The sequence below is a fragment of the Schistocerca piceifrons genome, chromosome 11 (assembly GCF_021461385.2).
Source record: "Schistocerca piceifrons isolate TAMUIC-IGC-003096 chromosome 11, iqSchPice1.1, whole genome shotgun sequence".
Classification (NCBI taxonomy): domain Eukaryota; kingdom Metazoa; phylum Arthropoda; class Insecta; order Orthoptera; family Acrididae; genus Schistocerca; species Schistocerca piceifrons.
In genome coordinates, this window is record NC_060148.1 from 80,372,454 (window position 1) to 80,516,632 (window position 144,179).

Sequence of the window (144,179 nt, forward strand, 5' to 3'; positions counted from 1 at the left end):
TCACGTTGAAAACTACAGAAATCCACCATAGTAATTTTTTAACTTCTCCAATAGGTTAGAGATACCTTACCCCATAATAATAAACATATAATAATTGTAGTGCTTTATATTTTTATAATTTGCCATACTGTTTCACACCCAAAACTTAGGGCTACACTCAGGAACTTGGTAACATAATAACAAACACAGCTGATACAATAGTGTTAATCCTATGGTCTCTCTGAACCACAAGATCCAGAATTCCAAACTCATTGTATGGGCCATACCAAATTGGTGCTCCCGTAATTCTTTTCAAAGTCACCTATTACTTATATGAATATAATAGAGGGAAACATTCCACATGGGAAAAATATATCTAAAAACATAGATGATGTGACTTGCCAAACGAAAGTGCTGGCAGGTCGATAGACACACAATCAAACACAAACATACACACAAAATTCAAGCTTTCGCAACCATCCGTTGCTTCGTCAGGAAAGAGGGAAGGAGAGGGAAAGACGAAAGGATGTGGGTTTTAAGGGAGAGGATAGACTTACCTTAGGGGGAAAAAAGGACAGGTATACACTCGCACACACACACATATCCATCTACACATACACAGACACAAGCAGACATTTGTAAAAGCAAAGAGTTTGGGCAGAGATGTCAGTCGAGGCAGAAGTACAGAGGCAAAGATGTTGAAAGACAGGTGAGGTATGAGCGGTGGCAAATTGAAATTAGAAATTAGCGGAATTGAGGCCTGGTGGATAACAAGAAGAGAGGATATACTGAAGGGCAAGTTCCCATCTCCGGAGTTCTGACAGGTTGGTGTTAGTGGGAAGTATCCAGATAACCCGGATGGTGTAACACTGTGCCAAGATGTGCTGGCCGTGCACCGAGGCATGTTTAGCCACAGGGTGATCCTCATTACCAACAAACACTGTCTGTCTGTGTCCATTCATGCGAATGGACAGTTTGTTGCTGGTCATTCCCACATAGAAAGCTTCACAGTGTAGGCAGGTCAGTTGGTAAATCACGTGGGTGCTTTCACACGTGGCTCTGCCTTTGATCGTGTACACCTTCCGGGTTACAGGACTGGAGTAGGTGGTGGTGGGAGGGTGCACGGGACAGGTTTTACACCGGGGGCAGTTACAAGGGTAGGAGCCAGAGGGTAGGGAAGGTGGTTTGGGGATTTCATAGGGATGAACTAAGAGGTTACGAAGGTTAGGTGGACGGCGGAAAGACACTCTTGGTGGAGTGGGGAGGATTTCATGAAGGATGATGGATCTAATTTCAGGGCAGGATTTGAGGAAGTCGTATCCCTGCTGGAGAGCCACATTCAGAGTCTGATCCAGTCCCGGAAAGTATCCCACAACTTCTTCACTTTCGAAGGCCAGACATACCAACAATTAAAGGGAACAGCCATGGGTACCAGGATGGCCCCCTCGTACGCCAACCTATTCATGGGTCGCTTAGAGGAAGCCTTCTTGGTTACCCAGGCCTGCCAACCCAAAGTTTGGTACAGATTTATTGATGACATTTTCATGATCTGGACTCACAGTGAAGAAGAACTCCAGAATTTCCTCTCCAACCTCAACTCCTTTGGTTCCATCAGATTCACCTGGTCATACTCCAAATCCCATGCAACTTTACTTGATGTTGACCTCCACCTGTCCAATGGCCAGCTTCACACGTCCGTCCACATCAAACCCACCAACAAGCAACAGTACCTCCATTATGACAGCTGCCACCCATTCCACATCAAACGGTCCCTTCCCTACAGCCTAGGTCTTCGTGGCAAACGAATCTGCTCCAGTCCGGAATCCCTGAACCATTACACCAACAACCTGAAAACAGCTTTCGCATCCCGCAACTACCCTCCCGACCTGGTACAGAAGCAAATAACCAGAGCCACTTCCTCATCCTCTCAAACCCAGAACCTCCCACAGAAGAACCACAAAAGTGCCCCACTTGTGACAGGATACTTTCCGGGACTGGATCAGATTCTGAATGTGGCTCTCCAGCAGGGATACGACTTCCTCAAATCCTGCCCTGAAATTAGATCCATCATCCTTCATGAAATCCTCCCCACTCCACCAAGAGTGTTTTTCTGCCGTCCACATAACCTTCGTAACCTCTTAGTTCATCCCTATGAAATCCCCAAACCACCTTCCCTACCCTCTGGCTCCTACCCTTGTAACCGCCCCCGGTGTAAAACCTGTCCCGTGCACCCTCCCACCACCACCTACTCCAGTCCTGTAACCCGGAAGGTGTACATGATCAAAGGCAGAGCCATGTGTGAAAGCACCCACGTGATTTACCAACTGACCTGCCTACACTGTGAAGCTTTCTATGTGGGAATGACCAGCAACAAACTGTCCATTCGCATGAATGGACACAGGCAGACAGTGTTTGTCGGTAATGAGGATCAGCCTGTGGCTAAACAAGCCTCCGTGCACGGCAGCACATCTTGGCACAGTGTTACACCATCCGGGTTATCTGGATACTTTCCACTAACACCAACCTGTCAGAACTCCGGAGATGGGAACTTGCCCGTCAGTATATCTTCTCTTCTCATTATCCACCAGGCCTCAATCTCCGCTAATTTCTAATTTCAATTTGCCGCCACTCATACCTCACCTGTCTTTCAACAACATCTTTGCCTCTGTACTTCTGCCTCGACTGACATCTCTGCCCAAACTCTTTGCCTTTACAAATGTCTGCTTGTGTCTGTGTATGTGCGGATGGATATGTGTGTGTGTGCGCGAGTGTATACCTGTCCTTTTTTCCCCCTAAGGTAAGTCTTTCCGCTCCCGGGATTGGAATGACTCCTTACCCTCTCCCTTAAAACCCACATCCTTTCGTCTTTCCCTCTCCTTCCCTCTTTCCTGACGAAGCAACGGTTGGTTGCGAAAGCTTGAATTTTGTGTGTATGTTTGTGTGTCTATCGACCTGCCAGCGCTTTCGTTTGGTAAGTCGCATCATCTTTGTTTTTAGATATATTTTTCACCTATTACTTACATACCCCTCGGACTAATACCCAGAACGTTTTCAGATTCCTACTGAAATCAAATAATGCTAGTAGCAACCTATCATACGTCTAGACCACAGCTTCAGTAATACACCAGTACTACACCTTTTAACTCATTCTTCCACATGCCACCCCTCAGCTCAGGCTCACAGGTCTTCAGACTAAAAGCCAAATACCCTAACACCTTATTCACCATTGTTGACTACAACAGCTTCTAATATTCTATTTCCGTCAACCAAACTTCCGGAGTCCTTCATTTACCTATACACTCCCAGAAAAAAAAATTAGTACACCCTTTTAAAGGTTTCCAGTTCACTCAAGATATACTGTTGCAACAATGGATATGGAGTACTTGAAATGATTACATTCACAGACCAACAGCACAAGCGGTTCTGTACACCCATATTAGTATGTGGCGTAGCCTCTGTGGGTGAGAACGCAGGCACCGACTACAACATCCAGTTGATTGTACAGATGACAAATACTGTCCTGGGATACATTATGTCATGCATGCTCAAACTGTTCATGTAGTTCTGTAACAAGAGTTATCGCACGAGTCACTTCTCATCCCATCATATCACACACATGCCCGACTGGCAAGTCAAGATCTTGCCGGGAAAGTTGCTGCGTGTCTTGCAAGAGTACATCAAGTTTCACAGGCAGTGTGTGGGTGAGCATTATCCTGTGGGAACAACACATCACCTTCCTGCTGCAAGAATGTCAAAAGAATGGATCCAACAGTATGCTGCTCATACCAAGTGCTGGATAGCATCTCCTCCAGAAAATATCACAGGTTAATGAGAGTTGTAAATTATCACACCCGAGACCTTAAGGACCGGAATAGGGCCAGTGTGTTTTGGACAGATGCACTCTGCGAGTGCTCACTAGGTCTACATTGTACATGCAGCAAACCACCACTTGCATACAGGCAGAATTTGCTTTCATCTTACAACTGATTCTCTGACGACACCAGTCGACCCGTACACGTCAATCTGAGGCACGAGTGGAAGACTGGCTATGGTGTCCATGCCCATAGCCCCACTACTAACACCCAGTTTGCAACAGTTCATGTTGACACATCTGGGCTCACAACCCCTCTTATCTGTGCTGTGGTAGCTGTTAAGTCTGCCGCTGCTGCTCTTAAGGGGGGTAGGACATCAAATGGGCCGACATCGAGGAGAGGCACCACAGGACATTTTAATTTGCACTGTCTACACTTTTACAAATAAATTCATAAAACTTTGTCAGCATGACCAGGAAGGATTCTAGAAAAGTCGAATTTTATAGTTAATTATCTCAATTTTTACCACAGTTTTTAACAGATTTGGGAAATTCTAGAGTTTCATACACCTGTAAGTATGGTTTGTATGCTGTGCAAAATTCATCAAAGAATCTCTCTTACTTATGAAGAAAAGTGCACCTACAGCAACAAATGCAGCCAATACCAAGTGAAAAAATGATGAAATTTCACATGTAAAAAAAATTGTTTTGCTATGTTTTTGAACTTCCTCTGCTATAAGTGTGAATCCTGAATCCTTCCTGGTCATTCTAACAAAGTTTTATTAATTAATTTGTAAAAGTATAGAAAGTGTAAATTAAAATGTCCTGTGGTGCCTCTTCTGCACCAAGTCGGCCCGTTTCACGTCCTACCACCCCTTAAAATATGACAATCCTGGTGGATGTCTGTGCTTTGTGGACATACAGAATCTCATCTATGGCTGTGAGAATCTTCACACGTGTCCTCAGATTCATATCTGAATAAAATCTTCTCGAAAGGGGATAATTTTATTCAAATTATTGTGGCTTGAAAACCAAGATAATTTTATTCAGGATGTTCACATGACCATTGACACCATCATCACTGCACAACCAATATAGCACATCCAAAATGTATGGCAATTCTCCAAAAGGACCATCCTGCCATTTGGAAGGTCACAATTTCGCCCCTTTCAAACTCATCCAGTTGGCCACAGGAAGCATGAATGCATCTCCATGGCACAGTTGCAGTTTGCACCACACTGAGCCTTTTGGCTGTGAGAATTCACTATTAGAAAGGTAGCCACGGATGGCACTCTGGTAGCTATGCCATTATGTTATCTGTTGGCAGATGGTGTTGAAACCATTATCAGTACACCGATAATCTTCCAGGTGGAATAAGTCGTCTTCGGATCAAAATCGACGTTGTCTTTCTAGGTATACTAATGGTTTTTTCCAGCAGCATATATTTATACACTGAAATACTAAAAAAAATGGTATAGGCATGCATATTCAAATGCGGAGATATGTAAACAGGCAAATACGGCACTGTGATCGCAACACCTATATACGACAAGTTTCTGGCACAGTTGTTAGATCGGTTACTGCTGCTACAATGGCAGGTTATCAACATTTAAGTGAGTTTGAATGTGGTGTTATAGTCGGTGCACGAGTGATGGGACACAGCATCTCCGAGGTAGCAATTAAGTTGGGATTTTCCCGTATGATTATTTCACGAGTGTACCGTGAATATCAGGAATCGCGTAAAACATCAAATCTCTGACATCACTGCTACCGGAAAAAGATCCTGCAAGAACGGGACCAATGATAACTGAAGAGAATCGTTCAACATGGCAGAAGTGCAACCTTTCCCAAAATCGCTGCAGATTTCAATGCTGGACCGTCAACAAGTGTCAGCAAGTGAACCATTCAATGAAACATCGTCGATATGGACTTTGGAGCTGGAGACCCACTCGTGTACCCTTGATTACTGCACAACACAAAGCTTTATGCCTCGCCTGGGCCTGTTCGACACCGACATTGGACTGTTGATGACCGAAAACGTGTTGCCTGGTCAGACGAGTCTCCTTTCAAATTGTATCGAGCAGATGGGCGTGTATGGGTATGGAGACAACCTCTTGAACCCATGAAGCCTGCATGTCAGTAGGGGACTGTTCAAGCTGGTGGAGGATCTGTAATGGTGTGGGGCATGTGCAGTTGGAATGATACTACTCTGACAGGTGACGCATACTTAAGTATCCTATCTGATAACCTGCATCCATTCATGTCCAATGTGGATTCTGACTGACTTGGGCAATTCCAGCAGTACAATGCTACATACCATACACTGGAATTGCAACAGAGTGGCTCCAGGAACACTCTTCTGTGTTTAAACGCTTCCGTTTGCCACCAAACTCCCCAGACATGAAAATTATTGAGCATACCCTGGGATGCCTTGCAAAGTGCTGTTCAGAAGAGATCTCCACCCCCTTGTACTCTTATGGATTTATGTTCAGCCCTGCCGGATTCATGGTGTCAATTCCCTCCAGCACCACTTCAGACATTAGTCGAGCCCATGCCACATCGTGTTGCGGCTCTTCTGTGTGCTTGCGGGGACCCTACAAAATATTAGGCTCGTGTACCAGTTTCTTTGGCTCTTCAGTGTATATTTCTGGTATAAATTAGGCCAAGTATTACTCATACTCCTCTTGTTCCCTGGATCAGTTTGGATGTCCTTCTGGACATTCCTTTGCTTTAAATTTCTTAATTTATGAATAGGGTTGATTAGGGCCGTACTATACTTGCCTTTCACCCTTCCCATCGCCAATAGCTAATACTGTTGTTTACAAAAAGTCCTTTATATAAAAGCTTCAGTATTGTTACGTACAAGCTCTTGCTGATTCGCCTAGCCACATCTTGTTGAATATGGTCGCTAATGTTAGATTTTTATATTTTTGTTAAAAAATCAATTCACAACTTGAGAATATATGTCCTTTATGGTAATGTAGACTATAAATTCTGTCATTACATGTGTTAAATGAATGGACGTTTATGTTTCACAGTTGCTAATACTGCTCTGCAGTAAAACAATTACTTTATTGAAACTGCTTGCAGCTGTCAGGTTCTTCACTTGAAGAATGTCCATATATTTTAATACATTCACTGGTATTATACTTACATAATGTGGTCGCTGCTTGCAAGGTGCGGGTACCTTGTAGTCTCGAGTATCTAGTTTCTTGCAATAATTATATTATGCCCTCTTCTACCAAACTACTACTTCCATACTGCTTACGGGCTTGAAACTGACTGTCACGACTTGCAAGGGTTTCTGTCAAATTTCTTGACAGTGGAGTTGAAATTCGTTGATTGGAATCTCACTCTGAAGTCAATCTTACCTCACAGTAATCGATCACTACTGAAATAAATAAGGAGGAAAACACTTCACACAAGCAATGAGTTTATAAACTGTGTACCCAGATTTAACAATTGTCCATATTAACAACTGTCCAGTTTAACAATTGTGCAATTACGAGCTTGCTGTTCAAAGTCTGATTAACAACCTTCAGTGTGTCCCATTCTTCAGAAGCTCAATACTGTGAAACTTCAACACTGAAGGAACTCCAAGGTGCAGCACAGATCACTGCAGGCTCCGAGACGTATACTTGTGATAACGTACATAAGTGTGTCGGGTGGCCATCTCACACTGCTGCACGACGACTTTCTAGCACCTCGAACATAAAAGAACACACAGACCAAAGCTAGAATAGTATTAAACACATAACTAATTCACTTTAACAAATCCTATATTTAAATGAGCACAATTACTTAGTTATTTAAAAGGTCAAGGTAAAAGCGCGCTCCCTATCCATTCCGCAATTATAAAATAATTATGTACCCTTACAATACCCGAGGCAGACAATTCTTCTGTGCCCATCCATTCACTGAGCCAGCTTACTGCCAGTCATTTCTATGTAAGAAGCTGTGCAGTGAACACACGTTAGCTGGTAAACAATAGAGATTCTACACGGTTCATTCAAAAAGTTCCGATACTGATGTTATTCCTAGTGTACGAGCAATGTCAGTGCAGTAACTACGGTGGCAGCTCCAACTAGCAACTATAACAACACATATGCACTCAACCAGTCAATTGCGAGAAGCCAGTGTTAAATGGTCAGCATGTGGCCACAGTGTGTCGACGTCACTTGTCACAAACCGACACGGAGCAACATCTCTAAACCAAGTGTTCAAGACTTTTTCAGAATGTTTTGAAAAAGAGAAAAGTACGTGCAAATTTTGTCCCACACACCCTGATTCACAAACAAAAACAATGACACACGAATGACTGCACCAACTCAACTGAATTGCAAATCGCAGACAATTATTTTCTAAAAATAATCATCACGGGTTATGAGACTTGGTGTTATCAATACAGACCTAGCACAAAATGACAAGATGCAGGTATCTGCATGAAGGGTTAGCACTTTGACAATGTAACCAACACTTGAGCCAAAGTGATGTGCGAACTGAATGACATCCCAAAGAAGTACTTTCTTGATAGTGTCGTAGTTGTATGAACATTGTGTATGTTGTACTTAAGTGGGGCAGATGGAGGGGGAAACTATGTAGAATACAATACCTGAAACATTAAAACAAACCGTAATAACTTTCCACTATTTTTTATTAATCCACTTTCAAAACATTTTGGACAGATGGGGTAGAATAACCATTTGTGTTAGTGACACAGGAACCCTGTTGCTTAGCATGCCCTACAGCATGACTCAGAGACTAATACACGTACTTTAAGTGCTTTTGAATGTTATTTTTTAAAAAGTATATTATTGTACTTAAAAAAGTTTGCTTCAGTATATCAGTCAGTAGAAGAATTAATAGCATTTATCACCTGCAAGGGTACTGATATTGATCCTGTCCCAGAGAGAGATTGAATCTGCCCTTACACATCTTTGATCCAGTGAATTAGCATCACTGATGGGCAAGCCCCTTTGTACTAGCAGGGTACTGCTCGACACCCACCATTTGCTTTGGCATGTAAGTGATGTAGTCTCATCTGAGACTTCTTAAAGAGAGGACCATGAGTGTGCACACAGTACGCGATCAGGAATAAAAGGCATTATTTTGAGGACCTGAAATTATTTGAATAGTCAGGAGATGGTTTTAGATTATGGCCAACTGTAAGGAACTTACCAGCAACGGGAACATCGATTAAAAAGTGCTAAATGCATAAATGCAACTGCAGAGTGAGTGCGATTATGCTCAGAGAGATAACCTTGCTTGTGATTTGAGTACAATAAAGCACGTGCAGTCAAATCAATGTGAACTTCATTTAACCTGGCCATGTTAATGACAGTATTTTGGTCAGTGTTTTGATGAAAACTGTGGGGAATGTAGATGGGGCACATGTCATCAGGCACACAGTTAAGAACTTTATTGAAATGATGTGTGTATCCTCCACGCCGTTGCAATCGTCAAGGCCGATTACCTATTAAAAATCAGACAGGCAAAGTAGGTGAGTTAGCTTAAATAAAAGGAATGGCAACTTACACACCTAACAGAATTACATGCCCTTCTGAACATTATGATCTACCACAAACCTTGTTTTGATATCATGAACTGTTCAGGAAATAAAAGGGGATGTTATGCCATATACACCATCCTGCTTTGTGTGTGTGTACAGAGTGTATTACTATTAGTGGCAAAAACTGCAACTGTTCAGCAATAGGAGTAGAAATGTTACAATAAACCTAGGTCCACAAACGAGCCATTTGTGAGATAACTGCACATGTGTGGTTCTGGGTGAGACGCCACAACTGTTCTTTTCAGAAATCTAATCAGAACTTGTCACGAAGCAAGCTCGGATATTTTTACTACCCTTCTTGTTTTGTCATCTGCCTCCTTAAAATTCATTTTTTTTCATGTCTCACTAATTACCATTAACAATTGTGAGTATAATCTGCATTTCCAAAAAAGAGAAAGGTTGACCCTGAGTTTTAAAGAATATAACACAATTTTGTGCTTAGTTTTATGTATGTAATTGATTTTCTAATCTATTTCGATTATCCCTAGTTAATATCTTTTGTTATAGGGTGAAATTAGTAATTGTTTCGTAACTTAAATTCTATTTTTGACTTATAAACAAATATAATTTCTGTACTAATTATAAACATTTGAAGGAACAACTAACAGTACGCTTAAGGGATCTATTTGGCTTTATTCGAAAACATGTTAGCAAAGCCAGTCCTTAATTAGTTCCAAAGTAATCAACAGTTTTGTCAAAAGTACTGTTTGCATAACAATGTCTGTTAATTTCATCATTTAAACAAATAATTTGGCCTAACTCTTGTAACAGAAGAAACTGTTAAAAAGAACCAATTTTTCGATGTATTCAGTTAATAGAATGTGTTAAGTTTCGATTGTAATTTCTGTAAATTAAACATTGAACAACGCATAGTTTCAATACCTATTATTGTGAGGATATATAAGGGCCCGATTTTTGGTATTGAGGCAGTCAGTCCACAGCTGAGTTTCAGACAATAAACCTGTGTTGGTTAGAACAACAACAATGCATCAACTTAACCATAAAATAAGTGTTACACCACAGCAACAATGCATCAACTTAACCGTGAAATAAGTGTTACACCAATAGGCCATGCGTTAAAGCAATGACAGTGTCTGTTAAATTTATCTGAAAGACTGTGATTGTGTGGTTAGGTTGTTACTGCTCCTAGATGTTCAACAGAAAACTATTGTAGCAGTATGTGGAGGTTTGCCTGCAAACTATTAATGAGGCTTATCAAAAGTTAAACAATAGTACACTGGCCATATAACTGTGTGATATTGAGGGTTTGTGAACAGGGAAAGTAAATAACCATGAAACGCAACTGTACAACTACCGGCTACATCATTTACAGTAATCAGTGTCGATATTACAAACCCCATTTTTCAGCCAGTGTAGCAACGCAGTACCTCGACACCGAGGACAATCAACGAAGAAATAAAGCAGGTGATCGTCACAAACTGGAAGGAACTAGTTCTTTTCCATGACTCACCATTCACTCACAAAAATAAGTAAAAGGAAGGTACACTGCCTAAAATTCAGGTCATTAAACCTGTATTTTTATCTGATCTGGTCCTATCTTGAAAGAATGGTAGTGTTATGTGCCTAGTAATTTTCAGATACAAAAGTTTTAAATTCTGTCTGCTGTAAAAATTGAAAATATTACAACAAAACCCTAAATATTTTTTATCTAGTGGAAAAATTCATTCTTGTTATTTTTGATACTTTTGTTGGAAAAAATACAGTATAAAAACTATAACAACTGTAATTGAAGTGTATCGGCAGTCATCATTCACCGTCAGTATTACCATATGGGTTCCCACAATGAAAAAATTAATCAATATTGTCATTCATAAATAAAAATTGATCCATTTTAGTTGATGTGAGCCTATTTCTCTTCTCAGAGCATTCTGTCCTGGTTTTGAAAATATTCGTTCACAGGCCACTGCTGTTGCTGTGATACATACTACTTTTAGAGCCAATTGATACAGCACTGGCCACAGACTTTTTCTTGTTTCCCGCCAGTTTAAGACATCAGTGTTTCTACGCAAATATCCCTCCACTAAATATTTGTTCAAACTGACAATTACTGCAGTTTACAGGTCATGACTTGCTTGAAGCTGACTAACAGTTTCATTCAACTCCTCCCAGATTGAAGAAAACTCACGTGTCACAGTGGTAACTGTTTGAGAAATGAGATTTTATTTACTTTTTTTTTTGAAAAACCAATGCTTTAATTTCTGTAACAGCCTTCTCTTAGCAGTCCTGAAATGTTTTGTCGTAAGAAAATCCTTGCCTTTGAATCAAGAGTCCAGTAACATTGCCCAAGTTATCAACTCGTTGCTGGAATATAACACCAAACCAATCTGATAACCATTTAAGCAAATTATCAACCAATGACTATTTCTTTAGGCTATTCTTTATTTTTGTCTTTAAAAGATTTTAGTTGCCATTTCACTAATCTTGGCACAGTTTTCATTTCTGAAAGTGAGACTGTTTTCTCCAAGGATGCCTCCTTTGGTTACCTTATCAAAAACTTTCAAAATCTGTAAACCCTACAGCATTATCTCCCAGTCTGTATCTTAAGTTTAAGGTGATCAATTTTCCAACTAAAATAGCAAGACACGAAATTAGGTGATCTTTACAAGAAACAAATCTTTGCAACAGTTTGCTTAAAGCAAAGGGTCTCTGCTTAAGAAACGTAGCGACTAGCAACATCTTTAGCATTGTCAATGGTTTTCTTTATGGAATTCTGAATTGTATGTCGCACAGTGAGGTTTAAAGAAGCTTGGGATAATATGGGGAAATTTTAGAAGCGTAGCAGGTAATTTCATGTTTGACACATTTTCTCTTATTATGGAAATTATTTTAAAATTGATATTGTATTTGGGATAACAGACTTTACCCAGTTTGAGACGTTTTCTGCATTGTGTCTGTCTTCGAATTGTGAGCAATCTAAAAGGTATGACTTTAGTTCACTCCTCACACCTATGAAATGTACAGCGAGTGCATTGAAACTAATGTTATTTACACTCATCCACACATCATATGTAAGGCACACTGCCTTTGCAGGGCCCAAATCATTTTTTTATTTTATCAAATAATTCATTATGTAAATTAGGCATTCATGAATCTCGGAGGCACTGCACATCGGACTTACAAACAATGTCCTACCACTGAAAATAAAATTTATTACAAGCAGAGACCAAACATAGCAGTCAATCTGAGAGAAACAATGACTAAGACATACCAAAACATTAATCTCGAACATAAAGATCAAATGCTTTATGAAAAAGCTTTTGCGTTCTAGGATAAGAGTAGGCAAAGTAGAAGCTGCAGCTGATCCCATTGTCCCAACAAAAGAACTAAACCAGTCATTGAACCGTAAACAAAACACAGACTTGATTGTGTAAATCATGGAATACTTCTAGATAAGCTCAAGTACTGTGGTTTGAATCGGACAGTGCTCAAATGGTTTAAATCATACCTAACTGGAAGAGTGCAGAAAGTTGAAGTAAGCAGTTCACATAGTATGCAAAAAACAGGTGATTTCTCAAACTGGGGAACAATCAAGAATGGGGTGCCGCAAGGTTCGGTCTTGGGTCCTCTGCTGTTCTTAATATATATTAATGACTTGCCATTCTATATTCACAAAGATGCAAAGCTGCTATTTTTTGCCGACGATACAAGTATAGCTATCACACCCAACGGACAAGAATTAACTGGCAAAATTGTAAACGATGTTTTTCAGAAAATCATTAAGTGGTTCTCTGCAAATGGACTCTCATTAAACTTTGACAAAACACAGTATATACAGTTCCACACAGTAAATGGAATGACACCATTAATAAACATAGACTTCGATCAGAAATCGGTCGCTAAGGTAGAATATTCAAAATTTATAGGTGTATGCATTGATGATGGGTCGAACTGGAAAAAACACACTGAAGATCTGCTGAAACGTTTGAGTTCAGCTACTTATGCTATTAGGGTGATTGCAAACTTTGGTGATACACAACTGAGTAAATTAGCTTACCACACCTATTTTCATTATCTCATTTTGTATGGCATCATATTCTGGGGTAACTCATCATTGTTAAAAGAGTGTTCATTGCACAAAAGCAATGTAATTAGAATAATTTCTGGAGCTCATCCAAGATCATCCTGCAGACACTTATTTAAAGAGCTAGAGATCTTCACTGTAGCCTCACAAAATATATATATATATATATATTCACTTATGAAATTTGTTATTAACAATCCGAACGAATTCAAAAGTAATAGCAGTGTACATGACGACAACACTACGGGAAAGGATGATCTTCACTACTCAAGGTTAAATCTAACTTTGGCTCAGAAGGGGGTAAATTATGCTGCCACAAAAGTCTTTGGTCACTTACCTAATAGTATCAAAAGTCTGACAGATAGCCATATAGCATTTAAAAGGAAATTAAAAGAATTTCTTAATGGCAACTCCTTCTAAACATTAGATGAATTTTTGGATGTTGTAAGCTCTCTCTCTCTCTCACACACACACACACACACACACACACACACACACACACACACACACACTCTCTCTCTCTCTATATATGTCATGTAATATTTTGTGTAATGTAGCATCTTGTATAGACAACGTTCCACATCATTACGAAGTGTCATATTCATGATCTCTGGAAGAAGTACTAATCTAATCTTACTGATTATTTTGTGGAGGTAAATGACGGTAATCATGACAAATTCTTTCTTGAGCTGACAATGCTGTTGAAAAATCCTTCAGCTCAGCATTTACTGCACAGGACGGCATTGCAGTCCAAATGATCAAGCTTATTGTACATCCACTACTGCTCATAATAACTACTGCTCCTTATACCTTTAAGCTCTTGCCCAGACAACAGTCCAGAAACACTCATTCCCATCAGAATATAAGCAATACAGATTCGACTGCTATCAAGAGTAGCAGGATCATTCTGTCTGATGGAAGAGTGAATGTAGACATCAGAAAAAAGTGAGAGTGAAAATTTTAAATGAGCAGATTAAAGAATACAGAAACAACTGAAAGGATTACCTCAGAATAATAGAAGAGGACAGGTTACCAAAATTGGTGATAATCATAACCGGGTGGGTAGAAGATATTTCGGAAGGCTGAGGAAAATCAACAATTTCAACCAAGAGGGTGTTATAGGCAAATGCCTAATACATGTAGAGAGAAGGAGATGACATATTAAAAACATTATGACTTTTTATGTAACTGCAATTTTAGTAAGTTTTGTAATTACATGTAAAACTCTGGTCTGATGTAAGAGGACTCCTGAAGGCAATAATCTGTTCAGATTAAATGAAGAAATAAAACATTAAATATAATACACAGATTGTCCCAGATGAATGGTCAGTGTTCAGGGATGTGACAGAAACGATCATTTGAAGCAAAAAACTAACACATTTCATGTTAACATATGCACTACTCTGAATGGTTTCCGAGATAGAACATATTTAATGGACATTGTTACATATTTTCTTATTATTCAGTACTCTGTCATTGGTGGCACTGTACCATAGTAGTGCTGGCAAAGTCAAGATGAACAATTTTATATAGGGCACGTAGTCTATCAAATCAGGAAACTACCTCAAACTGGTTTACCTACACCTCAAACCATGCGCATTGTGCAAGATTTTCCATATTCTCTCACTCTCTTCATGCAACCTATAAGTCCTCGAGAAAGAAAGAACAGGACCTTTTTAAAGGAAATTTAACGTAGTTTAATTTAGTACCACAAAAAGTTTTCACTAGATATCACAGATTTCGTGTTATTCAAGAAAAACATACAAAAGTAACTTTAAATATGTTCTGTCTCTCAGAAACCATTTGGAATAGGGCATATTTCCATATTGAGTTTTTTGCTTCAGATGATTATTCCTGTCATATCTCTGAATATTGACTATTCCTCCTGAGAGAGCCTTTATACACAGACTATCATGTGTGTTAAAATTATTGTGTGTTATACATACAATTATATTTAGCATCCTGTCCAGCCAAAGTAATTAAAATGTGCATAAGGGCTACTGACACACCAACAATAGCAACTATGAATGAAACAGACATAGAAGAAGACATAACAGTACACCTAACAAGAACACTCACACAACAAGAAAACAGAACCACTACAACACAAGAAGACAATGACTAGATCAAATCAAATTACAAAGAATAAAGAGCAAATTACATAGAATAAAGAGCTGAACTCAGACTGAGAGGTGCTCAGTAGAGACAGTGAATTGCAAGCTCTGTATCACTGTCCCAGAGGTGCAGAGAAAGAAAGACGCCTCAAGTTGCCGTGTGGTCTGCTCCATGTGATCTCGTCTGTGAGAGTGGCGGAGAGCAGTGGGCTAGCTTGCAATCCGATCTGTAAGAGTGGTGGGGAGCAGTGACCTAATGAACTACCTTGCAATCTGATCCCCGAGAGAGGTGGGGAGCAGTGAGCTAGCTTGCAATCCAATCCATAAGAGTGGTGGGGAGCAGTGACCTAGTGAGCTACCTTGCAATCTGATCCCCGAGAGTGGTGGTGAGCAATGAGCTAGCTTGCAATCTGACGCAAAAGAGTGGTGGGGAGCAGTTACCTAGTGAGCCACCTTTCAATCTGATCCCTGGGAGTGGTGGGGAGCAGTGAGCTAGCTTGCAATCCGCTCCTTAAGAGTAGTGGGAAGCAGTGACCTAGTGAGCTACCTTGCAATCTGATCCCTGAGAGAGGTGGGGAGCAGTGAGCTAGCTTGCAATCTGATCCCTGGGGAGCAGTGAGCTAGCTTGCAATCTGATCCCTGAGAGAGGTGGGGAGCAGTGAGCTAGCTTGCAATCCGATCCATAAGAGTGGTGGGGAGCAGTGACCTAGTGAGCTACCTTGCAATCTGATCCCTGAGAGTGGTGGGGAGCAGTGAGCTAACTTGCAATCTGATCCCTGAGAGAGGTGGGGAGCAGTGAGCTAGCTTGCAATCTGATCCAGAAGAGTGGTGGGGAGCAGTGACCTAGTGAGCTGCCTTGCAATCTGATCCCTGGGAGTGGTGGGGAGCAGTGAGCTAACTTGCAATCTGATCCCTGAGAGAGGTGGGGAGCAGTGAGCTAGCTTGCAATCTGATCCATAAGAGTGGTGGGGAGCAGTGACCTAGTGAGCTACCTTGCAATCTGATCCCTGGGAGTGGTGGGGAGCAGTGAGCTAGCTTGCAATCCGATCTGTAAGAGTGGTGGGGAGCAGTGACCTAATGAACTACCTTGCAATCTGATCCCCGAGAGAGGTGGGGAGCAGTGAGCTAGCTTGCAATCCAATCCATAAGAGTGGTGGGGAGCAGTGACCTAGTGAGCTACCTTGCAATCTGATCCCCGAGAGTGGTGGTGAGCAATGAGCTAGCTTGCAATCTGACCCAAAAGAGTGGTGGGGAGCAGTTACCTAGTGAACCACCTTTCAATCTGATCCCTGGGAGTGGTGGGGAGCAGTGAGCTAGCTTGCAATCCGCTCCTTAAGAGTAGTGGGAAGCAGTGACCTAGTGAGCTACCTTGCAATCTGATCCCTGAGAGAGGTGGGGAGCAGTAAGCTAGCTTGCAATCTGATCCCTGGGGAGCAGTGAGCTAGCTTGCAATCTGATCCCTGAGAGAGGTGGGGAGCAGTGAGCTAGCTTGCAATCCGATCCATAAGAAGTGTGGGGAGCAGTGACCTAGTGAGCTACCTTGCAATCTGATCCCTGAGAGTGGTGAGGAGCAGTGAGCTAACTTGCAATCTGATCCCTGAGAGAGGTGGGGAGCAGTGAGCTAGCTTGCAATCCGATCCATAAGAGTGGTGGGGAGCAATGACCTAGTGAGCTACCTTGCAATCTGATCCCTGGGAGTGGTGGGGAGCAGTGAGCTAACTTGCAATCTGATCCCTGAGAGAGGTGGGGAGCAGTGAGCTAGCTTGCAATCTGATCCATAAGAGTGGTGGGGAGCAGTGACCTAGTGAGCTACCTTGCATTCTGATCCCTGGGAGTGGTGGGGAGCAGTGAGCTAGCTTGCAATCTGATCCATAAGAGTGGTGGGGAGCAGTGACCTAGTGAGCTACCTTGCAATCTGATCCCCGAGAGTGGTGGTGAGCAATGAGCTAGCTTGCAATCTGACCCAAAAGAGTGGTGGGGAGCAGTTACCTAGTGAACCACCTTTCAATCTGATCCCTGGGAGTGGTGGGGAGCAGTGAGCTAGCTTGCAATCCGCTCCTTAAGAGTAGTGGGAAGCAGTGACCTAGCGAGCTACCTTGCAATCTGATCCCTGGGAGTGGTGGGGAGCAGTGAGCTAGCTTGCAATCCGATCCATAAGAGTGGTGGGGAGCAATGACCTAGTGAGCTACCTTGCAATCTGATCCCTGGGAGTGGTGGGGAGCAGTGAGCTAACTTGCAATCTGATCCCTGAGAGAGGTGGGGAGCAGTGAGCTAGCTTGCAATCTGATCCATAAGAGTGGTGGGGAGCAGTGACCTAGTGAGCTACCTTGCATTCTGATCCCTGGGAGTGGTGGGGAGCAGTGAGCTAGCTTGCAATCTGATCCATAAGAGTGGTGGGGAGCAGTGACCTAGTGAGCTACCTTGCAATCTGATCCCTGAGAGAGGTGGGGAGCAGTAAGCTAGCTTGCAATCTGATCCCTGGGGAGCAGTGAGCTAGCTTGCAATCTGATCCCTGGGAGTGGTGGGGAGCAGTGAGCTAGCTTGCAATCCGATCCATAAGAGTGGTGGGGAGCAGTGACCTAGTGAGCTACCTCGCAATCTGATCCCTGGGAGTGGTGGGGAGCAGTGAGCTAGTGAGACAGCCTATGATCCGATTGGTGAGAGTGATGGGGAGGGCCGAGCTGTGGGGGAGGGGAGTGAAGCCTCACTGCGCAGTGGCTGAAGGCTGCAGCTTTTACAATCACTGGCAACACATTCCGAGTGTCATGCTAAGTCAAAGGATGAGAAACAGCTCACTCAAATGTATGTAAACGTTTATTGAGCTTCTGACATTTGAGATATTCTTTAGAAATCGAGAGCAGAAACATGATGCTGGAAGTGTTTTCTGCCTTAATGTATCGTACTGGAGAGCTCATGTATCGTTTGAGTGTGGTCAGCGCAGTGGATTGGGAAACAAAGAGGCGCAAGTTTGATTCCCTGCTGGATTGAAGATTTTTTCCCCACATAGAGATTGATTGTTGTGTTGTGCTTGCTTTCATATCATCACAATTAGCATGTCTCTTGAGATGGCTGAATGGGTAGAGCCCAACAGACAATAAATTGAAAAAAAAATTGTACTTTCTTTGTTTTCTGTTGTCATGTATTACCTTCTGCTTTTCCTGAAGACAGGAGAGGACCAGGAAGTAAGTGATCCAAGTGGAACTGAGCTGGATATATCAGTTGTTTTAAAACAAAACACTGAAAATCTTTCTAAAGAGTAGATGATCCAATGTTGAAATTTTTGAAGCCACTCCTGTCATTAAGATAATTCCTTCTCCTCTTCTTGCTAATCATGTAAAACAAATAACATTAAATTATTTGTGAAAGAGAGAGGGGAATTATAGAATTTGATTGAATTATGTTACATTTGCTTCTAGACTTACATTTGCTTCTAGATCCACAAAATGCATTAATTCTGGTCCACAGCTAAACTGATTGAAGTTACTGAACAACTTACTCACTAATATTAAAAAATAAAAAAGGAAAAAACAAACAATTAGGTCCCTACCGTATAAACTATAATCTGGAATGATTTTGTGAATATTACGAGGAGGTGCGTGGCCGATGAGACTGCACACGTGTGATGGAAGATGATGGCTGCTACCAGGCAGGGCTGATCCGAGCAGTAGCAGCAGTGACTCCAGCCGACGGTCACCTACACCCACAACCCAAGTGCTGAGCAACCTTTTGCAACCTCCCTTCAGCCATACCAGTCAAGTGTGCCACAGGAGGAGTATACCCAAGTCTAACCTCTGCCCTGGAATTCTGCAAAAATTTCAGCTTGGTCTGTTCTTATGTTTTATTCGGCATTTCAGGTTCTTTGTCTGGCCAATCAAATTATTAGTTAGCAATTCGTGTCACTCTTGAGTCACAACCTCGTTTCCACTCCTAAAAATTGTACATCTGACAAAAAAAGTTTCTTCCATAGACATTCCAGAAAAATAGTTCACTAACAGTTCCTTCAGACTCTGCAAACTCTATACCACAAAGAGTTGGGTCTAATCTTTTTGCTTTAAGTCCTGCTTGTTGTCCACTATCACTGACCTGAAAAGCCTCGGTTCAGTCTCTCGGAGCCACAACTACAATTTTCCTGGAGGCTCACCTGTAGTGTTGTATTCTGCCGAAGATACAGCTCCATTAGTATCAACAAATCACAGACCCTTCTAACTACGTCATATTGTTTGCGTTCCATTCCAGTGGATAAACTGGAATACCAACAATTCATACACAAAAATAAAGTTCTCTCTCTCTCTCTCTCTCTCTCTCTCTCTCTCTCTCTCTCTCTCTCTCTCCCCCCTGTCTCACACACACACACACACACACACACACACACACACACACAATAAAAACATCCCACAAAAAGGAACACAATACACAATGACATTACACACAAACTCACACATAGAGTAACAAACATTCTAAAGAAACAAGGCCTCTATGAAGAATAACAAACAATAAATACCATAATTCAAAACAGAACACTGACATGAAAACTAACAGAAGAAATATTTACGATAATGCAAGAGGATTATAGTATCCAAAATGGCATAGCAGACAGTAAACCACTGGCAAATACCAAACATATATAAGCAACAACTCATTAAATTTGGCCACAGACAGGAAATAATTATTAACACACAGTCAAAAATAGTCACCGACCACAAACAACATATAAATGCATTACAAAGCTGACAATAGTAGGAAATAAAGATGCTTATACAGCTCATGTGGTGTGCAGACAAGTGACTGCAGCATTGGAAAACGAAAGAAAGCTTTGCCAACAAAATATTGAGAACACACATAATGTGTCATAAGCACTTAGTGCAAGTAATAACAACAATATTATGAACAGGACAGATCGCTACTTACCATATAGAGGTAACTCTGAGTTGCAGATAGGCAGAACAAAAAGACAGCAGTACATTTACACTTTTGGCCAAAAGGATGAAGGCCTTTTGGCCAGACACTTAAATATACAGCGGTCATTTCACTGTGCCTGCTTGCAAATCACTGCCTCCTCTATATGGTAAGCAGCAATGTGTCCTCTTTGTAATACTGTTGTTATTCCATCCTGGACTTCCCACTATTTGTAAGTAACAAAAAATATATTAAGCAAAGCAGACCATGCCATGCTGACAAACAGAAGCATATAAAACAAATTGTGTGTGATGTAACTAACTGGGGATGGTGTTTTACTATTTCTTGTTTGTCTGAACCTGCACATAACTTCCATAATTCAGTTTAGCAACAGCTTGATTTATAATTAAAATTAAAATACAAAATTAGATAACTGCCAATGAAATAAAACTATGGTTTATAGTATAAACCAGCCCAGTGCAGAATAATTACTTCTTTAAAGAAATTTGAAGGAGCTGTGGATGCAAGAAGCAAACTAGCACAGGCAAGAGGGCGTTTCTGGCCAAAAGGAGTCTACTGGTATCAAACACAGGCCATAATTTGAGGAAGAAAGCTCTTGGAATGGAAGCCTGAAGTGCAGTATTATACGGGTGTGAATCTTGGACTAAGGGAAGAGGACTAAAGCATTTTAGATGTGGTGTTACAGTAGGATGTTGAAAATTGGCTGGACTGAGATGATAAGAAAAGAAGCTGTCCTCCACAGAACTGGTGGAGAAAGAATCATAAGAAAACACCAAGAAGAATGGACAGGATGATAGGACATGTGTCAAGGTATCAGCTAATAGCCTCTGTGATACTAGAAGGAGCTGCAGAGAGTACAAACTGTACTAGGGGAACACATATTGAAATACATCCCACAAATAATTGAAGATGTTGAGTATAAGTCTACTCTGAGATGAAGAGAGGTTGACTCAAGAGAGGAAGTTGTTGCAGAGTGAATCAAAGCAGTCAGCTCTCCAACGTGGAACAGAGCATAAAAAAGACTGCTGTCGTTTTCTTCAGTCCGAAGGCTGGTTTGATGCAGCTCTCCCTATCAATCTATCTTGTGCAAGTCCCTTCATCTCTGGATAGCTACTGTGGCCTACACCCACTCGAACCTGCTTACTGTATTCAACCCTTGCTCTCCCTCTACAGCGTTTACCCCCCGAACTTTCCTCCTTTACTAAACTGGTGATTCCTCGATGCCTCTTGTTGTGTCCTATCAATAAACCCCTTCTTTTAATCAAACTGTGATATAAATTCCTTTTCTGCTAAAAAAAAACAACCTACACAGAGAAAACCATACCCAGTGACATTAAAACCATCACTGTCAGCACCCCCAAAATGCAACGGCATTAGATAGTACGAGGGTTGACTGAAAAGTAATGCCTCCACCTTCGTAACTCTTCAACAGTTGGCAGCATTGGTATGCGGCAGGTACTGGTTTGTTCCGAAGCCTCTTCTCTGCAGCTCCAGTCAGCGGGAAGCCTTAGCATTGAATGGTTGTGTTGTTACAATGTAAAGTATGGAACCCTGCACAAGCGGTTGGTCAGTGTGATTTAAGAAACGTGCAGTCATTGAATTCTTGACAGCAGAAGGTGTCACCCCAAAGAAGATTCATCAGAGAATGAAAGCAGTTTATGGTGATTGTGTCAATGTGAGTACTGTGCGTCGCTGGGTGAGTACGTTTAAAGATGTTGAAGCGGTAAGACCTGACCTGCGTGACAAACAAGGAGTTGGATGTCCTATGTCCTGTGACAGCAGCCACCGAGTTTCGCAAGCAAATGTTGACAGATTGATTGAAGACAATCGTCGCATCACTCAGAAATTGCAAGCACAATCAGCATTTCACAAGAATGTTGTTGTTGTTGTGGTCTTCAGTCCTGAGACTGGTTTGATGCAGCTCTCCATGCTACTCTATCCTGTGCAAGCTTCTTCATCTCCCAGTACCTACTGCGACCTACATCCTTCTGAATCTGCTTAGTGTATTGATCTCTTGGTCTCCCTCTACGATTTTTACCCTCCACGCTGCCCTCCAATGCTAAATTTGTGATCCCTTGATGCCTCAAAACATGTCCTACCAACCGATCCCTTCTTCTAGTCAAGTTGTGCCACAAACTTCTCTTCTCCCCAATCCTATTCAATACCTCCTCATTAGTTACGTGATCTACCCACCTTATTTTCAACATTCTTCTGTAGCACCACATTTCGAAAGCTTCTATTCACTTCTTGTCCAAACTATTTATCGTCCATGTTTCACTTCCATACATGGCTACACTCCATACAAATACTTTCAGAAACGACTTCCTGACACTTAAATCTATACTCGATGTTGATAGATTTCTCTTCTTCAGAAACGATTTCCTCGCCATTGCCAGTCTACATTTTATATCCTCTCTACTTTGACCATCATCAGTTATTTTACTCCCTAAATAGCAAAACTCCTTTAATACTTTAAGTGTCTCATTTCCTAATCTAATTTCCTCAGCATCACCCGACTTAATTAGACTACATTCCATTATCCTCGTTTTGCTTTTGTTGATGTTCATCTTATATCCTCCTTTCAAGACACTGTCCATTCCGTTCAACTGCTCTTCCAAGTCCTTTGCTGTCTCTGACAGAATTACAATGTCATCGGCGAACCTCAAAGATTTTACTTCTTCTCCATGAATTTTAATACCTGCTCTGAATTTTTCTTTTGTTTCCTTTACTGCTTGCTCAATATACAGATTGAATAACATCGGGGAGAGGCTACAACCCTGTCTCACTCCTTTCCCAACCACTGCTTCCCATTCATGCCCCTCGACTCTTATAACTGCCATCTGGTTTCTGTACAAATTGTAAATAGCCTTTCGCTCCTTGTATTTTACCCCTGCCACCTTCAGAATTTGAAAGAGAGTATTCCAGTTAACGTTATCAAAAGCTTTCTCTAAGTCTACAAATGCTAGAAACGTAGGTTTGCCTTTTCTTAATCTTTCTTCTAAGATAAGTCGTAAGGTTAGTATTGCCTCAAATGTTCCAACATTTCTACGGAATCCAAACTGATCTTCCCCGAGGTCCGCTTCTACCAGTTTTTCCAGTCGTCTGTAAAGAATTCGTGTTAGTATTTTGCAGTTGTGACTTACTAAACTGATAGTTCGGTAATTTTCACATCTGTCAACACCTGCTTTCTTTGGGATTGGAATTATTATATTCTTCTTGAAGTCTGTGGGTACTTCGCCTGTCTCATACATCTTGCTCACCAGATGGTAGAGTTTTGTCATCACTGGCTCTCCCAAGGCCACCAGTAGTTCTAATGGAATGTTGTCTACTCCCGGGGCCTTGTTTCGACTCAGGTCTTTCAGTGCTCTGTCAAACTCTTCACGCAGTATCTTATCTCCCATTTCATCTTTATCTACATCCTCTTCCATTTCCATAGTATTGTCCTCAAGTACATCGCCCTTGTATAAACCCTCTATATACTCCTTCCACCTTTCTGCCTTCCCTTCTTTGCTTAGAACTGGGTTGCCATCTGAGCTCTTGATATTCATACAAGTGGTTCTCTTTTCTCCAAAGGTCTCTCTAATTTTCCTGTAGGCAGTATCTATCTTACCCCTAGTGAGACAAGCCTCTACATCCTTACATTTGTCCTCTAGCCATCCCTGCTTAGCCATTTTGCACTTCCTGTCAATCTCATTTTTGAGACGTTTGTATTCCTTTTTACCTGCTTCATTTACTGCATTTTTATATTTTCTCCTTTCATCAATTAAATTCAATATTTCTTCTCTTACCCAAGGATTTCTACTAGCCCTCGTCTTTTTACCTACTTGATCCTCTGCTGCCTTCACTACTTCATCCCTCAGAGCTACCCATTCTTCTCCTACTGTATTTCTTTCCCCCATTCCTGTCAATTGTTCCCTTATGCTCTCCCTGAAACTCTCTACAACCTCTGTTTCTTTCAGTTTATCCAGGTCCCATCTCCTTAAATTCCCACCTTTTTGCAGTTTCTTCAGTTTCAATCTGCAGTTCATAACCAATAGATTGTGGTCAGAATCCACATCTGCCCCTGGAAATGTCTTACAATTTAAAACCTGGTTCCTAAATTTCTGTCTTACCATTATATAATCTATCTGATACCTTTTAGTATCTCCAGGATTCTTCCAGGTATACAACCTTCTTTTATGATTCTTGAACCAAGTGTTAGCTATGATTAAGTTATGCTCTGTGCAAAATTCTACAAGGCGGCTTCCTCTTTCATTTCTTCCCCCCAATCCATATTCACCCATGCTTCCTTCTCTCCCTTTTCCTACTGACGAATTCCAGTCACCCATGACTATTAAATTTTCGTCTCCCTTCACTACCTGAATAATTTCTTTTATCTCGTCATACATTTCATCAATTTCTTCATCATCTGCAGAGCTAGTTGGCATATAAACTTGTACTACTGTAGTAGGCATGGGCTTTGTGTCTATCTTGGCCACAATAATGCGTTCACTATGCTGTTTGTAGTAGCTAACCCGCACTCCTATTTTTTTATTCATTATTAAACCTACTCCTGCATTACCCCTATTTGATTTTGTATTTATAAGCCTGTAATCACCTGACCAAGAGTCTTGTTCCTCCTGCCACCGAACTTCACTAATTCCCACTATATCTAACTTTAACCTATCCATTTCCCTTTTTAAATTTTCTAACGTACCTGCCCGATTAAGGGATCTGACATTCCACGCTCCGATCCGTAGAATGCCAGTTTTCTTTCTCCTGATAACGACGTCCTCTTGAGTAGTCCCCGCCCGGAGATCCAAATGGGGGACTATTTTACCTCCGGAATATTTTACCCAAGAGGACGCCATCATCATTTAATCATACAGTAAAGCTGCATGTCCTCGGGAAAAATTACGACTGTAGTTTCCCCTTGCTTTCAGCCGTTCGCAGTACCAGCACAGCAAGGCCATTTTGGTTAATGTTACAAGGCCAGATCAGTCAATCATCCAGACTGTTGCCCCTGCAACTACTGAAAAGGCTGCTGCCCCTCTTCAGGAACCACATGTTTGTCTGGCCTCTCAACAGATACCCCTCCGTTGTGGTTGCACCTACGGTACGGCCATCTGTATCGCTGAGGCACGCAAGCCTCCCCACCAAAGGCAAGGTCCACGGTTCATGGGGGTCACATTATTGCTTTGCTTGGCTATCGGAAGATCTGTGCACGATGGGTACCCCGGATGCTGACTCCTGAAATGAAACTGCACAGACTTGAAATTTGCCAGGAATTCCTCTCACGTTACGAGAATGAAGGTTACGCCTTTCTCCATTCAATTGTGACAGGACACAAAACGTGGATACCCCATTACAGCCCGGAGACAAAACATCAGTCTACGGAATACCGACAAAAAGACTCGCTCCAGACAAAGAAATTCAAGACGCACCATGACCAGAGTGTTCTGGAACGCAAATGGTGTTATCCGTGTCGATTTCCTTGATCCTGGAACAACAATAAATTCAGAGTGTTACATCACAACGTTGCAAACTCTGTAATGATGGCTAACAAGGGTCCAAAAGGAAAAGGGAAATGTATTCCTGCAGCATGACAACGCCAAACTACACACTACATGTGCCACCACAGCAGAACTTCAGAGACTGAACCTCACCACCGTACAGCATCCTCCATACAGTCCAGATTTAGCACTGTCTGACTTCCATCTGTTCCCGATAATGAAAGATGATCTGTGGGGACATCATTATGCTTCTGATGAAGACGTTGAGAGAACTGTGAGACTGTGGTTGCGGAAACAGAGTGTCGACTTCTTCCGTGACGGCTTCAGAAAACTTTTTCGTTATTGGCAGAAATGTATCCAATTGGCTGGCGATTATATGGCCAAGTGAATATTGGTAATTAAAGATCACATTCTAAGGATTATTTCTGTGTTGATTTATTAAAATATTCCCGTCCAAATCCAATTAATGAAGGTGGAAGCATTACTTTTCATTCAACCCTCGTAACTGAGTTGTTGCTATAAAACTATGCAGGCTTATGAGGCGGCCACTGTCACTGATCTGATGGTAAATCATCTGAGTTGTTAGGCCGTGTCACCCTCCTCTTCGAGCTCCTTCACTGCTCAGCATTTTCATACCTCTGGCATCGGCTTTAACATTCCACTCGTGTACCTGGACGGCTGAACACTGTCGAAAGGCTTTTGTGTTCACTTATAAAAGGGTATTTTCATACATTTTTCCAGAGAACAGCAGTTACTGTGTCAAAATCTTCAGGCTACTGTTGGTCACTGGATAAATAGTGAAAGCAGATACTGAAAGAGAGGGGCAGTCCAAAATGTTATTGGTGCTGTGGCACCTCGGTTGTTTTCTGGTGGCCTCACTAGCTGTGCCTGTGTGTTTACTCCGGTGACAGCAGGTAGCTACGGAGACGGAAGCCTGTAGCCATTGTCTCTACTGTAACTGTACACTTTTTTAAATATTTTGACTGCCTCACAGAATTTCCTTCTATAAATATTACTTTCTCTGCCTATCACACAGAAGTTCTTAAAATCCATAACCTGCTCAAATTCTTCATGGTGCTCTGGTATGACTTTCTTTTTATGTGTGTGGCATTTGTGCCCTTTAATGTGTTAATTTATTGCCCTTCCAATTTCAGTTTCACTGTTATGCAATTTTCCACAACCACACAACACTTTATATACAATATGTAATCAGAAGTATCTGGAGACCTGCCTGAAAATGACTTACAAGTTCGTGGTGCCCTCCATCGGTAATGCTGGAATTCAATATGGTGTCGGCCCACCCTTAGTCTTGATGACAGCTTACACTCTCACAGGCATACGTTCAATCAGGTGCTGGAAGGTTTCTTGGGGAATAGTAGCCCATTCTTCACCGAGTGCTGCACTGAGAGGTATCGATGTCAGTCGGTGAGGCCCGGCACAAAGTCGACATTACAAAACATCCCCAAGGTGTTCTATAGGAGTCAGGTCAGGACTCTGTGCAGGCCAGTCCATTACAGTGATGTTATTGTCATGTAAATAGTCTGGCACAGGCCACGCATTATGAACAGGCACTTGATCGTGTTGAAAGATGCAATCGCCATCCCCGAATTGCTCTTCAACAGTGGAAAGCAAGAAAGTGCTTACAACATCAATGTAGACCTGTGCTGTGATAGTTCCATGCAAAACAACAAGGCGTGCAAGCCCGTTTCGTGAAAAACATGACCACACCATAACACCACCATCTCTGAATTTTACTGCTGGTACTATATACGCTGGCAGATGACGTTCACCGGGCATTCGCCATACCCACATCCTGCCATCGGATCGCCACATTGTATACCATGATTCATCACTCCACACAATGTTCTTCTATTGTTCAATCGTCCGATGTTTACGCTCCTTACACCAAGCGAGACATCGTTTGGCATTTACTGGTGTGATGTGTGGCTTATGAGCAGCCACTCAACCATGAAATCCAAGTTTTCTCACCTCCTGCCTAACTGTCATAGTAGCTGCAGTGGATCCTGATGAAGTTTGGAATTCCTGTGTAATGGTCTGGATAGATGCCTGCCTATTACACATAATGACCCTCTTCAACTATCGGCAGTCTGTCAGTCAACCGATGAGGTCTGCCTGTACACTTTTGTGCTCTACGTGTCACTTCACATTTCCACTTCCCTATCACATTGGAAACAGTGGACCTAGGGATGTTTAGGCGTGTGGAAATCTCACGTACAGACGTATGACGCAAGTGACACCCAATCACCTGACCACATTCGAAGTCCATCAGTTGTGCAGAGCACCCCATTCTGTTCTCTCACGATGTCTAATGACTACTGAGGTCGCTGATATGGAGTACCGGGCATTAGGTGGCAGCACAATGCATCTTACACGAACAATGAGTGTTTTTGGAGGTGTCCAGATACTTTTGATCACAAGGTGTACTTCCACAGTGTGGAGGTGGCCAGCAGCGTCTGTTGTAAGTCAGACGAAGACTTTTTATCTCTTACCGCTCTTCCAGAGAATTCTGAATATGCGGCTGGCTACTCTAACAACAAATGGTAACCTTACAGACTGTATCGGAACGGCCTCATTGTTCTTGTTGGATATTGAGGAAGTAAACATCCAGCCACAGTGATCAATGAACATCAACAACCAAGGTGGCACAAATATAGCTTTTGGAATTCTCCTCTGTTTTAGTATCTGCTTTGAATATTTATCCAATGAAGGCAGCTCACCAAGAGCAGCCTCGAGACTTTTTACTTCTCTGGAAAAGCCCAAGAGAGTAACCTTTGTACACACTGACAGAAAAAAAATCGCAATACCGATAAGGAGTTGTGCGACATAAACGAAAGTTGGTATGTATGTTTTTACACCTGAAAGACAAATTCCACACCAGTTGCATAAAAGTGCCAGCAGTGGCACCACTATGAGGACGCAAATCGGATTTGCTTTAAATACGTGCTGTAATGGTCAGGAGTTTTAGTCACCTTTGACATTGGATGTGGCGAGTTTATGTTGCTCAAAAATGTCTTTAAGATGATGAAGTTGTGTAACAGGGTTATAAGGAGGTAGATGTTCTTACTGCAATATCTCAAGACTTGGAAGAAATGCAGCCACTGTACACGAATGCCGGCAGCAGTGGCCGAGAGAATGTACGGTCAAAAGATCACTTGGCACTACCGAGAGGGAAGAGCGTTCGTGTTTGGTGTATTGTTCTGGCGCACCGTATTGCCATTGAAACCGCAATTTGAGCAGCAGCTGGCACCACAGTGGAACAGCGAACTGTTACAAATCTGTTACTTCAGGGAAATCTCTGAGCCAGGCACCCTGCAGTACGCTTTCCACCGATCCAAACCACTGCTATCTGCAACTTCGGTGGTGTCAACTGAGAGCCCACTAGAGGGAAGGGTGGTGGTCTGTCGTGTTTTCTGATAAAAGCTACATCTACCTCGGTGTCAGTGACAGTCGTGCGTTCGTTAGGAGCAGGCCAGTCGAGAGCCTGTGCAGTCTGCATGCTAGATACACTGGACCTACACGTGGAGCACTCTCGTGGTTCTCCCACACACCCTGACTGCAAATCTGTACATCAATCTGGCAATTTGACCTGTTATGCAGCCAATCACGAACAGCATTCCAGCGAGTGTTTTCCAGTAGGATCACACTCGGCAACATACTGCTGTTGTAACCCAATATTCCCTGCAGAGTATCGACACATCGCTTCGGCCTGTTCGATGGCCAGATCTGTGTCCGATCCATCACATACGGGGCACCGTCGGACGACAACTCCGATGTCACTGACGACCGGCATTAACCGTCCCTGTATTGACTGAGCACGGCACGGAACTCTATCCCACAAACTGACATCTGGCAACTGTACACCACGACGCGTGCTCATTTGCGTGCCTGCCTTTAGCGATCTGGCAGATACACTGGTTATTAATGCACCAGCATTTCACATTTGCAGTGGCATATCTCGCATTTACATTAACTTGTAACCTTGCAATGTTAGAAATGTAAGGAAAATCAGCATTGGCCGTATTTTGTTGTTTTATTGTCAGCAAAATAGATTTTCGATCACTTAGTGACCATCCTCAGTGCTGTAATATACAATTAAAATTGATAGGCACTGGTATCAGCTATAACCACAATCTTAGTGTGATCACATATGATTTGATGAGTTTATGTGATCGCTCTAAGCTTGTGGTTATAGCTGATACCAGTGCCTACCAATTTTAATTGTTTATTACAGCACTGAGGATGGTCACTAAGTGATCGAAAATTGATTTTGCTGACAATAAAACAACAACATACCGCCAATGCTGATTTTCCTTCCAATTCTATCCACCATTTGGTCGTGGTGCACACAACACGCCAAGGAGTCGCCAATCAATACAATCTTGCTTTTGATAGTGTTCAGCCATCCAGGGACAGCAAAGGAATCCTGCAGCTGATCTCACCGCACGGAAAAGTTAAGCACAGAAAAAGTTTGAAGACGAATATGGTTCTGCCCAACTACTTGGAACGTTTTATCATCAGTGAGTAACTGCTTCTCAGCCTCTCTCATCATTTCAAAAATAAATTCTTTCAGAGAATGGTTCTATTAATCAAGTAAATAATGTAAGAAAGCACATACCTCAAGGTGCGGACTGACGAGATTCGGGCAGCAGTTTAGGAAGCCGGTGGCGCCCGAGGATTACAATGCATGCACAAGAGCAGCCGCACAGTTGCAACGTACTTGGACTTTTTCTCAGCTTCAATTGTAAGGCTGCTCTCCCGCATAACATGACGGATGAGACAGCTCCAGTTTAGAGGAAGTTCCTCAGAGCCAGTTCTCAGTGCTGTGCTGACGAACACGTGCTGCAAGTGTACAGTGCGAGGCAGTGCTTGCCAAAACAAAATTAATGAATCGACTCTGTCTGAAATGTTAAACATACAATGACAACACAAAACAGAGGAGACTACAATGATGACTGTCACAGCTGGGGTTCACTTCTGTTAAAACAATAGGTCCAAGAGGATGTGATCAAAGCATAAAACTGTTTGCTAGTTTTTCGATTCCATCTGTGGGAGGTGAAATACTGACAATTGGAATAATTTCTAAGAATGTTTGTCTATCGAAGCTGCAGGTTCCGAACGATAGATATCGAACGTGTGACTGTAAATCGATCCCGCGACTGTGCTGGCGGGCATTATGAGCAGTGTTTACAGTGGTCACCACAGCAATCACAAACGAGAGTGTTGACTAAAATACTTTGAATTATGAAAGAAATGACTTACCTTACTTGTCCTCGACAGTGTCGTCACGAGAAAGTCCATTTGATGTGTACGCCGCGGGAAGCATTCCCATTTTTCCCTAACCTCGATTAGATTGCCTGTGTCACGCGAAAATATGTGTAAAGTGTCACATGCATCAACTTTTCCTTGCAATCGCAACTTATGGAAATACAGATATTGAAACAAGTGGAGTTGGTCTCTTCCTCCTGGACGCCCTTCTCTTTTAATAGACGATTTCACCGATTTCCTCAGCCGCTCCATGTTCTGGGTGTGCACACGAACTTTACACACTGATTCAAAAACTCGTAGTTGAATCCGTTTGCTTTCAGTCTCTTGTAGGACAAAGTCATCTATAATCACCGGGCAGTATAAAGCGCTTTATCAAACTGGCTAAGGTCACCTTGTCTCTGGAGAACATTCTTGCCACACAGCACTTCTGGCACTCTCGTCCTATAGCACCAAAAGGTCATCCTCTCTGGTTTTTCCTTTTTGCTATGTGTGACTAGTCCAGCAACTTTATTTGGTCCATCGATCAGTACAGGGTTATTACAAATGATTGAAGCGATTTCACAGCTCTACAATAACTTTATTGTTTGAGATATTTTCACAATGCTTTGCACACACATACAAAAACTCAAAAAGTTTTTTTAGGCATTCACAAATGCTCGATATGTGCCCCTTCAGTGATTCGGCAGACATCAAGCCGATAATCAAGTTCCTCCCACACTCGACGCAGCATGTCCCCATCAATGAGTTCGAAAGCATCGTTGATGCGAGCTCGCAGTTCTGGCACGTTTCTTGGTAGAGGAGGTTTAAACACTGAATCTTTCACATAACCCCACAGAAAGAAATCGCACGGGGTTAAGTCGGGAGAGCGTGGAGGCCATGACATGAATTGCTGATCATGATCTCCACCACAACCGACCCACCGGTTTTCCAATCTACTGTTTAAGAAATGCCGAACATCATGATGGAAGTGCGGTGGAGCACCATCCTGTTGAAAGATGAAGTCGGCGCTGTCGGCCTCCAGTTGTGGCATGAGCCAATTTTACAGCATGTGCAGATACATGTGTCCTGTAACGTTTTTTTTCGCAGAAGAAAAAGGGGCCGTAAACTTTAAACCGTGAGATTGTACAAAACACGTTAACTTTTTGTGAATTGCGAATTTGCTGCACGAATGCGTGAGGATTCTCTACCGCCCAGATTTGCACAGTGTGTGTGTGTGCACTTCACCATTAAGAAAAAATGTTGCTTCATCACTGAAAACAAGTTTCGCACTGAACGCATCCTCTTCCATGAGCTGTTGCAGCCGTGCCGAAAATTCAAAGTGTTTGACTTTGTCATCGGGTGTCAGGGCTTGTAGCAATTGTAAACGGTAAGGCTTCTGCTTTAGCCTTTTCTGTAAGATTTTCCAAACCATCGGCTGTGGTACGTTAAGCTCCCTGCTTGCTTTATTCGTCGACTTCCGCGGGCTATGCGTGAAACTTGCCCGCAAGCGTTCAATCGTTTCTTCGCTCACTGCAGGCCGACCCGTTGATTTCCCCTTACAGAGGCATCCAGAAGCTTTAAACTGCGCATACCATCGCCAAATGGAGTTAGCAGTTGGTGGATCTTTGTTGAACTTCGTCCTGAAGTGTCGTTGCACTGTTATGACTGACTGATGTGAGTGCATTTCAAGCACGACATACGCTTTCTCGGCTCCTGTCGCCATTTTGTCTCACTGCGCTCTCGAGCACTCTGGCGGCAGGAACCTGAAGTGCGGCTTCAGCCGAACAAAACTTTATGAGTTTTTCTAGGTATCTGTAGTGTGTTGTGACCATATGTCAATTAATGGAGCTACAGTGAATTTATGAAATCGCTTCACTCATTTGTAATAGCCCTGTACTCTGTCGTTCATCACTACTACACAACACACTTCTCTGCAAAAATCCGAAATAGATGCACACATTATTGGCAGACAAGTCATTTTCCGATGCTGTTGCTCGCAGGGTGTGGTCTCTAATCCAGCAAGATACAAGAATTATGCTGTTCTGGATTGATATTTTTGAATAGTCAAACCATGTATTCTTCCTGATAGCCACTTATTTACCACAGTTTCTGCAATGAAATTGTAGAAGTATTTCACAATTAGAGCTCTTCTTACAAACTTTTATAGTCTTCGCCTCACTGCAGTCTACACAGTCCCTCGTTCCCTGATCTGGTCTTAGTCCATATTTCCGACAAAAATTAAACAATTACATAAGCATGGAAATAGATTCTCTGACGTGAGGCAATCGGCCGAAGAAAAGTCTACTACCGCAGACATCCCAACTCACTACTGACATAAATCATTAGGTTTCCCTAGCAACTCAATTTATCGTAATGCCACCACCACAGTCGCACAGTCGATTTAGAATTGCACGTTCGATATCTTTCGTTTGGAGCCCGCGGTCATGATAGGCAAACATTCTTGGAAATTACCGGCAATTGCACGGAAAGGCGGGGGCCAAAATTTATAGTGACAGTATGAACTCTGGATACAGCACCACAGTTCATCATTTCGTGCCAAATTCATTAAACTGTATCCGACAGGTTGAATTATTTTCAATTACAAGTAATTAATCATTAGCACTACTTTCACTGTACAAGGTTAGTATCTTAATTTCCTCTTCCTTTCAGGTCAAATTATTTTATAAAGAAAGAGGGGTAAAAGCATACTTACAACATCCCTGTCTGTCGTATTGCATGCTGCAGTTCATAGCTCACATGAAAAACAATGAGAACTGAACATGATTAATCACAAGTTAGTTGTCGGTAGGCTATCAGGAAAATTTGGAAATTTGTGGTAAGGTCTTATGGCACCAGACTACTGAGATCATTGGTCCCTAAGCTCACACACTATAATCCAACTTAAACTAACTTACGCTAAGGACGACACACACACACCCGTGCCCGAGGAAGGACTCGAATCTCCGATGGGGGCGGCTGAGGAGCCTATTAAGAAGCTCGTTCATAACCCACTACAGTTTGTAAACAAAATGCAGTTGTATTTTCCTCTATTATGTTATAATTTAACCATATCATTGTAATTATCAAAAAAATCAAAAATAATACATATGAGTAGGTTATTGCAATGACAAACATATATCTTGGGCTACGCTGCACATCAATCTATTACAGCAAACATATTTTCATGTTGAGATTTGGTAGCGTCACCATCTCATCCGCAAACTGTAACGTTCTAGTCTAACCTAGGCCTTCGGCTATAATACAGGTGAGTCAGACCATCAAATTTTATTGTATTATGTAATCAGTTTGTACCTCCCATCAAAAGAAATCATTAGATTCAGTGATTCTCCTCAGCTTCTGTCGCTGTATCGGTTACAACTAATGACGACAAATTGCCGTAGCAGCACACGACGCAACAGAAACAGATACCGTAAGTGCACTTTACCTGAAATACCATTATCGACGCGCATTTAACTGAACACAGGAGTAATTGTTGCTTTGGAGGAACTGATAACTCAGCTGTAGCAGCACATCCTTTGCACTATGGAGCCCACGAAATATAATTTTGTGACAAGCATTTTATTAAGACAATGCATTATCATGTATATTTGTACAGAAAAGCAAAAGAAATTTATAAACATCATAATAATTTTAACAGAAATTGAGAAAATAAATAAAATGTGGGCAACTTGGTACGGTCACCTGTCACACAATTGCCCTCTATACAGCTCATTTGCTCCCACACATTCAGGACCCCTCAAGCTTCCTACACAGGTGCAGATATGCTCGACTAACTGGGGAATAATAAAACTGTGAGCATTCTGTATGGTAGGAAGTGTGACAGCTCACCTTCGGTACAGAATCTAAGAATACATTTTACATTTCTGGGAAATTTGTACTCACACAGAGCTGTGAAGTAATTATGCCAGTACACTATATGAAACTCCACCTTCTGCGTGCGCGCACACACACACACACACACACACACACACACACACACACACACACACACACACACACACGTCAACTGGTTGAGCACAAATGTATGTTGGTATGCACAAACATATAGCCTTACATGGTGGAGGAAAACAACATGATAATATGGTCACAACAGGATACACAGTGCTGAATTGTGCAAAATTTTCCAGAAAACCACAGACAGGAAACACACCATTGTGAAACTACAGCCATTAAACAACACCCAATCAGCGATGAGCCCAGAGAAGTGTTTGCATTTAAACTAACTTAACACAGATAAAATCTGTTACAGGAAAGAGCACACCAGCTGATTAAATCAGCGGAATGTAATAGCTTTAGCTGAGTAGTCAAAGCTAGGCAAACCTGAAATTCCTATCTGTGGCTGCTTATGCTGGATAAGAATTTAATCTACTACACTAAATGTCTCACAGTGGCATTAATTTGCTGAGATAATGAACTATTCTGAGGGAACAGCACCACAGTAAGATAGTCGATATGTGGTACTGTAAGGTGCAATCCTGTTAGTAATGAAATCTGTTAATAATGAACTCTGAAGGTGACACATTTTAATTTTCGCTAATGTACAGAGGTTGTAACACTTACAATGATTAGGAGTAGGTTTATATTATGTAACTGTGTATGTGTAATTAAGAAGTCTTTATTTTTTGTTAGTTCAGGTCATTGATTTGTGACAGGAACTTTTAGAGTTCTGTAATGTATATACGGAAGAAACTAAATGACATATAAAAATAATGAAATTTTATATTATGCGTATATTTACAAGAAAAACAATGTGTACTGGAAGCTGGTTCATGCTCAGGGCACCTGTACTGTAAAATGTAAAAGATGTAGTGAAATCCTTCCACAACGGAAGTGGCATGGCGCAATGTAGAAGGTGGTTTTGGTGGTCAAATGGGTGGCTACTTGTTGTGAATGGTACACAGTCAGTGGCTCGCCATCGCACAGTACACATTGACGGTGCCAAGGGAGGCAATTGGAAGCCGCTCTGCAAGAAATTTTGCCTCGGATGTGAATTTGGTTGTTGCTTGGTATTCTCGGCAACAAGGAATGGCTCTAACATGTTAAAAATATGTCGCCAAGAAGAAATTTTATAGAGCATTCCAACATCGAGACCTGTGAGTACAGTTAGCTGCCATGTTGCTTGCCACCACAACTTCGCCACTGCTCCACTAACTTCATGCATACAGATATGTATCAGAGCAATGACCAGTTAATTTGTGTGAGTGATTTTAATAATAATCCAAATGCTATAAATCTGTGTTTGGAACCATATCTTCTATCCTTAGCAGAAGTTGAAGTTAAAACCACAAAAGTGAAGTTAGTTAGAAGCTTGCTGAAGTATTCTCAGTTTAGTGCAAAGTATCATTTTGCAAGAATACAGTGCTAGATTTTGTAAATGTTACTGTCTAAAATACCTGCTTCACAGGTGATGAAAAAGGCAAATAAGTTAAACTAATTTGAAACATAATTTAGCCTTGATTACTATCAGGAATGATTTTTTTAAGTTAATTGAGCTCAATGTTGAACAATTTGCCTTGAAATGTAAAAATGTAAACTGCTGAAAGTGAAGCTAAGAATTAACTTTGGTTGAATTAATTTTTGCTACTGAAATGATTGTAGGGTTTGGCTAGTGATACAATACCAGTTTACAGTTCCCCACCATATTCTTCTCATATTAGAAAGATAATTGGAATATTATTGCTACTAAGGAAATTTGATATATTTCTTTAAGTGATCGTCTCTGTCAAAATATCAACACATTGCCTTAGTGGTATGATGGAAAACCAACAGCAGAGATCAAATGATACTAATTTAGCATTGTGTGACTCAAAACAGCATTTTCTACCAGGGAGTAAATGTGTGCAATAAACTGCCCAAGGAGGTGAAAAAGATTACACAATACATCTCTTCAAAAAGGCAGTTATAGCATTCTTCATAAGTAATGTATACTACACAGTCAAAGATTACTTAGATTCAAGGTAGTGGTTAATAATGAAAAGGGACAACCACAACAGCCTGTTACGTTACAGAAAACATGATCACAATTTAATGGTTTTACACGAAAATCATATGCCAATATGTACAGTGCGTGATAGTAATGTCTTGTCACTGTTTGTCACATGGCTATTAAGATGTGCATGGGCTGTAGTTGGATTTTAATGAGCCTGGAATCAGTTTTCTGAACAGACTGGAGGGAGTGCATAGGGCATAGCCCCATGTTCATGGTCCACAAGTCGCCAGCACATGTCCCTAGTTTGTGCTGCAATGATGAACAAAAAAAACTCTGCCCAAACAGGCCTCGAAGGCCCCACGGTACCAACAGACTGCCATGTCATCCGTAGCCCATGGCACAATGCTCTCCCAGCTGCTGTCAGTTTTCATGACCAGAGCCACTACTTCCCAATCAAGTAGATCCTCAATAGGTCTCACAAGGGCTGATTACACCCAGCTGCCACCAGCGCTCGGCAGACCGGATGGTCATCCATCCAAGTGCTAGCCAAGCTCGACAGTGCTTAACTTTGGTAATGGGAACTTGTGTTACCACTGCAGCAAAGGCCACTGATGAAGAAGAAAACTATATTTTATAATAAAAGTTATCTGGTGAAAATTGCGCATAAATTGAAGAATATTGTGCAATGATGACCATACAAATAAGGTACTGCAGTTGTTAACACACTGACTTCATATTTGGGAGGATGGAGTTTGCTCTGTCCAGCAATCCTGATTGACGTTTTTTGTGATTTTGCTAAACCACGTCGAGCAAATGTCAGGATTGTTCTTTCATCAAGGCCACTTCCAACCATCTGTCCTATCCTCATAAAAGCAAACATATATTCTGTGTGTGTGTATATATTATGAGCTATTTATTTTCATTGTATTACAATCACAAATCCTGTATCATTGTCAGATGATCCCTGGATCAATAAATAAAATCAAATCAACTGTAGTCAACATGTAGATAAACAAATCAAGATCAATCCACTTGCTGTGAACTTAGAACTATGTCATTGTTCTGATACGACATTGGATAGTCTTGAGATTAAATGCAATGGAACTTAAGTAAAGAAAATGTATGTTACACAGCAGTGAGCTGTAATAATATTGTGTAATATGGAGGACCAAAGATGTCAAGGGGCTGATTCAAAGATCTTTGATTCCTTACTGTACCTTCGAGTAGTTCCTTTACTACATTTGTAACTACAATAAAAATTATTCGGTTCAAAAGTGATTTACACAAACATGGAACAAGATGAAACTTCCTGGCAGGTTAAAACTGTGGGCTGGACCGAGACTCGAACTCGCGACCTTTACAGGAGAGCTTCTGTGAAGTTTGGAAGGTAGGAGACAAGGTACTGGCGGAATCCAAGCTGTGAGGACAGAGCGTGAATCGTGCTTGGGTAGCTCAGTTGGTAGAGCACTTGCCCGTGAAAGCCAAAGGTCCCAAGTTCGAGTCTCGGTCCGGCACACAGTTTTAATCTGCCAGGAAGTTTCACACCAGCCCACACTCCGCTGTAGAGTGAAAATTTCATTATAGAACAAGATATTTTTACAAAATCTGTGTAGACTACTACTTTGACCAGGAGTCTGAGTGGAGTTACGTACTCTGATGCAAAGTTATTTAACAAGCTCACACGAAACATAAAACAACAAATTGAGAATTCCTATGAGTTCAAAAGAAAATTAAAAACATACTTATTAGTCTCTGCTTCCATATATTAACTGATTTTCTAAATTCAGGGACTTGTTAACATAAGGTGCATGACAACTCACAATGTTCAAACATTCCTACAGTGAGCTGTAGCACATAGATAACATTTCTCCATGATAAATATCAATTTGGCCACAAAGCTCAGAACAGGAGACAAGCAACTGCTATTTAATATAACTGATGGTGTAGCATCTGTTTTCAAAGCAGTGGCATCATTGTAAATTTTGCTATGTTCAATTTAGGTTTACAGCAGTTTAAAAGTAGTTAAAATTGCTGTTTCAAACTAATGCTCGAGTTCATTAATGTATACCTTGACATACTCCTCTTCGCTGAAGGTTTATCTTTAAGAAAGGACATAATTAGCAGAGTAAATGAATAAGTAAATGAAAAGCTGCGAACACTGTTACAACATTGTTAACCTCCAGTTATCTACAACACACAATGATATTTAGTGCTGCCATATACTGATTTTGACCATTATAAATGGTTTTTTTAAAGTCTGCGACTGTGAAAACAATGGGTTTGTTTATAAATAACTTTCCATTACCAGTCAAGATTTTCTTTTATTTATGTTTTACATGACACACTCAGGGAAATGATCCCCATTTTCAAGTGTGTAATTTCTTTGTTCACATACTGAAAACATATAGAGATCATTACAAAAAAATGACGTATGGAAGTACAAAGAAATACATATTTGAAAATGGGAACCATTTCCCAAAATTCATCATGTGAAACATAAATAAAAGAAAATCGTGACTGGTGGCAGAAAGTTATTTATAAACAAACCAGGCCTTCAAAAGCTCAAAAATCTGTGGGAGCAGAATATTTAATGTTAAAATAGAGAACTATTACAAATGATTCAGTCATTTTCAAAGCTCTATAGGCCTATTTTACAAAGTATTACATGTGCAAATATGACTGACACACAATTACGATCATAAACTCACAGAGTTTGCATTGTGTCCATTAGTTGGTGTTATGAGCACACTGCACTGTCTTGACAAAATGGTGCCACAGCAAGAAGAGAGTTTTTGTGTGTTGGAATATGCGAGATATTCAGTGATGAAGCAACCTCTATTTATCTGGAAAGGTTAAGCATCACAATGTGAAAGTAAGGGCACTGAACAGCCTCATAAAATTGTGGTGCATGAACGAGATTCACCGAAGATTAATGTTTTCTGTACAATGTCACAGATAAAGTTGTAGGGGCCATTTTTATTCTGTGGAAAGGCTGTGATGGGTATCTCTTGCATTGATATGTTGCAGTTGTGGTTGCTTCCACAACTGACTGCTGATTCTGAGGATTTCATCTTCCAACAAGAGAGAACATATTCTCATTGCAGCATCAATGTTCATCCCCTGAATGGTGAATTTCTGCATTGTTGAATTTGGCATTGTGGTGAACGTGGTGTGGCTCTGTTCCCTTGGCTCCCCCAGGGCACATGACCTAATGTATTGCGACTATTTTTTCGGTGATACATTAACGACCATGTTAGCATAACCCCCCAATGCCAAGAACCTGAAACAACTCCGAGAACATATGAATACTGCTGTGATGACCACTGATAGGATGTTGCTACATTAGAGCTGGAAGGAATTTTACTACCACTTATCCGTGTGACCAGAGGGGCACTCTGAGAACATTTGTAGAGCACAAAAGTCAAACTTTGTGAGTTTACAGTTCCATTTGCGCATAAATCATATTTGCACATGTAGGACTTCAGAAGATATAGAGCTTTGAAAAGAATGAATCATTTATAGTAGCCCTGTATATTTATATTACTTATTAACAGCCATAATGGGCAAACTCAGTCAGTTACATTTTCATTAACTAAAATTTTACTCTCTATGTTCTCAATTTTACTCTCTATGTTCTCAGGAAAAAAAAAAACCTTTAGCATAATTCAAAGTATCACATTATAAATTTACTCTAACTACTTCATTAACACCATTAATCCGATTATGGCATCTGGGCAAAAACAAAGTATTCACTGCTTCTCCCAAAACTAAATAGCAATGCACTCACTGATACTTCATACTATTAGACCCCAAGCAGTTTACACTCTGGTCGGTACAAAAGTCACATATTTGTGCCACGATATTTCTGAGCAATATGGTACACAAATTCTAGCTGTAATTTTAATCTCACAATGGACAAATACCGTAACACACTCAAACCCAGATACCTTCCATTATCTCTTTACATTTTCATTTCTGTGACATTTGAAGCGACACTAGAATTAAAAAACAGCAGACGGTTACCCAGCATGCAACTTATTTACCAGCTGATAAAATAAAAGGCTATAAAAGTCATAGCAAACTGAAGGACTAGCAGAACAATAAACATGTTGGAAAACACCTACTGAAAATCAGCCTACAGGTTTATCACAGCAGAAGCAGCAATTGGAAGATAGCATGCAAGATTTAGCTCTGGCAAACTAACAATTTACCAAATATTCATTCTGAGACAGATACTGGAAAAAACAAGGGTACACAATATAAAAACACATCATATATTTCTTTATTTTAAAGCAGCATATGACACCATAAAAAGAAATAAGCTTGTTGCAGGCATGAATGAATTTGGCATACCAAAACATTTAATACGCCTCAAAGTTTGACTATGGAAATAGTAGTATGTAAAATACAGACACAACGAAAGTTAACACCAAGTTTTGAAACTACCTGTGGCGTGAGGCAAAGGGACGTACTCTCATGTATGCTTTTTAACATAGCACTAGAGAAGGTAGTAAGGACAGCCCAAATCAACACAACAGGTACAATATAAAATAGAGTACTGCAGCTTCTGGTCCATGCAGATGATGTGGATAGCACTGATACTGGTAGCAGCAATAAAAATGGGACTGGAAGTGAATGTCCATAAAACCAAATATATAACACAACCATAACCAAGTACAATGTTAGAAATTGACAAGGCACAAATAGACTGTTACTGAATTTGTCTATCTGGGACCACCGGTAACATAATGGAAATAAAGTGCTGCGTCCACTCAGCTAATAAATGCCATTATGGGCTGACCCCAAAACTTATCTCCAGAAATCCATCCAGAAGTACAAAGTGTCAGCTGTATAAAACTTTAACATGCCCAGTATTAACAAATGGCTCAGAGACATGGGCACTGACAATGGTGTGAAGAGCTAATAGGACGTATTGAACAAAAGGCATTACACAAGATCTATGGGACAACCAGTGATGATGGGGTATAATGTAGACCACCTAATTTTAAACTTTACCGATTATAACATGGGAACACAACAAAACTAGTGCTGCAACAAACGCAATGAGACAAAGAAGCAGGGGAAGACCAAGACTTTGATACTTGAATGGCTTACAAGAAGATCTAAAAATTATTGCTGTCAGTGGATGGAGATGCAAGACATTGGGCAGGGACAAATGAAATGATTTCATACAGCATGTCAAGGCCCATCAAGAGCTGTAGATCCAGGAGGAAGAATAAGAACATAATTTCAGTGTAAGTACAACATTGTGTTTGCTCAGATGAAGAGATCCTGAATCAAATTGGGGTGAAACTAAATTTATGTGGTTCAGGTGAAAAGACATACCCTGAGGTATGAAGGAATCATCAGTTAGGCAACGGGTGGAAGTGCATGTGGTAAGAGCTATAGTGAAAGACAAAGGCTTGACAGTTAAAGCGCACTTACAGTGTCTGTGGCTTTTCCGTTGCATGCTGCAGTTGGTAATATTTTGCACAGTGAAAGATAAGAAATGAACACAACAAATGATGAGTGTGATGATTAGACAAGATGGTAGAACCAATGACAAAATAGTGATCAATAAATGACTTCCTGATGTGAACCATTAAATTGTGCGACAGCATATTGGGATATGTTGTGCAGAATGTAGTCGTATAAAGCAAACAGTACTATTAGCACACTGCATAATCACAACCTTGGAAATCAGAACATTTCGAAAATACCCCACAAAGATTTTGAAAACTGTTATTGGGCTATGCTGCAGAAGTCGACCATGCCAGTTTTCTTACATTCATTGGCTTCACCAACTCACAAACAAACTGTAGCGTTTCATACTAACCTAGTCCTTGGGTTACACAACAGATCTGCCCAGTACCATAGCGAGTTTTTCTTGATTCACATACATTGACTTCACCAACTCATCACCCAAATGACCACTGGAATACGCAACAATATCTCAAAGGAATTCTGTCATATTCTGAGAAACACAATACAAGAAATACAGACGAAAACGAGTAACCAACTTCATAATTCATAACACCCGTATCAAGAACTGTCAGTCAATCTCACACTATCCGTGATGAAAGCAAATGCAATTAATTTATATCTTCCACCGAAACAAGTGACTAGATTCAGCAATTGTCACTGGCTACTGTATACTGTCACTCAATTGGCTATGACTAACAGAAACGAACTGCTAACTCCACCACACAGCGGAAGAGCCGCCGACACCGTAAGTGCACTTAACTAGGCTAGACCACAGTAACCAGGTTTAAATGGGTGTAGGATGCAGTAGTAGTAACGCAATGGCAGGGGTTGCATAGAACAGACATGCATGGAGAGTTACGTAACACTAGTCTTCAAACTGAACACTTCAACCATAATGTGTGTGTGTGTGTGTGTGTGTGTGTGACACATCAAACTATAAACGCCCAATGAATTTTGAAGGGTCAAAGATAAGTTGATAATCCTTCAAGTGGGGCACTATAAAGCAGAATCCAAACTTCTTCAATGCTTCAGTTAACATCGCAGCTAACATCGCACCGAGTGTTGATATATGTACAAGAGTTGAGGAAGTGTACTTACGAAGTCATAAACTTTTTAACATCAACCAAACAATGCACTTTCATGGCAGTTCCTACTCTGCTACGAGTTTAGCAGAACATTTTCTGCAATACCAATTGACATTTTTCGTATGTTCACTGCTATTAATTAGGCCCATATCACACTTGTCAAAAATCTTTGACAATTCTTTTACAAAAGGAATGACAACGCTCTGATTTTTATTCATGATAAGAATATCTCAGTATGTCATCAAATATTTTATAAATGACATCTGACAACGTACTTTTATAGTGTAAAAGGGGCCTTACAAACATAGGGGAAACAATCATCTATAGATTAAATGTAACCTAATTTTTTCGACAGTTCCAAACGTAATCTCTCAGCACTTCACTTCCCAACTAGCTGTAAGCCTCCGTAAACATTTTCGGAGCGAGTTAAATCACTAACGTATGCTGCGATTTAAAAATGTAGGTATTTCTCGTCATGGAGCGCTGTTGTTTGGTCTTAAGATTTTTTGGATCATTCTTCTTACTCTTAATTACTGTCAGTTTCTTTAGCTACCGTCGCGTCATGTCTCCTTGTCGTATGATTAAGTTCCCACAATACTATCTTCTCACTACAACAGCTACGACCAGAACTTATAAAATTGTAGCCGGTTCGTCGCTAACCGGCAAAAAGTTCTGCGCCACGTTTGCTACCTATAGTGACGTCAACGCGGTTTTTCGATCTATCGATAGAGTACTTTAATGTTGGTGTGAGCTGCGAATATTATCGTATATCCTGGAGATCATACGTAAACTATAATTTAATCGGTTTGTTATGACTATATTGCAGCAATGTTTGTACATAGAGGGGATATGCAATGCAGTACTGTTGCAACAGACTCTGAATCACATTTGTTTTTAATGGAGAAGGAAGAAACAAGATACATATTCACTATTCAGCATGTATCGCACTACTCAAACAGTTCATTGACAGGAAATGACCCACTATATAGTGTAGGAAGAACGCCTTGCTAAAATAAAAAAAGGGAATTGCACTCATTTGCAATATAACTAGTTTGGAACTTTACGAGCAAATACCAAGATACGATATGAGCGCAATCTGTAAATATGCCAGAGAGCGACGCATGAGAGTTGAGATAAACTCGGCGAGTTACTCTCGAGAGACGTTCTCGAGAAAACCTCGCCCAATTTGACTCGCAGCTGACCGAGATTGGCCGAATCGCAAGTCGATCTGTAGTGGCCAGGGTGCTCATACACTATCTGACAGCAGCTTGCCAAATACGAGAAGTGTTCATAATCCGAGAGTCGCTATCTGACAGTAGTGAGGTACAATATGCGGAAACAATGGTCACGTGAAGAAATTATGGAACTAATACAACTTTACGAAGCAAACGAATGCTTGTGGAACATAAAGTGTTCCGGTTATAGAGATAGGACGAAGAAACATAAAGTTTTGGAAGAAATAGGACTGAAGTTTTCGTGTTCGCAAGAAGAAGTTCAGAGGAAACTTCACAATTTAAGAAATCAGGTACGAAAATTTAATGTTAGCAGAAATTACCTTAGAAGTAAATGTATATATTGCACTGTATAATTCAGGCTGGTTATATAATACCGGTAATAAATAACTGTCACTGGCATTGTTAATGTGTTGTATGAATGATTGGGACAATAGTAAACCCTGAAAGAAAATATTGGTAGTAGTCTGTCATCCTTTAAGGTATCACAAGAGCTGAAGAAAATTAAGCAGAGAAGAACCGGAAGCGGGGCAGGTGACAATTGCAAAAGCAATTGGCCTTATTTCGATGCGCTGAAGTTTGTAATTCCAGGTTTGGCTGCCTGTGTTTCCAAACAAAGCAATTTGGTATGTAGAAATCTTTTCTTCAAAATTTGCTGTCAAATTTCGATATGTTAGTACTGTCATGAAACTTAAATTTAAGGTAATAACTGTGAGTTTTATCTCTCATGTCTGAATGAAAACATTTGTGTTTCTTCACCATCGTCGGGTACCGGATACAACATACCGGTATCATTTGTTGTATCGAATCAATCCAAAGTATCGCTGCAATGCATCTCTTTTCATCCATAACTGTGATGATCAATTTCAGGTGGAGACAAGTTCACAGCCTGTAATATTATGGAAAGTCGAAAGCACTGGCGCTTCGGAACAGACTACCGAGGTCGTAACAGAGAGGCAGGACATTGTTGAAGAGCCGACCCGGGAGAAAAGTTCAAGAAAAAGGAAACATGAAGAAAGCGACGACCTGGTGGCAAGAGCTGCACTCAAGGTGTTAACGAAAGGGGTACCTGACGAATATGAGATTTTTGGAGAGTATGTAGCCTCTGAATTACGCACACTGCGCTCTGATAGTGTCAGAAGAAAGCTGAAAAATGAAATTAGGAAAGCTATAATCCGTGCAGCTGACGCCGATGAAGAGTCCTACACGAGCACTAGCACTTCCTGAGTCCGAATGTGTGTCCATCACCACCGCAGAACACCAAACTATGGATCCTCATCTCCTGCATTAAATTCTAAGACACAAAATGAAGTGTGTGACCATAGTATCTTAGGCCACAGAATGTTATAAAATAGAACAGTTCCCGCAACGATCAGGTATTAAGGTCGGATTGTAGTAATCTTCCAATTCGCTGCTGGTAAATAAATAAAGCTGTCTTTCTCATATAGTGCGAAACCAACAGTTCTAAGAAGTGTAATACACACACACACACACACCTCACATAACCAATAATTCTAAAAAGTGTAATACACATTCGCACACACAGACCGCAGGCTAAAATTGTAGCTAATTGCACAAAAATAGCAGGGGAGATAGGTATTAACTGAACCTCGGAGTTAATTGAATTGTTACATTAATTAACAATTCAAGAGCGAAAATTATTTTTTTCATACTATAAACTTGTTTCCTTACATTTGAGGTACTATTTGAAGGTACGTGGCTTGTCTGTTAGCTATGTGTGAAATCTAGTGGTAAGAGTAATTTTCTCGCATCTATCCAATTCTCCAAAAACTATGGATCCTCATCTCCTGCATTAAATTCTAAGACACAAAATGAAGTGTGTGACCATAGTATCTTAGGCCACAGAATGTTATAAAATAGAACAGTTCCCGCAACGATCAGGTATTAAGGTCGGATTGTAGTAATCTTCCAATTCGCTGCTGGTAAATAAATAAAGCTGTCTTTCTCATATAGTGCGAAACCAACAGTTCTAAGAAGTGTAATACACACACACACACCTCACATAACCAATAATTCTAAAAAGTGTAATACACATTCGCACACACAGACCGCAGGCTAAAATTGTAGCTAATTGCACAAAAATAGCAGGGGAGATAGGTATTAACTGAACCTCGGAGTTAATTGAATTGTTACATTAATTAACAATTCAAGAGCGAAAATTATTTTTTTCATACTATAAAGTTGTTTCCTTACATTTGAAGGTACGTGGCTTGTCTGTTAGCTATGTGTGAAATCTAGTGGTAAGAGTAATTTTCTCGCATCTATCCAATTCTCCAAAAATTGTAATTACCAATAGTACACAATTTCGTTTCTTCAAGTTAAATCCAGTGTTTATTGTTTTATGATACTCCATGAAATATAAGCTGCACATGGAGCAATTTTCTCACTACTTTGAAGATTCTCGATAAAGTTAGGGCGGGGAGGGGGGGTTAACTGGACCAATAAAGTTTGGGATTTGATGGAATAGTTTCAGTTAACCCCAGAAAGCTGCTGATGAATGAATATAATAAGTAATTTCAAAGAGCTACCTGCCAGTGCCCTCAGAATTAATACCGGGTGATCAAAAAGTCAGTATAAATTTGAAAACTTAATAAACCACGGAATAATGTAGATAGAGAGGTAAAAACTGGCACACATGCATAGAATGACATGTGGTTTTATTAGAACCCAAAAAACAAAGTTCACAAAATGTCCGATGACAATGGCCCTGGACAGCAAAACTGCTACGGTGGCAGGTGCAAGGGTGAGAGGTAAGCCGATATGTTACAGAATCGCATCATCCCCAGCCTGGCTGATAAACACCAGCTGGAACGAACAATGTTTATGCAGGATGGCGCTCCACCCCATATTGCTAGACGCGTGAAAGATCTATTGTGTGCATCATTTGGTGATGATGGTGTGCTCAGCCGCCACTTTCGTCATGCTTGGCCTCCAAGGTCCCCAGACCTCAGTCCGTGCGATTGTTGGCTTTGGGTTTACCTGAAGTCGCAAGTGTATCGTGATCGACCGACATCTCTAGGGATGCTGAAAGACAACATCCGATGCCAATGCCTCACCATAAGTCCCGACATGTTTTACAGTTCTGTTCACAACATTATTCCTCGACTACAGCTATTGTTGAGGAATGATGGTGGACATATTGAGCATTTCCTGTAAAGAACATCATCTTCGCTTTGTCTTACTTTGTTATGCTAATTATTGCTATTCTGATCAGTTGAAGCGCCGTCTGTCGGACATTTTTCGAACCTTTGTATTTCTTTGGTTCCAATACAATCCCATGTCATTCCAAGCACCTGTGTCAATTTGTACCTCTGTATCTACATTATTCAGTGATTTATTCAGTTTTCAAATTTATACTGACTTTTTGATCACCCAGTATATAAGGCATTGCAGCCTTGTAGAGGTTGCATATTCTTTGGCTTTTACTGTCTCCAACATCTTGAAAGTCTTCAGTGTTAGGGGTATGAACCTTTCAATTCATATATATACTGGCCAAAACTTTTTTTGTCATCAAATGCAACGGCCAGACCTGTATCAATTCAGCAATAAACAGCCAATGGCACACTGGCAGAAGATGCGAGCATACCTGATCACCTGTCCTTACCAGAATGTCAATTAGACACAGCAGCAAAAACAGAAGATCAAAGCAGTTGTCAAAAAAATATCATTCAAGTATGTAAAGCCTTCAGTCAAACACCAAATATTGGAGGAGACCAGCAGCAACTCTCAAGATGCTGATTATGTCCAGTACATTGATTTCTCTGATACTGGCTTATACACAAGTGTTACTGAAAATGATGAAACAGTTAAGACAGGGGGGGGGGGGGGGCTTCATTGTAGTTGAAGCAGAAGGGAAAACTACCACAGGTGATCACTATTATGGTGCTCAAACCTTTAAAATGTACAGTTATAGCTGAGACGTAAAATGTTTTACTGGAGTTGTTACTACTACAAAATCTGAAGCTGCAGAAGAAGATGATGCCTTTGTTGCTTTGAATTAAATAATTGACAAGCTACGCAATCAAATGCACGGAACCAGAACTCACTGTGAAAAGGTGATCTGGTTATAGACTGATATCGCTATATTCATTGTATGGTAGTTTTGTTATTTCCACGATTTTTTCCATTAATATACTCAGAAAAGTGTGTTGAGCTTTGTTACTAATGTTGTTGCAATAAATTTTTGTATTTACAGTCCTGTAATTCATTTATTTAATTGAGAGATCCAGTTAACCCTGACATATGGCCCATTTAATGCAGCCACTGTTGTTAAATGGTCCAAAAGTAGAGTCAAAGTTCTTCCCCAATTGTGTAAAATCTATGTTAGATAATGCAAAAGTGAATATGCCTGTAGTTTTTGTACATGGTATCTTCCAGATTCAGGAATAAAAGTTTTAAAAAGACCCACTCTTTAAGTAAGGTTTCAAGGGAACAAAAAATAGGTCCAGTTAACCCCAGCTTCTCCTAATAAAGCTCACACAAACATGGGGAATTATTGTCACTATAGCTCAACAGTTGACAAGTATATTTCCATACGACTAAATACTAACAGCATCTGTAAACATTTTGATTCATTACTGGAGGATCTTTTTCAAAAATACTTCTTAACAGCTAAAAATTGAAGAGGCCAGCAGAAGAAAATTGTAATCCTCAATGTTATGATTAGACAAATGGCACTGTCTGTTGTGTTTTCAAATTTAATATATAATGGTAACAAGTAGGCTTGTTCCATATTTTGTACTTCTAGGATATACTGTCTGTTAAAGGTGCGGTTGGTTGGGTTGTTTGGGGGAAGAGACCAAACATCGAGGTCACCAGATTAGAGAAGGACGGGGAAGGAAGTCGGCCGTGCCCTTTAAAAGGAACCATCCCGGTATTTGCCTGGAACGATTTAGGGAAATCATGGAAAACCTAAATCAGGCTGGCTGGACACGGGATTGAGCCATCGTCCTCCCGAATGCCAGTCCAGTGTGCTAACCACTGCGCCACGTCACTCGGTATATATGTTGTATCTGTAATTGGAGAAACAACAAATAATGATTGGTGTGAGTTCCAAACTCTGTTTATTGCCAACAGTTCCACAATACTAACACAACTTGGTGCTCGATCAAGAGCAGCGACTGGGCTGCAGAGTCCAAGTCCGGTACGGTAAACAGTTGTAGCACAGTGTAGCGTTGTTCCTGGATGCGACGACGACGTAGCAAGTAGGTAGCCCGACACGAGACTGCCAGGCGTTGCGGCGTATGTGGCTATATAGGGCGAGTGGCGGAGGATTATGGCTGCCGTAACCGAGTCCGCTTGTCATGTCCTGTTACGATTGGTGGCGCGGCCTCACGTAACTGTCTCTCGAGAGGACACAGGCCAAGGTTGCCGTGACAGTGCGGAGGCACTCAGTGTGTGAGGCCTGCAGCTGTGCTGATCTGCGCATAAGTTGGGTGTGCTGACCATTGGCTGTATGATGTAAAGACCGTGGCCACGCAGCTGCAGGCGCCACGGTGTGGGCATTGACTATACCACACTATCTGTATGATTTTTTATTGTTGTATTAAGGTTTTTATCTTTGAATTTAACCAGCATATAACACACATTAATTTAAATGACACCATCAAGGGTCAGCAAGTTCTTCCCTGAATCCTCAGTTATATGCTGGACTGCTACTCAAATTTCAGATTTATTTTCTGCCCACAACATGCAGTTTCACATGCATGGGCAGTATTAACAAAGGATGTATTACACCATTATTTTATACAATATAAAAAATAAACAAACACTATGCTAATAGGCCTTGATCGCCCAACAGTATCAGCTGGCTACCAAGTAATCCTCAGCCCTTAGGTGTCACCAGGTGCAGAAACAGAGCGACTCTCCCGGCCATTGTCAGTTTCCGTGACCGGTATCACTACTTCTCCATCAAGTACGAGGTGCATTCAAGTTCTAAGGCCTCCGATTTTTTTTTCTCCGGACTGGAAAGAGATAGAAACATGCGCATTGTTTTAAATTGATGCCGCGTTCATTGTCAATACGTCCCAGAGATGGCAGCACCGTACGGTAGATGGAATTTTACCACCAGCGGCGAGAATGAGAACTGTTTTAAATACTTAAAATGGCAACGTTTTCCTTACTCGAACAGCATGCAATCATTCGTTTTCTGAATTTGTGCAGTGTGAAACCAATTGAAATTCATCGACAGTTGAAGGAAACATGTGGTGATGGAGTTACGGATGTGTCAAAAGTGCATTCGTGGGTGCAACAGTTTAATGAAGGCAGAACATCGCAACAAACCGAAACAACCTCAGGCTCGCACAAGCCGGTCTGATGACACGATCGAGAAAGTGGAGAGAATTGTTTTGGGGGATCGCCGAATGACAGTCGAACAGATCGCCTCCAGAGTTGGCATTTCTGTGGGTTCTGTGCACACAATCCTGCACGACGACCTGAAAATGCGAAAAGTGTCATCCAGGTGGGTGCCACGAATGCTGACGGACGACCACACGGTTGCCTGTGTGGCATGTTGCCGAGCAATGTTGACGTGCAACGACACCACGAATGGGACTTTCTTTTCGTCGGTTGTGACAATGGATGAGACGTGGATGCCATTTTTCAATCCAGAAACAAAGCGCCAGTCAGCTCAATGGAAGCACACAGATTCCCCGCCACCAAAAAAATTTCGGGTAACCGCCAGTGCTGAAAAAATGATGGTGTCCGTGTTCTGGGACAGCGAGGGCGTAATCCTTACCCATAGCGTTTCAAAGGGCACTACGGTAACAGGTGCATCCTACGAAAATGTTTTGAAGAACAAATTCCTTCCTGCACTGCAACAAAAACGTCCGGGAAGGGCTGAGCGTGTGCTGTTTCACCAAGACAACGCACCCGTACATCGAGCTAACATTACGCAACAGTTTCTTCGTGATAACAACTTTGAAGTGACTCCCTATGCTCCCTACTCACCTGACCTGTCTCCTAGTGACTTTTGGCTTTTTCCAACAATGAAAGACACTCTCCGTGGCCGCACATTCACCAGCCGTGCTGCGCTATTGCCTCAGCGATTTTCCAGTGGTCAAAACAGACTCCTAAAGAAGCCTTCGCCGCTGCCATGGAATCATGGCGTCAGCGTTGTGAAAAATATGTACGTCTGCAGGGCGATTACGTCGAGAAGTAACACCAGTTTCATCGATTTCGGGTGAGTAGTTAATTAGAAAAAAAATTGGAAGCCTTAGAACTTGAATGCACCTCGTAGTTTCCCAATTAGCCCCACAAGGGCTGAGTGCACACTGCTTACCAACAGCACTCAGCAGACCCAAGCAGTGATTCATCCGAGTGCTAGCCAAATCCAACAGTGCTTACCTACAGTGGTCTGACGGGAGCCGGTGTTACCTCTGCGGCAAGGCCATTGGCTTTTTGTACAGTACACTAGAATTAAATAATTCAAACAGTAGGACAATAATTAATTCCATAGTGCACAGTTGATTTTTTATGCAATTTACTACTATTCATTTATGCATTTATTTATTTTTCTTCATTCATCCAAAGACTGTCTCACAATGATGTCAAGGTTATACAGTGCAAGTCAGTTGGGCAAAATATAGAACACACAGCATAGATAATATACATTATTAGGATAGGACAGGTGGTTAGCCATGGCCTCGATTGAGGAGCCAATGTGGCATTTGCCATAGTAATATGGAAAAACCCAAATCAGGATGGCTGGAGAGAGCAACTTCTAAATGAGGTCAGTATCCAAGCAGCCACACTGCCTTATTCGTTAAGTCCCTATAGTATAATATTCTTTGATTCACACATCATTTTTGATTGCTGATGCCTTGGATTGTGAAGGTGCTGCTGTGCTCCTTGCATCAGCTCCATACTCTACTCCTGCCATATTCCAAAAAGATAAATGCATGATAGATGCAGTAATAGATCTCATCGAAAGTGTCATAACAAACTTGGACTCTAAAAATACATGTGCAGGAGTATTTATAGCTCTAACAAAGGCATTCGACTGTAGACCACAAAACTTTAGTAGAAATATTAGGAGTATATGGCGTAAGAGGAAATGCAGGAGACTGGATTCTCTCATACCTGACAAACGGAGCCAATATAGTGAAATTACAAAAACTACTGGTGAAAAAATAAGATCTAAAGCAAGAATTTTACACTTCTCTGTGCCACAAGGCTCCATTCTTGGGCCAATACTCTTCATTCTATACACAAATCACATCCCAAATATGATTAGGTATGGTAGTATAGGCACCTATGCAGATGACACAACTCTTCTGTTCAAGGATAAAGACACAGAAAAGCTAGAAATAAAAGCCAGTGTAGAACTAAATAATGCCATCCAAAGATTTACTGAATTAAACCTGCACACAGTGAAGCTATCAATGTATGCATAGATGAGTGCATAGCAGAGAACACCAAATATGCAAAATTCCTTATTATTATTGATGAAAATGTAAACTGGATAAGCATGTAGAATGTATAAGGGGGAAACTCAGTGCAAACCTATATGTTCTGCACAAACTCAGCTACCTAAAAGATACAGGCATTATGAAAACAATATACTGTGCATTAATTCATATGACATTAAGTTACGCTATAATTTTGTGGGGAGATACCTCGAAAACAAACATTAATAAAGTATGTAATTACAAAAAAGAGCCATAAGAATGATAGCCAACCTTAAATGGAAAGATTCATGTAAACCAGCATTTAAAGCTCTCAAAATACTAACATTACCCAGTATATACCTATACGAACTCCTCTGTTGGACAAAATTCAAATATTCTCCTGATACTAGAGATAACAACACACAACACAACCATGACACAAGAAAACGGAACCTCTTCCATGAGCCTACACACAACACCACAAAACACAAGAAAGCCATCATACACTGGTCCAAAAGCACTTGAAAAACTCCGTTCTTGAGAGAAATAAACAATAAAAATATTTTCAAAAAATTTCTCAAAAATTTTCTAATAGAAAACTGTTATTACAGTGTTAATGACTTTATGTGCACTACAGTTCGAAACAATTGCAATGCCATTATTGTATCAAAAGAAAAATTGTACAAAATCTAATTTAATATGAAATAGCTGTAGAATAATTTTGTAATAAATTATATTTTTGTTAAACAGTAGCCAGTAGAAACTATGTACCTGTCGGTGCATGAAATGAAAATATATCTTGATCCATACAATGTACTTTATCAAAGGATAAATAAATAAATAAAATAAAACATTGAACTATGATCCTCAGCCAATTGAAAAACTGAGTCAGCAGTATACTTGAAATTGACCCTTCACCTTTTCCAAGTAGCTCCCTTGCCTGTCATCACCTGTAGAATTTGTGCTGTATGATAAATCTGGACCAATTAAAATACCATATAGCTAAGTCATTGCAACATGTCTCATGGCCCTAAAAAACAAAAACTTAGTCTGCTAATAGCTTGCTTCTAGTTTCCAAACTTTATAGAGACTCACCTGTATATCTTGGCAGACTAAGAACTACAGGAGGATGGATATTAATTAAAATCACTTTGCACTTGTCTTAAGAATAATTTTTTCATTCTGCAGCGTACTCTATATTGAAACTCAATAAAGCTGAGTTTAATGTTCGGACTCAAACCCGGAGCTTTGCTTTATGTGGTATTTGTTGGGTAAGCCCTGAATGTGTGTTTGCATGTCTCAGCTAATAAAGCACAAAAGGCTAATAAGTTGATTTCAGTTTGCAAAACAGTTGCAAAGTGATTGGTTTTATTTGCAGGAGGCACATCTGTAGTCATTGAAAGTGAAAGTACTGACCAAATTCCCCAAACTGTATTAAATACATCAGGAAAACTAGATACCTGGTTTGATTTAATCGGGTTTAAAATTAAACATGTGAAACACTCAGTTAATGCAGTTTAAAACAAAACAAGCAAAATTAAATAATATTCAGGTCAGTCACAGAAACCAGGATTTGCAGGAAGCTATCTGTATGAAATTCTTAGGAATTCAGCTGGATAAAAATCTGTCATGGGGCTCATATATACAGTACCTTGCAAATAAATTAAATAGCCTAGCATTTGCAATATATTGTACAATGCTACCAGTATGGGGATAAGAAAAGTAGTATACTGCGGCTTCTTTGAGTCGGCAATGAGGTATGGATTTGTATTTTGGGATAACTCAAACCATATGTGTTGAATATTAAAACTTCAAAAAACCATCATTAGAAATATGCACAATGTAGGATGAAGAAAATCATGTCATCCACTCCTAAAAAATCTGAGTATATTATGTGTTCCCTCACTATACATCTATGAGCTGATTATCTTTGTACACAGTAACCCTGATTTATTTGTAACAAATCGTATTCAACACGATTACGACACCAGAAATGAGAATAATTTAATGCTGCCCACCCACCGTTTAAAACTTCATGCTGAAACTCCACATTATAGGGTACCAATATGAAAATTTATAACAAAGAGAAAGGAAGATAATTGCTCAGCATAAACTTAGAAATACTGAGAAAACCCTTATATGAGAGACTAGTGCAGAAATGTTACTATTCACTAGAAGAATTCATGAATGACAACCTGAAAATTTGAGCAGGAAGAGCAAGTACTTAGGACTGTTAGTTTTTAAAAGTTTGTTACTTTTCATGAAAAATTATTAATTGCTTATTTAATTAATTATTCAGTACAGTGTATTATATTTCTGACATTATCAGGAAAACTTTAAACCAGTTTTTGTGTTTTGATGAGTCTTCTCTACATTAACTCAAAGACTTGAGATTGTTTGTTATGAGACAATAAACTTCTATTCTTTTCTATTGTTCATATGTTTGCACTTTTTCAGTAATGTTTTATTTCCAACATTTCTCTTTATATATTTACTTATTGTGCATGTTGCACTCGCAGTGTAGACGATGTATTTTGTTTTTACCTTTAAAACATTTACTGAGCGAGGTGCCTACTCCAGTCTTAACATACCAGATTTACAATCAGGAGGAAGGACTGGGGTTTGTTACGCATTTGGCCATCCTGATCTCAGCTTTCTGTGGTTTCCCCTTGTCACAAAGGTGAATGCTGGGATGGCCCCTTTGATTAGGCCATGACTGATTTCCTGCCCTATCCTCATCTTCTCCTATCCTATTTTGAAAATGTTCTATATGCATACATTTCTGTTTGTTTCTGACTTGTCTGATAGTAGTGTACCAAATAGCCTACGGATGAACAAATAAATGAATAAGTGGGTGATAAGAATGGAAAAAACATTGGGAAGAGTGGCAAAGACGTGTACAGATCAGCTGGGAAATCAGAGATGATGGAAAGGCTTGTGTTTCGAGCAGAGCCTGTCGGTGATGGGAATCTGCACATTGTGATGATTATTAATTGTGAATTTACAGTAGTAATTTATGACAGCTAACACTTACTACTGATCTATACCATGTCTTATTCCATATGCCTGAAATGCCTTCTCTTGGTAAAACTCTTGGAATAGCTCGAATGAAAGAATGTTAGAATGCTGTTCTTGAGGGATTGATGAGTGACACTCAATATTAAGTGGCAGATCATTTATGTAAAACAGAAACAGAATGGAACCTAAGCCAGAACCTTGTGGTACTCCATGTGATATGGTTTTCCATTTTGAAGTATAAGTTCCTCCCTGATGATAAAACCTGTCTTTGTCTTCTGTTGGTTAGATAGGACTTAAACCATTGTAAAATTTTTCCATTTACAGAGGAGCCTGTGATAGGACACAAAAAATTCATATGGCATGCAGTGACCAGTCTAAAGATGAGCTAATTTTATCTACAAAATGGTTTATAGCAGATACTGTGGTTTTGCCTTTTTGAAATCCATACTGATTTTTTTGAGATTATTTTAAATTTTTCTATGAAATTATGAATTTGTAAGGTGACTACCTTTTCAAATATTTTTTATAGTGATAGAAGAAGACAGAGTGAATGATAGTTTCTCATATGTTATGTTGTGCCTTTTTTGAATAGTGGCGAAACTACTGCGTACTTCAGTGTGTCTGGAAAATAACCTTCTTGAAAGGATTGGTTAACTATTAGATAGTGGCTGTGCAATTATTTTAGAGACTGTTTTTAACACTTTTGTCGATATCCTATCCCATCCTGCTGATGTTTTACTTTTTAGTGATAGTATCACATTTTCTATGTGTTTTACAGTAGTTTTGGTAAATGCGCTGAGAAGTTCACCTTCAAATTGTTTACTGTTGAAGAAATTCACCTGATCATGGCAATCTTCTGCATTGATGTTTGATTTGTTTACATTTATAAGGAATTCATTAAGTAATTCAGAAATTTGAGCAGGATTTATCCTCTATCTTGATATCAGAAATATCATGGCCTCTGTAGCCGTGGCACTTGTTTCAGCTTTGATCACTGACCATAATGCCTTTGATTTGTTTTCACTATCCAAAATAAATCTATTATTTGCCAGTTCTTTTGCTGTCTTTACAACTTTTTTAAAAATATTCTTGTAATATTTTACATACGTAGCAAAGTCTGGACTTTAGTTGTATTTTAGTTCCCTACGTAGCTGTCTTTTTCTAGCACTAGAGATTTTTATTCCTTCAGTTAACCACTTTACATTATTTCCTACTTTGTTATGATGTTCAGTAAGGGGGAAAGTTTCATTGAAAACATGTAGGGAGTTTTCCAAGAAAGCAGCAAAATTTTCAGAAGATGAAATACTATGATCTATATAGCTCACTCCATTGTATTTAATCTACGATGGAATAAGTTCATCATATTTTCTTTGCTGAACTGGCGTTTGGTGTAGGTTTTTTTGAGCAAGGTTCTATTGTTTTTGGCAACTCCATAAACAGAGCACAATAATCAGAATGCCCTAAATCTAAGCAAAACTTATTTGCCTCATTATAGATACATGAGACTGAATAACAGTACAAAAGGCATAGTAAGTCAATCAATTATGTAGGTAAAACACGAAACATAGGTTAGCGCCAGACCCTTTCTCAGCAGAGGTGTGTCACACTGCATCTGAAATAGAGAAAACAGAAGACCAACAATAGAAACACTCTTTGTAAAGACAAACACAGCACTGACAGTTCATCAGTTAACAGAACCAAAAACACTCACCAATAAATGAAGCTGTAGTAATCCTATAAGCCAATATACAATAATATTGTTACATTCCATCCTGGCTTTTCCATTATAAGCTAGCATATTCATTTACATTGTAGAAACACTTCTCAACAAGAAGTGATTTTAACTCTGATCTAAAAACTGTCTCTTTCTCCAACTTCTTTACATGTGTTGGCAGTGCATTATAAAGAAAGACACCACAGCGGATCACATACCTTTGAGTGAGTGATGTTCTAACTTGTTCTATATGGAGGGACCCACAGTTTCCAGCATTATAACTGCGGTAGTCGGAGTTAGCAGGTCACAAAGTCTAGCTCTTGTCATCAACACACATTTGTATATATACAAGAAGGGAACAGTAAACAAACACAACTTTTTAAATAGGAGCTTGCAGTGATCCCTAGCTGAGCTATATGTCAAGATTTGAATATCCGTTTTCTGTAATGTAAAAATTTCATTTAATCAATAGGGAAAATCTGCAGTGAGTGTAAATTTCTAGGTATATGCATAGATAGCAAACTATTGTGGACACAACAAATTGACAATGTATGTGCAAGGCTATCATCTAGCCTGTATGTTTTAAGAAGAATGTCAATACCCAAACAATGAGGATGATGTATTTTGGTTTAATACACCCATTTCTAGCATATGGTCTTGCACTGTGGGACGGAGCTTCCAAAACTCTTGTAGACCGAGTATTTAAACTCCAGAAAAGAGCCTTGAGAATATTAGGCAAAAAAGATGCTAGAACATCATGTAAGGAATTGTTTATAGAATTTAAAATTCTGACTATCTATTCAATGTATAAGTTTGAAACAATCGTATTAACTGTAGAAGATAAGAAATATACCTGTCGTAATGCAGAAATTCATGATCACAATACTAGACAAGTACAAAATTACCATACATGACTGAAAAAACTGCAAACAGTCCCTATATTAATGGAGAAAAATACTTCATGCACTGCCAAATGTACTGAAGGTGATAAGTGAAGAGACATTCAAAAAACATCTAAAATCGTAGCTCATTGAGGAATGCTTCTATAGCCGACTGTAGAAATTAAAATCTAACGTATTATTATGTCAAATAATTTGGACTACATTCTTAACTTCCTATTATAAAGTAAAATTAGATTGTATACTGTTGTATCGTATTACCAATTACATGTTTCATGCAAATAAATTACAAAATTACTAATTTTACCCCAGAAGATTATTCCATAAGCTACAAGGGGCTGGAAGCAACCAAAATAAGCCATTCTGGCAACATCTGGGGAGAAAACTTCAGAAATAATTCCCAGAATAAAACATGCAGAACTGAGTTTTTGGGGTGGTCTTCACACTTTAAATCTTGGTCAACATACATTCCTAAAAAAAATGTACATATACCCTTCCTAACTCTTTTCCACTCTATACCAGATGGACATCTTCGTTTTGACTCTTCTTCCCAAATTTTGTATAGCTTGTTTTCTTCACATTTGTGGTCAACCTGTTGGCATTGAACCATGAATGCAAGGACCTAAGGCCTTTAGAAGCTGCAGTGGACAGAGATTCCATAACGTCATTTACTATTACACTTGTGTCATCGGCATTCAACATGATCTTTGCAGTAGTGTCTTGGGTATGTTTATCATTTATATTATCATTTATATAAATAAGGAACAGGGAGGGGGGGGGGGGCTAATGCAGTACCCTGGGGTACACCAGTTTCCCTTGTATCAGATACTTATTGATTTTGTGATTAGCATGGGCTGATGGGAGCTCCAGAACCTGTAATCTATTATGAAAATATGACAGCCTTCCTTATTGGCCTCTTGCCCTCTATTGTTGTCTCAAGCATCTTCTGAGACATCCTCGACTCACCTCATGCCATACCATTGTAATTCTGTGCCCTCAATCTTCTTTTTTAGAGTTCATCATGTGTAATCTTCCTAACAACTTCATTTTTCATATTTTCCATTTTAATTATACTTACTTTACTTCTCAAAGAGATCATTTCACATGCTTTCCCTTTCCTTCAGGACCCATGTTCCTGCAGTGTACAACAGGATGGGGTATTAAAAAAGAAGTGGCAGTATGGACTGAAACAAGAAAAACAGTCCAGTAAACTTGGGCTCTAAAACATATCCCTTAAGACTATGGGCACTTGCCCATCTTCACTTCTGTGAAACACATCTCTCCTATTGCAAGATCTTTGCTATTACAAATGACCTGTAGAATTCAGTAAACAAATGGGAATACTTTAGTTTATTGCTCTTTAACAGCAGAGCTTCTAATGCAATCTGCTTGCTATTACATACGACCTCCACTTCTGAGCCATCACTGAAGGATGAGCTCAATACAGTGTCTGTTCATAGCATGGCACACTTCCGTTGCTCAATACAGTGCCTGTTCATAGTGTGGCACACTTCTGTCCAATGTCTAAGGGAACACGCACACACTGAAAAATTCCAGGTTAGCCACAGATGCGTCGCCAGGCATTAATGATGTTATCTTGTTCCTGCACCATTAATGGCACTTGCACACATCAAAGATTTCAAATATCCCCACAACCAATAATTCAAAGGACTAATATCAGGGGAATGAGATGGCCAATGCACTGGACCTCCCAATGCAAACTATTTCCATTAGAAACAATCCTGTTGGAAGAACATCTGCAACTGAGCATTATACCAGAGCTCTGATGAGAGCCCGAAACCGGTCGTGATAGTAACAGAAATTTACAACTGAAGTGGTATTTTCAACTTCTGATAGTTCCATTAGAACTAACATACGTCCTGAACATACCCAGAACTATGAATACAGTTTACGGTAACAACATTAACAGTTGTTTACTTCATGTTGTAACCATTGACAATAGAAGAATGTGTCCTCATTTGTCTACTGCGTTCTGTAGGCCACTCAGCATCTACATCTACATGATTACTGTGCAGTTCGCACTTAAGTGCCTAGCAGTGATTTCATCGAACCACCCTGAAGTTACTTCCCTACCGTTCCACCCTCGAACATGGTACAGGAAAAACCAACACCCAACCCTTAAATCTTTCCATGCAAGCTCTGATTTCTCTTATTTTATTATGATAATAATATATATTTATATGGGCACCAACAAAATATTTTCACACTCTGAGGAGAAAGTTTGTGATCGAAATTTCATGAGAAGGCCCTGCCACACTGAAATCACCTTTGTTTTAATGACTGCCACCTCAATTCGTGTATCATACCCATGGCACTCTCTCTCCCCTGTTTCATGCTAATACAAAGCAATTTGCCCTTCTTTGAACTTTTTCTATGTGAATCTTATCTGATGTGGATCCCACATGGCACAGCAGTATTCTGGAAGAGGGTGGACAAGCATAATGTAAGCTGCCTCTGTAGTAAACCTGTTACATTTTCTAAGTATTCTGCTAATAAATCGCAGTCTTTGGTCTGCTTTCCCCATAAAATTATCTATGTGATTGTTCCAATTTAATCTATTCATAATCATAATATCTAAGTATTTACTTGAGTTTCCAGCCTTTAGATTTGTGTTATTTATTGTGCAACCAAATTTTTGGGGGTTCTTTTTAGTGCTCATGTGAATGACTTTAAACTTTTCATGATTTAGTCAATTGCCACTTTTTGCTCCATACAGATATCCTGTCTAAACCATTTTGCAATTTGTTTTGAGCATCGGAAGACATTCCATGACAGTAAATGACAGCACCATCTGCAAACAATATAAGAGGACTGCTCAGATTGTTTCTTAAATTGATTATGTAGATCGGGAACAACAGAGAGCCTTTAAAACTTCCTTTGGGAACACCAAGTATTACTTCTGTTTTACTCGATGACTTTCCATCAATCATTACAAACTGTGATCTTTCTGATAGGAAATCATGAATCCAGTCAGACAACCGAGATGACATTCCATAGGCATACAATTTAATTAGAAGTTGATTGTGAAGTACAGTGTCAAAAGCCTCCTGCAAATCTAAAAATATGGAATCATGGTGCTGATCCCCCATGGTACACAAAAACAGGTCAGAATATTATTGCAGAAGCAATAGTCGATAGCACTCATTACTTCATGAGAATAAAGAGCGAGTCATGTTTCATAAGAACAATATTTTCTGAATACATGTTTGCTGTTTGTCAATAAATCATTTTCTTCAAGGTGATTCACAATGTTCAAGTACAGTACAGGGTTATTACGAATGATTGAAGCGATTTCACAGCTCTACAATAACTTTATTATTTGAGATATTTTCACAATGCTTTGCACACACATACAAAAACTCAAAAAGTTTTTTTAGGCATTCACAAATGTTTGATATGTGCCCCTTTAGTGATTTGGCAGACATCAAGCCGATAATCAAGTTCTTCCCACACTTGGCGCAGCATGTCCCCATCAATGAGTTCGAAAGCATCGTTGATACGAGCTCGCAGTTCTGGCACGTTTCTTGGTAGAGGAGGTTTAAACACTGAATTTTTCACATAACACCACAGAAAGAAATCGCAGGGGGTTAAGTCAGGAGAGTGTGGAGGCCATGACATGAATTGCTGATAATGATCTCCACCACCACCGATCCATCGGTTTTCCAATCTCCTGTTTAAGAAATGCCGGACATCATGATGGAAGTGCGGTGGAGCACCATCCTGTTGAAAGATGAAGTCGGCGCTGTCGGTCTCCAGTTGTGGCACGAGCCAATTTTCCAGCATGTCCAGATACACATGTCCTGTAACGTTTTTTTTTCCCAGAAGAAAAAGGGGCCATAAACTTTAAAGCGTGAGATTGCACAAAACACGTTAACTTTTGAGGAACTGCGAATTTGCTGCACGAATGCGTGAGGATTCTCTACCGCCCAGATTCGCACATTGTGTCTTTTCACTTCACCATTAAGAAAAAATGTTGCTTCATCACTGAAAACAAGTTTTGCACTGAACGCATCTTCTTCCACGAGCTGTTGCAACCGCGCCGAAAATTCAAAGCGTTTGACTTTGTCATCGGGTGTCAGGGCTTGTAGCAATTGTAAACGGTAAGGCTTCTGCTTTAGCCTTTTCTGTAAGATTTTCCAAACCGTCGGTTGTGGTACGTTTAGCCCCCTGCTCGCTTTATTCGTCGACTTCCGCGGGCTACGTGTGAAACTTGCCCGCACGCATTCAACCGTTTCTTCGCTCACTGCAGGCCGACCCGTTGATTTCCCCTTACAGAGGCATCCAGAAGCTTTAAACTGCCCATACCATCGCCGAATGGAGTTAGCAGTTGGTGGATCTTTGTTGAACTTCGTCCTGAAGTGTCGTTGCACTGACTGACTGATGTGAGTGCATTTCAAGCACGACATACACTTTCTCGGCTCCTGTCGCCATTTTGTCTCACTGCGCTCTCGAGCGCTCTGGCGGCAGAAACCTGAAGTGCGGCTTCAGCTGAACAAAACTTTATGAGTTTTTCTACATATCTGTAGTGTGTCATGACCTTATGTCAATGAATGGAGCTACAGTGTATGTGTTGTATATGTTCCAAAACCCTACTAGGTCTGTAATTCAGTGGATTACTCAAATTTCCTTTCTTGGGTATTGGTGTGATTTGTGCAACTTCCCATTCTTTGGGTATGGATCTTTCTATGAGTGAGCAGTTGTATACAGTTGCTAAGTATGGAGCTATTGTGTCAGCATACTCTGAAAGGAACCAGACTGATATACAATTTGAACCAGAAGCCATGACTTTCTTAAGTGTTTTAAGTTGCTTCACTACACCAAAGGTATCTACTTCTAAGTTACTGATGTTGACAGTTGTTCTTGATTTGAAATCTGGAATATTTATTTCATCTTCTTTTGTGAGGGAATTTTGGAATACTGTTTGTAGGTAACTCCGCTTTAGTGGCGCTGCCGTCATTAACATAACCAATGCTATCGTACAGTGAAGGTATTGTTTCCGTCTTGCCTCTGGTGTACTTTGTATATGACCAGAATCTCTTCAGGTTTTCTGGCAGATTTTGAGACAGACTTTCATTGTAGAAACTATTGAAAGCATCTCACACTGAATTTCAAACTTCTGTAAAACTTCACCAGTCTTGTGGATTTTGCATTCTTTTAAATTTGACATGCTTTTTTCATTGATTCTGCAATAGTATTCTGACCTGCTTTGTGTACCATGGGGGATCAGTACCATCTCTTATTAATTTATTTGGTATATATCTCTCAGCTGTTGTTGATACTATTTCTTTATATTTAAGCCACATCTGATCTCTGCTTACATAGTCAGGCTGGAAGGAGTGGAGACTGTCTCTTAGGAAGGCATCAAGCAAATTTTTATCTACTTTTTAAAATAGATGTATTTTGTGTTTATTTTTGGTGGCTTTGGATGTTACAGTATTTAATCTACCTACTAATTCCAATATATGTCATGACGCTCCCTATTGGGCAGGATTATTTGCTGCTAAGAGGTCAAGTTGTTTTTGCAACCATTTACACTTCAGGTGGGCTCTGAACTAGCTGTTCCAAATAATTTTCTAAGAAGGCTTTCAGTATGATTTTGGATAATGTTTTATGCCTACCACCGATTTTAAATATGTATTTTTGCCTGTGTATTGAGGGCAGATTGAAGTCACCACCAACTATAATTGTATGAGCGAGGTATCTATTTGAAATTGTCCTTCGTAAAAATTTTGGCTGCACTTATTTCTGGCTTTAGCCATACCTATAATGATTTGAGATTCATTGTTTTCTGTTAGTGCTTGGAGCTCTGGTTCTTTCTGCCATGTTCATCCTGCACCCTTTGAAACAGAAGCTCATTTTGCGTTCCCAAGACCCTCTAACCTAAGGAACCACCCAGTCCCGTCCACGGAGCCCCACTACCCGTGTAGCCACTTCCTGCATGTTGTGGATGACTGACCTATTTAGCAGAACCTGGAAACCCACAACCTTATGGCACAAGTCAAGGAATCTGCAACATATACTTTCCCAGAAACATTTGAGCCTCTGAGCAGACCCTCCACTTGGTTTTGTAATAGAGATGGGTCGTTCGTGAACTAACGGGTCCAAAGGAATGGTTCACCAAAATGAACGAATGAGCAAGGAACAAAATGCAAGGAACGGTCTTTCATAGTTCACTTTGGTCGCGGATTTCTACTTATAGTTCCTGGGAACGGAAAACGGCCGGTCTTGTTCCTGCAACGGCACATTGACCAGTCTTGTTCCAGCCTCGGTCCCATTCCTGTGTGTCTTGGTCTCGGTGCCCAGCTTTCTACTTATAGTTCCCGGGAACGGGAAACGGTCAGTCTTGTTCCCACAATGGCATGTTGGTCAGTCAGTCTCGTTCCAACCTTGGTCCCGTTCCTGTCGGTCTCGGTCTCATTCAGCTGAACCTGTCCTTCTTCGCATGGCCACTCGTCACAATTCCACTGCCGACTGCTCATAGTTAGTTCACTATCGAGTTAGTGTTCATTTTGTTCACTGCGCGCACTCATCCTAGATCAGTTTCAAACCTTTTTTGAACTCTGAACTTCTGGTTCTTTTCATATTCTATTCAGCATCCATGACTGGTAATTAAAATGTATTTTATAATTACGTAAATTACGTAAAAGTTATGTGGTATGTAATATGTACATCTCTTCAGTTAACAAAATGGCACATCAGCTCACTTCACTATTTCGATAAACAGCAGATGAAATATTTGTAAAAAGGCAAGATTTTTTTGTTGTTACACATGCAAAGGAAGTTGGCATGGCACACACGAGTGGCCATTTTCTGTCTTTTTTGGATCCACGGTAAAAGGGCATGTTCACTGAGAACCGAATGAAGCCCACACCCCATAATCGAGTGTCTGGTGTCACATTTTGTAAAGAAAATATGATAACTTCTGCAATATTATTTCAGTGGTACAGGGTGACACACGAAAAATTGGCCCCGAGTACTAGACTGCTCATTGTCACTCACCAATTGTCATCTATTGTTTTGAAGTTGTTGTTTGCATTACCTCTTTTGTTATTTCTTCACTGCCTAATTATTGTACGTTTATGTATTCTGCTCGTAGTGGTCAACAAATCGAGCGTAACTGGCAAGCAGTCTGTATTCGGGGCCGGTTTTTCATGTGCCATTATTCACTGCAATCAGCCACATAAGGCTACAGTTGGCTAAATGAGACGTTTTGCAGAATCACGAAAATTACAAGTGTCGGTTGAGGTTGTATGGGGAAGGAGACCAGACAGCGAGGTCATCGGTCTCATCAGATTACGGAAGGATGGGGAAGAAAGTCGGCCGTGCCCTTTCAGAGGAACCATCCCGGCATTTGCCTGGAGTGATTTAGGGAAATCACGGAAAACCTAAATCAGGATGGCCGGACGCAGGATTGAACCGTCGTCCTCCCGAATGCGAGTCCAGTGTCTAACCACTGCACCACCTCGCTTGGTCAATTACAAGTGTGTGAGAATTCTGTTATGAATATAAAACTCTGTACTCCAGGAGGGGAGGGGGGAGGCAAGTGCCCCCGCTTGGCGCCTTCTATCTTCAGTCATCTATGCTACTAATTTTTCATAAGAACCATGTAACAAACACAAGTGAATGGTGAATGAGTAAAAATCAATGGTTCCCAAGAAAGAGCAATCACCAGTGAGCTGGTTCCCAAGGATGAACGAGTTTGCCCATCTCTACTCTGTACCAAAGGACCACACTCAGTTCTGTCGATGCCACTGCACACAGTGAGCTCCATTTTCATCTCAAAAGCAAGACCGGCAGTCTTTACTACTTCAGCTAGCTGCCTGAAAGTGGAGGGAGTCTCTTCCAGTCCAAACTGACACACATTGCTGGTACCAATGTGAACCACCAGCTGCACTTGGCTGCACCCTGTGCTCTTCATGGCATCCAGAAGTAGCTGTTCCACATCTGAAATGACTCCTCCCGGTATGCACACAGAGTGCACCCTTGATTTCCTTTCCTCCTCTGCAGCCATATTCCTAAGGGGCCCCATTACGCACCTAATGTTGGAGCTGCCAACTACCAGTAATCTCCAGAATGAGATTTTCACTCTGCAGTGGAGTGTGCGCTGATATGAAACTTCCTGGCAGATTAAAACTGTGTGCCGGACCGAGACTCGAACTCAGGACCATTGCCTCTCGCAGGCAAGTGCTCTACCAACTGAGCTACCCAAGCACGACTCACACCCCATCCTCACAGGTTTACTTCTGCCAGTACCTCGTCTCCTACCTTCCAAACTTTACAGAAGCTCTCCTGCGAACCTTGCAGAACTAGCACTCCTGAAAGAAAGGATATTGCGGAGACATGGCTTAGCCACAGCCTGGGGGATGTTTCCAGAATGAGATTTTCACTCTGCAGTGGAGTGTGCGCTGATATGAAACTTCCTGGCAGATTAAGACTGTGTGCCAGACACAGGAAGTTTCATATCAGCACACACTCTGCTGCGGAGTGAAAATCTCATTCTGGAAACATCCCCCAGGCTGTGGCTAAGCCGTGTCTCTGCAATATCCTTTCTTTGGTTCAAATGGCTTTGAGCACTTTGCGACTTAACTTCTGAGGTCATCAGTCGCCTCCTTTCTTTCAGGAGTGCTAGTTCTGCTGGGTTTGCAGGAGAGCTTCTGTAAAGTTTGGAAGGTAGGAGGCGAGGTACTGGCAGAAGTAAAGCTGTGAGGACGGGGCGTGAGTCGTGCTTGGATAGCTCAGTTGGTAGAGCACTTGCCCGCGAAAGGCAAAGGTCCCGAGTTCGAGTCTCGGTCCGGCACACAGTTTTAATCTGCCAGGAAGTTTCATATCAGCACACACTCCACTGCAGAGTGAAAATCTCATTCTGGAAACATCCCCCAGGCTGTGGCTAAGCCATGTCTCTTTAATAACCTTTCTTTCAGGAGTGCTAGTTCTGCAAGGATCGCAGGAGAGCTTCTGTAAAGATTGGAAGGTAGGAGGCGAGGTACTGGCAGAATTAAAGCTGTGAGGACGGGGCGTGAGTCGTGCTTGGATAGCTCAGTTGGTAGAGCTCTTGCCTGCGAAAGCCAAAGGTCCCGAGTTCGAGTCTCAGTCCGGCACACAGTTTCAATCTGCAAGGAAGTTTTATATCTTTAGACTTTGTGTGCTTCAAAATTCAGTGTTGCTAAAAACTGTTTGTTTTAAAATTGACCTAATTTGAAATGTTCATTCTTCTCTATCAAGAAAATGTGTTATTCTTTCTGAAAACTTAGTACTTTAAAAGTTATTTGTATTCAAAATTTTCATCTTCCTGAATGTTCCAATCTTTCAAAGACTTGGTGCCATCGTTTTCTAGCTCCAATTTTTCTGATTCAATAAATGCATTATTTTTTTAATAACCTGTTAGTTTGTTGATTATTCAAGTAAGAATATATTTTACCATTTTGTAATTTGTATTACACACATCTAGACACAGATTGCATGCAAAGCAGGGGTTAATTATTGTTGAGCGATTATAGTGTGGATTTACTAAGGTAGTTTCCCGTGTTGTCACTTGAAAATTTCTGTTAAACCACGCAGATTATGTGAAGTCCTGGCCTGTGATATATTAACTGTCAAAAAATCACCTATGAGCTGATCATCATAGGGGGTGGACAAAAATATGGGAACATCGCGAGAAATGTGTGCTTTAAGGTAAATGTAGATGCTGTCTGAGTTTGCAGGTAGCGATGTTGTATTTGACCGTGAACGAAATGTGTGTAATGTCCTCAATACATTGCGAGTATCAGTCATGGTCGGAACTGTGTTCTGTGTAGTTGTGAGTGCATAATGTCAGAGCTCAGTGCATTTGAATGAGGGCTTTCATAACCAATCCAAAATTTATACCACATATAGAGAACGTGGAAAAACATCATCCACCAAGTCACAACACAGATGAAAGTGTGTGTTGAATGATCATGACAGATGGTCACTGAAGATGATTGCAATGACAAATAAGAGGATAACGTTTGCAAAAGTCACTGCAGAACTCAAGGTCAAACTCAATTGCCCTGTCGTCATTGTGGTCATCGGTCCAAAGACTGGTTTGATGCAGCTCTCCACGCTACTCTATCCTGTGGAAGCCTCTTTCTCTCCTCCGACACACATCCTTCTGAACCTCCTTACTGATTTCATCTATTAGTCTCCCTCTGCGATTTTTATCAACCCCCCACCCCCTCACACACACACTTCTCTCCAGTACTAAATTTGTGATGCCTTGATATCTCAAAATGTGTTCTATCACCTCATTTCTTCTTCTAGTCACGTTGTGCCACGAACTTCTTTGCTCCCTAATTCTGTTCAGTACATCCTCATTAGTTACATGATCTGCCTATCTAATCTTCAGCATTCATCTGTAGCGCCACATTTTAAAAGCTTCTACAGATTCTTTCAGAAAAGGCTTCCTTACATTTAAATCTATACTCAGTGTTAACAAATTTATCTTCTTCAGAAATGCTTTTCTTGTCATTGCCAGTCTACATTTTATATCCTCTCTACCTCTGCCATCATCACTTATTTTGCTGCCAAAATAGCAAAACTCATCTACTATTTTAAGTGTCTCATTTCCCTCAGAATCGTCTGATTTAATCCGACTACATTCCATTATTGTTGTCTTGCTTTTGCTGATCTTCATCTTGTAATCTCTTTTCAAGATCCTGTCCATTCCATTCAATTACTCTTCCAAGTCTTTTGGTGTCTCTGACAATTAAAATATCATTGTCAAACCTCAAGTTCTTGTTTTTCCCCCAGAACTTTAATTCCTTCTCCAAATTTTTCTTTGGTTTGCTTTACTGCTTGCTCAATGTACAGATTGCATAGTATTAGCAATAGGCTACAACCCTGTCTCATTCCCTTCTCAACCACTGCTTCCCTTCATGCCCCTTGATTCTCATAACTGCCATCAGGTTTCTGTACAAGTTCTAAATAGCTTTTCACTTCCTGTATTTTACCACTGCTGCCTTCAGAATTTCAAAGAGAGTATCCCAGTCAACACTGTCAAAAGCTTTCTCTAAGTCTGCAGAAGCTATAAACATAGGTTTATCTTTCCTTAACCTGTCCTCTAAAGCGAGTCATAGGGTCAGCATCGCTTCGCATGTTTCTACATTTCTCCAAAATCCAAACTGATCTTCCCCAGGGTCAGCTTCTAACAGTTTTTCCATTGTCCTGCTAAGAATTTGTGTTAGTATTTTGTAATCATGACTTACTAAACTGATAGTCTGGTAAATTTCATACCTGTCAGCCCCTGCTTTCTTTGGAACTGCAATTATTATATTCTTCTTGAGGTCCGAGGGTATTTTGCCTGTCTCATACATCTTGCACACCAAATGAAAGAGTTTTGTCATGGCTGGCTCTCCCAAGGCTATCAGTAGTTTTGATGGAATGTCGTCTGCTCCTGGGGCCTTGTTTTGACTTAGACCTTCCAGTGCTCTGTCAAATTCTTCTCACAGTATCTCATCTCCCCTCTCATCTACATCCTTATCCCTTTCTATACTATTGCTTTCAGTGTCATCTCCCATGTATAGATGCGCTGTATACTCTTTCCACGTTTCAGCTTTTCCTGATTTGGTTAGGACTGATTTTCCATCTTAGCTCTTGATATTCATACAGCCACTTCTTTTTTCCTCAAAGGCCTCTTTAATTTTCCTGCAGGCAGTATCTATCTTTCCCCCCATGAAATATGCTTCTAAATCGGTATGTTTATCCTCTAGCCATTCCTGCTTGGCCATTTTGCATTTCCTGTCAGTCTCATTTTTTAGACGTTTGTATTCCTTTCATCTGCTTCACTTGCTTCACTTTTAAATTTTCCCCTTTCATCAATTACTTTCAGTATCTCCTGTGTTATACAAGGATTTCTACTAGACCTGGTCTTTTTACCTATTTGATCCTCTGCTGTCTTCTTTATTTCACCTCATAAAGCTACTTCACCTTCTATTGTATTTCTTGCCCGTCTTAGTCAGCCGCTGCCTAATGCTCCCTCTGAAGTTTTAATAACCTTTGGTTCTTTCAACTTATTTAGGTTCCATTGCCTCAATTTCCTACCTTTTTGCAATTTCTTCAGCTTTAATCTGTAGTTAATAACAAATACATTGTGGTCAAGTCCACATCTGGCCCTGGAAATGTATTAGAATTTAAAATTTGGTTCCGCAATCTCTGTCTTACCATTATAGAATCAGTCTGAAACCTTCTGGTGTCTCCAGATCTCTTCTACTTACACAACATTCTTTTATGATTCTTGAACCAAGTGTTTGCGATGATTAAATTGTGCTCTGTGCAAAATTCTACCAGCTAGCTTCCGCTTTCATTTCTTTCCTCCAGTCCATATTCACCTACTATTTTTCCTTCTCTTCCTTTTCGTGCTATCAAATTCCATTCCCCCATCACAATTAAATTTTCATCTCCCTTAACTATCTGAATAATTTCTTTCATCTCATTATAAATTTCTTCAAGCTCTTCATCATCTACTGAGCTAGCTGGCATATAAACTTTTGCTACTGCCATGAGTATTGGCTTTGTGTCTATCTTGGCTGCAATAATGCGTTCACTATACTATTCATAGTAGCTTACACACATTCCTATTTTCTTATTCATCATTAAAACTACTCCTGAATTACTCCTTTCTGATTTTTTATTTATAACCATGTATTCAGCTGATCAGAAGTCCTGTTCCTGCTGCCGTCAAACTTTTTCATTTTTCTTTATAATAGAAGGAAACATTCCACGTGGAAAAAATTATATATAAAAACAAAGATGAGGTGACTTACCGAACGAAAGCGCTGGCAGGTCGATAGACACACAAACAAACACAAACATACACACAAAATTCAAGCTTTCGCAACAAACTGTTGCCTCATCAGGAAAGAGGGAAGGAGAGGGGAAGTCGAAAGGAAGTGGGTTTTAAGGGAGAGGGTAAGGAGTCATTCCAATCCCGGGAGCGGAAAGACTTACCTTAGGGGGAAAAAAGGACAGGTATACACTCGCACACACGCACATATCCATCCACACATACAGACACAAGACTGGCAATGGCAAGGAAAGCGTTTCTGAAGAAGAGAAATAGAGTATAGATTTAAGTGTCATGAAGTCGTTCCAGAAAGTATTTGAATGGAGTGTAGCCATGTATGGAAGTGAAACATGGACGATAAATAGTTTGGACAAGAAGAGAATAGAAGGTTTCAAAATGTGGTGCTACAGAAGAATGCTGAAGATTAGATGGGTAGATCACATAACTAATGAGGAGGTATTGAATAGAATTGGGGAGAAGAGGAGTTTGTGGAACAACTTGACAAGATGAAGGGATCGGTTGGTAGGTCATGTTCTGAGGCATCAAGGGATCACAAATTTAGCATTGGAAAGCAGTGTGGAGGGTAAAAATCGTAGAGGGAGACCAAGAGATGAATACACTAAGCAGATTCAGAAGGACGTAAGTTGCAGTAGGTACTGGGAGATGAAGAAGCTTGCACAGGATAGAGTAGCATAGAGAGCTGCATCAAACCAGTCTCAGGACTGAAGACAATGACAACAACAACAACAACAACGTACCTGTACTATTAAGGCATCTGACATTCCACACTTTGATCCGTAGAACACCAGTTTTGTTTCTGTGGATGACAACATCCTCCTGAGTAGTTCCCCACCCAGAGATCCAAATATGTGACTATTTTACGTTTAGAATATTTTACCCAAGGGGATGCCATAATCATTTAAACATACAGTAGAGCTGCTTGTCCACAGGAGAAATTACAGCTGTTGTTTCCCTTTACTTTCAGCTGTTTGCAGTACCAGTACAGCAAGGCGGTTTTGGTTAGTGTTACAATGCCAGATCAGTCAGTCATCCAGACTGTTGACCCTGCAGCTACTGAAAAGGCTGCTGCCCCTCTTCAGGAACCACACATTTGAAACTTCAAACTTGGGACTTTGCCATTCACGGGCAGTTGCTCTACCACCTGAGCTACCCAAGGACGAGTCACGACCTGTCCTCACAGCTTCAATTCCGCCAGTACCTCATTCCCTACCTTTCAATCTTTACAGAAGCTCCCCTGCGAACCCTGCAGAACTAGCACTCCCCCAGGCTGTGGCTAAGCCATGTCTCCACAATATCCTTTCTTTCAGGAGTGCCAGTTCTGCAGGGTTTGCAGGATAGCTTCTGTAAAATTTGGAAGGTAGCAGACGAGATACTGGCAGAAGTGAAGCTGTGAGGATGGGGTGTGAGTCGTGCTCGGGTAGCTCAGGTGGTAGAGCACTTGCCCACGAAAGGCAAAGATCCTGAGCTCTCAAGTCTCGGTGTGGCACACAGTTTCAATCTGCCAGGAAGTTTCATATCAGCACACACTCTGGTGCAGAGTGAAAATCTCATTCTGGAACCACACATTTGTCTGGTCTCTCAGCAGAAACCCCTCGATTGTGACTGAACCAACGGTACAGCTACTGAGCGAAGTGGTGCAGTGGATAGCACACTGGACTCGCATTTGGGAGGACATCGGTTCAAACCCGCATCTGGCCAACCTGATTAGATTTTCTGTGATTTCCCTAAATCGCTTCAGGCAAATTCTGGGGTGGTTCCTTTGAAAGCGCACAGGTAACTTCCTTTCCCACCCTTCCCTTATCTGGTGGGACCGATGACATCAGTGTTTGGTCCCTTCCCCTCCAATCGACCAAGCAGCCAAGAGTCTGACGGAACAGCTACCCTAGGCACACAGGCCACCACACTGGCATTGAGATCCACTGTTTGTGAGGGTATGAGGCCCATCGGCAACAAAACAACACAAAAAGAGCTTCATAAGCACGGAATTGCAAAGTGAAGTGGAATTCCAAAACCAATCATCATTGACGCAAATGCCTGTAACAGAAAAACGTGGTGCAGAAGCTATGAAACCTGGTCTCTCAGGCAATGGAAGAAAGTCATTTGGTCGAATATACTCTACATCTACAGCCATACTCTGCAAGCCACCTGACGGTGTGTGGTGGAGGGTACTTTGAGTACCTCTATCGGTTCTCCCTTCTATTCCAGTCTCGTACTGTTTGTGGAAAGAAACATTGTCGGTATGCCTCTGTGTGGGCTCTAATCTCTCTCATTTTATCCTCACGGTCTCTTCCTGAGATATACGCAGGAGGGAGCAATATACTGCTCGACTCCTCGGTGAAGGTATGTTCCCGAAACTTCAACAAAAGCCCGTACCGAGCTACTGAGCGTCTCTCCTGCAGGGTCTTCCACTGTAGTTTATCTATCATCTCTGTAATGCTTTTGCGATTACTAAATGATCCTGTAACGAAGCGCGCTGCTCTTCATTGGATCTTCTTTATCTCTTCTATCAACCGTATCTGGTACGGATCCCACACTAGCGAGCAATGTTCCAGCAGTGGGTGAGCAAGTGTACTGTACCCTACTTCCTTTGTTTTCAGATTGCATTTGCTTAGGATTCTTCCAATGAATCTCAGTCTGGCATCTGCTTTACCGAGGATCAACTTTATATGATCATTCCATTTTAAATCACTCCTAATGCCTACTCCCAGATAATTTATGGAATTAACTGCTTCCAGTTGCTGACCTGCTATATTGTAGCTAAATGATAAAGGATCTTTCTTTCTGTGTATTTGCAGCACATTACACTTGTCTACATTGAGATTCAATTGCCATTTCCTGCACCATGCGTCAATTCGTTGCAGATCCTCCTGCATTTCAGTACAATTTTCCATTGTTACAACCTCTCAATATACTACAGCATCATCCGCAAAAAGCCTCAGTGAACTTCCTATGTTATCCACAAGGTCATTTATATGTATTGTGAATACCAACGGTCCTACGACACTCCCCTGCGGCACACTTACTTCGGAAGACTTCTCTCCATTGAGAATGACATGCTACGTTCTGTTATCTAAGAACTCTTCAATCCAGTCACACAATTGGTCTGATAGTCCATATGCTCTTACTCTGTTCATTAAATGACTGTGGGGAACCGTATCAAATGTCTTGGGGAAGTCAAGAAACACGGCATCTATCTGGGAACCTCTGTCTATGGCCCTCTGAGTCTCGTGGACGAATAGCGCAAGCTGGGATTCACACGATCTTCTTTTTCGAAACCCACGCTGATTCCTACAGAGTAGATTTCTAGTCTCCAGAAAAGTCATTACACTCGAACATAATACGTATTCCAAAATTCTACAACTGATTGACATTAGAGATATAGGTCTATAGCTCTGCACATCTGTTCGACGTCCCTTCTTGAAAACGGGGATGACCTGTGCCCTTTTCCAGTCCTCTGGAATGCTACGCTCTTCTAGAGACCTACGGTACACCGCTAGAAGGAGGGAGGCAAGTTCCTTCGTGTACTCTGTTTTAATCGAACTGGTATCCCATCAGGTCCAGCGGCCTTTCCTCTTTTGAGCGATTTTAATTGTTTCTCTATCCCTCTGTCATCTATTTTTATATCTACCATTTTGTCATCTGTGCAACAATCTAGAGAGGGAACTACAGTGCAGCCTTCCTCTGTGAAACAGCTTTGGAAAAAGACATTTAGTATTTCAGCCTTTAATCTGTCATCCTCTGTTTCAGTATCATTTTGGTCACAGAGTATCTGGACATTTTGTTCGTTTTGTTTTGATCCACCCACCACTTTGACGTAAGACCAAAATTTCTTAGGATTTTCTGCCAAGGCAGTACATAGAACTTTACTTTCGAATTCATTGAACGCCTCTCACATAGCCCTCCTCACATTACATACAAATGTGTCTTGTTTCACACTGTTTCCAACTTATGGACAAGTTTATGTCCTAAGAGTGAAATGCTACAGGGGTGCAGGGTTCGGTGGTGATTTGGGCAACCATATGATATTCCATGGGCCGGTTGTTATTCTGCAAAGTCACATTGTTGCCAAGAACTATGTGGCCATTTTGGCTGATCAGGTCCCTCCCGTGGTACAGTTTCTGTTTCCTAATGGTGATGCTGTGTCCCAAGATTACGGGGCCCCAGTTCAAACAACTCACATCATCCAGGATTGATTTTATGAGCACAATGATGAATTGTTGCATCTCCCCCGCCCATTTCAGTCACCATATCTCAATATGACTGAGCCTTTTTGGTCTACTTTGGCAAGAGTGGTGCATGACTGTTATTCACCTTCATCATTATTATGTGACCTTGCCATTATTTTGCAGGAAGGATGGTACAATATTCTCTTGAAAGCAATACATGACTTGTTTTTATCAATTTCGAGATCACTGGAAGCTGTTTTGAATGCCAATGGTTTCCTACGCTATATTAAATATCATGAAAGAAGATTGTATACATGGAAGAAGCCTGGAGATACTGGAAGGTCTCAGATAGATTATATAATTGTAAGACAGAGATTCAGGAACCAGGTTTTAAATTGTAAGACTATTCCAGGGGCAGGTGTGGACTCTGACCACAATCTATTGGTTATGAACTGTAGATTAAAACTGAAGAAACTGCAAAACGGTGGGAATTTGAGTAGATGGGATCTGGATAAACTGGAACAACCAGAGGTTGTAGAGAGCGTCAGGGAGAGCATTAGGGAATGATTAACAAGAATGGGGGTAAGAAAGACAGTAGAAGAAGAATGGGTAGCTTTGGGAGATGAAATAGTGAAGGTAGCAGAGGATCAAGTAGGTAAAAAGACAAGGGCTAATAGAAATCCTTGGGTAACAGAAGAGATTTTGAATTTAATTGATGAAAGGAGAAAATACAAAAATGCAGCAAATGAATCAGGCAGAAAGGAATACAAACGTCTCAAAAATGAGATCGATAGGAAGTGCAAAATGGCTAAGCAGGGATGGCTAGAGAACAAATATAAGGATGTAGAGGCACATTTCGCTAGGGGTAAGATAGACACTGCCTACAGGAAAATTAAAGAGACCTTTGGAGAAAAGAGAACCACTGGCATGAATATTAAGAGCTCAGATGGAAACCCAGTTCTAAGCAAAGAAGGGAAAGCAGAAAGGTGGAAGGAGTATATAGAGGGTCTATACAATGGTGATGTTCTTGAGGACAATATTATAGAAATGGTAGAGAATGTAGATGATGATGAAATAGAAGATATGATATTGGGTGAAGGGTTTGACAAAGTACTGAAAGACCTAAGTTGAAACAAGGCCCTGGGAGTAGGCAACATTCAATGAGGACTATTGACAGCCTTGGGAGAGCCAGGCCTAGCAAAACTCTATCATCTAGTGAGCAAAATGTATGAGACACGCGAAATACCCTCAGACTTCAAGAAGAATATAATAATTCCAATCCCAAAGAAAGTAGGTGTTGACATATGTGAAAATTACTGAACTATCAGTTTAATAAGTCACAGCTGCAAAATACTAACATGAACTCTTTACAGACGAATGGAAAAAAACTGGTAGAGGCCGACCTCAGAGAAGATCAGTTTGGATTCTGTAGAAATGTTGGAACACGTGAGGTAATACTGACCCTACGACTTATCTTAGGAAATAGATTAAGGAATGGCAAACCTATGTTTCTAGCATTTGTAGACTTAGAGAAAGCTTTTGACAATGTTGACTGGAATACTGGCATTCAAATTCTGAAGGTGGCAGGGGTAAAATACAGGGAGCGAAAGGCTATTTACAATTTGTACAGAAACCAGATGGCAGTTATAAGAGTCAAGGGCCATGAAAGGGAAGCAATGGTTGGGATGGGAGTGATATAGGGTTGTAGCCTATCCCCGATGTTATTCAGTCTGTATGTTGAGCAAGCAGTAAAGGAAACAAAAGAAAAATTCGGAATAGGTATTAAAATCCAAGGAGAAGAAATAAAAACTTTGAGGTTCACCAATGACATTGTAATTCTGTCAGAGACAACAAAGGACCTGGAAGAGCAGTTGAATGGAATGGACAGTGTCTTGAAAGCGGGATATAAGATGAACATCAACGAAAGCAAAATGAGGATAATGGAATGTAGTCAAATTAAGTCAGGTGGTGCTGAGGGAATTATATTAGGAAATGAGAGGCATAAAGTAGTAAAGGAGTTTTGCTATTTGGGGAGCAAAATAACTGACGATGGTTGAAGTAGAAAGGATATAAAATGTAGACTGGCAATGTCAAGGAAAGCGTTTCTGAAGAAGAGAAATTTGTTAAGATCGAGTATAGATTTAAGTCTCAGGAAGTCATTTCTGAAAGTATTTGTATGGAGTGTAGCCATGTATGGAAGTGAAACATGGACAATAAATAGTTTGGGCAAGAAGAGAATAGAAGCTTTCAAAATGTGGTGCTACAGAAGAATGCTGAAGATTAGATGGGTAGATCACATAACTAATGAGGAGGTATTGAATAGGATTGGGGAGAAGAGGAGTTTGTGGCACAACTTGACTAGAAGGAGGGATCGGTTGGTAGGACATGTTCTGAGGCTTCAAGGGATCACCAGTTTAGTATTGGAGGGCAGCATGGAGGGTAAAAATCGTAGAGGGAGACCAAGAGATGAATACACTCAGCAGATTCAGTAGGATGTTGGTTGCAGTAGGTACTGGGAGATGAAGAAGTTTGCACAGGATAGAGTAGCCTGGAGAGCTGCATCAAACCAGTCTCTGGACTGAAGACCACAACAACATTAAGTGTGATAATGTGTTGCATTTTAAATATTTACACATTTTTGGTTACCTCCAGTGTGTTTAAAGCAATAAATGCATATAACTGAAACAAGTATACTTGACTGTGTTGTGATATAAGTCATTATTTGCTTCGAACAAACCTATTGATTACCTGAAGAAGATTTGTGAAAATAACAGGTCAGTAACTTTACAAGATCAGCATTTTAGAGTTCTTCACATCAAAGACCCATACAACTTCTTCCAAAATGTGTCTTCTGTGCTCCCTTCTTGTAGTGCTCCCACGCCACCAAATCATCTGCAAACGACATTCTGTCTCCTGTCTCTTTTTCCAGTTGCGCCATTATATCATCCATCACCCCCATGAAAAATAATTTAGACAGTTCATGCTTGATTGTGGCCATTTCTCTGTTCTCTATCTTCACAGTCTGACACTGTATAAATCTGTTATTCTCTGTGTATGTCTGCTTTGTGACGAAGCAATCTGGGATATTTTTACTTCACCTCTTGTTTTGCCACCTGTATCCTTAAAATTCATTTTTTCATTTTTGACTAATTACCAATAACATACATGAGTATAATCTGCATTTCCATAAAAGAGAAGTATAGCACCAGATCTAATTTTGTGCTTAGTTTTGTGTATGTAATGAATTTCCTAATTTATTTTGACTGTTCCTAGTTAATACTATTGCTATAGGGTGAAATCAGTAACTGTTTCATAACTTAAATTCTATTGTTGACTTATAAACAAATATAAATTCTGCACTAAATATAAACATTTGGAAAAAGAATCACTAAGATAAGTATTTATTTCGCTGTATTCGATAACATGTTAGCAATGCCAGCATCAAAAGTATTGTTTGTATAACTATATTTGATAATTTCATCATTTAAACAAATAATATGGCATAACCCTCATAGTAAAAGAAGCTGTTAAAAAGACAGAATTTTTCTATGTATGCAGTTAATTGAATGAGTTAAGTTTCAGTTCTAATTTCTGTAAATTAAACATCAAACAGCATATAGTTTCAGTGCCTGTTATTGTGAAGATATATAAGGGCCCGATTTTTGGTCCCAAGACAGTCAGTCTATGGCCTTAGTTTCAGACGAGGAACCCGTAGTGGTTAGATCAACAACAATGCATCCATTTAACTGCGGAAGAAGTGTAATAGGCCATGTGATAAAACAACGACAGTGTCTGTTCAATACATACAGTATTATTTGGCAAGAACGGTGTGGTTAAGATTTACTGCTCATAGATGTTCAACAGTGAACTATTGTAGCAGTATGTTGATGTTTGCTTGCAACCTATTACTGAGACTTATCAAAATTTAAACAGTAGTGCGCTGGCCATATAACTGTGTAATATTGGGGGGTTGTGAACAGTGAAAGTAAAGAACTGTGAAACACAACTGTGCAACTGTCGGTTACATCATTTACAGCAATCAGTGTTGAACTTCCAACACCCATTTTTCAGCCAGTATAACAACACAGTACATTGACACCAAGGACTATCGACAAAGAAATGAAGCAGGTGAACAGTGCAGCTTCTCTTCTCCTTTCCTCATTGTTGCTGCCTGAATCTTACTTCTGGAAATGTGCTTTCTGTAAATCCAGGGAGACCATCAGTAGATCCCTCCCATACTCTGTGTCAGTTGCCACACTGCAAATGTAACATCTAACACAGATGTACCTGGCCTGAAGTCATACTGTTCTTCTCTCAGCCGCTTTGCCACTGTTCTCCAGATTTGTGCCCCTAAAATCATACAGATCACAGACGATATATACAGGATGTTTCAGGACAAACTCTGAGGACTGATAGATGACACAAAGATAATAATTTTTATTAAGGAACATATACACACATAAAGAAAAGTTTTGCATCAACTCGGTTTGAAGAGTTCCGGAATCTGTACAGAAAATTGGAATCATTTCCACCCATTTTACTGCTCATGAAAACTGCACATTGCATGTTGCACCACCATACAGTGAGACCTTCAGAGGGGGTGGTCCAGATTGCTGTACACACCGGTACCTCTAATACCCAATAGCACATCCTCTTGCATTGATGCATGCTTGTATTCGTCATGCCATACTATCCACAAGTTCATCAAGGCACTGTTGGTCCAGACTGCCCCACTCCTCAATGGCGATTCAGCACAGATCCCTCAGAGTGGATGGTGGGTCACGTCATCCATAAACAGCCCTTTTCAATCTACCCCAGGCATGTTCGATAGGGTTCATGTCTAGAGAACATGCTGGCCACTCTAGTCGAGCAATGTCATTATCCTGAAGGAAGTCATTCACAAGTATGCACGGTGTGGGTGCAAATTGTCGTCCATGAAGACGAATGCCTCATCAATATGCTGCCGATGTGGTTGCACTATTAGTCAGAGGATGGCTTTCACATATCGTACAGCTGTTACGGTACCTTCCATGACCACCAGTAGCGTATGTTAGCCCCACATAATGCCACCACAAAACGTCAGGGAACCTCCACCTCGCTGCACTCACTGGACAGTGTGCCTAAGGCATTCAACCTGACCGTGTTGCCTCCAAACACGTCTATGATAACTGTCTGGTTGAAGGCATATGTGACACTCATTGGTGAAGAGAATGTGATGCCAATCCTGAGCGGTCCGTTTGACGTGTTGTTGGGCCCATCTGTATCTCACTGCATGGTGCCGTAGTTGCAAAGATGGATGTCAGGAGTGATGATGTGCATCATGCAGCATATTGGGCACAGTTTGAGTCGTAACATGACGTCCTGTGGCTGCACGAATAGCATTATTCAACATGGTGGCGTTGCTGTCAGGGTTCCTCCGACCCATAATCTGTAGGTAGTGGTCATCCACTGCAGTGGTAGCCATTGGGCAGCCAGAGCGAGGAATGTCATCGACAGTTCCTGTCTCTCTGTATCTCCTCCATGTCCGAACAATATCCCTTTGTTCACTCCGAGACGCCTGGACACTCCCCTTGCTGAGAGCCCTTCCTGGCACAAAGTAACAATGCAGACATGATTGAACCACAGTATTGACCATCTAGGAATTGTTGAACTACAGACAACACGAGCCGTGTACCTCCTTCCAGGTGGAATGACTGGAACTGATTGGCTGTCGGACCCCCTCCGCCTAATAGGCGCTGGTCATGCGAGGTTGTTTACATTCTTAGGCGGGTTTAGTGACATCTCTGAACAGTCAAAGGGACTGTGTCTGTGATACAATATCCACCGTCAACGTGTATCTTCAGGAGTTCTGGGGTGATGCAAAACTTTTTTTGATGTGTGTAGATTCAGGTCCAACATTTAGAAAATATGCACACAGTCATCACGTTCCTAGTGAACTTCTGTGAAGTGCCTAGTGAAGTTGCTATTCTGTGGAGTCATGCCATTTCTGTCACTCAGCTTGTGTTGTATACTGTATTTTTGGTGGTGTGCATCTTGTGAGTGCTGCATTCTGTTTGTGTTGTTTTAATATTGTATCTTCAGTGTTGTGCATCTCAACAGCCCTGAATTCAGGTTTTCTTGCTTTTAGTACTCAGTGAAACGTGGAGTATGGATTTGATGTGCTCACTGACAAAACATATAGCTTTCGGTCTCAGCCTTTGTCAGTAAATGAGACACACACACACACACACGCAACATTCACACAGGCAAACACACACACACACACACACACACACACACACACACACACACACACACACACACACACACACAACCACACGCATGCACGCACGTACACACACACGTAAGCACACCTCATGCACACACGACCATCAACTCCAACATCTCGGACTGCAATGTGACATCATGCGGGATGCAAGCAGCAGTCTGGAGGAGGTGGAGAGGGGGAAGGGATGGTAGTGTACGGTTGGGGAGAGAAAGACGAACGCTCTCTGGTGGAGTGTGCAGGGACTAGACTGCCAACAGGTGCAGTCTCAGGAGGCTGTAGGGCATGGAGGTTGGGGAAAAAAAGGAGCAAGACAGAAGAGGAGTGGGGAAATATGGGCAGATGCTTTGGCAGAGGGCTGAAAATATACTGGGTGGGAGATGATAGGACCGAGGGGGTTTCCATCAAGATAGCTGCCTTAAAATAGGATTGCAAATATCCTTCAAGAAAACTGCAAACATGCTTATGAACTCACTGTATGAAAAGTTTTCACCCATGTGGTGTTGCTAGTTGCCCATCAGGCACCTCCTCAGGTGGCAGATCAAAGAACGCTCACTAGATATAGTGGATACCGAGGAAATAAAATACTCGTGGCCGACCAAAACTAACACCTTACTGGCCAGTGGCAGTTGAAGAGCCGTAGAGAAGGCAACGCCTCTAGGAATGGCATCCAAACAAAATGCCCTGGTCCTCCAGGTTGTGCAGAGGGTTACCTCCCCACTCACATATAAATTATCTGGGTCAGGACACTCTACAAAAGCCTGGAATCAGGAATGTCTCAACTGGAATCAGAAACAGCTACATACAGCAGATTTTTCCTTTGGAGCATGGAATGTCAAGAGCCTATACATACCAGGAGGTGTGCAGAATTTGACCAAAGAATTAGAGAAATACCATCTGAAAGTAGTACCCCTCCAGGAGATTAGATGGAAGGGTACAGGATCAATCAAGATGAATGAAGGGAGTATAATGTATGGAGACTGTGGTAAGTGCCATGAGTTAGATACTGGTTTCTATGTACTTGGCTCAAAAATGAAAGCAGTGAAAGAATTTAAATCTATTAACAACAGAATCTTCTACATCACAATTGTAGGGCAAAGTAGTGATAATTAATGAACATGCACCATGCGAGGATAAGGATGATATTGTTCTAATAAGTGGAAACAAAGAAGAACTATAACTCGTGACAAGTTCCTACAGAATCATTGCAAGGAAAGTAGGATTAGAAATTAACAAGAAGAAAACAGAGTACATGGTCGTGAGCAAGGCACCCAATGATGGTAGTCCACTGACAGTTGATGCTCTCACTTTTAAAAGAGTATACACCTTCAAATATTTGGGAAACAGCATCATTGAACAGAATAAAATGGAAATTGAAATTAAAGTGAGGATAGCAGCAGCGAATAAAGCTTAATTTGGCCTACAAGAAGTGTTATCCATTAGAGCTGTTTCCAGAAGCTTCAAACGTAGACTATATCATAGTGTAATTTTGCCAGTAGCTCTATATGGGTCAGAAAGCTTCACATTTAGAAAAGCAGATGAACAAAAATTATTAGTTTTTGAAACGAAAATATTAAGGAAAATTTTTGGACACAAGAGAGACCCAGAAACACAGGAGCGGAGAATACTTAAAACCCAGGAACTGAAGCAGCTATATCAACAGGCTGATATCAGTCAAAGGATGAAGAGGAAGACATTGCTGTGTGCTGGATATCTAATTAGGCTGGAGGAGGAACTACTACCTAAAGTAGCATTCTCTGCATCCGTAGGGGGCAGAAAGAAGCGAGGAAGGCCACAGACCAGATGTATGACATCAACGAGGACACAGTGGCAATGGTCCTGAGTACAGGAGAATGGACTACAAAAGCCAGGAACAGAGGGCACTGGAAGAGGAATGTAGAGAACGCGTATAGTCTCCGAGGCCCAAGCGACAGTTAAGAGAAGAAAAAAGAAGAGAGATGAAAAGTTTTCATAAACAGTCAAAGAATTGATATAGTTCTACAGTTTACATGTCTTGAAGATTTATCAAGTATAACTTGTAAGTAGCATGAATAACTGTAAGCTATGTGTAAGGTGCGTGAAGTGCACTTTCAATAAGAAAATGGTATCTGACATTGAAGTCAACGTAAAAGATCGGGTCGCCACCAACTCTAGCCACACGACAAATAAGAGGTAGGGCTGAGTCAGAAAATTACTTAATTTATTCATAAGAAAGACTCATAAAAGAACATTCATTATAATGTCACTCATAACTCTATGTTAGTAGCATTGTTCACGTGAATCAAATATTAAACTAAAGTACAGAGTGCGAGGACACTGTGCATGAGAACAGCTTGCAGCAACATTCCTGAAAACAAGATCTAGTCTAAAGCATTTGTTTAAAATAAAAAGGGAACACTAATTATTGGACCTGTGTGCAGGGAAACACCATGGTTGGGCTAACAAGGAAAACTACAAGGTAAATGGCGTAGGTAACGGAGACGTAACATTGGTATATTGGATAAGATTGGAGGTAAAATTATTTATTCCTTAAAACGTTGATGTAAGGCATCTATACAGCTACTGTTGCCTGGTAACAAGTACAATTGCTTGTGAAATGCTATATGTTTCACAACAGACTCGTCTGCCCATGTGGTTCGCGGAGACACAATTTCTACGTAGCGTGGCCAAATTTTAGCAACATCAAACCACTCAGTCGTGAACAATTAATGTTTTACAGTGGACCCATTTGAATAGACAAAGGATAATGGCAGAGGGCCAACAAACTCTAATATTAACCCATGTGGATGGTTTCCAACGGACATAAAGTGATGAGACAAAGAAAATTCACAAAGAAATGCCAAGATTAGAAAGTATACACACACAGTTGCAGACACACAAACATTCACACTGAACCAAGGACACTTCAGCACATGTGATGCCTTTGTGGTACATTCCTTTTACGGATCAAATTCAAGCCTGCATTAGGAGTCAAACTGAAAGTCTGCAAAAGCCTTGCATTCCTTGCTGCAACCCACCAATTCAATCTTTATAAGATGAAACGTGAGACCAAAAGCTAAAAGCTCCCCTCTTGCTACGAGACAATGTGCCACACGGTTAAGTCAACTCACTGTCCTTCGAAGAGACTTCGAAGCAGACTGACCGTCTCACACACTCCAACATCTCCCATGCGATCCCGTGGCCAGGAAAACCTAGAGATGATGCTTCCGCCACCAACCTAACACCGGTAACTTTCAGACGAGGGGAGCAAACCTCTTTGCCTACCTGAAAACAACAAAGGTTGGCCATTCTGTACGACTACCTCTGATTCTCTGCAGCAGACCAAACCACTGTATAGCAATATGAAACACACCCACATTCATTCACTCATGCATGCCAGAGAGTTCTGTATCATTGGAAAGCAAATAAAATGATAATGAAAGGGGACTACAGGACCCTTTCAAACTTACATGAGAAAGGAACATGGATAAATGGAACCAACAAAATGAAAAAAGTTCAATTTCTAACATGGTCAACAGGTAGTAAGAACTGCATGTCAGTAGCCACTGAGATCCAACACTATAAAACTCTAACTGACCCAGGAGTCACTTTAACTTGTGAAACACTGTTCCAAATTAAAACTGAAAGAAGAACTGGTCACTGCTGAAAACCGTTAGAAGAATCATCAGAACTTGCACAAATAAAAAATACCAGCTCAATGGAGTCTGGAATATCATCCCGACTGAAACTGCCTATCAAGAGAGTGACCCAGTCACCATAATAGTGAAGAAGAAAATAATCTCTTAATTCTTTCACATCTTATGAAACCAAAGAAACAGTATTTTACAAGTTGTAATGAGAGATCTGAGACAGAAGGCAGGGGGACAACAGATCTGAGATATTCAGTGTGGTCTTAAAGCAGTTGAGCTCCAAATAATGGATGCAGATGTCCTCTGCATAAAGTTAATACTCCTCTTAATAACAAAAATATTTCAACAGGAACGATTCATAGAAGGGCTATAGAGATTTCAGATGAACGGAGAAAATAATAATCGGAAAGAATGAAACAGTATTGGGTGTATCACAAAAACCAAACAGTAAATCTTCAAAGAAAAATTGAGCATTTAATGACTCATGTTGTCCAGCCTGACCAATAACATTAATAAAATAATTATACGAAGAAAAAGAATGGATAGGGGACAAGTTGCAGTTACATTATGAGGTTATTGTAAATGATGGACCCGTTTTCAAAAATTGTTATATATTCAAGTACAAATCCATAATGAACAAGCTTTACACCAATGAAAAGAGGAAGTTTCAAAGTTTTTGGTGGGTGGCGGTGGACAGGTGCTGATGGTTTCAGAAGTGGCCAGTAAAGTTCATGCAGCAATAGGGCCATCATTCTGTTTAACTGTCAGTTGTGAGTGAGATGGCGACTGTGGAGCACAAGGTTTTCTGCATTCTTGAGTTTGCAAAAAGAGAGTGGCAAATTGCAATGCAGCAGGCGTTTTATACCAAATTTGATAAACAACCACCAACTTGCAAAAGCATTAGCCATTGGTTTAAACAGTTTAAATAGACTGAGCATACATGCAAAAGAAAAAGTGCAGGACAACCACGTGAGTCAGAGGATGATGTCCTACAGATTTGAGAAAGTTTTGTGCGCAGTCCCAGTACGTCTACCGATAGAGCCAGTCAAGAACTTGGAATACCCCAACCAACTGTATGGAAAGTTCTGAGACAGCGTTTGCTGTACAAGCCCTACTGATTACAACTTTTGCAGGCTCTCAACCCTAATGACAAAGAGAAGCATCACACATTGCGTGGTTATGTGTTAACAAAGATGGAGGACGACACATTTCTGTTGTTGTGGTCTTCAGTCCAGAGACTGGCTTGATGCAGCACTCCATGCTACTCTATCCTGTGCAAACTTCTTCATCTCCCAGTGCCTACTGAAACCTACATCCCTCTGAATCTGTTTAGTGTACTCATCCCTTGGTCTCCCTCTACGATTTTTACCCTCCACACTGCCCACCAATAATAAATTGGTAATCCCTTGATGCCTCAGAATATGCCCTACCAACCAATCCCTTCTTCTAGTCAAGGTGTGCCACAAACTCCTCTTCTCCCCAATTCTATTCGATACCACCTAATTAGTTATGTGATCTACCCATCTAATCTTCAGCATTCTTCTGTAGCACCACATTTTGAAAGCTTCTGTTCTCTTCTTGTCTAAATTATTTATCGTCCACGTTTCACTTCCATACACGGCTACGCTCCATACAAATACTTTCAGAAACGACTTCCTGACACTTATATCAATACTCGATGTTAACAAATTTCTCTTCTTCAGAAACGCTTTCCTTGCCATTGCCAGTCTACATTTTATATCTTCTCTACTTCAACCATCATCAGTTATTTTGCTCTCCAAATAGCAAAACTCATTTACTACTTTAAGCATCTCATTTCCTAATCTAATTCCTGCAGCATCACCCGATTTAATTTGACTACATTCCATGATCCTCGTTTTGCTTTTATTGATGTTCATCTTATATCCTCCTTTCAAGACATTGTGCATTCCGTTCAACTGCTCTTCCAGATCCTTTGCTGTCTCTGACAGAATTACAATGTCATTGGCGAACCTCAAAGTTTTTATTTCTTCTCCGTGGATTTTAATACCTACTCCATACTTTTCTTTTGTTTGCTTCACTGCTTGCTCAATATACAGATTGAATAACATCGGGGAGAGGCTACAACCCTGTCTCACCCCTTTCCCAACCACTGCTTCCCTTTCATGCCCCTCGACTCTTATAACTGCCATTTGGTTTCTGTACAAATTGTAAATAGCCTTTCGCTCCCTGTAGTTTACCCCTGCCACCTTCAGAATTTGAAAGGGAGTATTCCAGTCAACATTGTCAAAAGCTTTCTCTGTGTCTACAAATGCTAGAAACATAGGCTCACCTTTGCCTAATCTATTTTCTAAGATAAGTCATAGGGTCAGTATTGTCTCACGTGTTCCAACATTTCTACGGAATCCAAACTGATCTTCCCTGAGGTCAGCTACTACAAGTTTTTCCATTCGTATGTAAAGAATTCGTGTTAGTATTTTGCAGCCGTGGGTTATTAAACTGATAGTTCAGTAATTTTCACATCTGTGAACACCTGTTTTCTTTGGGATTGGAATTATTATATTCTTCTTGAAGTCTGAGGGTATTTCGCCTGTCTCATACATCTTGCTCACCAGATGGTAGAGATTTGTTAGGCCTGGCTCTCCCGAGGCTGTCATTAGTTCAGATGGGATGTTGTCCACTCCCGGGGCCTTGTTTCGACTTAGATCTTTCAGTGCTCTGTCAAACTCTTCTCGCAGTATCATATCTCCCATTTGATCTTCATCTACATTCTCTTCCATTTCTATAATATTGTCCTCAAGAACATTGCCCTTGTATAGACCCTCTATATACTCCTTCCACCTTTCTGCTTTCCCTTCTTTGCTTAGTACTGGGTTTCCATCTGTGCTCTTGATATTCATGCAAGTCGTCCTCTTTTCTCCAAAGGTCTCTTTAATTTTCCTGTAGGCAGTATTTATCTTATCCTTAGTGATATATGCCACTACATCCTTACATTTGTCCTCTAGCCATCCCTGCTTAGCCATTTTGCAGATTTCTACAGTGTGTAATTTTTAGCGATGAACCAACATTCCACCTTAGTGGGAAAGCTGATAGACACAATGTTCACACATGGGGTTTGGAAAATTCACATTCACCATTGCAACATGAAAAAGACTCACCGAAGATAGACGTGTTCTGTACCGTATCCTGTACAAAGGTTTATGGACCACTTTTCTTGCAGAAAGAACTGTAACGGGAATCACATACCTGGACATGTTGGAGCAATGGCTGTTCCCTCAAGTTTTGGAAGATTCCCAGGACTTCATTTTTCAACAGGATGGAGCTCTGCCTCATTGGCACAGTTATGTACAAGACTTCTTGAATGACACCCTTCCTCAGCGCTCGACCGGTCGGAGGGGACTTGAGGACCTGGCTCTGCACTTCTGCCCACCGAGATCTCCTGATCTCACACCCTGCAACTATTTCTTATGGGGTTGTGAGAAGGAAGCTGTTAACGTCCCACCTCTCCCAACCACTCTGAACGATCTACAGAACCGGATCACTGCTGCTGTGCACTCAGTAACAGCACATACGCTTTCACATTTGAGGGGTGACTCTGACTACCACGTTGATGTTTGCCGTGCAGCCAAAAGTGTCCACAGTGAACATTTACAACATTTATCACATTTCTAAAGATTAAATAATCATTAAAAACTAATTAATTACAAATTATTAAACTGGAATCAACCATTATGAAAAACACCTTGAAACTTCCTCTTTTCATTGATATAAGGCTTGTTCATTTTGGATTTATACTTGAATAAATATGAAGTTTTGAAAATGGGTCCATCATTTAGAATGACCCTATATAATGAACTTATAATAAAGAAAAACTGACAGCTACATCTGTTGAACAGTGTAAATCATCTAAAAACTAATGGTATATAAGAAAACATTTGACTTCGTTATTTTAGACTTGTAATGTTCCTTGACTGTTCTAATAGTCTCCTCCACACACACTTCATTTCACCATGGATTGCAGAGTGTGTATGTAGATGTGGCCTTGTCATAATGGCATTCTTTACAGGAGTGAAATGTATTGGGACTGTGATTCTGTAGAAGGTAATTTACTTCCATGGACACTGAGCCAGCATAAAGCAGATGCATCAGCCACGGTTTCTTATTTCCCTTCCTGTTGAGAATGTGCTCAGGCTTCATGTTTTTTGGGACGGTTCAATTAAGGAGCTCAGCAAAATGAGTACCTCAAAGAAATGTAATAAATGCAGACTTATTTTTATATTTAAGCAAAATATTGTTCTTTGTCATCAAAAAGGGGAAAAATTTTGAGTGTTTCATCAAAAAGCCAAAAACCATAAACTCTGAACACAAAATTCCAAGAACTAGCCTAGGAAAATTTGAAGCAATACTACCCACGAAGCAGATAAATTTAGCGAGAGAAATTATGTTGAATTCCCAGATGGTAGCAGCAGAAAGACAGATGGTATGAAATTCAAATCACTGATTACTAAATTAAATTAATTCTTCCTAACAGTGACTGAAAACCAGGCAAAAATTGTCCATCAAAAATAAACTCAATAAACTCACTTAGAGAGGTATTGCATACTCCCCTATCAGACATTTTGCCAACTTATCTATTAAAAAGATCGTGAAAATCATTGTCTCGTGAAAAAATAGTAACTTTTCTAGCTACGATGGTATCCCAAGCCAGAGCAGTAAAATCTTGTGCTGACTTGGCAGTGCCACTATTGAGTTATCTAAATAATTTGTAAATGCATCGAGAGTATCTTCTGAGAGTCTGAGGTGTGCAGTAGTAACATCAATACACAAATGTGGAGATAAATGACCAACCTCTATTTATACATCTGTCTCCCTCGTTGCTGTGTTCACAAAACATTTTGAGAAACTAGCTTACAAAGAAGGCTGAACCATCTTTCTGAAAGAAACCTTTTACAGCAGGTCAGTATGGCTTCCGGAGAGGCTTCACGAATGAGAACACAATATATTATCTCGTGAATTCAGTTCTGGTGGAAGTAATCGAGAGAAATTACCCTGTTAACAATGTCTATGATCATGCCAGGGTCTTAAATGTCGTAAATCATAAAACTCTTCTAGGAAAACTAAAATGGTGTTGTTTAAATGGATTCGCCAGATACTGGTGGAGTCGCAGCAAAACAACAGAAAAGAGTGTGTCGCATCAGCAAATGATATGATAGGAACAAGATTGAATTCATAGGGGAGGGACATCAAATATGGCACCATTCTATGATTGGTCCACTCCTGTTCTCAGTCTACACGAATGCACTGCACGAGATCTTATCTGGTGTAGTCTCCGCCAATCAGTCTTTCCCTCTCATCCCACTCAGTAAGTCTCCCATAACCTGGGGATCTAGGCGACTTTTCCATAATTCTCAGCATTCCCTAAACCTTGCCATTACTTTTCCTTCTTCCCTCTTCCTCCCCTGCAACCCTTCTGCCAGAAGAAGAAACCAATGGCACGAAAAGTTTGCATACTTCCATAATCATCTGATTTAAAAAAATCATAACTGTAATGTTATTTGAGATACATGCATGAACAACCTACTGTTGGAAAGAGCAAACTCTCGAGTTTTACACAGTTCCTGCTAGGCAGCAGCAGTGTACACCCACTTCAGTTCTAGTAAAAATGGTGTCGGGGCAACAGAAAGCGTTTTGTGTTCTACGTTTTGCACAGTGAGCGTCAGTAATTACTGTTCAGTGTGACTTTCGTACAAGGTATGGTGTGGATGTTCCTACAGCACAGAGCATTAGACAATAGCATGAACAATTCCGAGAAACAGGTTGTTTGTGTAAAGCAAATCGCCAGACCGTCCCTGAGTGTCTGACACAGACATCAAATGCACCTGCCATAGTTTCACAAGGAGTCCACAGAAATCCATTCACTGTGCAGCTTGACAGCTCAGCATGCCCCCATATGGCATGTGTTGCATCAATGTTTACACTTGAAACCATAGAAAATTCAGCTACTGCAAGCTCTTCACAAAGATGACAAACAACAACCTATGGCATTCTGTAATTTTGTTCTTGGCAAGATGGAGGATGACAGTTTTCTTCCATGCTCAGTGTTTAATGACGAGGCAACATTCCATTTAAATGAAAAGGTGAAGCATCATTATGTGAGATATGGGGCACAGAACAACCATACGAAGCTATACAATGTGAGATAGACTCTCCTAGCCCCCATCGTGTGTTCGAGTCCTCCCTCGGGCACGGGTGTGTGTGTTGTCGGTGGCGTAAGTTAGTTTAAGTTAGATTAAGTAGTCCGTGAGCCAAGGGACCGATGACCTCAGCAGTTTGATCCCATAAGACCTTACCACAAATTTCCAACTCTCCAAGATTTAATGTTTCTTGTGCAGTTTCACAGGAAAGTTTTACAGTCCATTTTTCTTTGCCATACATATCTCGATATGCTTGAGAACTTTCTTTTCCCACAGTCAAAGACTGATTCAAACAACTTCATTCACCAACAGGATGGGGCACCGCCACAATGGCATCTAAAAGTGCAGGAATTTTTAAATCGAAGGATTACTGGACGATGGAGCGGTCACACTGCAGACCAAATGATTCAGCCTTACGTTACTGGCCTTCAAGATCATTGGACCTGACTGTATGTGATTTTATCTTGTGGGGGTTTGTAAAAGACTCTGTTTACGTGGCTCCATTGCCAACAACAGTGAATGAACTGAGACATCACATAGCAGCAGCTGTGGAAGCTGTAACTCAAGACATGCTCACTGCGGTGTGGGAATAATTTGTATACCGCATTGACATATGCCATGCATCTCAAGGGGGTGTATTGAACACCTGTGAAAAGTATGAAAAAAATAAGTTTCAGTTTCCTGTTCATCGAAAAACAAAATTCATTGTATATGTTTATTAGTTTCAGAAATATAGACATGTCAGATCAGATAGTGAAGTAAGCGGATACACTGTTTTGTTACCTGAAAAGATGTACATATTACATACCATGTAATTTTTATGTAATGTAAGTAATTATAAAATGCATTTTAATTACTGGTCACGAACCCTGAATAGAATACGAAAAGAACCTGAAGTTCAGAGTTCAAAAAAGGTCCGAAACAGATCTAGAATGGGCGTGTGAAGTGAACGAAATGATCAACAACTTGATACTGAACTAACTATGAGCAGTCGTCAGTGGAACTGCGACGAATGGCCACACAAAGAAGGACGAGTTCGGCTGAGGGGGACCGAGACCAAGACAGACGGGATCGAGACCGAGGCTGGAACGATACTGGCCGACGTGCTGTTGCGAAAAAGAGATCGACCGTTTCCCATTCCTGGCAACTATAAGTGGAAAGCCATGACCGAAGTGAACTATGAAATGCCATTCCTAAGAATTCACTCCTCGCTTGTCCTATTCATCTTGGTGAACCGTTCGTTTGGACCTGTTAGTTCACCAATGACACATCTCTAGTTTCTATTGGTTGCATAGCAATCGAAAGACAAAATTTGACTAATTATGAGATGCACATAAGCATTCAAGCAGTCATTATTCCCACATTCCATTTGCAACTGGAATGGAAAGAACCCTAACATGTGGTACCAGGCTAACCCAGTGGTGGATACATAGGGGGAGGGGAGGGGGGCGTACCATGCAGTTGATAATGGAAGCAAGACTAAAGAAAAATCAAGACACAGTCATAGGATTTGTCAACCTGGAAAATGCATTCAATAGTGTAAAATGGTGCAAGTTGTTCAAAATTCTGAGGAAAATAATGGTGAGCTATAGGGAAAGATGGGTGATATACAATATATACAGGAGCCAAAAGGGAGAAACAAGAGTAGAAGGCCAAGAGCAGTGTGCTCAGATAACAATGCATATAAGATAGTGATGTTATCTTTCACCCCTACTGTTCAGTCTGTACATTGAAAAAACAACGATCGAAATAAAAGAAAGGGTCAAGTGTCAAATTAAAATTCAAGGTTAAAGGATATCAATGATATTATTCGATGATGACATTGCCATCCTCAGTTAAAGTGAAGAAGGATTGCAGGATCTACTGAATGGAATGAACAGTCTAATGATTACAGAATATGGATTGAGAATACATCTAAGAAAGGCAAAAGTAATGAGAAGTAGCAGAAATGAGAACAGTGAGAAACCTAACATCAGAATTTTGGATCATGAAGTATATGAAGTTGAGGAATTATGCTATCTAGGCAGCAAAATGACCCATGTCAGATGGAGCAAGGAAGACATAAAAAGCAGACTAGCTCTGAAAAAAACGACATTCCTGGCCAAGAGAAGTTTACTAATATCAAACATAGGCCTTAATTTGAGGAAGAAATATATGAGAATGTCTGTTTGGAGAAGAGCATTTTATGGTAGTGAACCATGGATTTGGGAAAACTGGAACAGAAGAAAATTGAAGCATTTACGATGTGGTGTTTCAGAAGAATGTTGAAAATTAGGTGGATTGATAAGATAAGGAATGAAGAGGTTCTCCACAGAACCTCAAAGGAAACGAACATATGGAAAACACTGACAAGAAGAATGGACAGGAGAGTAGGACATGTACAAACATGAAGACATCAGGGAATTACCTCCCTGGTACTAGAGCATCTTGTAGAGGGTAAAGACTGCAGAGGAAGACAGAGGATGTAGTATGCGAGTGCTACTCCAAGATGAGATGAAGGGATTGGAATTAGTGGCAGGCCACATAAAACCAGTCAATAAAAAATAAAGAGGCATGTTACTGATGGCAATGGTACAGTTAGTACACACATAAATACTTTTTCTAAGGAAATATTCATGATTTTCTATACATACAAACCACATGAAGGTTAATTTTTTCATGAGAAAACAGTTGTTTGTTCCTAGATTGGTATAGATCATTTAAAAGCCCTCATTCTCCTTTTTTCAAGCAAATTTTTCCAAAAAGTTCATGTTTCAACAGTTATTTGTGTTAAAAATGTTTGTGGTCTAGAATGTTCCAGTCATGGATAACAAGAAAACGATTAATAAATGTTTTTCCATTTTCCTGACAGAGATCAAGCATATAGTAGAAATGACATGCCCCTTGGTAACCAAAAGGTACCAGAGTAATATTACTCATAAGCAACAAAATACTAACAAGTGGTACACCCCACAACTTAACAAGCTCAGAATACTACTGATGATTATGAAAGACAAATCTCATAACAGTGATACAGACAAGGAAAATTACACTAAAATGAGAAACCTTTACAGATTAGAAATAAAAAATGCTAAGTGCTGTGCAAATGATGAATATATTTTAAATTCTAAAAATAAATGTAAAGCTGCCTGGACTGTCATTAAAAGGGAAATTAATAATACCAATAAAGAAAGGAGTATCCCTATTGACTGCAATATTCTGAATGAATATTTTGTAAATAGCGTCACCACCCCACCCATCAATTCTGCCTCTGATGCAGAAGAATTGCTCACTTGTGCAAAAACAGACAAGAAGTGAGAAGTTCACTTGGACCTGAATCACATTAAATGATATTCATAAGTCAATAAACAAATTAAGTAATTCCAAAACAGAAGATTATTATGGACTGAGTAATCTCATCATTAAATGTATAGCAAAAGAAATTGAAATGCCACTTCTCTCACTATCAAACAGAGTACTTGATGAAGGAATATTCCCCGACTGTCTTAAGCTCACAGTTACATTGCCTGTATATAAAAAAGGTGAAAGAAACCTCCCAAATAACTACAGACCCATTTAAATAGTACCAATCATTTCCAAGTTAGTAGAAAATTGTGTGCATAAGCAGATATACAGGTATTTTGAAACCAACAAAATTTTAAATGAACAACAGTTTGGCTTCAGGTCACACCTATCAACTGTAAAAGCAGTAGAAGCTTTGGTAAGCAATGTTTATGAGGGGTATGAAAAAAGGGTATCAATGTCTGGAACACTTATTGGCCTAAGTAAAGCTTTTGACTTGGTGTCACATGACATACTCATCAAAAAGTTAAAATACTATAGCATTGAAGATGACACACTCCGACTATTCAGATCTTATCCAAGCAATAGGTTACAACTTGTATATGCAAATAAGCAGAGGTCAGAAATACTCCCTATAGAAAGAGGAATACCCCAAGGCTCTGTTCTTGGACCTTTTCTGTTCATTGTCTATGTTAATGACTTCTCGAATTACATACCGTGTGAGAACATACTATATGGTGGCGATATGACATTAATAAGTACAGGAGAGAACTTACAGAGTGTACTGGACAAAAATAGAGAAATGATGCAAATTGCTAATTACTGGTGTCAGGCTAACCAGCTGTGCATAAATCAAACAAAAACAGAAGAAATAATATTTAATCTCAAAGTAACTAAAAATGAAAACAAAACAGTGAAATTACTTGGACTAATCATAGACCAAAAGCTCTCATGGGAAGGACACACCAATTATCTATGTAGTAAACTAGCACAAGTACTTTTCTTATTGTGTAAATTAAGAAACAGTGTGAGCAAGCAATTGCTACTCCACTCATACTATGCTTTTTTTCATTCCCAACTGCAATATGGAATATTGCTCTGGGGTAACTCCCCAGGGGCTGAATGTATTTTCAGATGGCAGAAGAAAGCAATCAGGTGCATGGAGGGGTTAGCACCCAGAGAGTCCTGCAGAAATTATTTTAAATCTCTTGGCGTAATGACAGTGCCAAGCATGTACATATATAACTGTCTAATATATGCCAGAGAAAATCAGAAAAAATTGAGCATGAGATGTGATGTGCATGCACACAGTACAAGAAACAGTCACCTGCTGGACTTGCCTTCCACAAGATTTGCTGTAGTCCATAATAATTATAAGTACTTAAGCATAAAATTTTTCAATAAGTTACCATGCTCAGCTCATACAGTACCACTAAATAAATATAAGAATACATTGCAAACCTGGCTAAAAAACAACAAATTCTATACAACTGAAGAATTCTTAGAAACTAATCAACAAAATATATGTTTTACCTAAGTTATGAAAAAAATGTTTTTATATTATATAAGCTAGTTATTTACTGTGATTCTTTTCTTATGTATGTATTTAATTACTGTATAAAACACTGTTTTACATATTTCTGAAGAAAAGGTCTTTAGTTCCTTTTCTCCCTTTTCTGTAACTATTTGAATATCGTACTGAAACTAAAACCCTCTGTAAACTTTGACGAAGCCAATTGTATGAAAAATACTGAAAGGCTAATAAAAATATTCAATTCAATTCTATTCTATTCTTAAAATGCGATTATTCCCAAAATTCAGTACCATGGTTTTATAGCTCTTATTTTTTGTTTCCAAAAATTCATTTTCCACTAAAATGGTTCGTTATTTTGTTTATTGTTCCAATTAGAAAGCTTCACTTTCTCTAAACTTTTTCGCATGCTTTTGCAATCACTGTGTACATTAAATTCACCCCATAAAGTAGTATCTATTAGTCTGCATTTTCTAGTTATACTAATCTTAATTAAACAAACTCACTTCTTTGCCTATTGCATGTTAGTATCTTTTAGTTTTCCTGTTTTCTTAGTTAATAACTAAAACAAAATAATCTGATATTTTGTCAATTTGTAATTTTCTGTATTACACGCATCCATAATCATGTGTCATGCAGAGAGTTTTAGTCTGTGGAAAGCTAGCAGCCATTGTGCAAACAATCTACGTTTCATCATCTAATTTTCAGTTCAGTTTGCGTTTTGTAGTCCGGATCTACCAGAGAAATTGTAAGTGTCATAATTTTTGGTCTGTGCAAGCTTCAGGCATTTGTATTTAGCTACCATAAGGTATAAAATGTATTGAGTCCATGTGTGAATCAGTAAAGCCTTAACACTAAACTTGCACACACTTGATTTGTCATTATTCATACAGTGCAATTACTTTGTTAGAGTCATAAAAAGTAATATGCTTGTCTCCTACTGGTAAACATTGTGAATATTTGTTACTTACTTAGTGTAACTTACTAGTCTGTGTCCAGCATTGAGGCACTTGCATGGTTCAGAGCTGATCATCAATAAAAGAGAAGATTATGTGTCAATAAAAATTAAAAGATCAAAACTCTTTTGCTTGTGTGCTGTGTATTTTCCTTAATAAATATCCATAAATACAGTTAATAACACAAGGATGATTTGAGAAGATAGGTTATAAGATACTGAGGTACACCTGCAGATCAGGTTAATTACAGGTTGTGCCATAAATGGCACAGCCTACACCTAAAAGTTTATGGTAAGATATTACTTGCACAACTAATTTCTGGAAGCATCCAAGGTAACCATAAAGATATCTGTCTGATACCTGTTGTGATTTTATTTTCACTTGTCCTTTTTTGGGGTAACTGTTTCCAAAAGACAGACTGCTGAATATATACAGATGAATATACATAAATCAGTGGTGAAACAGACAACATAAAGAATAATAATCATAAATTCATGTGGACTTTTCCACCATAACATTAGGAGAGTGACATTTTTATATCAAACCATGGAAAATCCAGGATGGAATGTAACAATATTACAAAAAGGGAAGTTGCTACTGTTAGCAGAGCAAGGTTAGCCATTGAAAAAGATAAGTAACAGATTGTTCATAATACTTATATTTTGATAACAATACCTTACCATTCAGCAATTTTGCTTTGATATTTTATGATGTGAAATTTTCGTCTGTTGTACTGGACTCTATACCCATCCGGTATGGTAAACAAGCCCACCCAGTTGGCAGTGCGGTCTAATGCACGGCATTCCGGGAGGAAGGAGCGCCTGGTCCCCGGCACGAATCCGCCCGGCAGATTTGTGTTGAGGTATGCTGAAACGGCCAGTCTGCGGATAGTTTTTAGGCGGTTTTCCATCTGCCTCAGCGAATGCAGGCCGCTTCACCTTATTTTGCCTCAGTTACACTATGTCGGTGATTGCTGTGCAAACAAGTTCTCCATGTACGCGTACACCACCATTACTCTACCACGCAAACACAGGGGTTTCACTTGTCTGATGTGAGACGTTCCCTGGGGAGGGGGGGGCGGGTGTTCACTGGGCACCAAACCGCACAATAACCCTGGGTTCGGTGAGGGGCGGCGGAGGGGTGAAGTGGACTGCGGTAGTCGTCGTGGGGCTGTGGACCACTGCGGCTGCGGCAGGGACGGGGACTCTCCGTCGTTTCTAGAACCCTGGTTAATATAAAATACAATACATACAATGATAGACAAACTTTTTGCAAACCTCTAAGCATAATCAGTGCAATTAGCCCATTATCAACTGGTTTGCCAATGCTCTGCTGTTTGTTGGCTAAATCCAAAATGTGAGTAACGTAATTTTGAAAATTTCCTTTGCTTTTGGATTACATAGTATCCAGCAGAACATCCCAGAGATTCATACATCTGGTTTTATTTTTACCAGCAAGCAGGTTTTCCAAAGTATCCCAAGCTTCCTTTGCTTTTGTTGTGTTTTCCATGTGTGCATACAGACATTTATCCACATGCAAAAGAATAAGTGCCCCACACATCTATATCCTTCGCTGCATTTGTAGCAGTACTTGCACCTATGGTATAATCCCATAATTTCTCGCACATTAGACTGAGTTTCATTCCAAACTTCCACATGTTATAATCATCCTTGTTTCTCAGTTTGTCTACCACTGGGCTGGCTGGTGTGGCCGAGCGGTTCTAGGCACTTCAGTCTGGAACCGCGCGACCGCTACAGTCGCAGGTTCGGATCCTGCCTCGGGCATGGATGTGTGTGATGTCCGTAGGTTAGTTAGGCTTAAGTAGTTCTAAGTTCTAGGGGACTGATGACCTCAGATGTTAAGTCCCATATTGCTCAGAGCCATTTGTCTACCACTGGAGTAGTGGTTTTTATCAAGCTTACATTTGAAGCCACTTTCAGAGGCTCTGAATTTAAAGCACTAGAATACGTGCTGATTTCTTCTGAAAAACGAGAATTCAAATGCTGATGAAGTTGATGAAACACAGATCAAAACAAGTATCACACACAATGTGGGCACATAACCTAACAAGCTTCTTCAGTTTTTTATCTTCCTACCCACACAACAAACATAGTTCACTGTACAGATTTACTGTTCTGGGCCCATAACCTGTTAGCAGAGCAAGGTTAGGCATTGAAAAAGATAAGTAACAGATTGTTCATAATACTTATATTCTGATAACAACACATTACATGTAGCACAGTTAAGAGAGTGAACATCAAGAGCAAAGATAGCCTACTCATCATACTTGACGTATACAAACAAAAGAACTGAGGAGCCAGATTACCAAAGGTTACAGACTAATTGATTCACAGAACCCCAAGAAAATAGTGAAAGGCAGGAGCGTTGTTTTTCTGGAGAATGAGTGCATGACTGACAGTACTAGGACACCGGCTGTTAATAATGAAGATTACTGTATGTTCTGGTCAAATAAACAGTATACTGAATAAGGGGAGGCAGAGGAAGAAGAAGAAGTCAGCAGTGCTGAAAGTGACAAAGATCGAGACCCACACTACATCCCAGATGCTCAAGTCTGTGGCAGACACAGAAGAGACTGAGGTGCAGCCAAGGGACCCTGATGCTTCAGAAGAGGACCAACCAGTCAGAGGTCAGCCCTTGTACCCAAACCAAAGGAGTACCCGGATTGTGTCACCTATTTGGTAAGTGATTTTTCTAGTTTGGGAGAAGATCCGGTGAACTTGGAGGATGCCATGTTGAGGAGTGACAATGAAGACTGGATAAAGGCCATGAAAGAGGAAATTAAGTGTTTCCAAAACAATGGTGTTTGGGAACTTGTGGATACACCATAGAGTAATAAAAGCATTGTAGGTAACAAGTGGGTATTTAAGCTGAAAAGGAATGTGGATGGTACAGCACTCCACCATGCTAGACTTGTTGCTAAAGGGTTTACACAAAAATTTGGTTTTGATTATTGTGAGACTTTTTCACCCATTGTGAGATGTAGTACTCTTAGAGCTCTCATTAGTTTAGCTGTAAATCATAATCTTAAGATCTATCATTTTGATATTAAGACTGTTTTTCTGTATGGGGACTTGGAGGAAATTATTCTCATGAAACAACCAGATGGTTTTGTTTTAAAAGTGAGTGAAGGTAAAGTCTATAAACTAACTAAGGCCATTTACGGTTTGAAACAATCGACCAGACAGTGGAATGAAATGGCAAAATGCATGCTTTTAGACCTAGGTTATGTTGCAAATACCGATAAAGATTGTGTGTTTTTAAACGGTCACATAAAAATGTTGCAATTATTGCTTCATATGTAGATGATTTTTATGCCTTGTGTCATAACATTGGGATGAAATACAAGTTGTATCAGTGATTGTCTGAGAATTTTGAACTTAAAGAACTAGGAGAAGCAAAGTCCTGTCTGGGTATGTGTATAACCAGGAAGTGGGAGGGAGGTAGTTTAAAATTTGATCAGATGGGTTATTTGCAGATGTGCTGAAATGCTTCGATATGGTTGATTGTGCTCCTGTTAGAACGCCAATGGAAGCTGGATTGAAGCTTTGGGACATGCAGGCTGATAAAGTTCAAGTTCAAGAACTTACAGGTTGTTTGCTGTATATGAGCACTAATACAAGACCTGACATATCTTATGCAGCACGTGTTTTAAGCCAGTAAATTGTAAGTTTACTAGTGTTCACTGGAAGGCAGCAAAAAGGGTGCTTCGTTATCTCAAGGGTACTATAGACTATGGCATTGTGTTTGGCAAAGCAGATTTCAAGGATCCGAATATAACTGGTTTCGCTGATTCGAATTTTGTAGATGATTTAACTACAGGGTTGTCACAATATGGAAGTGTTTTTCTTTTGGGGAAAAACAATTACATGGGAGAGCAAGAAACTGAAGGATGTAGCTACCTCCATCACCAAAGCTGAATATGCAGCTTCGAATTCTGCAGCCAAAGAGGCACTTTATTTGAGACGGCTAATAAGTGAATTGTTAAATAATGAGCACCAAAATCCTGTAATCATTTTCCATGACATCCGGAGTTCTACTAGACTGTCACAAAATCTTGTGTTGCATTCTAGATTAAAACATGTTTGTGCTAAATGACATATTATTAGACAATGTGTTAAAAGAAAATGAGATTGCTGTTAAGTATTTGCAGTCAAAGGAAATGCCTGCTGATGTATTAACTCAACCACCTGCCAGAGTGCAACACATGTATCTTGTTCATAAATTGAAATTATCACCAGATTAAGTGGTAGCATTATGTCGGTAATCTGGCTCTTCGGTTTTTTTGTTCGTATATGTCGAGTATGACGAGTAGAAAAAAAAATGGCTCTGAGCACTATGGGACTTAATTTCTGAGGTCATCGGTCCCCCAGAACTTAGAACTACTTAAACCTAACTAGCCTAAGGACATCACACACATCCATGCCCAAGGCAGGATTTGAACCCGCTACCATAGTGGTCGCGCGGTTCCAGACTGTAGTGCCTAGAACCGCTCAGCCACCCCGGCCAGCTGACAAGTAGACTATCCTGCCTGAGGCAGGATCCGAACCTGTGACTGTAGCGGTCGCGCAGTTCCAAACTGAAGCGCCTAGAACCGCTCGGCCACACCAGCCGGCCCAGTGGTAGACAAACTGAGAAACAAGGATGATTATAACATGTGGAAGTTTGGAATGAAACTCAGTCTAATGTGCGAGAAATTATGGGATTATACCATAGGTGCAAGTACTGCTACAAATGCAGCGAAGGATATAGATGTGTGGGGCACTTATTCTTTTGCATGTGGATAAATGTCTGTATGCACACATGGAAAACACAACAAAAGCAAAGGAAGCTTGGGATACTTTGGAAAAAACCAGATGTAAAAAATAAAACCAGATGTATGAATCTAAAGGATGTTCTGCTGGATACTACATTATCCAAATGCGAAGGAAATTTTCAACATTACGTTACTCACATCTTGGATGTAGCCAACAAACAGCAGAGCATTGGCAAACCAGTTGATGATGGGCTAATTGCACTGATGCTTAGAGGTTTACCAAAAGTTTGTTTATCATTGTATGTATTGTATTGTATGTTAACCGGTGACCTAGAAACGACGGACTACAAGAATTCGAAAATCTTAGCAGTAATCCACTTACTTTCAAATAAAAACTGTCGAGTTCCTTGAAAAATTAAGCTGATTCGTATGTTATATTGTTGGTTGTTGTCTGTAAACTTATGGCCTGTCTCTTTTGGATTCATAGACATTTTATTTTATCTTTTTAGTGACACATTCCATGACCTTGGAGATTTGCACCTCAATTTGGTCATACATAACTTGATGTGTAAAATGAAAAAAAAAAAAAATAATGAATAAAATAAATTTTATTTCTAAGTTCATCTGTCTTTAATGAAATAGATGTGAGTTCCTTGATAAATGGCTTATCTGACCACAATTGTCAAATGACAGCAATAATGCATTGCCATCTATCAAAATTATTCCAATCTGCTAAGGACAGATAAAAAGCAGTAGATAAGGAATTTAATTCTTCCCTAAAAGTATTCTTACAATAGCATGAATCCAGTTTTCCTTTGCAGATGGCCAGGGACATTTACAGCAAAAACGAAGAAAAAGGGTGGGTAACATATGGGATCAAAGTATTCTGCACCAGGAAGCAGACTATATTTAATCAAAACTTGAAAGATGACCATAAGCAGCTGCTGCCAAAGTCTTCACTGAGTCATCAAAAAAGCAAAAACTGTATACTAGGCACAAAATTCCAATAACAAATAAAAGACAAGTTGGTGTTTTATTAGGCATGAAAAGAAGAAACTTGATAACGGGAGTAATATTACACTCCCTAATAAAAGTAACAGCGACACAAATTTTACACCTGTGCCTACAAGATGACCTTGAAATTACCACTAACGTACCGGTCAGAGGTTCATCTGTCCAATTTCTGACTATTTCTCAGTCATTCTGTTCGTGGAAAGTGCATGGGAAAAATGAACACCTCAATATTTCTGTGTGAACTCTCATTTTATTATGATACTCATTTCTCCCTGTGCAGCGGGGAACAACAAAGTATTTGGGTGCTTGGAGAAGAGAGTTAATAATTGAAGTTTTGTCAAAAGATCTCACCGCAATGAAAATTGCCTGTGTTTTAATGATTGCCATCCCAGCTTGCATATCATATCTGTGTCACTCTCTCTGCAGTTTGAAGGTAAGACAAAACAAGCTGGCCTTCTTTGAACTTATTCAGTGTCCTCTCTCAATCCCATCTGGTAGAGAACACTTACTGCATTACGATAGTCCATAAGGTGGCAGACAAGGTTAGTTTAGACAAGCTCTTTGGTATATTCGTTACAACTTCTACATGTTTTCACAGTTATGTTAAATCATTGACCATTAAATTCAATAAATTCTTCGTAACAGCAAGGATAAAAAATACAGACCACTAAAACAAAACAGGCCTTGCATTCTCCAGCACATGACATCAGATTTCCAAAATAAACAGATAGATCACGAAAATCATTAGGTCAGTAAAAAGCAGTAACCCTTCTATGATGGTAGTTCAGCTGAAGTACAAAAATTTGTGCTGATTGGATAGCCCTGTCCTAGAGCTGAAACAATACTCATAATCTCTTAACAACACCTCAATTTGGCTTGCCTTCAGTATTGAGGATGCAACATATCATATCACAAACTCCGAATTGGTAGAACTAAATAAGAAAAAAATACACTGTTAGTGTTTCCTGTGACTGCCAAGGCCTTCAATTGTGTAGACCACATAGTTCAACTAGGATAATTAAATTATTATGGTGTTAAAGGCATTCCACTAAAAGAGGTGGTGTCATTTCTCAATAATGGAAAAAACAGCATCACATTAACAGATAATAATACAGGAATAAATCTAATTTACTTCTAGATCTACATCTGTGTCTACATATATACTCTGCAAACACTGGAAGTTCACCCAGTTATTTGGGTTTCTTCCTGTTCCATTCATTCTCTGTATACATTCAATATCCCCTGTCAGTTCTGTTTGATACAGGTCACATGCATTTGAGCAATATTCTAGAATGTGTTGGACAAGTGTTTTGCAAGCAATTTCACTTATATACTGATTGCATTTCCTTAGTATACAATTGAGCCTGTGTTGATAATTCCATTTCATATCCCAACAAATTGTTACAACTAGGTATTTGTATGAGTTACTGATTCCAATTGTGACACCCTGATATTGTACCCTCAGGATACTATGGTTTCTCTCTCTCTCTCTCTCTCATTTGTGTGTGTTTGTGTGTGGGTGAGAGAGGGAAAGTAGAAAATAATACAGGGTGATTATAATTAAAATTAAACTTTCAAAACACTGTATAAATATCACCACTGGTCAGAATGATGTAAAATTGCAAAGGGATATTATCGGAGAAGGGGGAAAACGTATGGCAGATGAAAAAAAAAAAAGTGTGAAAATTGATCAATAGATAGTGCTGTATGTGTCAGAATATGAAAATAAAAACACCTGTCATGCGCATGACCCATTGAAGATGGTACACAGTTTTTCCTCCTCTAGCTCTGCGACGTTAGCCATGACTGTCTCAACTGAAGATCGTGCTCTGCTTATAAAGCTGTATTACAAGAATGATGACTGTGTACACATCGCACTGCAGAAGGTCCAGACACTGAAAGGTTTGAAAAAAGGTGTTGGTCCGATGACTGGTGTGGGTCTGGAGAATACAATTTGGAAATTAGAAAAGACAGGTTCTTTTCATGTGCAACCTGGTAGAGCGAGGAAATGAATTGATTCGACGTGAGTGGAAGCAGCAGTCACAGTCATGCAGTCATGCAGGAGGAGACGAGTGGTAGTGTGCAAACGTGTAGTGCATGGAGAATTGCCCAAACATTGGACATACCCGTGAGCACAGTGCGTAAGATATTACAAAACATCCTTCTTTGCTGTTGTTGTGGTCTTCAGTCCAGAGACTGGTTTGATGCAGCTCTCAATGCTACTCTATCCTGTGCAAGGTTCTTCATCTCCCAGTACCTGCTGCAACCTACATCCTTCTGAATCTGTTTAGTGTATTCATCTCTTGGTCTCCCTCCGCGATTTTTACCCTCCACGCTGCACTCCAATACTAAATTGGTGCCTCAGAATATGCCCTATCAACTGATCCCTTCTTCTGGTCAAGTTGTGCCACAGATTTCTCTTCTCTCCAGTTCTATTCAATACCTCCTCATTAGTTATGTGATCTACCCATTTAATCTTCAGCATTCTTCTGTAGCACCACATTTCAAAACCTTCTATTCTTTTCTTGTCTAAACTATTTATTGTCCATGTTTCAATTCCATACACGGCTACACTCCATACAAATACTTTTAGAAACGACTTCCTGACACTTAAATCTATACTCAATGTTAATAAATTTCTCTTCTTGAGAACTGCTTTCCTTGCCATTGCCAGTCTACATTTTATATCCTCTCCACTTTGACCATCATCAGTTATTTTGCTCCCCAAATAGCAATACTCATTTACTACTTTAAGCGTCTCATTTCCTAATCTAATTCCCGCAGCATCACCTGATTATATTCGACTACATTCCATTATTCTTGATTTGCTTTTGTTGATGTTCATCTTATATCCTCCTTTCAAGACACTGTCCATTCTGTTCAGCTGTTCTTCCAGGTCCTTAGCTGTCTCTGACAGAATTACAATGTCATTGGTGAACCTCAAATTTTTTATTTCTTCTCCGTGGATTTTAATTCCTACTCCAAATTTTTCTTTTGTTTCTTTACTGCTTGTTCAATATACAGATTGAATAACATCAGGGAGAGGCTACAGCCCTGTCTCACTCCCTTGCCAACCACTGCTTCCCTTTCATGTCGCTCGACTCTTATAACTGCCATCTGGTTTCTGTACAAATTGTAAATAGCCTTTCACTCCCTGTTTTTTACCCCTGCCACCTTCACAATTTGAAAGAGAGTATTCCAGTCAACATTGTCAAAAGCTTTATCTAAGTCTACAAATGCTAGCAATGTAGGTTTGCCTTTCCTTAATCTATTTTCAAAGATAAGTCGTAGGGTCAGTATTGCCTCACGTGTTCCAACATTTTTACAGAATCCAAACTGATCTTCCCTGAGGTCAGCTTCTACCAGTTTTTCCATTTGCCTGTAAAGAATTCGCGTTAGTATTTTGCAGCATGGCTTATTAAACTGATAGTTCGGTAATTTTGACATCTGTCACCTGCTTTCTTTGGGATTGGAATTATTATATTCTTCTTGAAGTCTGAGGGTATTTCGCCTGTCTCATACATTTTGCTCACCAGATGGTAGAGTTTTGTCAGGACTGGCTCTTCCAAGGCTGTCAGTAGTTCTAATGGAATGTTGTCTACTCCCGGGGCCTTGTTTCAACTTACCGGTTGGTCTTTCAGTGCTCTGTCATACTTTTCACGCAGTATCGTATCTCCTATTTCATCTTCATCTACATCCTCTTCCATTGTCCTTAAGAACATTGCCCTTGTATAGACCCTCTATATACTCCTTCCACCTTTCTGCTTCCCTTTGTTTGCTTGGAACTGTGTTTCCATCTGAGCTCTTGATATTCATGCAAGTGGTTCTCTTTTCTCCAAAGGTCTCTTTAATTTTCCTGTAGGCAGTATCTGTCTTACCCCTAGTGAGATAAGCCTCTACATCCTTACATTTGTCCTCCAGCCACCCCTGCTTATCCATTTTGCGCTTCCTGTCAATCATATTTTTGAGACCCTTCTTTGTTATCCATTTAAAATTACCCATGTGCACAAGTTGCTTCCCGTAGACCAGCCAGCAAGACAGACCTTTGCTTTAGAATTTCTTTCTTGCATGGAGGTGGACAATGATTGGCTGTGGAAGATTTTGTGGACAGACGAAGCCCACTTCCATCTGTTACCAGTACCATTCCATCCTGAAATGGGCACTGTGTGGTGTGGGTTAACGGCATCATTTATCATAGGGCCATATTATTTCAAAGAGACAGGTGCTTCCAGTCCTGTTACCTGTACCATCACTGGTAAGTGCTACCAGTGTCTTTTGTGCAACCACATCATTCCAGCTCTCCAACAGGGTGGGTGTGCGGATGGGATCATTTTTATGCTAGATGGCGCACCTCCGGACATTGCAAATCCAGTTAAGCAGCTGCTGAAGCGCCACTTCAGAAGTGCTAGAATTATCAGCTGCCATTTCCCTACAGCCTAGCCATCCCGATCACCTGATCTTAATCCGTGTGACTACTGGCTGTGGGGCTGTCTGAAAGATGTTGTGTTCAATCTTCTAATTGCAAACTTAGCTGCATTGGAGGCATGCATCACGTAACACATTATGAATGTGACCCCAGAAACACTTCGAACAGTTGTGGAACATGCTGTTTCTTGATTTCAACTTGTTGCAGAAAACAGTGGACAGCATATTGAACATGTTTTGCACAAGTCACATGGAAATTAATAATCCGATTTGATTTTGATTGATGCCTTTTGTGGTGTTTTTGGCCTCAGGACAATTAAAAACTGATGTGATTGATGCTTTTTATGCAGTTTTTGGCCTCAGGATAATTAAAAACTGATGAGAGTGTTGGTTTTTATGCGCTCTTTGGTCTCAGAACAATTGAAAACCGATTTTTCCCATCCAATGTGATATGACCTTGCCATGGTGGATGGGCTTACGTAACTAACAGTATCAGACTTGTACACCTGTGCACACTGAGTAATACAGTTTGTTTAACATCAAACATACACCTTAGGCATTGTTGTGTGATTCACTTGTCATTTGTAGTCAATCACTATTAAATTCTGATGCTTACAGCACCATCTATTCCTACATTTTGTAACTTTATTTTTCTTCTGCCGTACGTTTTCCCCCTTCTCTGATAATAATCCGTTGCAATTTGGTGTCATTCTGACCAGTGGTGTTATTTCTACAGCAGTTTGAAAGTTTAAATTTAATTATAATTACCCTGTACTTTTCGGTGCATTTAAGCAAGTTGCCAATCCTACCACTTTGAAGTCTTGTCAAGATCCGACTGAATCTTTGCGCAACTTTTTTCATGCAGTATTTCAATATGAACAACTGAATTGTCTGTAGCAAGTCTGAAGTTACCATTTTCTGCAAGGTTGTTTATTAATATCACACAAGACTCCCAACACAATTCACAGGGGTACACCTGAAGTCACTTCTACATGGATCAACAACTCTCCAGCCAAGATAGCATGCTACAATCTCGCTATCAAGAAATCCTCAATACAGTCTCAAATTTTACACAATAAACCATATGATTGTACTTCTGTAACAGTTCTGATACTAAATGTAACTGGGTTTTCTCTTTTGATGCAAGTCAATTGTCAGGATGAGCATTCTAAAGCATTATGTCAGGATGAAAATACTAAACCAATTAATTTTTCTCTCTTAACAACATGTGACCAGGGTGGGTTCTTCCTTGGCTCGGGTATGAGGTCGAATGAAACATCATTTTTACATAAGATAACTTTTATTGAAGAGTGTACAACTGTTTCTTACTTGATGCTCTGGCTTGGAGAGCGGCAGCTGTGTCGTTTGCAAAGTCTTCTGCTGTGGCGGCGGCGGTGTCTGATTACGCGTGGCAGTGTGTATCTCGTCTCGCCCAGCTGACCGGAGACGCGCAGCGCGAGGTGGCCCGTTTAATTATTGCGAGTGAAGTCATGCATCGGTTGGTGATACCTTGGATGTGGTGTCCCAGTGTTTCTCTTCTCTAAGCTGCCGCGTGTGTTGTATGTCGGCCAGCGGAGCGGCGCGGCGGGGGAAGGCCAGTGTCCCGAACTCGAACAACGGACTCCTGCTTGCCAGTCTTCGGCTGTCAGATCTTCATCCCAGCTCACAGGTGACTGCTGATGTGAGGCCGTCTCCTTCCCATCCTCACGAGTCACCCGGGTATGTAAAAATCAGACTTCAAATACCTTTTAACTTCTGTCTTCTGGTGCCGAGGCTGCTGCTTGCTATTCCATTACAGCGGCGGACTTGGTGCGTCTGTGCATGATGCAGTCTCTTCTTGCATGACGGTCTTTAGCACCGAAACTGACTGAAAACTACTGCTACGCTTCTTCACTTCATCGTCTTCTTCGTCTCTCGTCTCGTCTGTCTGGCCCACTGCGTCTCGCGTATTTATTCACTTCAGTTTACTGGAGGTGAACGACTTCATGGTCATTGCCTCTTCTGTCACGTTGAGAAGCTTCTCGAAGAATCTTCTTAACGTCGGTCATTGGCTCTTGGAATGTAGGTGAGGGCCTTTGCTCACATGCGACAACTGAGAAACACGTGAGCCGGTCGGGCGATGCCCTGCCAGCTGAATCGACAGCGCCCGCTTATGTGGAACTTGCTGACTTCATGGTCATTGTCTCTTCTGTTCTGCTGTTCTGCCCGCTGTTTGCCAGTATGTAACTCTCTAAATTAAACCAAGTTTTTCACTTATATTCTAATTTCTACTTCACTTTGATTTCACTAATTTATTTACTTAAGTACCACTCAACATTCCTCCACCCTTCGGAGAAATTCGACCTCGAATTTACCACTCAACAATCCTCCACTCTTCACACGGCAAAATCACTAACACAAGCAATGAAAACTCTCGACTTAGAAGATTACACACGCTTCACATTAAGTATGTTGAAAATACTTTATCACTTTACTAAAGCACTGTATGGTCATGAATCACATAGGGTACACATAAATCATTGTAATAAGTGTAACAAATCTTGATGACAATGAATAAACAAAAATAGATTATTCACTTAGAAAGTTACATACTAACACCTGTTTAATCTACCCTATATTAATGCAAGAATATCTATTCTTCAGTTTTGTTTACTTTAACATAAGACTGTTTAGTAAAGAGTGAAGTACAATAAACAAAATTAATACACTAATGCTCAAAAGTAACCACTGAAGTACACCAGTTAAGAGTGTGGTATCCAGTTAACAGGGATTTGATGAAGTGGTATATTATTATTTGGCTTATTTTTTCGTCTTAAATAAAAGAAAACTGTACAAAGCAGAAACACCAACACAAAGGTTCCAGATATACCCGTTCCTAGCATTATAATTTTAGTTTTGTGTTCACCTTTTAATTTTAAGACATGTTGCATCATAACATTGGCATCAATTTTGCCTTGCTGTGAGTTTATGAACGTATCTAATGACTTCAGAAGGGAACTGTCAAGGGAGTCATTGAGGTAGGACAGGTTTTGTGTAGGAAATGCAAACATCATGGTTATGAACCTACCAACCTAGTAAAAACAAAAACAAAGAAAAGAAGGAATACATTGTTAACTACAAGAGCTACCTGTTTCTACGTTCAACTTTTCTTTCTTAAAAAATAAACCATTATCATGTATTAATTATTTACATTTGTATATTATCCACAGTCTACTAAGATTCCACTAGGACATTCGCACCCTTGATCGAAGATTGTATGGTGCCATGTCTGTATGTTGTGCCGGCATGGCCACTCTTCTTCCTCTTCGGGAACTTCCTCCACCCTTCGGAAAAGCAGACACTATTGTTGAAGGAATTGCATCTGGAGCGCCCTTAAAAGGTTTTAAACGGCTTGCATGGACAATAGTAGTTCGGGTGGACAGTTGCAGTTTAACATTGACTGGTGACGTGATCTCAACAATTTGATAAGGACCTCTGTAGTTTGTTACAAATTTCTTCCTTTTTCCTTTCGCAATGTATGGGGTTGACAGCATCACCCACTGACCGATTTTGTAATTTGGATATTTAGCTTGGGCATTACCTAATCTTTCCTGTTGTTCCAAAGCTTTTGTATTAGATTTTTTAACCTTTTTCCATACATCCTTCATCATTCGACTGAAATCTTTTACTGTTTCTCCGACTTTTCCGTTTTTCTGCCTGATTACATCAAAAGGGGATGGCATTTTTCTCCCATAGACCATTTCATAAGGTGACATGCCAGTTGCTTCATGCGTTTTGGCGTTGTATACCGACACGATTATTGGTAAATACGTATCCCAATTAGAATGTTGTTCGTTAATATAATAACTAAGCATCTTGCCAATTGTCCAATGAACTCTTTCTGTGCGCCCGTTGCACTGAGGGTGTAACAGAGTTGTGCGTAATTTACGTATTTTTAGTAAGTGTCATAGCTGTTTCATTAATTCAGACATAAAATTAGATCTCTGATCTGTGATAATTGCTTCTGGTATGCCAAATTTAAGTATCCAGTTGTTAACTAAAGCTTGGGCAACTGTATTTGCTTGCTGATCTGGGAGACTCACCATGACCAGATAGCGTGAAAAGTGATCTATAATTGTAAGAACATACTTATTACCAGCAGGTGTTTTATGAAATGGCCCGTAGAGATCCAGTCCACAGATTTGAAATGGACATGAAGCCTCGGGGAGCCTCTGTAAGGGTATTTTTGAATGAGAAAGTTCAGCTCGTTGTGCGCACGCAATGCAATTACCAACGTACTGCGCAACATCCTGCTTTCTGGTTTGCCACCAAAATCGCTCTGCTACACGTCTTTCGGTTGTCCGCTGTCCACCGTGTCCTGCAAGGATATGATCGTGGGCCTCTGCCATTATTTCTTGTCTAAGGTGTTGGGGAACAACAATTCAAGGTCCATGTTTTGTTTTACGGCATAATACACCATCTTCAAAGCAAAATTGTTTTTGAGTTGCGTATTTTTTGCATTCTGTATCCTCATCTTGTGCCTTTCTCCAGTCCTCAGTATCTCGGCCTGTTGCTTCCAAAAATGCTACTTTCCGACTTAGGCAATCTGCATTCATGTGTTTTTTGCCTGGTTTATGGATAACTTCGAAATCCATTTCGGAAAGACATAGGGCCCAACGGTTAAGACGACTAGATGGATCCTTTAATCCAAGCAACCATTTTAAAGCTGCGTGGTCTGTAATAACCTTGAATTTCCTACCATACAAGTAGCATTTGAAGTATTTGATGCCATAAATAACACTTAACAATGCTTTCTCCGTTGTGGAATAATTTCTTTCCGCCGTTGTTAGTTGTCTCGAAGTGTAGGCTATGGGGTGTTCCGCGCCATTAATATTCTGACTCAAAACAACTCCTACTGAATGACCACTTGCATCACAAGATAAAATAAATTCTTTATTATAATCTGGGTAGGCTAATACTGGACTGTGTGTTAACTTATCTTTAAGGGTTTGAAATGCTGATTCACAATCTTCAGACCAATGAAATTTTGCACCCTTTTTCAATAATTGGGTTAAGGGTCGGGCAATTTCAGTGAAATTTTGAACATATTTCCGGTAGTACGATGCGAGACCAATGAAACTTTGTACTTCCTTAACACATTGTGGTGTTGGGAAGTCCTTAACTGCCGAAATTAATCGAGGATCTGTTTTAATTCCTTTTTCACTAATGACTTGCCCAAGGTATGTAACCTCTGTCAATGCAAAACTACATTTTTCCATATTTAATGTTAATTTAGCTTTTCTAAGTCTCTGAAAAACATTACGCAGATGCACAGCATGTTCATCAATGTCTTTGGAGAATACAATAATATCGTCTAGATATACACAACATTGCTGAGTTTTGAGTCCTCGCAATACTCCATCGAGTAGTCTTTGAAAAGTTGCTGGTGCATTTTTCAAACCGAAAGGCATTCTTTTAAATTGCCAGTGGCCTCCAGGGGTAGAAAATGCTGTTTTATGCCTATCTTCAGGTGCAACTTCCAATTGATGATATCCGCTACGTAGATCGATTGTTGAAAAATATTTACTGTTACCCAAACTGTCAATGATATCTGTAATGTTTGGAAGAGGATAAACATCTGAGATAGTTTGTTTGTTAAGGATTCTGTAGTCACAACAAAATCTATATCGTTTCGTACCATCGGGAGACTTCTTTGGAATAATTACAATATTTGAATTATAAGGCGAATCAGAATATTCTATAATTCCATCTTTTAGATGCTGTTCTAAAAATTCATCCAGTACTGGCTGTAAGTGATGCGGAACTCTATAAGGCTTCCTATAAACTGGGGGGCTATTTCCTGTTGGGATCCTATGCTGTGTGATATCTGTTGCTGGCAGTGGACCTTCTGCATTAAATAAATCTTGGAACTCAACTAAAACAGCTTCTATCGCGTCTCTATCATTTCCTTTCAAATGCGCAATCTTCTGGCGTATTGCGGTTTTATAGGCATCTGGTTTCTGACCATCATTAATATCTGACCAAATGAAATCTTCTTCTTCAAAAGTACTGACTGTAGCTACTAATATTCCCTTATGTAACTCTTTGTCCTCCACTCCGAAATTGTCAATATGTACTGGTACTTTTCTTTCTCCCTCAACGTCTTGAACCCGTACAACACTCCTACGTACAAAACAATGTGATACATCTAATTCCTCATTTTCCTCTAAAGGCTCTATTAGACACACTGTATCTGTAGGTACTTCGGGGTCAACGGTCATCCAGAAAAGTTTTCCTGAGCCAGATGGTATCTGATCCCGCGAATCAACCTTCAAGGATGTTGCACGCAGTGTAGTTGATTTCGCCTTCTGGTTGGGGAAGACACAAGCAGACATATGCTTGATATGTCTGCTTGTGTCTGTATATGTGTGGATGGATATGTGTGTGTGTGTGTACGAGTGTATACCCATCTTTTTTTCCCCCTAAGGTAAGTCTTTCCGCTTCCGGGATTGGAATGACTCCTTACCCTCTCCCTTAAAACCCACATCCTTTCTTCTTTCCCTCTCCTTACCTCTTTCCTGACGAAGCAACCGTTGGTTGCGAAAGCTAGAATTTTATGTGTATGTTTGTGTTTGTTTATGTGTCTATCGACGTGCCAGCACTTTCGTTTGGTAAGTCACATCATCTTTGTTTTTAAATATATTTTTCCCACGTGGAATGTTTCCCTCTATTATATTCAACTAAATAATTTAAATGATTAATGGAAAATCTCATATAAAGATGTGAAACAAATACTAACAAAGAGATAGAGGAGCTGGTCAGTACTTACTTCAGCTCAGTACAGCCGATAGATACACAAAACAGAACAGAAAATTTATATTCCTGGCTTTCGTGTTCCTTCATCAGGGAGGAGAGAGGGGGGAAAAAAGGGAAGAAGGGAAAGTGGATTCAGTTACTCACAACCCAGGTTATGAAGCAACAGGGAAAGGTAAACAGGGAGGGTAGCAAGGATGGAGGCATGGTTGTCAGAGAGGGCTAGGAATGTAAATTTTCTGTTCTGTTTTGTGTATCTATCGGCTGTACTGAGCCGAGGTAAGCACTGGCCAGCCCCTCTATCTCTTTGTTACTATTTGTTTCACAACTAAATAATTTTGTCAATAATTGTTTTCATTGTTATAATGTACCTATCTCGTATTTTTCAATTTTACTTATTGACTTTTCCCTAGTTATTTTGTTGAATGGCAGCAGCTGCCTACAAAAATTCTCAAAGCTGAAGAAAGCATTTGTATTTGAATTTGACAAGTGGGTGGTGACTGCCCTTGTCATTACATTATACCCTATATACCAGTGATCATAGCCAATTTACCCATTCATTTTAATTGACTTCAATTCCCACTCAAGGTTTCGTCTGCAGTAACAACAAACAATACTCCAGGTCAAAGAGAAGGGGGGCAGGGGAGATGGTTAGAGAGGGAGGAGGGGAGGAAATGGACAAAGAGAGGAGAAGGGGGAGATGAACAGAGAGAGGGGGAAGAAAGAGATTTGGATGTGTATCCAGTTTCCATTCATATTTAGTAACTGTGAAGCATTGGTGCCTTCACTAGTTTTTGCTATCAGTTTAGTGATGTGCACCAGCAATCTCCAGTGTGAAATGTTCACCTGAAGGTTGCCCTACAGTCATCAGGATAAATACATCGTCAGGATGTCAAGGTCATCTGGTTGCAATACTGAAACCTACTGGCATCGGTAATCTTCATTAAAATATCAAGTGCCTCTCAAACAATAGTGAAGAATTTTTAACATCCAAAAAAATAAAGCTGGAACACAGAACTAAACTTCCAAGCAGATAGAAGAAGTGGACGGTGTTAAATTCATGGGATTACAGCTTGATAGTAAATTCAACTGGGAGGAGCACACCCACAGAACTGCTGAAGGGTCTAAACAAATCTCTATTTGCAATGGGAATTGTGTCAGACATAGGGGGTATAAAAATGAAAAGGCTGGCATACTATGCTTACTTTCATTCCATAATGTCATATGAGATTATTTTTTGGGGCAATTCATCAAGCCAAGCTAAAATTTTCCGAGCACAAAAACATGCAATAAGAGTTATATGTGGTGTGAACTCAAGAACACCCTGCAGAAGCCTGTTTAGGGAACTAGGGATACTAACTACTGCTTCCCAATATATTTATTCCTTAATGAAATTTGTCATTAAAAATATATCACTTTTTCAAACCAACAGCTCACTTCATGGAATCAGAACTAGAAATAAGAGTAATCTTCACAAGGATTTAAAGCCACTTACTCCTGCACAAAAAGATAAGCATTATTCTGGAACACACATTTTCAATTGCTTGCCAGCAGCCATAAAAAGCTTAACAATGAATGAAATTCAGTTTACGAGAAGCCTGAAGGATTTATTGGTGGCCAACATCTTCTACTCCATTGATTAATTTCTCAGTAGAACCAACATACTCTCTCTCTCTCTCTCTCTCTCTCTCTCTCTCTCTCTCTCTCTCTCTCTCTCTACCGTGGGTTGCGAAAGCTTGATATTTGCGTGTGTGTTTGTGTGTTTTTTATTTTTTTATTGTGTTACCTACCAGCGCTTTCCCATTTGGTAAGTCACAGCATTTTTAAATATATTTTTCCCATGTGGAACGTTTCTTTCTATTATATTCACATCATATCCCTGTGTCTGTATATGTGCGGATGGATATGTGTGTGTGTGGGAGTGTATACCTGTCCCTTTTTCCCCCTAAGGTAAGTCTTTCCGCTCCCGGGATTGGAATGACTCCTTAGCCTCTCCCTTAAAACCCACATACTTTTGCCTTTCCCCCTCCTTCCCTCTTTCCTGATGAAGCAACCTTGGGTTGCTAAAGCTTGAAATTTGTGTGTTTTTTTATTGTGTCTATCTACCAGCGCTTTCTCGTTTGGTAAGTCACAGCATCTTTGTTTTTTATATATATTTTTGCCACGTGAAATGTTTCCTTCTATTATATTCATATATAATCTAACTTCTGCACCATTTCAGTGCAGTAAGGTGTTCATTGTAAATAGGTATTGTAGTAGTTCTATTATATGTTTATTACCTTATAAATAAATAAAACATTTTTTTTAAATTTTAAATTCAGTGCATTAATGTGATCTTAGAAAATCAGTATTGTAAAATGATCCTTTGATATAGCGTTCATTAAAAAAGAGAGAGAGAGAGAAAGATACGATCATTCCACTTGGGACCTTTGGAATGGTACATTAGCTTATTTGTTTTAGTTGTAAATATTTGTCATGTATTATTGTTTTTCTGGCATGTTCTATATGCTGGAGGACCTCCTCAGTACAAATCAATGGGAGTGAAAGTAAATCTAATCTAATCTAATCTCACATGTTGATGCTTGTCAGATAACCACCCACTCATACATTTGGTCACCATGTCCCATAGACTGCATCAAGAAGGAGAACCTTCAGAAATGTGGAATGACTCAATGCAAACGTTAACAAAAGACAAGAAAATTACAGAAATTGAATCCTTACACTTTACGTATGATAAACTATCACTGTACTGTTCAATGCTGTTTGTCTTAACCGAGATAAATGTACCCTAGTCAGTTACAAGGAAAGCCATTACTTCCAGAAAAAATATTGCTTCCTCAGTTTGTTTGTTCTGTTTGTGTGTTTTCTCATTTCTCTCGGTATTGGGGTTGTCAGTGCCCTAACAGTCAGATCAAAAACTTCACGCAAAAACATTTTTCACGTATCCAGCAACCCTTGAGCAAGTGTCTGAAATTATGAGGGGATATCCGTTTGAAGACTGTACAGTCAAGAATTGGTGCCAGTCAGGTAAAATCACCATGAGCTTTGAAGTCGATCATCCCTCTGACACACCAGGGCGAAGATACCCATTTGGTAAGACACCGTGTCCTGCCGTGTGAAGAAGTCCGTAACTGCCCGCTGCACGTCCCCGACCTCGGTCCTTTGAGGTCATTGTTAAAGCACCAAAGGTGTGATAAAGATGTAGGGAGAGATCTGGACTGTAGGGCAAGTGCTCGGGTGACTCCCACTCGAGCTGGCATAGCTTCTATCTTACAATATTTGCAATATGGGGATGTGCATTATCATGGAGCAGCAGCACGGACCTTGGCATGCCATTCCACGACAGTGGTTACCAACAGACGTGCTGCCCTATGCACGTTCTTCATTCTCCGATCAATGTCTACCACGGTTTGTCCTTTGGCATCCCAGAAAAGAATAACAGCATGTCAGTCCTGTTTGGATGCATTTGGAAGTAATGTTACTGGCCACTAAAGTTGCTACACCAAGAAGAAATGCAGATGATAAACGGGTATTCATTGGACAAATACATTATACTAGAACTGACATGTGATTACATTTTCACGTAATTTGGGCGCATAGATCCTGAGAAATCAGTACCCAGAACAACCACCTCTCGCCATAATAACGGCCTTGATACGCCTGGGCATTGAGTCAAACAGAGCTTGAATGGAGTGTACAGGTACAGCTGCCCGTGCAGCTTCAACACGATACCACAGTTCATCGAGAGTAGTGACTGGCGTATTGTGATGAGCCAGTTGCTCGGCCACCACTGACCACATGTTTTCAATTGGTGAGAATGTGCGGGCCAGGCAGCAGTCGAACACTTTCTGTATCCAGAAACGCCCGTATAGGACCTGAAACGTGCGGTCGTGTATTATCCTGCTGAAATGTAGGGTTTCGCAGGGATCGAATGAAGGGTAGAGCCACAGGTCGTAACACACCTGAAATGTAACATCCACTGTTCGAAGTGCTGTCAATGTGAACAAGAGGTGACTGAGACGTGTAACCAATGGCACCCCATACCATCTCACCGGGTGATACGCCAGTATGGCGATGACGAATACACACTTCCAATGTGCATTCACCGCCATGTTGCCAAACATGGATGTGACCATCATGATACTGTAAACAGAGCCTGGATTCATAGAAAAAAATGATGTTTTGCCATTCATGCACCCAGGTTCATCGTCGAGAACACCATCACAGGCACTCCTGTCTGTGATGCAGCGCCATGGGTAACAGCAGCAATGGCCTCCGAGCTGATAGTCCGTGTTGCTGCAAACGTCATCGAACTGTTCGTGCAGATGGATGTTGTCTTGCAAACGTCCCCATCTGTCGACTCAGGGATCGAGACCTGGCTGCATGATCTGTTACAGCCGTGCGGATAAGATGCCTGTCATCTTGACTGCTAGTGATACGAGGCCGTTGGGATCCAGCATGGCGTTCCGTATTACCCTCCTGAACCCACCAATTCCATATTTTGCCAACAGTCATTTTGTCTCGACCAACGCGAGCAGCAATGTCGCAATACGATAAACCGCAATCGCGATAGGCTACAATCTGACCTTTATCAAAGTCGGAAATATGATGGTACATTTCTCCTCCTTACACGAGGCATCACAACTCGTTCGGCCTATACTTGAGTATTGCTCATCAGTGTGGGATCCGTACCAGATTGGGTTGACGGAGGAGATAGAGAAGATCCAAAGAAGAGCAGCGCGTTTCGTCACAGGGTTATCTGGTAACCGTGATAGCGTTACGGAGATGTTTAACAAACTCAAGTGGCAGACTCTGCAAGAGAGGTGCTCTGCATTGCGGTGTAGCTTGCTCGCCAGGTTTCGAGAGGGTGTGTTTCTGGATGAGGTATCGAATATATTGCTTCCCCCTACTTATACCTCCCGAGGAGATCATGAATGTAAAATTAGAGAGATTAGAGTGCGCACGGAGGCTTTCAGACAGTCATTTCTCCTGTGAACCATACGCGACTGGAACAGGAAAGGGAGGTAATAACAGTGGCACGTAAAGTGCCCTCCGCCACACACCGTTGGGTGGCTTGCGGAGTATAAATGTAGATGTAGATGTAGATGTAGATTTCACCAGGCAACTCCGGTCAACTGCTGTTTGTGTATGAGAAATCAGTTGGAAACTTTCCTCATATCAGGACGTTGTAGGTGTCGCCACTGGCGCCAACCTTGTGTGAATGCTCTGGAAAGCTAATCGCTTGCATATCACAGCATCTTCTTCCTGTCAGTTAAATTTCGCATATGTAGCACATCATCTTCATGGTGTAGCACTTTTAATGGCCAGTCATGTATTTCTGCATGTACTGCATGCACATCAGAAAGACATGAATGCATGCATCACTAATCCAGTGCCTACATGTCAGTGTTTATCCATTCACATCAGGGTCATGCTACCTTGCACGTATGCTGCAGCATCACCCTCAAATGGAAACTTTTTGATTGCCCCTTATATAAAGGGATCACCTATTTATCTTCAGAGTGTGCTGATGAATTATGTAGTATATCATTAAAGTTAATGCAATGTTTATTGTAAAGCCGGTAGTAGACATTCTAAACTCATGTTTTGAGGGTATATATTCCCAAATAGACTAAACACTGCAAAAATCAGTTTGTTTGGGCCTCAGCAAAATTATGGAGAAAAATGTTCTTCATAAAATTAATAGCCTCATTAACTAAAGAAATGCTGATAACTGACACACAATATGGATTCAGAGCTGGAAAATAAAAAATCAGCACACACAGCAAATGAACATACTGAGCAATTTTTACCATTTTAAAACAAATGTTAACAGCAGTGGCTTATAAACAACATGTATATTTCTTGATATAGCAGAGATGCTGAATCGCAGACAGGCACAACAAAAAGACTATCACGAATAAAGCATTTGGCCAGTAAGGCCTTTCTCAAAAATAGACAATAAACAGACACACACTCTCACGCAAGCACAACTCACATACACGACTGTGAGTGAATGTGTGTGTGTGTGTGTGTGTGTGTGTGTGTGTGTGTGTGTGTCGTCTATTTTAACCATGGCCTTACTGGCTGAAAGCTTTATTTGTGATAGTCTTTTTGTTGTGCCTGTCTGCGATTCAGCATCTCCGCTATATGGTGAGTTCTAACTTTCCATTTCATAAAATTGCTACATTCCATCCTGGATTTTTCACTGCTTGATTTTTGTATATTTCTTGACTTTGATAGAGCCTTTGAAACTGTTGATCACGAAATCCTCTTCTAGGAGTCGATATGGTGTTAGAGAATATAAAAACAGTGAAATACACAGAATTTCTAGTTTTTACAGTAGTGAGTAAATAAAAGGTCAGTTCTGGGATCTCTCCTATTTCTGCTGCAAGTAAGCAACCTGGTCAGAAAAAAGAAGAAAGAACCACAGTACTCTTTGAATATGGCATTAATATTCTAATTACATCTCACAGTATAAAAAAATCTGCAAGAAACTGCAATATCAGTATTGCAAAATTTAGTGTGGTGATACAGAACTAATAAGCACATCATAAATTCTGAAAATAAATCTGTAGCAGCTACCGTAACTTCCACACCACATAAAACCTCCACCCGCAAATGCTGTTTTCATCATTGAGGGAAAAAATGCCTAAAATGTGAGTAAAACAAATTTTTTACGCATATGCATTCAGGGAGATTTGGAATGGAAGATGCACCTTAACAATCTTTACAAGAAGCTGAATACAGACAATAAAAATATAAGCTGCTCATCGGTGGTGACAACATACAAAGGGCATTCAAAAAGTTTGGACAGTCGTCTATAATTTTTTTATTTTTTTCAGGAGGAGAATGAAATTTTTTGTCAACTTACTTGGAACATTTAGCTATAAGTTGGCGTATAAAAGTATTTTCTTTTATTTACAGGTGAGCCATAATGGACCGTGAAGTAGATGTCAGGTTGCGACAACAGTCGGTGACGGAGTTCCTCTTCAAAACCGGCGATGACTCTGCCACATTGGTTCACAGGAAGTCGCTCCCTGTTTGCGGGGAGGACACAGTTGATCACAGCAGTATCCAGCGGTGGTTCAGAGGTTTAAAGAAGGTGATTTCTCTCTACTGCACAATCCATGTTGTGCGTAGACCATTGACGGCAGCATAACTATTTGTCATTGGACAAGCTACAACATGCCATCAAGACTCACAGACCACAGCTTCAGGGTCAGCTCATCAGACTACACTGTGACAATACTGAACCCCATACAGCCCTTATAACGCAGGAGAAAATCAGGAAAATGGGTTGGAAAATTGTTCTTCATCCTCCCTACAGCCTGGACTTGGCTCCATCTGATTTTTACCTCTTTGGTCATCTGAAGGCCGACCTTCATGGTAAAACATTTGCTAGTGAGAAAGATCTTATTTTCTGTGTCAAGCGATGGTGTAAAAGCCAACCCCAGAATTTTACCAAAGTGCATTTACATCATGGAAAGAACGTAGGGCCGGATGCATCGCAGCTGATGGAGGCTATATTGAGTAGGCTCAATGTATAGCTAAATGTTCCAAGTATGTTCATAAAAAAATTTCTTTCTCCTCCTGCAAAAAATAAAAAAATAGAGGTGACTGCAAAACTTTTTAAATGCCCTTTGTACTATGATGTATGGAATTCGAAAATTTGAAAAAAAAAATACACTGACAGTACAGAAAAATACTATCAAAGTGACAAAACAACTTAAAAGCAAGGAGTCTTGTAGACCACTATTCAGAACTATACAAATACTGCCTCTGCCTTCATATGTACATGAAATACTAACCTTTATGGGGGTCTTTTAAAAGAAGCTTAACCTATAAGTAAACACAGTAACAACATATTTGTGCGAAACAGGTGTATATCATACTGGAGTTATGGTATATTACCACACACCTTCATCTACTTTTATATATACACTCCACAAGCCACCGTATGGTGCATGGTGGAGAGTACCTTGTACCACTAACAGTCATTTCCTTTCCTGTTCCAATCACAAATGAAGTGAGGAAAAAGTGACTGTCTATATGCTTCTATGCAAGTCCTGATTTATCTTGTCTTGTCTTTGCAGTCGTTATGCAAAATGTATATTGGTTGCAGTAGGATTGTTCTGCTGTAAACCACAACTGCTGATTTCTAAATTTTCTCAATAGCATATTGCAAAAAGAAAGGGATTCCCATTTGAGTTCATGAAGTTTTTCTTTAGTATTCACATGTTGACTGAACCTACCCGTAACAAATCTAGCAGCACATCTCTGAACTGCTTTAATGCCCTCCTTTAAGTTGACCTGATCAGCATCCCAAACACTTGAGCAGTACTCAAGAATGGATCATACAAGTGTTCTGTAAGCTCTCTCCTTTATAGAGGAGGTATACCTCCCCAGTATTCTCCCAATAAAATGAAGTCAACCATTCACCTTACCTACTACCAAAATTATGTGCTCATTCCATGTCGCATTGCGTTGCAAGGTTACACCTGAATATTTAATGTGTGTGACTGTGTCAGGCAGAACACTACTAATACTGTATGTGAACATTACACAAATGTTTCTCCTATTCACCTGTATTAACTTACATTTCTTTTTACATTTGGAAGAAGTTGTCATTCATCACACCAAATAGAAATACTGTGAACCTGATTCCTCCTGTAGTCCATCAGGGACAACACTTCCCCATACGCTATGAGAGAGAGATCCCTGGGGTACTCCTGCCAATACACTTGTCTCCAACGATCCCCCTTCACCCACAACAATACACTGGGTTCTATTACTTCAGAAGTCTTTGATTTACTCTTAGTTCATTAGTACGCATTTTAAATACATTTAAGCTAATGCTGAAACAGTTCTTTCTTGACCACTACTTCTATCCTGTCTCTGAATTTCTGGAACATCAAACAAGTAGGTTACATCGTATTTTCAAAAACTGATTATTTTCATTGATAAACAAGTAAATCTGATTTACCAAATACTGTATACTACCAGTATGTCACTTTACACTATTTTGCACATCAAAAAAAGTTTTGCATCATCCCGGTTCCCAGAACTCCAGAAGATAGACGCTGACTGTGGATATTGTATCACAGACACAATCCCTTTGACTGTTCAGAGATGTCACTAAGCCCACACAGAGATGTAAACAACCATGCATGAGCTACGCCTATGAGACGGAGGGGGTTCGACAACCGATCAGTTCCAGTCATTCCACCAGGAAGGAGGTACATGGCTCATGTTGTCTATAGTTCAACCATGCCTAGACGGTCAATACCACAGTTTGATTGTGTCCGCAGTGTTACTTTGTGCCAGGAAGGGCTCTCAACAAGAGAAGTGTCAAGGCGTCTCGGAGTGAATGAAAGTGATGTTGTTCGGACACGGAGGAGATACAGACAGACAAAACTGTCAATGACATGCCTTGCTCAGGCCACCCAAGGGCTACTACTGCAGTGGATGACCGCTACCTACAGATTATGGCTAGAAGGCACCATGACAGCAATGCCACCATGTTGAATAATGCTTTTCGTGCAGCCGCAGGACGTCATGTTACGAATGAAACTGTGCGCAATGGGCTGTATGATGTGCAACTTCACTCATGACGTCCATGAAGAGGTCCATCTTAGCAACCACAATACCATGCGGCGAGGTACAGATGGGCCCAAAAACATGCCGAATGGACAGCTCAGGATTGGCATCACGTTCTCTTCACCGATGAGTGTTGCACGTACATTCAGCCAGACAATCGTCGGAGACCTGTTTGGAGGCAACCCCGGTCAGGCTGAACGCCTTAGACACACTGTCCAGCAAGTGCAGCAAGGTGAAGGTTCCCTGATGTTTTGGGGTGGCATTATGTGGGGCCGACATACACCACCGGTGGTCACGGAAGGCGTCATGACGGCTGTACGATATGCGAATGCCATCCTTGAACCAATAGTGCAACCATATCGGCAGCATGTTGGCAAGGCATTTGTCTTCATGGACGACAATTCACATCGCCATCATGCACATCTTGTGAATGACTTCCTTTGGGATAACAACATCGCTCGACTAGAATGGCCAGCATGTTCTCCAGAACACTATCGAACATGCCTGGGATAGACTGAAAAGGGCTGTTTATGGATTACGTGACCCACCCATGAATATAGGCACGCATCAATGCAAGAGGATATGCTACTGGATATTAGAGGTAACGACATAGACAGCAATCTAGACCACCACCTCTGAAGGTCTCGCTGTATGGTAGTACAACATGCAATGCGTGGTTTTCATGAGCAATAAAAAGGGCAGAAATGATGTTCATGTTGATCTCTATTCCAATTTTCTGTACAGGTTCCGGAACTCTCAGAACCGAGGTGAAGCAAAACTTTTTTTGATGTGTGTATTTGATTTGACTGTGTTGAATAAGTAGTCACAAATGCATGTAATCTGTAATTATAAATTAACTGTGTTGCTTTTGATTTGTCATATGTACACACAGTGTACCAAATAGTCTACTGCACCAAATAAAGTAATAAATGAAAGGAAACAATTTATGAGATGGATGTGCTTAGTTTTAGATTTATTGTTATTCAAATAACCCTTTTGGAGAATACAATAAATCAACTTTGGCTTTGCTTCTTTTTATGTAATTTTCTTTGTTCCCAGACTTCTTTCATAATTCGAGAGCATTTTTCCTTTTCTTCCTATGACCAAGGCCTTCCATTTGCTGGCTTCTATCTTCTTGGAACCCTGCCCTTTGTATTGCTTCTCTAAAAACTGTTCTCTTATCTATTATGTTGATTCTAATTCTAGTGTTTTTATATATCTGTCAATATCAGTGAACCACAAGGGTTTAGATTTGAAGCTGTATAGTAAGTTGAAGATATGCTTGGTTGTTGTTGTGGTCTTTGTCTTTCAATAACTGCTGCAGCCTACCTCCAGTTGAACCCACTTACTGTATTCATCTCATAGTCTCCCTTTACAATTTTTGCATCCTACACTTCCCTCCATTACCAAACTTATCCATTCCTTCAAGCTTCAGGAAGAGTTTTATCGACTAATGACTCCCTTTAGTCAAGCTGTGCCATAATATTTCCCTCGTGGTTGAATTTAGTACCTAATTGTTAGTTACTTCTCCACCCATCTAATCTTCAGTGTTCTTGGTTAGTCTTTTACTGTGTACTTGGTATATGTAGCCATAAAACTAATTTTCTTTCCCTCATTGTATTGTTCAGCTTATCCAGGTTCAAATAGAGTTCTCTATTTAATGTTAATTTCTGTTCTGCGTTACTATTACTTTTAGGTCCCGGTATTATTCTTAGAATTCTTCTTTCATCTTTTTAATTTTTTCAAGTTTCGAGAATTTTTTTAGAATAAGTGTTTTTGCTGCATTCGGTGTTTCAAGCCATACCACTGCTTGATAGTGTCTAAATTTTGTGTTCCACAGGAAAGATTTTTTGTTGTATGTATTTTTATCATTTGGACTGCCCTTTCCATTTTATGTACTCTGTTATCTATTTAATTTTATCCATATTGCGCAGCTTCAAACATGACTGTATTCAATACACTGTACAATTTATTGACATATAGTCAGCAAGGATTCAGAAAATATCGTTCATGTGAAACACAACTAGCTCTTTATACTCATGAAGTAATAAGTGCCATCGACAGGGGATGTCAAATTGATTCCATATTTTTAGATTTCCAGAAGGCTTTCGACACTGTTCCTCACAAGTGTCTTCCAACCAAACTGTGTGCTTATGGAGTATCGCCTCAGTTGTGTGACTGGATTTGTGATTTCCTGTCAGAAAGTTCACAGTTCGTAGTAATAGACGGAAAGTCATCGAGTAAAACAGAAGTAATATCCGGCATTCCCGAAGGCAGCGTTATAGGCCCTCTATTGTTCCCGATCTACATTAACAACATAGGAGACAATCTGAGTAGCCGTCTTAGATTGTTTGCAGATGATGCTGTCATTTACCGTCTTGTAAAGTCATCAGATGATCAAAATGACTTGCAAAATGATTTAGATAAGATATCTGTATGATGCGAAAAGTGGCAATTGACTCTGAATAAAGAAAAATGCAAAGTTATTCAGATGAGTACTAAAAGAAATCAGCTAAATTTTGATTACACGATAAGTCACACAAATCTGAGGGCTCTAAATTCAACTAAATACTTAGGAATTACAATTACAAATAAACTAAACTGGAACAATCACATAGATAATATTGTGGGTAAAACAAACCAAAGACTGTGATTCATTGGCAGAACACCTGGAAGGTGCAACAGGTCTACCAAAGAGACTGCTTACACTACACTTGTCTGCCTATTCTGGAGTACTGCTGTGCGGTATGGGATCCACATCAAGTGGGACTGACGGATGACATTGAAAAAGTACAAAGAAGGGCAGCTCGTTTTGTATTATCATGAAATAGGGGAGATAGAGTCACAGACATGATACGTGAATTGGAGTGGCAATCATTAAAACAAAGGCGTTTTTCGTTGCGACGGGATCTTCTTGTGAAATTCCAATCACCAGTTTTCTCCTCCGATTGCGAAAACATTCTGTTGGCACCCACCTACATAGGGAGAAATGATCACCACAATAAAATAAGAGAAATCAGGGCTTGCACGGAAAAATTTAAGTGCTCACTTTTCCCGCGTGCCATTCAAGAGTGGAACGGTAGAGAGACAGCTTGAAGGTGGTTCATAGAACCCTCTGCCAGGCACTTTATTGTGAATAGCAGAGTAATCACGTAGATGTAGATGTAAATGGATGAATTAAAAAATGCTTTCAGTCACAACTTTTCCATGTTTCACAACTTTTCGTGTTTTATTCAGTACATGATGCATTTCAGACCCTTTGGCTCCATCATCAGGTGTAATTTTTCTTAATACATGCTTTATTTTTTCTTTTGAATAAGGTGAAATGCATATTGCAAATAATCCAATAAAAGTGTTTTCAAAATTTTAGTACCAGCATATGTCCTTTTCTCCATCATTTTTATACATATCCCTTCATTCAAGAGGCACATTCATATACACATGTTTGTAATCATTTCACAGATCTGTGAATATGAATGTGCCTCTTGAAAGAGGTGATATATACGAAAATGATGGTGCTAAACGTTGAAAACACTTTTCTTGGATTATTTGGAATATGCATTTCACCTCATTTAAGAGAAAAACAAAGCATGTATTAAGACGAATTACATCTGATGGTGGACCCACCGGGTCAAAAATGCATCATGTACTGAATACAGCATGAAAACTTGTGACTGAAGGTGTTTTTTAATTCATACCTTAAGATTATTTTCTGTTGCTGCCTTTTCTTTTTTGTAGCTCATTATCCATTCTTCTAGGTATTTCAATCACATTTTCTAGTTATTGTGTTGATAGAATTCTAAGATTCTTTTGCTGAGGGCAGTGGGGTGTGGGCATCACTGATATTTGCAGTGTATTGTTCTTTTTTGCATTTTTTCCCCCAAGTTATGTTTTTAATTCTTTTTTGTTGCTTGTTTCTGTAATTCAAGTTTTTTTTTTTTTCACTATCCAGTCAGTAAATCAAATCATGTCAGCTACAGAAACTAGACAATCTGTGGTGTTTTTATCTGGATTTCTTTTGAATTGAACACCCTTAGAACTGATGATTTTCCTCGATTCTCTCATTGCCTTTTCTAATGAACCCATAGTACTGGAGGATTTTCTCGCTTTTCTAATGACAGCTTGAAAGCAGAGGTTACAAATTATATCATTGTTTTACACCTGCCTTTATTTTAAAAGGTTTTGACAGTTCCCACATAAATTTTACTTTTGATGTTGTGTTTGTTAAATTTCCTTTAATTATTTCTGTTGTTTTTTTATTGGATCCAAATTCCTTTATAGTGATGATAAATGCATTTCTGTTGATTGAGTCATAGCCTCAAATTTATCACAAACTTCAACTTTCTGATTTATCAATTCTGTTATGTTCTTTAGATTTAGTAGACTATACTCCTCATTATTTGTATAATGTGGGAGAGAAGATACAGCAATAATTGCAATATTTTACAATGAATGACAAAGCCACTGTTTTCATCCTCACTTTCACATTCACTGTCCTCTATTTCATTGTGAAGCAACAGCCACAGTTTTGACTACTGGAAGCTGCATTCACATGCATCGATCTTCAGCCACTCATTGAAGTTTTCTTCATCAACATTTGTAAAACCATTTAACACCATTGTCAAATTCATTATTTTTGCAGTTGTTATTTCTTCATCACTGAAACCTTTAAAATCACTTTCTTATAAAAAATGGCTCTGAGCACTATGGGACTTAACATCTGTGGTCATCAGTCACCTAGAACTTAGAACTACTTAAACCTAACTAACCTAAGGACATCACACACATCCATGCCCGAGGTAGGATTCGAACCTGCGACCGTAGCAGTCGCGCAGTTCTGGACTGAGCGCCTAGAACCGCTAGACCACCGCAGCTGGCGCTTTCTCATATATCTGAAAGAATTTTCCTCAGTGATTGAACTAGCCAATGTGGCTTGACTTCCTTCTAGGCATCAGAAATCCCGTGCATGACATCTAGAATTGTCAACTTCTTCCAGAACTAAATTATATAATCCTCGTCATCTAGTATTCTCACTAGACCAGACAGGTAGCAACATTTTACTGATGCAATTACGCCTCTATCACATTAGGATGTAAAAACTTAGTTACGGTGACACCTTCGTCAGATATGACAATCCTTTCATCGGGACGTGAAGTGGCATTATCAAAGGATATAACATGCTTCTGTGAGAATCCTTTCTCTTCCAAAAATCACTGAAATTGTGGTACAAAATGTCTGTGGAACCAGTTTTTTAAAAATTTCACTGTTCATCCACGCTCTCTTTTGGTTGTAATAAGCACAGTGAGGTTCTTAGCTGTCATATCTCTGAATGCTTGGGTTTTTCTTGATTTTCCAAACACCTGTAGTTTCACTTTGTGGTTCCCAGAAGCATTAGCAGTGCGCAAAATTGAAATGCATTCTTTAGATGACTTTTGTCCAAAGTGCTAACTTTATTTTCAAAAGCAAGGACTCTGCTTGGTAGACATTTCCAATACAGAACACTTTCATCTGAAACATAGGTCTGGTGTGAAATTCTCCTCTCCCACAAATTTCTGGATCTCTTCCTGGCAGTAATCACCAGCCAAAACATTTAAACTGGAATCAGAACTAGAAATAAGAATAATCTTCACAAGGATTTAAAGTCACTTAGTCTTGTACAAAAAGGTGTGCATTATTCAGGAACACACATTTTCAATAACTTGCCAGCAGCCTTAAAAAGCTTAACAACCGATGAAATTCAGTTTAAGAGAAGCTTAAGGGGTTTACTGGTGGCCAGCTCCTTCTACTCCATTGATGAATTTCTCAGTAGAACCAACTGATTTGTGTGTGTATACATATATAAGTACAATATAACGCCTGCACAATTTCAGTGCAGTAATGTGTTCATTGTAAATAAGTATTATAGTAGTTGTATTACACTTTTATTACCTTATCCCCACTCCACCAAGAGTGTCTTTCCGCCGTCCAGCTAACCTTCATAACCTCTTAGTTCATCCCTATGAAATCCCCAAACCACCTTCCCTACTCTCTGGCTCCTACCCTCGTAACCGCCCCCGGTGTAAAACCTGTCCCGTGCACCCTCCCACCACCACCTACTCCAGTCCTGTAACCCGGAAGGTGTACACGATCAAAGGCAGAGCCACGTGTGAAAGCACCCACGTGATTTACCAACTGACCTGCCTACACTGTGAAGTTTTCTATGTGGGAATGACCAGCAACAAACTGTCCATTCACATGAATGGACACAGGCAGACAGTGTTTGTCGGTAATGAGGATCACCCTGTGGCTAAACGTGCCTCGGTGCACGGCCAGCACATCTTGGCACAGTGTTACACCGTCCGGGTTATCTGGATACTTCCCACTAACACCAACCTATCTGAACTCCGGAGATGGGAACTTGCTCTTCAATATATCCTCTCTTCCCGTTATCCACCAGGCCTCAATCTCCGCTAATTTCAAGTTGACGCCACTCATACCTCACCTGTCATTCAACAACATCTTTGCCTCTGCACTTCCACCTCGACTGACATCTCTGCCCAAACTCTTTGCCTCTGAATATGTCTGCTTGTGTCTGTATATGTGTGGATGGATATATGTGTGTGTGCAAGTGTATACCCATCCTTTCCCTAAGTCTTTCCACTCCCGGGATTGGAATGACTCCTTACCCTCTCCCTTAAAACCCACATCCTTTCGTCTTTCCCTCCCCTTCCCTCTTTCCTGACAAGGCAACCGTTGGTTGCGAAAGCTAGAATTTTGTGTGTATGTTTGTGTGTCTATCGACGTGCCAGCGCTTTCATTTGGTAAGTCCCATCATCTTTGTTTTTAGATATATTTTACCTTACCGGTCTGTGTATGTGTGGATGGCTATGTATGTGTGTGCGCGAGTGTATATCCATCCTTTTTTCCCCCTAAGGTAAGTCTTTCCGCTCCCGGGATTGGAATGACTCCTTACCCTCTCCCTTAACACCCACATCCTTTCGTCTTTCCCTCTCCTTCCCTCTTTCCTGACGAGGCAACAGTTTATTGCGAAAGCTTGAATTTTGTGTGTATGTTTGTGTTTGTTTGTGTGTCTGTCGACCTGCCAGCACTTTCATTTGGAAAGTCACATCATCTTTGTTTTTAGATATATTTTACCTTATAAATAAATAAATAAACCTTTTTTTTATTTTAAATTCAGTGCATTGGTATTTATAAAATGATTCTTTCATATGGTGTTCATTAAAAAATGACGATCATTTCACTTGGTACCTGTGGAATGGTGCATTAGCTTATTTGTCTGAGTTGAAAATATTTGTCATGTATTGTTGTTTTTGTGACATGTTCCACATCCTGGAGGACCTCCTCAATCAATTGGAATGAAAGTAAATCTAATCTAATCTAATCTGAGCTGCTATCCTTGCACAGTGATTTCGCAAATCCTGTGATGTTGGAATCTGTTTAGCCATCCAGGTGAGGCATTAAATTCTTCATGGAAACTCTTAGCTTTTTCGGTCCACATCAGGCCCGAAACAGTGACACCTTCTGCTTGTTTTTAGATAAACCATCGCAAAAGAGCTGCATCTAATTAATCAAATATAGAATCCAGGATGGAGTAATGACAGTATCATGAAAAGGATAATTGCTACTCACCTTATAGCAGAGATGTTTAGTTGTAGATAGGCACAACAAAAAGACAGACGAGTAAGATTTCGGCCAGAAAGGCCTTCATTGAAATTAGACAAAAAAACACACACATATGACCACTCTCTTTGGCTGCCGAGGCCAATCTGGCTTGGACAGCCAGAGACAGTGGTTGTGTGTGTGTGTGTGTGTGTGTGTGTGTGTGTGTGTGTGTGTGTGTGTGTGTGTGTGTTTTGTCTAATTCCAATGAAGGCCTATATGGGCAAAAGGATGAAATGGAAACAGTTATTATTGTCACAAAAGAGCAGGTTTTTTATTGCTGCTTGTTAGAGGATAATATTGCACTTCTTTATGCACAAGTAACCTGCACACAAATATAGGGAGTACACTGCATTTTCGGTGTCTTTTTTTTTTTTCTATAAGAGTAGGTTCAGAAACCCGTTGCTCCAGTGCGCTGGTCTGTGTGGATCTGGTGCAAGTGGCTATGTTGATCCATGAACAGGGTACAGAACCTCTCCAATGTGAGTTTCACGAACAATGTCTTTGTTATGGATGTGATGGTAAATTAGTGTTAGCAGTTGGTGCAAATTGAGGCAAACGGTTATGAGTGCTGGATGGTCAGTCAGCAACATCATTTCGCTGCGCTTTGGGGTACACCACATGTGGAAATTCGTGTACACTGCTTAAATCTGGGGAGGGTTGCTGACACTTTAGCTCCTTAAATCTACAGCATGAGCCTGGAGACAATGGAGTAACTGTAGCATAAGTCTACCTGTTTAATACTGTCTGCACTTGCTTGACGAAGTGTTGTTAAAGGCTGCTGTTTCTAGGACCTTATGCCGTTTTACGTGCTACAGTCAAGATCTATTTATTTACTTATTCTTTGCCTGTGGACTCTAGCTGATAAGTTTCAGCTGAGAGTATATGGTGCATCATACAATTTTATATGTAGAATAAATGTACAATAAAGAAAAATGGAATACGTTTTATAGGCATATATAAGGTTATTACATTTTTCCTGTTAGAATATAACAACTAGTATTTCACGTCTAATACTCACACCCAACCTACATTCCTCTGTAAGATATAAAATTTAAATTTATTTACTGCCTTAACTGATTTTAAAGAACCTTTTTCCTGTGTCACTGGCAGCACTCGTTGTCAGTTTGAGATTTCACTGTCTTTTGAATTGAATTTTATTTGATTCTGTAGGATTACATGGTGTATAGTGAACATATATGTAATATAGGACATTTCGAAAATATAAAAACCTTCATCATCACATAGTACCTAACTATTCTAACAATTGATTATAATCAACAATATTTACAAATCTAATGAGAGCAGTACTCATTAACACTGTAAAATTGCTTTTCCACGAGAGAGTCTTTTAGGTTCATTGGAAACTTAGTGTCATGTACATTGTCACGCAGTTTTTAGGCAGAGTTCTTAGTAATTTGATACCTGAGTACTGTGCGGTCCTTTTTCAAGCTTTTCAGTTGGTGAGGTATGCTTTGTATGTCATTCTTCCTCGGTGTGTTGTGGGTGTGTACACTAGTGTTTGTAGTCAAGTCTGCACTATCTTTTGTGACATGTAGTATAATTTTACATATGAATGAGGAGGAAAAAGTTAAAATGCCTAGTCTTTTGAAGCAGTTTCTGCATGTTTCAGAAGCCTTTCCTTTTAATAGCATTCTGACTGCTTTTTTTGTAATATCAAGACCCTTTTTATTTCTTGATGTTTTAATTTCCCCACACCACTCCTCCATACTGCAGGTATTATTCCTTCGAATAATACCTGCAGTATGGAGGGATAGTGAGGGAAGTTAAAACATCAAGAAATAAAAAGGGTCTTGATATTACAAAAAAGCATGGTATACTGTGTACAGAAGCTGCTTGTCTCCTTGTAGTAAGTTTCCTTTCGTCTTGTTGCTTGCTCATGTACAACTTGATTTAAGAGGTGTTTGTCACTTATTTCCACTGCCACAATATTCTCATATACACTCATGCTCATAAATTAAGGATAATGCTGACACATGATGAAACAACGCTCTGATGGGCGGTTTGCGGGTTTAAATCACCTCAGGGTATGACCGTGCGGTGTATTTGACCTGCGGTTGTTGCAAGGTGGCGCTGGCAGCAGTCCACATACGCAGAGGTGTTTTGGTGCATGTCAGAGTATGGTGCAGCCAGTAAGTGCGCAGACGTTTTCAGACATGCTAATGGTGACTGGGTGTTGAAAATGGCTCTAAGAACACATATTTATGATGTCATGAGGGGTAGAATACTAGAGTGACTGCAGGCTGATCAAACACGGCAGGTCGTAGCACGGGCCCTCCGTGTGCCACAAAGTGTAATCTCAAGATCATGGCAACGATTCCAGCAGACAGGAAACGTGTCCAGGTGCTACATTACGGGGTGTCCACAGTGTACAACACCACAAGAAGACCGATATCTCAACATCAGTGCCCGCAAATGGCCACGGAGCACTGCAGGTAGCCTCGCTCGGGACCTTACCGCAGCCACTGGTACAGTTGTCTCCGGACACAGTCTACAGACAGGGTTCACTCACCCGAGACCTGCAAGGTGCGTTCCACTGACCCCTCGTCACAGGACAGCCCGTAAAGCCTGGTGTCAAGAACACAGTACATAGACATTGGAGCAGTGGTCCCAGGTTATGTTCACGGACGAGCCCAGGTATAGTCTGAACAGTGATTCTCTCCGGGTTTTCATCTGGCGTGAACCAGGAACCAGATAGCAACCCATTAATGTCCTTGAAAGGGACCTGTATGGTGGTCATGGTTTGATGATGTGAGGTGGGATTATGATTGGTTTACGTACACCCCTGCATGTCTTTGGCAGAGGAACTGTAACAGGCAGGTGTATTGGGATGTCATTTTGCACCAAGGGGTGCAGTGGGTCCCACGTTCCTCCTGATGGGTGACAGTGCACAGCCCCACCGAGCTGCCATTGTGGAGGAGTACCTTGAAACAGAAGATATCAGGCGAATGGAGTGGCCTGCCTGTTCTCCAGACCTAAACCCCATCGAGCACGTCTGGGATGCTCTCGGTCGACGTATCACTGCACGTCTTCAAACCCCTATGACACTTCAGGAGCTCCGACAGGCACTGGTACAAGAATGGGAGGCTATACCCCAGCAGCTGCTCGACCACCTGATCCAGAGTATGCCAAACCATTGTGCGGGCTGTGTACATGTGCACGGTGATCGTATCCCTTATTGATGTCAGGGTACATGCGCAGGAAACAGTGGCGTTTTGTAGCACATGTGTTTCGGGACGGTTTTCTTAACTTATCAGCGATACTGTGGACTTACAGATCTGTGTCGTGTGTGTTCCCTATGTGCCTACGCCATTAGCGCCAGTTTTTTTGTAGTGCCACGTTGTGCGGCACCACATTCTCCAATTTTCCTTGATTTATGAGAATGAGTGTATACACAGTGAGTGCACTGTTTTAGTATTATGGTGTACAAAAGCTTGTCTACAAGTTTGTCTGGGTGTTACTTTGGTTGTACATCTTAGAGCTCTTTTCTGAATTTTAAATATTTTTTTGAAGCAGCTTCTGCATTTTTCAGAAGTCTTTCCTCTTAATATGATTCTGACTGCTTTTTTTGTAACATCCATGTATGAATTGAGTGGGACATATGTGGGAACTCTAGCCCATAGCATATTGTCCCAAGTAATTAACCATCCACAACTTTTGCTGTTTTGCACTTGAAGAAATTCTGTGTGTTTATTTTTTTTCACAGTAAATATATGTGCTCTCCCCATTTCAAATGCTTAAGTGTAATAGCTCCAAAAAGTTTTGTGCTGCTTACTTCTTTAATTGCCTCACTATTTAACTTAATATTTACATTATACATTTGACTCTGGTTGGTTTGAACCACTGCATACATTGATTTTGTTTTATTTATAAAAAGACTGTTTTCTACTTATATTAATTTGCAGTTTCAACATTTAGGAATGCTTCCTTCTCAAGCTTCTCCTTTGCCTCAGCTGCCCATGTAATTGTAGTGGGATCAGCATACATTGTAAGCTTCTGTTCTATATATTCTAGGAAATCATTTGTGTAGAGCAGGGGTTCCCAACAAAATTTTCTTGAGGACCCCCTCATTGAGCATGATTGGTACCTTGTCATATTACAGTATCAATTAAGAGTCTTTTAATACGTTTTCTGTTTTTGGTACTTAGGAAAAACATTGACATATTCATTATTGAAAAAAATATTGAGCTTAAAACTGCTCATGCAGGAAGCGGCCAAAACAAAAAAAATCTGTTATCATACGAAATATGTTTAATATATTTTTTATTCTAGTAGCATCGTGCGGACCCCTCTGGCATAGCTCGTGGACCCCTGGGGGTCCAAGGACCACCTGTTGGGAACCACTGATGTAGAGAATAAACAGTACTAGCCCAAGCACGGAGCCTTGTGGCACGCCATGTATGGCAGCTTGTAATTCAAAGCTGTAATTGACTGCATTTCCCCCATTAGTATGTCTGATTTCTGTGTGCTGTTTCCTGGTGACAATGAACAATTTGACTATGTCATAGCATTTTTCTTGAAGACCACGCTGGTAAGAGTTTTTCCATTAACAGGGAATGATTTATGCAGTAAAATGCTTTATATGGTTCAGCATGTGAAGCATAATAGTTATCAGTGGCATTATCAGTAGCAACATTAGAAAATGAAGCAGCTGTAGCAGAACCATCACAAGCCTTTAAAAAAAAGTAACACCAGCAATACAGGGTGTGGCAGAACCGACTAAGCAGTTTCTATCAATTACTGCTGAGGTTGTGGCAGGGGTAGCCAGTTGCACATGATCTGCCTTTGCTGAGTCATTGACCCCATTTCAGTAGCCAACATGGTCTCAACTGGTGCACATCATGGTTTTGCCGTTTACACTTATTATGAATACAACAGATCTGTGATCGCTACACAATGAGCTTTTTGGCGCCAGTTCAACAATCCACGCAGCAGTGCCGTTCCTAATGCAAACACAATTCGGTCCTGGGTTCACCAGTTGGAGGAAACTGGTAGCACGCTAAGAATAGATACACACAGCTGATGCAGATCTGTCAGAACATCAGAACATGTGCAGTGGACGAGAACAGCAGTTCGACAATCGCCGCAACATTCGGCTTGACAACATGCTGTTGTATTGGGGATTTCAGACCACAGTTTGAGGATTCTGCAATGCGATTTGAAGTTCCATCCTTTCGAAATAATGATTGCTCAATAATTACGCCCAGCAGACTATGCCAAATGTCAAAATCTGTGTGAGCAAATGCTTGGTCAGATCCCTCTGAATACAGCTTTCTTCAGTAGGGACGTGGCACATTTTCATCTTAGTGGGCATGTGAATAAGCAAATCTTTCACTACTGGGCTGAATATAACCCCCAAATTGTTCATGGAAGACTGCAACATTCTCCTAAAGTGACAGTGTGGTGTGCCATATTTGGCGTGGTAGGCCTTTGCTTTTTTTCGATGAAGAAGGAGTGACCACGACAGTGAATTCTTCATGTTATGTTTCAATGTTGCAATATTTTCTGCTACACAGAATGGACAAGATTGTTGAAGAACATGGACTTGGGAACTTGTGGTTCCAACAGGATGGAGCTACTTCTCACACATCTTGAATTTCACTTGATGCTTTGAGACAAATGTTTCCGGGACACCTCGTCTGTGGGGTGATGTCGGGTGGCCTACGCAGTCACCAGGTTTGAGACTTTGTGACGACTTTCTTTGGGGTATCTGAAGGAAGAGGTTTTCAAAAGTCGCCTTCACACCCTACCAGAGTTGAAAGAGTAGATTATCGACAAAGTGAATGCCGTACACCGTGATATGTGTGCAAGAGCTGCTCAAAACCTCAGGGATCATCTACAACAATATTTTGATGCTAACGGCTGCCATCTTGAGGACATTGTTTCCAAAACTAAATGAATGTAAAATGGTATACTGTACTAATTTAGAAAATAAAAACATTTTTTCTCTATACATTCAGATTTACTTTTTATTGCTCTGTAAAACTGCTTAGTCAGTTCTGCCACACCCCATAGAACTGCAGCACCACCAGGGAGAAAGAAGAGAAGTGCAGCTAAAGAAGCAGTGTCAAGTGTTATGAGTAAGTGGGAAACAGTGCCTCCTCTCCGTCTAAATTATTTTTAGTGGAATGCAGCACGATGGAGAAGCCCATAAGATAAATAGTGTAAAAGCTTTTATAGCTGCTCACAAAAATGTTCAATCCGAAGGGAATAACAATTTTGAGATTAAAGTTTGCTACCTGAACATTCAAGGAATAAAAGACAAAGAATTTTTTGAATACTTTTGGCCTAGATAATAGATTTTTATATTTTTTGTTTGAGTGAACATTGGGTTACTGAGCAGGAACATACAGTTGTGAAAGTTGATAACTATAATATAGCAAATAGCTACTGTAGGAAATTGCATAGAAGAGGTGGTGTGGCAATCGATATTAACCACTCACTCAGTTGCTCCATTAATAGGGTGAATCTAGAATATTTGTGTGATGAACAGAATTTTGAAGCTATTGATAGAATCATTGATAGTTTTAAGATGGTAATAATATGCTTGTACAGATCACCTAAGGATATCACCACTATATTTCTAGAAAAACTGGACATGCTGTTACATGTATTTGAAGAGCCAAAATGGTTGCATTGTGACATTGTAATAGATGGAGATCTGAATTCAGATTTTGATGTAACGATACACAAATATAGTGTCATTGAGCTGAAAAAACTTCTAAGACAGTGAAATTTACTCTTTATCAATAATAAACGCACATGAAATGAAGCATGTCTTGACAACATTTTTGTCAATTTTGAAACTACAGAAGAATCATGTGAAATGATAGTATTTCCATTCTCAGACCATGATTCTGTAGCCTTAAACTGTAAAACTAGATTCTCTGCTGATAATAGCAATATTGCAAGGTCTCTCCCAAAAGCTGTAATAACCAGACCTGTCATAAATGATAAAATTGTCAGGTTTTATAAGTCCCTTGCAGACAGAGACTGGTTTGGCCAGTGTTATGGTGACACACATTACAGCTTATGTAATGATTTGTCAGCAAAGCTAACATTTGTAAGGTTCTTTAAAGCTGTCTTGATACAATTTAATGACAACTTTCCCATAAAGAAATGCAAAATAACTGATGAAGGCTCCAAAATCAAGGCCACAAATAAAGAAAATCCAAGATCTAGTGAAGAACTAACAAATCTGAAAAACCAACTTAAGCTGTTGCACAATGTATATAAAAGTCTGAAGACTGCATGACAGATCAGTCTATCTTAAATATAGGAACGAGTATAAAAAAGCCATTGGGGAAGGTGAAAAAGCACACAGTTTCAGCAGTATTGGGAATTCCACCAACAACTGCAAAGCCGCATGGAAAATAATAAGTAGTATTGCTAAAAGTGAAAGAAACAAGGAAATTAATATATGTCCCCAAAAAGTCAATGATTATTTTATTAAATGAGTTGAGGATGTAGGAAATTCTATTATCAACCCTGATATTAGTTAATCAGAGATTCTTTCAAAAAATGTTTGTAAACTACTGGCTAATACACACGTCTGCCTTCTCTGAAGTCTCTCCTAGTCTCATCCTAAGAATAGTAAAACACCTAAAACCATTAGACAGTGTAGACATATATGACATATCTCGTAACATACTATAGAAAGTAATAGATTGTATTGTGTATCACTTACCATATTGTATAAACAAGCAAATAACTAAGGGATAGTTTCCTGATGAGCAAAATGTGTCTAGGGTAGTTCTAATACATAAAAAAGGAGATACAGACTCACCTTCAAGTTACAGGCCAATTTATATAGTCCCGGGCTTTTTCTAAAGTACTGGAATGTGTATTTTATCAACAATTAAATGTTTATTTGGAAAATCTAGGAATAATTGGAGATGAAATGATAATTAAATGGACACCCTAGCTGCAAACAGGCGTTGATGTACTTCACTGGGGACATGTTGAAAATGTGTGCCCCGACCGGGACTCGAACCTGGGATCTCCTGCTTGCATGGCAAACACTCTCTCCATCTGAGCCACCAAGGGCACAGAGGATAGTGCGCCTGCAGGTACTTATCCCGTGCACGCTCCCCGTGAGACCCACATTCCCAACATGTCCACACCACTACATTCGTTGTTTGGTTGGTTTGTGGGATTAAAGGGACCAGACTGCTACGGTCATTGGTCCCACTACATTTGTAGTGCGCCTAATAGATGTTTGCCCATCATACTCATTACTCAAGGCAGATAAATCTACCAAGTCCTGTACGAGTTCAGGCATAGCGTGTGCGTTCGCACAAGAAGGTCAATAGCCGGGAAGCCATATTTTAACTATATGTGATGGTAGTATCTGTTCCCAAAAGAATAGTTACCATAGATGACCATGCAGCTTTGCTAGAAATGAAATGATAATTAAATGGGCACCCGAGCTGCAAAGAGGTGTTGATATACTTCATTGGGGACATGTTGAAAATGTGTGCCCCAACCGGGACTCGAACCTCGGTGGCTCAGATGGACAGAGCATCTGCCATGTAAGAAGGAGATTCCGGGTTCGAGTCCCGGTCGGGGCACAGGTACTCCATTGCAATGTTCACCGAAACTGATAAACCCAAACTGTCAGTAACAGACATGAAGGACTAGTTTAAGAGTTTTTTTTAGAGCTATCTGTTCTTCCTTTTTGGCCCCACCTGTCTCTGTCTTGACTGTATCCCAATCCACTGCTTATTTTTATTTTTTGACTTCTGTGTGATTTGAGTTACCTTTAGGGGAAAACAATTTTCGAAAGTCGAGGTTTGTATTTTTTATTTGAGTCAGAAGTATTGTAAACAGCTATCCAATTCATGTCTTTGAGCAATTTCCTGAATTTCTCCATTTTTGACTTATTTATTACCCTCCTGTGCTGAGATTTAATAGATTTTTTTATCTGACAAGTTTCAACATTTAACACAAGACGCTGCATGTTGTGATGTATTGGTTTTGTAATATGACTTTTTCCCCTAGATTTGTCTTCAAAGATGTTATTAATAGCAGTCTCAGAGCATTTACATATCCGAGTTGCAAAGTTCACAGTAGGAACTAACTTGAATGATAGTGTTACTGACTGTAATAATTGTTCACTGACAGAGCTTTTCAATAAATCCACATTAAAATCACCAGTAACCACGATTTCCTTGTTTTTTACAGTGAGATGGTACAACAGAACTTCCAGATTTTTTTTTATGAAGAGGTTAAAATTTTCTGAAGGTAATGTGTATATACCTACTATTATAAAGGATTTATTATCAAATACTACTTCTGTTGCACAAGCTTCTAAGTGCTGCTCTGAACAAAACTTATTAATATCAATATTCTTGAAATCAAAACAGTTTCTGGCAAATGTGGCAAATTCTCCTTTCTCCACATTTTCTCTGCAGAAGTAAGAAGCTAATTTGGATCCTGTAACATTTAACATATCTATACCAGTGGTCATATGATGTTCCAAGATGCAGATTATATCAACCGGTTTGCTGAACTCTAATTCTTCAACACAAATAAGTAACTCATTAAGCTTACCCCCTAGTCCTCGGATATTCTGGTTCCTGATGCAATAAGGATAACTGATTTTGTGCACCAGCTGAATTACAACTGAATGAAATTGTATCTACAGAGCGGTAGGCAAATTGTCTGTGTTGGCAAGGAAATGCTGAGAATAGAACAAGTTAAAGTAGGTGTACCCAAAGGACTGGTATTGGGCACTTATTTGTTCCTAATAATGATCAATGATTTGGCTTCATTTATAAAGTCAAGAACAGTTCCATATGCAGGTGATACAATTTTTCTTCATTGTAGTAACGATCTCGACAGCCTTAAAAGTTGTGTTGCAAAGACTGTGGACCAAGCTTCCAACTTGTTTAAAGCAAATGGCTTCTTATTGAATAACAACAACACATAGCACGAGGCTTTTAGTCTAAAAGACAAGCTTCCATCAGTTGATCCTAGTTATGTTAAATTTTTGGGGGTATATTTAGACGATAAATTATGTATCTTGGAGTCAACATGTACAGTATATTAGTGGTAAGCTGTCAAAAGTACTTTATCTGTTACAGTGACTTATGGACTGTATATCCAAAAAGTATGTTAGAACACCCTATTTTTCATTCTTCCAAAGCATACTAACATATGGTATTATTTCATTGGAGAACTCTAGTTGTGTACATGATATCTTAATACTGCAGAAAAAAGGTTTAGGATAACGAATGGTTCTTCATATAAGACACACTGTAAACCATCGCAGAAACAAACTGCAGAGATAATGTACATTGTTACAGTACGAGAGGGAACAGATGCATTTATACCTCATGCCACAAACTGTCAAAATCACTAAGTAGTTATGATCCCATGGGCTACAAATTATTTGATAAGATTGCACAATCTGTACAAGAATTAACTGTACAAGCATTCAACCAAATACTATACGACTGGCTAGTTACCCACCCACTCTATGACATAAATGAATATTTCAACTTCAATATAATATTGTAACACTAATAACAATCATGTTGTTTCTTTTAAATCATCAATTGTATCGTATAATATGCGTGATGTTGTCTATTGCTGTAATAGCTGATTGAAAATAAAATTATTATTATTAGATGTTGATCTGTTGCCTGTCAAGCAAACTCAGAATATGTTGAACTAAGCATATTGATGCCAATATTGTTGATGTCCCTGATAAGTGTAGTATTTTAAATTTGTTTATAAAGCTTACAGTTCTATTCTTTATTATCATTTCATATATTTTAGCATAAGTGGAGATCACTGATATTGGGCTGTAGTTCTCTAATTCACCCCTGTTTCTTGTCTTAATTATTGGCTTTGCTTTAATTACTTTTAACGAATCTGGAAATATACCTTTGTCTGTCACAGCATTCAGCACATATGTTAAAGGTTTTAGTATGCTTTCCCCACATTTGTTTAGGAGATGTGGTGTAATAGCATCTAAGCCAGATGAAGGTTTGACTTTTAGTTCCTTTATTAAATTTGAAACTTCTATTTCAGTTGCTGAGATGAATGCCATGGTATGGTTTATATGTGGGATTTTTGACATTTTACTTGTTTCACCTGTTTTATTTTTTTATTAGTTTATTTGCCCCACGAACCATGGACCTTGCTGTTGGTGGGGAGGCTTCCGTGCCTCAATGATACAGATAGCCGTACCATAGGTGCAACCACAACGGAGGGGTATCTGTTGAGAGGCCAGACAAACGTGTGGTTCCTGAAGACGGGCAGCAGCCTTTTCATAGTTGCAGGGGCAACAGTCTGGATGATTGACTGATCTGGCCCTGTAACACTAACCAGAACAGCCTTGCTGTTGTGGTACTGCGAATGGATGAAAGCAAGGGGAAACTACAGCTGCAATTTTTCCCGAGAGCATGCAGCTTTAATGTATGATTAAATGATGGTGGCGTCCTCTTGGGTAAAATATTCCGGAAGTAAAATAGTCCCCCATTCGGATCTCTTGGCAGGAACTACTCAAGAGGACATTGTTATCAGGAGAAAGAAAACTGGTGTTCTACAGATCGGAGCGTGGAATGTCAGATCCCTTAATTGGGCATGTAGGTTAGAAAATTTAAAAAGGGAAATGGATAGGTTAACGTTAGATATGGTGGTAATTAGTGAAGTTCGGTGGCACGAGGAACAAGACTTTTGGTCAGGTGAATACAGGGTTAAAAATACTAAATCAAATAGGGGTAATGCAGGAGTAGGTTTTATAATCAATAGGAAAATAGGAGTGCACATAAGCTACTACAAACAGCATAGTGAAAGCATTATTGTGGCCAAGATACACATGAAGCCCACGCCTACTACAAGTTTATATGCCAACTAGTTCTGCAGATGATGAAGAAATTGATGCAATGTATGATGGGATAAAAGAAATTATTCAGGTAGTGAAGGGAGACGAAAATTTAATAGTCATGGGTGACTGAAATTCGAGAGTAGGAAAAGGAAGAGAAGGAAACGTAGTAGGTGAATATGGATTGGGGCTAAGAAATGAAAGAGGAAGCCGCCTGACAGAATTTTGCACAAAGCACA

General features: G+C 40.2%; 1 protein-coding gene, 1 long non-coding RNA gene and 1 other non-coding gene across 3 annotated transcripts; 2 read left to right on the forward strand and 1 right to left on the reverse strand.

Annotated features, from left to right (window-relative positions):
- Positions 1 to 7,206: 7,206 nt before the first annotated feature.
- On the reverse strand, positions 7,207 to 43,483 carry LOC124720471. Its single transcript, XR_007006169.1, has 5 exons — positions 42,976 to 43,483; positions 30,561 to 30,784; positions 19,063 to 19,671; positions 18,662 to 18,840; positions 7,207 to 7,494 (listed from the first exon to the last, which is right to left on the reverse strand). It is a non-coding gene; the product is annotated as an uncharacterized LOC124720471 (long non-coding RNA).
- A 1,473-nt stretch (positions 43,484 to 44,956) lies between these two features.
- LOC124720436 lies at positions 44,957 to 47,034 on the forward strand. Its single transcript, XM_047245790.1, has 3 exons — positions 44,957 to 45,233; positions 45,423 to 45,566; positions 45,811 to 47,034. Exons 1-3 carry the CDS (start codon positions 45,039 to 45,041, stop codon positions 46,165 to 46,167), a joined length of 696 nt encoding a protein of 231 aa, XP_047101746.1. The 5' UTR covers positions 44,957 to 45,038; the 3' UTR covers positions 46,168 to 47,034.
- Positions 47,035 to 67,723: 20,689 nt separating this feature from the next.
- On the forward strand, positions 67,724 to 67,798 carry Trnas-cga. The gene has a single exon. It is a non-coding gene; the product is annotated as a tRNA-Ser (tRNA).
- Positions 67,799 to 144,179: the final 76,381 nt, after the last annotated feature.

Bases quoted from the DNA above. Each gene is read 5' to 3' on its own strand.
- LOC124720436 (XM_047245790.1), top strand. From the start codon at position 45,039: ATGCGGAAACAATGGTCACGTGAAGAAATTATGGAACTAATACAACTT. The intron at 45,234-45,422 runs GTACGAAAATTT...TCATCCTTTAAG, and splicing joins TTCACAATTTAAGAAATCAG to GTATCACAAGAGCTGAAGAA. The intron at 45,567-45,810 runs GTATGTAGAAAT...GATCAATTTCAG, and splicing joins TTTCCAAACAAAGCAATTTG to GTGGAGACAAGTTCACAGCC.